This window comes from Nuphar pumila, chromosome 3 (genome assembly GCF_984573655.1).
Source record: "Nuphar pumila chromosome 3, dmNupPumi1.hap1.1, whole genome shotgun sequence".
NCBI lineage: Eukaryota > Viridiplantae > Streptophyta > Magnoliopsida > Nymphaeales > Nymphaeaceae > Nuphar > Nuphar pumila.
In genome coordinates this window covers 86,435,325-86,579,503 of record NC_143251.1, presented here as the reverse complement: position 1 = coordinate 86,579,503, position 144,179 = coordinate 86,435,325, and positions in this window count along the sequence as shown.

The window sequence follows — 144,179 nt, the reverse complement described above, 5'->3', positions numbered from 1 at the left end:
CAAGTTCAAATTAAACTTGGAAGTTCTTGATTCATCTTCTGAATTTAACTCCAAATCCATTTTAGGATCCAGGATTCAACACTCATATTGGATCTCAGACTTCGGATCCAATTCCTCTTTAGGATCCAGAGTCTAATTCCACTTTTGGATCTCAGACTTCAGATCCAATTCCCCTTTAGGATCCAGACTCCAACTCTACATTGGATCTCAGACTTCAGATCCAAATCCATCTTAGGATCCAGAATCCAATTTCACACTGGATCTCAGACTTCAGATCCAAATCCATTTTAGGATCCAGAGTCCAACTCTACATTTGGATCTCAGACTTCAGATCCATTCCAGGATCCGGAATTCAATTCCATTTCCAATTTTTAGAATCCAAATTCCACTTACAGATCACCTCTGAATTCCTTAAATTCATCTCTATTTTAAATACCATTTCTCAGATCCATTCTAAATTTCAAACTTCAAAATCTAAATTCAATTCCATCTCAAATATTCATTTCCTTTCTTAAAGTCAAAATTCAAAATTCAAAGTCAATTTCTGACTTGGAAACTTCATTTCCTTTCATTTCAAAGCTTCAAATCATTCTTTCTCAAAACCAAGATTCATTCTTCCAACTCTGATTTACTTCAAAAACTTAGAACTTCTCTGATCTATCTCAAGTTCTAAAGTTAAGATTCAAACATTTCTTCATTCCCTTACCAAATTCATCTCAGAATACTTGGAAATTTCCAAATCAATTTTCGAAAAGAGCATACATCCTTGCATTGCACAAGCATGATTCTCTGTGCATTTAGAGTTAGAATAAATTCTTAGATTATATTTAGGCAAAGCAAAAGGCATAGATTCGATCCTTGGTTCGATTACCCCTGGTAAAGGCGCCAGGAACGGTCGAACCTCGTACCGACGAGCGAATCCCATCTCTCCATTTTCCCGCAATATTTTTAAAAACGGAGGCGAGTTATTTTGCTAAATATTTTCAAATCAAGGTCAAGTGAGACCGCGCAAAAGAGTTCCTCTTCTCTCTCTCTTTTCTTTCTTTTCTCTTCTCTTTCTTTTTTTCTCTCTTTTATGTTTCTCCCTTCAAAAAGGAGGAAAATAGAGGTTAGAAAAGGAAAAGAGAAGGAAGAGAGAGAAACCCATAAAGAGAGGAAAAATTTTGCGATGATCACAGAGTGCAAATGATTACTAATTCAAAGGGTAAATATTATTGTGTCATCGCAGCAGAAAAATATGGTAAATAGATCTCAACAACTCTGTGTTTTCCGAATTTGCTTTCTAGGGAATAGCAAGAAAAGAACGAAAAAAAATTTTCAAACTGGCGAAAATAACATTCATTTAAGGAAACATTTATAGCATTCTAAATTCATTGTCTCATGCTCATTGCCTAATATCGAATTAAATGGGATTTTCAATGTGGATAGTGATGAGAGGTCAATCTGTAGGGAGAGCACACCATTGCAAATTTGTCACGCCATATACATACAGTGAATGAAAAAAAAGGGGGGGGGGGGGGGGGGGGTTAGTCGATCATGGAAGATGAATACAGTGTTGATGAAGGAAGATACGGGGATATCAGCAAATCTAACCTCATACACTAATCAACTGATTTACATGTAATGGAGATCGAAAAAAAATACCAAATCCCACGATAATCGTGCTATCCAAGGTAAACTTCTATCAATCGACTCAGATCACCACGGATCGGGATGAAACCGATGAATCGGGTAATGGAACAAAGGGTAAATCAGAAAAAAAAAAGCAATATCACAGGTATTAATGAGTGTCGCCACATGAACGTAATAAATCACGTAAACAGTAAAAAAAAACAAAGAAGAAGGAAAGGAATAAAAAAAATGATAATAATGAAAGAGAAAAAAAGGAAGCGAGTATACCGCTAGCATGATACCCCTTTAACAGGAGATATATAATTCTGATTTAGGGTTAATCCATCGGTTGATGGCCTTTGAGATTGGTGTTATCATCGCAAAATTTTTCCCCTCCCTTGCGAGAGAGAAACGAATTTCGCGAGTCAAACTCAACCAAAGTTTTGAAAATGGTTTTAAAAATGAACTCACCTCCGTTTTGAAAATTTGCGGGAAAATTCCATGGAATGGGATCCGCCTGTCGGTACGAGGTTCAACCGTTCCTGACGCCTTTACCAGAGGTAATTGAACCAAGGATCAATTACGTGATTTAACTTGACTCAAATATCTAAATTATGCTCTAATTTTCCAAGAATGCACAAAGAATCAGGCTTGTGCTATGAAATTTTGAAAATAATGCAAGTTTTGAAAGAATGATGTTTGCTTTGAAAAATTGAAATATGCTTGAAAAATGATTGAAAAAGTGCTTGAAATTGGAATTCCTCGGAAAATCATTGAATTTCATTGGAAATCAGAAATTTGCATTGGAAAGTGATTTCTCAAGAAAACTTGAACTCTAGAAAATCGATTTTGAGATTTGGAATTTGTTTTTCTAAGAAAATGGATTTGAGAATTCTAAGAAAATCTAAGAAATTCATTGGAAAAGGATTTTTTTTTGAAATGGAAAACAGATTCTCAGGAAACTGGATCCTTAGGAAAATGGGAAATTTGAGAAAATCGATTTCTGAAAACTTGGGATTTTGAAATTTGAGAATGTTAAAAACATTGGAAAATCTTGATTTAAACTTAGGAAATGCTTTTTAAATCTCATTTGAAAACCCATAATTCTGAGAAAATCTAATCCTGAGAAGCTTGGTAAATCCTTGAGAAAATTGATTTTTTTGAAATTGAAGTTGGAAAATGAATTTGAAAACAATGCAATTTGAATAATATGAATGAATGAATATGAATTTGAAAGGGAATTTCGATTGAGGAATTGAGAAATCTTTTTGAAATTTGGAGAAATGCAGTACATTTTTGAAGTTAGCCTAAATGCGTTGGCTGAATGTGACTAATATGAAGATCATAAATCTTGGTTTTCTTCGTATTCTGACTATGGCCATAAATATGAATCCCACCGAGTTTATAAACTCCATAAAAGCTTGTGCACGTGTCATTCGTGTAAACCATAGTGAATTTGAAATAAATATGCATGAATCATACATCAGATATCAGAATTTGCTGAAATTAAACTATATGCAATGCAGTCCTATTCTAAGCAGAAAAGTAACTCTTATTCCAAATATTACATTGACTTTTACATTGAATTGAATAAAATAAAGAAATAAAATGGCTAAGTCTTCTTCTTGAATATTTCTGCAAAACTGGAAAACAAGGTTAGCACAAAAATGTAGGTTTATCTGAATTTATCCGAAAATATGGGAAATTATCGGATATTATTCAGATATAAACCCAAATTCATACCCCATTTGATATAAACATGAGAAATAATGAATAAATTTTGAAAATAAACTTAAAAATTCGAAATTGAGGTCAAAATGACCAAAATACCCCTAATGACATTGAAATGAGGGTTTTTTGAAAGAAATTTTATAAATTTTGGAATTTTGAAAATCAAATGAAATAAATCAAATACAATATGATGAAATATGATGATATGCATGAAAATTTATGAAATTAAAGATTGAAATTTCGAAATTTAGGTCAAAATGACCAAAATACCCATGATAACAAGACTATGGCCTTGAAATTAGGGTTTTCTGAAATAAATTTTGCAAAATTGAAAAATATGAAATGCAAATGAGATTGAAATTAACCCTAATATGATATTACATGCTTATTTACATGAATAAAACCCTAAAATGTCAAAAATATCTAAAATATCAATTTTAACTTGATTTTCGCCTTATTTTCTCTTCTGAATTTAAAGATAAACTAACATGTAAATCAAATGAACTTGAAATTAATCCAAATTTGGCATGGATATCTAAACTAATTCTAGAAACAGAATGGAGCTCGAAAATATTTTTTTTTTATATTTTTAAATATGGAAATTACAATAAAAACCCTAAATTTTGTGATTTTTGCCTAAAATGTTGATTCTAAAGGGAATTTAGGATATCAAACTTCCATAAAAATTTCCCAAATTTTATGGGGTGACAAAGGACAGTAATTAAAAGATTTTTCTTTTTAAACGTTCTGGTTTTGACCTATGGTTGGAGCTGTACCACTCCATAAAGTCGGATCGGAATCCGGCGACTCTAGGATTTGGGGGAAACAAACAGGTTTCGGTAGACAATGTGGGAAAAATAACAAACAGATGGGAAAAAGGCTGAAATTATGGGAAAATGTCCCTGACAAACATAGGAAAATTTTATCTTTTTACACCATTGGAATTCGGGTTACGGTTTGGAAAAGGGCACACTGTTATCAGAGACCTAAATCTCTGGAATTTCGAGATATTGAAATCTGTCAGACAAAAAAGCAAATTTTGGGAAAAATATTTCAACAGTTCCACAAATTCCCAAATTTTGAAAAATGTCAGGAAAACATGTTATAAACAACTTTCATGTTGAAAGTTTTTGCAGACAGGCTACGGATTGGGCGGACTCGATGCATTAAGGTCTGTCTATACCCTGACAAAGGAAAATCAAGATTTTCTCAGAGGTCTGGGAAATCCGATTTTTGACAGAGGGTAAATCTGCTTCCACAAATATCAAAATTTTCAGATCATTAGTAGATTTGATTGCAAATCCACTGTGATTTTTGGAGGACGATTCGGATCCCTCACAAGGGTGAATTCGAAGGTTCTTTTCTGCTAAAGCACAAACAGGAATTTCTGGAGGGTTCAAAACCCTAGTTTTGTTTTGATTTTACATAGAGTTTAAGTATCTACATTAATTCACATCTTAGGAAGGAAATCAATAAGAAACCAAGGAATTCATAAATAAATTTCTTAAGATTTTTTTTGACAAGAAAATAAATGTAAAATAATGGATGGACTAACACTTGAATACAATGCTATAGATACTAAGCGAGTATTGATGAAACTAAGTGAAAGGATAAAATCAACTAAAAAAAACTACCTAAAACATGCTCATTTATATGAGAATCATGCTGAAATAAATAAATAAAAAAAGAAAAGAAAAAGAAAAGGGGGATATACGATTTTTTTTATATAGGCTATAAGTGAGAGGGATCCGATCCATTCATTGGATGGATCCCTTCACTTATGTAGCATCAACATGTAAGGCCCTAAAAATAAAATAAAAAAGAGATTTCAGCAAGATGGATCTCATGTTTAACATAGTTTTTTTTTTTGCTTTAGATTGATCCACCTAAAGAAATCAACCATAAATTTGTACCAAAGAAAAGCATAGAGAGAAAGGTTGGTTACCTTAGATCGGTTGAGCTTGAAACAGTTGTGGAGGGCTAGAGTTGCTGTTTCCAGGCTGCAATTGACGTGGCTGGAACTATGGTGGTTATGGCACCAATGAAGGTGGCTGCAGTAACGTGGGTGGTGCTGAAGATGGTGGAATCAAGAGGTTGGCGTAAGAAGGGGCTTCAAAAGATGGAGGTGTGGCTGGCGTCTTTGGTTTCTTTGGAAGAGGCTGGAGCAAACTGGACCAGCTGCTAAGAGGGTTGCAGGCTGCTGTTGGAAGGTGAAGATGGTGGCTGTGTTGGAGTTGGAGAAGGCTTTAACATGGAGCAGCTGCTGGAGGAAGGCTGGAGCTTGAATGGAGGCTGATTCCAAGTGCTGCCATGGGATTGTTGTGTAATGGGCATGAAGAGCTTAAGGTTGAGAGAGAGAGAGAGACGTGAATTGGATCCACCGTATGCCTTCATTTTCTCCAAAAAATAAAACTTAGCTTTTAATCCCCCCCTAAACTTAGGTATTGATAGCTTAATGAAAAGAAAGCCAAAAGCTTACGTGAATGGGTTGGAGGCTAGGGAAAAAGAATGAAGGAAGGAAAGAAAGGGAAGAAAAGAAGGAAAGAGAGAAGGGAGAAAGAAAAGGAAAGAAAATGGAAGAAAGGAGAGGGAAAGGAAGAGAGGAAGGCAAAATGAGGAAAAAAATGGAAAGTGGGGCTGGAGGCTTGGGCGACCACCTTGTGGGTCCCACCTCTCTAAAATGCAAAATAAATAAAAAAACAAAAATGGACAAATAAAAAGAAAATTGAAAGGAATAAAAGAATATATATATATTTTTTCATAAAACAGAAATGTAAATGAGTGGGCCATCTTAGAGTGGGTCCAAATTCCACTTTTGAAATTCATTTTGACGATTAGAGGGGTAAAATAGTCTTTTCAGAAAATTTCTAGACGAAACAAGCTATTTTTGACAGTTTTTGAAACAAGCTCGGATTTTGAAGTTCAATACCTCGTTGCAAAGCAAATCTAGTGTAGAATTTAAAATTTTGATTTTGAAAGAAATACAAATTATTTTTCTTGAGAAAATATTTCCAAATTTAGACTCCTGGGGGTAAAAATATCAATTTTGGAAACCCGGGGTTTGAAATTGACTTTTGAAAGCTTTTAAAACTCGATCTGGATTGAAATTTATAAAACTGGAGTTCTGGACTTCGAAAATGAAATGAAATATGATGAAATGTTATGAAATGCTGAGAAATGATATGAAATGATGAGAAATGACATGCGAAATGCAGACCCTGACTGAAGAATTTTTTATTTTAAACCCCGATTAACACTTGTACTAGTTCAAAAAGCATTAAAATTGCTAAAATTTGCAAAATAGCTCAAGAAATGGTTTTCGGACTCTACTGGGTTAGAATGACACTGGAAATTAGGGTTCGAGCTAGATTGAACTGAGGTGAGCTAGATTGAGCTGGGTTTTAGAGTTTCAGAACTCCAATGAGCTGACAGTGATACTAACTCAACTGACCTTTCTGACTAAATTTTCAAGAAAAGTTGCCATTTTTAGAGAAATGGTACGGAATGATCACTGGAATGAAGTGAATTACGAACCTCAACTAGGTTTGAGCTAAAACAAAGGTCAGTAATACTGAGATGAACTAAAATCGAGGCTCAAACACTAGCTCAACTAACTGAACTCAGCTCAATTTCAGCTGAAAGAGCTGAAATGGAGTAAAATGGGCTCCTAAACACTTAAAAATGGTTTTGAACTGAAACGGGAACACTCAAACTCCTAGTGAGCTCAAGTTAGACTCTAAAGAGTATGATTGACTATGAATGACTGACTCAGAGATAATTGGCTTGGATTTGAGAAAGAAATGAGCTTATTTCTGAAGAAATGATCCCATTTTGGCAGGAATTGTCAGAAATGAAAATGGTCTTCTCATTGTGAGCTCAGATGAGCTTGGAATGACTGATATTCTAAATGTTTTGAACTGACCAGTGAGCTTTGTTGACTCCGACTGACTGAGGTTCGGGATGACCTAGGGGTAAAATGGTAATTTTCCTAATGAAAGTTGGTAAAATGGTGATTTTCTGAAACTGGCTGGGGGTTTGACTCCTACACTGACCTAACAGGGTTGACACTGCACGAGGAGGGTTATTTGAGAATGGATGTGAAAAATTTGGGGTGTTTACAGATGCCCCTCTTTGCTACTAAGCCGGTTTAAGGTCGAGCTTAGTGGCAAAGAAAAACACACCAAATTTGGGCTATAAAAATGCCCCAGTTAAAAGGATCTGGCTGGTTGTGAAGAGATTAGCCCTAATGAAAATGGTAGATATGAAATGAAGAATAAAGAAGAAGAATTTTACCTCAAAAGAAGTGAGATTCAGGTTTTGCCCTTAACCTGGATGGGACAGGAAATACCTCGTGTAGAAACAAAACTCAGGTTTAACCCTTAACCTGACCGGGAAATGAAATACCTCATCAAATTGAGGCTCAAGTTTAACCCTTAACCTGATCGGAAAATGAAATACCTCATCAAAGGAGGCTCAGGTTTGTACCCTTATCCTGATTGGGTAGAAAATAAAATACCTCATCAAAGGAGGCTCAGGTTTGTACCCTTATCCTGATTGGGCAGAAAATGAAATACCTCATCAAAGGAGGCTTAGGTTTGTACCCTTATCCTGATTGGGAGGAAAATGAAATACCTCATCAAAGGAGGCTCAGGTTTGTACCCTTATCCTGATTGGGAGGAAAATGAAATACATCATCAAAGGAGGCTCAGGTTTGTACCCTTATCCTGATTGGGCGGAAAATGAAATACCTCATCAAAGGAGGCTCAGGTTTGTACCCTTATCCTGATTGGGAGGGAAATGAATTGGATTCCTCGAAGGAAGAAACCATGATGGAACCTTCAGATTTCCGCACAATGAATCCGATAGGGGTTTTGCAAAAAGATGAAATTGGGGTCCCTAAAGCTTGAAAGGGGGTTTGATTTTGGGCGCCTCATTACTGAGACTAAATAACTTTTGAAATTGATGACCTTTTGCGAGAAAATGATTTGTGGCTTAACCTCAAGCCGAAATTGGACTGTCTATGATGGGAGAGTGGGGACACAAAGAAGTGTGCGAATCTGAGAGCCCAGGCGCTCAGATTATACCAACAGAAGGGAAGGAATCTTGAAAACTCCCGTTATCAAGTCCTTAAAAGGGATAACAACTGATGTCAGGATGCGCCAAAGATGAACCTCAAGCTCGCGCTTCATGTCAGAATGGCTAGAAAATATTGTCAAAATGTTGAAAATTGTTGTTGATTCAAAATAATTGAAAGTGATGCACATTGTTTTGAAAATATTCCCTCTTTTCTACCTGAAGTATTACCTCCGACTAGGCTTAACTCCGTAGAATCAAGATTCGAATTCAAATTGCTTGCGATTGGCTTTCTTTCAAGGAAGCTATCAATTTCCTTGATATGAGCAGAAAAGAGAGTATTCTTGATATTGTGAGAGCGATTGGTGAAATAATATTGATAATAGAATTTCACAAAATTAAAGAGATTCTTTGGCAAATTCGGCAGTCTGATATCCTGGGATTCTTTTCTCATGATGATCTTTCTGCCCACTTTTTTTTTATTGGCAGAATTAGAGCTCTCTTGGGTTTTTGGGGATTACATCATCCTTCATTTTGGAGATGTTCTGACTTTTCTCTCTTTTTTTTTGGAAGGGTACGTCATAAACTCCTTCATCTCAGAGATGCTCCGATCTTTCTTTTCTCTCAGGGATTATATTGACGGTTATTGGCTCTTTGGTTGGAAATCTCTTGATGATAGCAGAAATTAAATATCCTTTAGGGTTTGTTGGGAGGCTCATCGCAGTCGCCTTCATCTTGACGGTGCTCTGAACTTTCTCTGGAAGGATCCGTTACAAAACTCCTTCATCTCGGAGATGATCCAAATCTTCTTTGGCCCCGGGGGTCTAACTCGCATAATTCGTCTTCATCTTGATGACAATTGAGAGATCCCTTTTGCAGATATTTAATTGCAGCTTAGGTGATTGAGGAGATATGAAAATTGAATGGATTTTTCTGTATCACCCAGGATATTTTGATTGCTTTATTTTCCAAAAATGATCTTTGAAAATGTGCCATTGACTGTGATCAATATCAATTACTTATGGCTTTGCGACAACATTGAATTTCCTTTGCTGGCTATATCGAGGATTTATTCTTTATCCTTTTGGTTGGCCAATAGAAAGATTTTAAATTTTGAATCTTTTTTTCGCGAAAGCTTTGTCCTTTCGGAAGTGATACTGAGGGTATTCTGAGGTAAAGATTTTATGCAATAAAGATTTTGAAATCAACAAATATTTAATGACAAATTGGCAAAATGTTCTTGAAATCCTTGGTGAAAGAAACTGCTTGAGGTTTACTTGACACATCCATGACCAAATTGAGTCTTGAAAAGACTCGATAAAAGATCAACTCGAAAGTTGGGTTTTATTTTGACTTACCAGCTCGAAAGCAGAATTTGGGTTGACCGACCAGCTCGAAAGCAGGATTTGTTGACCGACCAGCTCGAAAGCAAGATTTGTTGACCGACCAGCTCGAAAGCAGGATTTTGTTGATCGACCAGCTCGAAAGCAGGATTTGTTGACCGACCAGCTCGAAAGCAGGATTTTGATTGAGGGGTTGAATTTGATGATTTGAAATTGATTGACATTGATGAAGTTGTAACCCAAAGGCTTAGAAAGTGATAGATATTGATAAAGTTGTAACCCGAAGGCAGAAAAATGACTGATGTTGGTAAGATTGTAACCCGAAGGCTTGAATTTGGAAATTGATTGACCCAAAGGTCGAAACTAGAAATTAGTTTGTTGGGAACGACATGGGTTCAATTGAGAACAACATGGGTTCACTGGGAACAATGTGGGTTCAATAGGGATTCAGCCTAAGAACTTGGATAAGGAGGACTTCAACCTACAAATCACATTTCAGAAAAATACCAATTCAAAAGGGGTTCGACCTAAGGACTGTAAAGAATATTGGATCAGGAGGACTTCAACCTACAAATCATATTTCAGAAAAATACCAATCCAAAAAGGGTTTGACCTAAGGACTGTAAAGAATATTGGATCAGGAGGACTTCAACCTTCAAATCAAATTTTTGAAAAAATACCAATCCAAAAGGGGTTCGACCTAAGAACCTGGGATCAGTAGGAATTCCACCTACAAATCAAATTTTTGAGAATGAGATTAATTCGAAAGGGGTTCAACCTCAGAATCACTGGGTTGGTGAGGACTTTTGGTTTATAAAAGGGTTCAACCTATGAGCCGTATTGGTTTGACAGGCGTTCAACCTACAAATCACATTGGTTTCGCAGGGGTTCAACCTACGAACTATCAATTCCATAGGGATTTAACCTAAGGACCACATCGGTTCTGCAGGGGTTCGACCTACTAACTATCAATTCCATAGGGATTTAACCTAACGACCATAGTTTAAGAAGGAAGGATTCAACTTGTGAGCTTTGAATGGACCAGATGCTAAACTGGGTTTTGAGAGAAGATTCGAATCGAAATTCAAATCTTCAAGGAAAAACTAAATGAATTGGGTTTTGAAAGAAAATTTGAGTCGGAACTTGGATCTTCTAAACCAATTACTAAATTGTAGAAACGTTTGAGTAGGAGTTCAAACCTTTAAAGGAAAGCCAAGCGAATTGGATTTGGAAGAAAATTTGAGTCGGAACTCTAATTTTCTAGACCGATTTTAGGCATTTGAATTGGATTTGGAAGAAAATTTGAGTCGGAACTCTAATTTTCTAGACCAATTCTAGGACATTTGAATTGGATTTGGAAGAAAATTCGAGTCGGAACTCTAATCTTCTAGACCAATTCTAGGACATTTGAATTGGATTTGGAAGAAAATTTGAGTCAGAACACTAATTTTCTAGACCAATTCTAGGACATTTGAATTGAATTTGGAAGAAAATATGAGTCGGAACTCTAATTTTCTAGACCAATTATAGGACATTTGAATTGGATTTGGAAGAAAATTTGAGTCAGAACTCTAATTTTCTAGACCAATTTCAGAAGGGAAAGAAATTCGAGTTGAAACTCGAATTTTGGAGGAAAGAAAATTCGAGTCGGAACTCGAATCCCGCAAGAAGACTAGGCCAGCATGGATTAGGTTTGAAAACATTAACCAGTAAAACTGGATTTAGAAAGTCTGACCAATAAAAATTGGATTTTGAAAGTCCAACCAATAACAATTGGATTTTGAAAGATGTACTAGTGTGAATACCGGATTTTGGAAATGAACCAGTATAAGTACTGGATTTTGAAAATGGATCAGTACAAATACTGATTTTGGAAGAATTACCAGCACGAACACTGGATTTTGAAGAATTATCAGTACAAACATTGGATTTCGAAATTTTACCAGCACGAACACTGGATTTAGAAAATTTACCAATTCGAACACTGGATATAGAAAATTTTACCAACATGAACACTGGATTTTGAAAATCTTACCAGCACGAACACTGGATTTAGAAAATTTTACCAGCACGAACACTGGATTTTGAAAATCTTACCAGCACGAACACTGGATTTTGAAAATTTACCCAACTGATTCCGATGAGAGATTTTCAGTCTTCATCCTCACGATGACTTAGACAACTGTCGGGGTCTCAAAATTTATCCCTTACCCTGAATGGGTAGTTCAGGTTTATCCCTTAACCTGAAGGGGAAACTTGATGCAAATGCAAATTGATGCATATGAATGAGAATGAATGCATGCAAATGCAAATGAATGCAAATGATGTAAATGGGTGCACATGCGTGCAAAATGAGAGATTTGTGTGATCCTTCCTGCATACATGACGTTTTGAAGACAATTTTCAAAATAATGCCCCAGTGTAACTGGGAAAGAAGAATTTGACCATTATTGAAGAAAATATATTGAGGAATTACAAAGGATGGAATAGAGGATTTGAGTATAGAAAATTTTCAAATGTTGAGCATTGATGGGATCTGGTAATTCCACTTCGTCGGCATTGATGATCAGGTATGAATTGCGGGGTAATGCTTCCTCGACAACATAGGGCCATTCCCAATTCGACGACCATTTGCCACCTGGACGGTGCTTGAGATAAGCCATGGATCTGAGCCCTAGATCATTGACTCAAAATTTCCTTTCAATGACAAATTTTGCATATTATCTGGCTACCCTCTGCCGATATGATTGAGCATGCTCTGCTACTCTGAGCCTTCTTTCATTGAGCAAATCAAGTTGTATCAGTCGTTGTTGCTGATATTGATCAAGAGGTAATTCTAGAAGTGATGCAAATTTCAGAGCAGGTTTCTGAACATGTAGAGGCAGTACTACTTTAGTTCCGTAAACAAGTTCAGATGGAGTAGCATTAGTTGGAGTTCGAATGGTGGTTCTGTATGCCCACAATGCATCATGATTCTTCTCATGCCAGTCACGGCCTATCTCCAAAGTTCACTCCAGGATTCGAATCAAAATCTTATTGGTGGCCTCTGCTTGATCATTCTGATCATGCATATAATTCAGGGTTAATTAACATTTAAATATGCATGATTTTATGAAATAATGTTTCAAAAACCCAATTTTATGTTAGTTTTCGAGTAAATGTGCTAAAATGATTTAAAAATACAAAATGCATGAAAAATAGTTTTATTTTACATTTTTATGCATATTTTAGTTTTTGTTATATTCATAGTAGTTTGGTTTTAGTTTTTATTAAAAATAAAAATAAAAAAATGGAGAAAAATAGTTTTATATTCATTTTAAGTGTTTGTTTTTTTTTTAGAAAAGAAAAAAAAATTTATTATTAGAATAGTTTTATTTTTAGTTTCTTTATAAATAAAAAAAGTTTTGTTTGTAGCTTTTTGAAAAAAATTGTAACAAACCGGTTTACACGGATTGGTTTTTTATTTTAAAAAAAAAAAAACTGAAAAAAATAACAGCAAACCGGCAGGAACCGGTTTGCGGTTTTTTTAAAAAGCTGAAAAAAAAATCTGTACAAACCGGTGAACCGGTTTGGAGTTTTTAAAAACCCCCCAAAACGAAAATTTCGGCGCCTCCTCCATTTACGCCTGATCTTTCCTTCTTTCCCCTCTTTCCCTCTCTTCCCTCTCTTCTCACCTTCCTCCACCATTGCCGGTGGCTGTTTCTTTTCCTAACTTCCCTTTCTCCCTCTTTCTCTGTCAATATCCGGCAGACGGTGGTGGTGGAGCTCCAGTCCGGTGACGGCTAGTGATGGAGGTTGCCACATTCTCCCCTAGCCCCTCTAAGGTTCACAGTAAGTTCTGATTCCTCTACTTCTTCTTCATCTTCATCTTCTTCTTCTCCTTCAGATCTTCTTCTTCTTCGTTTTCTGATCTTATTCTTCTTCCTCCTCTTCTTCTTCTTCTTCTTCTTCTTCCGATCTGCATCTTCCTTTTCTTTTCTTCCATAAATTCTGTGTCAAAAGCATAAATTCTGTAATTTCTCTTCATTTAGATTCTTTATTTGTTCTTTTTATTCAATTACTAGTGATTTTCTGTGTAAAACTAAAACTAAAAAAAAACGTAAAAAGGAGAAACAGAAAAAAATATATGTGTATCCGATTGTAATTTCTACAATAATCGCACTTCCTGTTTCATTTTGTTGAAATTTCCTGTAAACTCTGGTTCATTTACATCGGATTTCCATTTCAAGTCATTGATTTTTATGTTTTCATTTTTCTGATTCAATTTTAATTTCCTGTTTGAAATTCATACGCATGTTAGATGTTCTGTATCCCTTGATTTCCTGTTTTAATTCTTTTCTTTAATTTCCTATTTTGTCTAGTTTATCTTTAAATTCTATTTTAGTTTCTATTTTTTTTACCGAATGTCAATTTTTCAATTAAGTCATTTCCATATTTTTTTCCTCTAATTAGCTGAATTTCCTGTATTTTCTTAATGCAATTTCCTGTTATCGATTAATTTTCTGTTTTGCATTGTTGTCTGTTTTTTTTTCTCTCTCTGATTTAACTGTTTTCAATTTCTTTTATTTCCTACATAGTTCTTCATTTCCATGTTTTGCTGTTCTGAATTTCTCATTTTGCATTTTCTGATTTCCTTAATGCTTCTCTTGTTTGTTTTACAGCAGTGCATTTCTTGTTTTTAATTGATTGCATTTCCCGTTTTTACATTACATTTTTACATTCAAATTCTGTTTTACATTCATTTTTTAGTTTTTACATGTTGTTTTCCTGTCTTTCAATACCTTGATTTTCTGTTTTCATGTCAATTTCTATTTCTTTCTGTTTTGCATTTCTTGATTGTCTTCTTCATTTTGTAATTGTTAGTCAATACTATAGTTAAGCATTAGTTATTAGTTAAGTAATTGTTAGTTAAGTGTTTTCTAATTAGTTAATTGATTAGTAGACTAATTAGAATTAGTTTTCAATTGTAATTAGTCATTTAGATGTCTTTTATCATTTCTTTCATGTTCTAGCTCTTGTACTGCTCGTGTTCATTTGAATTGTGCAGGATAGCACAAGACTGGAGCGGAAGCGATTACGTGACACGAAGTACGAAGAGTAGAAGCTTCTTTTTACTTTTCAGTTTAGAATTAGGAATTTGATTCTGGGTTTGTAAATATTGCACTTTACGCCCTCTGCGAAGGGTATTCATTTGTTGTAATAATTAGTTGTTTTTACCTTCCTTGAACATTTTACATTTCAATAATTCGGCAATAAAGGTTAGTTTAGATTTGTGTACTTGAATACAAAATATTCTCGTTCCCTGAGTTCGACCCGGTCTCATCCATTAGTGAGAACCGGTTTTTATTATTTGATGTCTGGTTTTCACATGTTTTTCATTTAAAAATCTTTTCAAAATTACAACGATTTAAAAGAAGACATCAAATTTTTGGCGCCGTTGCCGGGGACCGGCGTAATATTAGTATTCACTTTATTACCTAGTGTTTGTGTTGCATTTAGGTTTAGAACCACGTATGTGCATATCTTAGAGAAGAGCTTACTTTTCTGCACAGCCCACCTACTAGGACCCCCTTAGAGGTGACTGTGTACGATTGGTACCGTACACATAGATTTCATATTTCTTTGCATAATCTCTGTTATGTGTAACTGCGTGGTGTTTGTTTAGTTTTTGTTGTTTTTAGTTCACTCGCTTTGTGGTTTGCGTGGTTTGGCCGCTTAGTGCGTTAGTTAGGTAGAAAACCCAAAGTTAGGACGTGTGCTACACCGGTCTACTCCAAGGTGTACGCAATGGCTGACGATCATCAATTGATCCGTCCTTTGAGGGAGTACTTCATGCCAAATACGTATACTCCCACCTCCTGCATCACGAGACCTGATGTAGGAGCGAGCCATTTTGAGATTAAGGCCAGTGTGATTCAAATGTTACCTTCGTTTTATGGCCTTAGCAATGAGGACCCATATCGTCATCTCGACGAATTCCTTGAGATTTGCTCGACAGTGCGAATCAATAATTTTGGAGACGATGCTATGTGGTTGACTTTGTTTCCGTTCTCTCTCAAAGATAAAGCCAAGCACTGGCTAAAATCTCTTGAGACGGTTCGTATTACTACTTGGGAAGAAATGCAAAGAGAATTTTTAAAAAAATATTTCCCAATTGGTAAGACTAACCAGTTTCGTAAAGCTATAACCAATTTTTCTCAAATTGAGGAAGAACAATTTCACGAGTCTTGGGAGAGATTGAAAGATCTTCTCCGCAAGTGTCCCCATCACCAGGTGCCTCGTTGGCAGTTGGTGCAATATTTTTATGATGGGCTTACTGAGAAGCATCGTCAAATGGTTGATTCGTCTTGTGGGGGCACTTTTATGCTCAAGAGTGAGGACGAGGCGTGGTCTCTATTTGAGACCTTGAGTGAAAACACGATGCATCATGCTTTGTCTTCACGGCTCGATAGGACTATATCTCTGTATAGTGGTCCTAGGAAAGTTGGGATTTTCGAAGTTGGGTCTGAGTTAGAATTGTGTACCAAGGTTGACCAGTTGACTAGGAAGTTAGATCAATTCCTAGCCAATTCTTCGAGAAATCCAATAGAAAGAGTGTGTGAGCTATGTGCTAGCCCTGCACACTGTGTTGTGGATTGTCCGGCAGCGCCATTATATCCTGAATTCGTTCAGGAGCAGGTGAATGCTGCCCAAGGTTTCGCTAGACTCATGCCTGATTCATTTACACCATCATATAACCCAGGTTGGCGAAACCAATTCATTCCCCCATCCCATCAGCCCTCCCAGACACAGTATAGACCCAGTAACCCTTCACAAGGTTACTCACATCCCATTTTTCCACAGGTTCATTCCCCAGCCCAACATGCTTATACTCAACCCCATCCTCATGAGCCTTCATTTAGTCAATCCTTCCAAGATAGGATATTACAAGTTTTGAGCTCCCATACGCAGTCAATAGCCAAGCTAGAGACTCAAATGGGATAGTTGGTTGAGACCTTGAGTAGGCAAAGCCAGGGGAACCTTCATAGTCAGTCTGTTGTCTCAAAGGGAGAGGATTCCATGTCATTTGACTTGCAACCCACTGATTCACATCATGAGCAAGTCCAATCTATTACATCCCTTCAGTATGGGAAGGCATGTCACTCCACTCAGGAATTGACTCATGAACCTCATATCATTTCTACTGACGAGTCGATCACTATGATACCTCAACAGAAGGGGCCTTACTCACAGCATACATTTTCATCATATAAAGCCCCATTTTCTCAGCCTTTAGGATCACCAATTGTTTTTAGTAAGCAAGAGGTGCAGATGCAGAAGGTGCTTGACCAAGTCAAGCCTGATTATATTCACCACTTGTCTGAAGTTGCATTCATTGATAGTCGGTCGGTCCTGGACTCTCATTTCTTGACCAGTCTCTCAGATGAGACTAATCTCCGTTCTTCATGTCAAGAGAGTCATGATACTACATTTGGAGGTAGAAGGGATGGAAACACAGTGCGTAGTGTCACAGATAACACTCTTTTCTTTATAGAGCCCGGTTGAGCCTGACTTCATGTCCATTGATCTCATGGACGATGAAGGATTTTTCCAGGGATCCGTCTGGCTGGGGATGTGAAACTTAGCGCTTTATGGGAGGCAACCCATATTCTGTACAGTATTACATTTGTTGTTAGGATTTGTAGATTTTATTTGGTTTTATTTTTCGTTTTCTATTTTTTTTCTATGAGTTTCATGTTTTGTCATGTATACATTGCATTCATTCCATTCATAGGACGTGTATTTTTAATTCATGTCAGGTTATTCTACTCTTTTCCCTCATTTATTTCTCTCATGTGCATTCACGTAGTTTCATATAAGCATGGGGGAGTGCCACTGGGACAGTGTCATTCAAGCATGGGGGAGGGTGTAGTTTGCACACCTTGATATTTCTGTTTACGTTCTTGCACATGTTTACACATCTCTCATGAAAAGTAGATTTTTAAAGAAATAGTTTGAACTTATATGAATGTTATTTCAAATATGATGTTTTTAGAGGATTTTTAAGCCCCACAAATTTTTTCTTTCTGACATAGATCTAAAAATTATGGTTGTTTATGCGGATTTCTAAGAAATGATGATAGAAACATGTAGAATTTATTTTGAATCATAAATATGAATATGCACAGTTCTATTTTTGAAAAACTAAGCAAATGAACAAAAGCGTAAAAATAAGCTCAAAAAGAAAAAAAAATAGCATGCGTTAGGTTGTTTGGATAATTCCACAATCCTTAGTAGATGGAACTTAGATGTAAGTTGAAACTTTTAATTCCATTTTCGAAAAGGAGAGTGGAAAACTTCGTGATCCTAAGTAACTGAGAACAGATACAAGTTGAAATGTTTGACTCTCATGTTATAAGGGTGAATGAAGGAAGTCACTTTTATGTCTTAGTTGATATCTTTTGGTATGCATTGAAAGTATAGAAGATATTGACATTGCACAAGGCATAGAAGTAGACCACACTCAAGCTATAAGAGAAGAATAAGTGCGCAAAAAGAAAAAGCGTGAAAAAATGAAAAAATAGAGAAAAGAGTTGAAAAAGAGAGAAAAGTTCAGTGCTTAGAAGTGTGATTGAGAAAACCTGTGCAGAAAACATTTGAGTGAGGATAAGTAAATAATAATATGTTTTAATTGGATTTTCTAAGAATAAAACATAAATAATTGTGATATTTAGAAAAGTGAAAGAAATTCTTTCTTTGTGGTGGTATATAAAAGACCCTAATTATGTTTTGATTTTGAAATAACAGGAAATATTTGTGAAAATAAAGTCTTTGATTACCTACTGATTGTGAGGATGTGTAATATTATGCATACATGATAGAGATGTTTGTGGGTAGCATCACTGCAAACTTTCACGAGACCTTACTCGTCCACTGGGGTAACCGAGGGGTTGAAAGGGCTTGTTGCATGAGCTAAATGCAACCGTGATTCCTATGAAAGTGAGTTAGGTGATAGTTTTCATTTCATGCATTTTTCTAGTTTGCTCGAGGACTAGCAAAACAAAAGCATGGGGGTATTTGATTATGCATATAATTCAGGGTTAATTAACATTTAAATATGCATGATTTTATGAAATAATATTTCAAAAACCCAATTTTATGTTAGTTTTCGAGTAAATGTGCTAAAATGATTTAAAAATAGAAAAGGTATGAAAAATAGTTTTATTTTACATTTTTATGCATATTTTAGTTTTTGTTATATTCATAGTAGTTTGGTTTTAGTTTTTATTAAAAATAAAAATAAAAAAATAAAAAAATGGAGAAAAATAGTTTTATATTCATTTTAAGTGTTTGTTTTTTTTTTAGAAAAGAAGAAAAAAATTTATTATTAGAATAGTTTTATTTTTAGTTTCTTTATAAATAAAAAAAGTTTTGTTTGTAGCTTTTTGAAAAAAATTGTAACAAACCGGTTTACACGGTTTGGTTTTTGATTTTTTTAAAAAAAAACTGAAAAAAATAATAGCAAACCGGCTGGAACCGGTTTGCGGTGTTTTTAAAAAGCTGGAAAAAAAATCTGTACAAACCGGTGAACCGGTTTGGAGTTTTTAAAAACCCCCAAAAATGAAAATTTCGGCGCCTCCTCCATTTACGCCTGATCTTTCCTTCTTTCCCCTCTTTCCCTCTCTTCTCACCTTCCTCCACCATTGCCGGTGGCTGTTTCTTTTCCTAACTTCCCTTTCTCCCTCTTTCTCTGTCAATATACGGCAGCTGATGGTGGTGGAGCTCCAGTTCGGTGACGGCTAGTGGTGGAGGTCGCCACATTCTTCCCTAACCCTTCTAAGGTTCACGGTAAGTTCCGATTCCTCTACTTCTTCTTCATCTTCTTCTTCTCCTTCAGATCTTCTTCTTCTTCATTTTCTGATCTTATTCTTCTTCCTCCTCTTCTTCTTCTTCTTCTTCTTCCGATCTGCATCTTCCTTTTCTTTTCTTCCATAAATTCTGTGTCAAAAGCATAAATTCTGTAATTTCTCTTCATTTAGATTCTTCATTTGTTCTTTTTATTCAATTACTAGTGATTTTCTGTGTAAAACTAAAACTAAAAAAAAACGTAAAAAGGAGAAACAGAAAAAAATATATGTGTATCCGATTGTAATTTCTGCAATAATCGCACTTCCTGTTTCATTTTGTTGAAATTTTCTGTAAACTCTGGTTTATTTACATCGGATTTCCATTTCAAGTCATTGATTTTTATGTTTTCATTTTTCTGATTCAATTTTAATTTCCTGTTTGAAATTCATACGCATGTTAGATGTTCTGTATCCCTTGATTTCCTGTTTTAATTCTTTTCTTTAATTTCCTATTTTGTCTAGTTTATCTTTAAATTCTATTTTAGTTTCTATTTTTTTTACCGAATGTCAATTTTTCAATTAAGTCATTTCCATATTTTTTCCCTCTAATTAGCTGAATTTCCTGTATTTTCTTTATGCAATTTCCTGTTATCGATTAATTTTTTGTTTTGCATTGTTGTCTATTTTTTTTCTCTCTCTGATTTAACTGTTTTCAATTTCTTTTATTTCCTGCATAGTTCTTCATTTCCATGTTTTGCTGTTCTGAATTTCTCATTTTGCATTTTCTGATTTCCTTAATGATTCTCTTGTTTGTTTTACAACAGTGCATTTCTTGTTTTTAATTGATTGCATTTCCCGTTTTTACATTCCATTTTTACATTCAAATTCTGTTTTACATTCATTTTTTAGTTTTTACATGTTGTTTTCCTGTCTTTCAATACCTTAATTTTTTGTTTTCATGTCAATTCCTATTTCTTTCTGTTTTGCATTTCTTGATTGTCTTCTTCATTTTGTAATTGTTAGTCAATACTATAGTTAAGCATTAGTTATTAGTTAAGTAATTGTTAGTTAAGTGTTTTCTAATTAGTTAATTGATTAGTAGACTAATTAGAATTAGTTTTCAATTGTAATTAGTCATTTAGATATCTTTTATCATTTCTTTCATGTTCTAGCTCTTGTACTGCTCGTGTTCATTTGAATTGTGCAGGATAGCACAAGACTGGAGCGGAAGCGATTACGTGACACGAAGTACGAAGAGTAGAAGCATCTTTTTACTTTTCAGTTTAGAATTAGGAATTTGATTCTGGGTTTGTAAATATTGCACTTTACGCCCTCTGCGAAGGGTATTCATTTGTTGTAATAATTAGTTGTTTTTACCTTCCTTGAACATTTTACATTTCAATAATTCGGCAATAAAGGTTAGTTTAGATTTGTGTACTTGAATACAAAATATTCTCGTTCACTGAGTTCGACCCGGTCTCATCCACTAGTGAGAACCGGTTTTTATTATTTGATGTCTGGTTTTCACATGTTTTTCATTTAAAAATCTTTTCAAAATTACAACGATTTAAAAGAAGACATCAAATTCCCTTGAGGATAATAAGGAGCGGAGAAATGATGCTGAATTCTGAACTTCGAGTCAAATGTCCTCATTCTCTCATTCTTAAAATGACTGTCATTGTCCGACACGATATCGTGCGGTATGACGAAACGATAAAGGATATTCTTGTGGATGAATGAGACCACATGTCGACCTTCTACTGTACGCAAGGTGATAGCTTTGACCCATTTAATGAGATATTTTGTTGAAGCAAGAAAATATTGGTAGCCGTTTGAAGCATGAGTGATGGGGCCCACAACATCAAAGTCCCACATAGAAAATAGCCATGGAGAGATGGCGGTTTGCAAATATGTTGCTGGCGAATGAATAGAAGGTGCATGTATCTGGCATAAAGCACACTTCTTCACAAAATGGTAACAATCTTGCTGCATAGTCTTCCAATAATATTCTGCCCAAATGATTTGCTTGATAAGAGTTTGGTAGCCGACGTGACCACCGCAAATGCCTTAGTGTACTTCCCGCATGACTTCTTTGGCTTTATCTTCGTCTAGGCATCTGGAATATTCAGAACTGAATTCACGATAATAGAGGACATCGGCGAGAATAAAATATCGAGCAGACACACGCCAAATCGCTTGTTACTCTTATGAGTGATATTCTGAGATAAGGAGACATATGTCTTCTCCTTGATGGGAGCCTTTCTGAGACTGTCTTCAGCTTGCTCAGAGATCATCCTAATCATCATTTTCTTAAACATCTGATATGTAGCAGGATCAATGTCATCTCTATCATTCAGACTCTGTCTTCTGGCAGATCTTGGAGAATCCATTTCTTCTTGCCTACTTCTAAAATCACTGATGCACTAACACAGTGGTGTCTTCTTGCTTGATCTGATCTGAACCCCTTGGAAATACCGATATCCTCTGCAGAATGAGATGGATGATTAAATTTTGATGATGAAGATTCAGGATAGAAATGAATATAGGAAAAATATTTAATGAGAATTTGGTAGATAATTGGAAGAACATCCCATTACTAGGGATTGGGTCCCCGCTGGAGTCACGACAATTGTGTTGCCATTCTTTGCGAGGAGAATGAACAACTGCAAATATGCCTTGTCACCTAGGCGAGGTCGTCAAACCATGATAGAATGAAAATTGAAGGATTTTTTTTTATTGAAGGAAAAATATGATTGCATCAATAGTGGACTTGAGAAAGTGGGAGTATATAGATAGTCTGCCACCACTCTTAATGATCAGCAGAGACACGAGGACCGGGAAAAAGAGTGAGAATGATGAAAGAATCCCAGCCATATCTGGCAGAATGGTATGTTCCAGACCACTGCGCTGATGCAAGGTTGAACTCTGACATAACCCATGATAGTAGCTGAGCTTCTACGCGCTTCTGTCTTTGAGAAAATTGCCTGACGCATCGCTCTGGATAGTAGTAGGTACAGGAAAATGGGTCAAGTAGCTTGAACTGCTTGCCATACACATATGTATATCTGGGAAGAAAGCGAGCCCTTCAGTGCATACGACCATCACATACTGAATTCTTTCTCAAGCTGTCTTGGATAACGAGCTGACTTCTGCGAATGCCCCATACTGTCGGTAGATCTCTATCAGTTTCACATATTCATTTCCATTTTCCTCAATCAGTGGCAAAGACTTGCGCCCTTTCATGCGAGCTAAAGCATCTTGGGGGTTCAAACCCTTGACATTAATCAAAAATTGCTGCTCCAATGGATCTCCAGGCTGACCGACTGACTCGGGCAATCCCATGATCTCTGAAAATTCGTCCATCAACAAGGTCATCTTGCCCCACGGGAACCAGAATGTGCAAGTGCGCAGATTCCACCGCTCTGCCAGTGCGTGGATCAAATTGCTGTTGACTGTCAACTTTCCCACTGCGGATGCCAGTTCCAATCCGCAATCGCTCAGGTGGTCTGAAAACATACGAGAGAAGTTTTTGAACCAAACATAGTACCACCGGGGGAAGAAAGGTCCGGTGCTGAGAGCTCGATGCTCGGGAAGACTTTGTCGCACCTCGTAGGAGATGTGACCCTCAAGAAAGACAGAGTCGAGCTGACTGGATGCCATTGGACTGAAAGATAGGAAGATTGAAATTAGACTTTGGAAAAATATAAGAATTTTGAAGATTGCAGGCAGGATAAAAAGTTGGAAATTCAAAGTCCAGAGGAACGAAAGAATGGAAAATCACCTGGAGTTTTGAAGAAAAGGTGGATAATTTGGAAAAATCGTCCAGGGTTTTTGAGAAAAAGGAGATATTTCATAAAAGATGAAAAATGAGGTATTTTGGAAAATTGTCCAGTATTTTTGGAAAAATTGAGAAAAATATGGAAAAACAAGGTGAAAATGAATATCATACATTCAAACAATTGTGCACATACAACAATCCCTAAGAAGCTGACTCTAAATGCATCAATTTTGAAAGAGCTTTAGGACCCTAATCCTGACTCTAGGCTCAGATCAGCTGGGTCCAATCATGCTATGCCGATATACTCAAACCGAGGCTCGATGTACGTGGCATAAAAATTTATCTCCGGTTCTAAGCTTGTGTTTTCCCAACATCCTTGAGCACCTACCGATATACGTTGGACTATGGCCCTTGGTACGTGGCAGGGGGGCGTTAGCCCAAATAAGTGGCCCAGTTGTGAGGCTCTGTCCCAAACTATTGTTCTAGAAGAGAGCCCAACAATGTGAAGACTAGGTAGACATAGGTGGGGTGGTTTTTGAAAAATGATCGCATGCAGACAAACAGAGGGCTCTAAAACCTAAAGAGTTAGAGATTTTGAAATTTTTTGAAGAAGCAAGCATTGTTTTCATACAAGTCCTAGATTGAGGAGTGTTGTATTTCAGACCTAACTCTAAGTGAGCATGAATAATTCTCCTCAATATGGTCCTACCAAACCATGCCTAGTCTACATGCAATCCATGTCATCTGGGTTCAAGTCTAGGCTCCTAGGTTCACATGATATCAGGAAAGCTGACATTCCATAATTTTGATAATTGAGCTAAGTTAAAGCACATAATTGATCAGGCGAAGACAGGTCCCATCACGGTCGCCAAACCTGTTATCATCACAAAATTTTTCCCCTCCCTTGCGAGAGAGAAATGAATTTCGTGAGTCAAACTCGACCAAAGTTTTGAAAATGGTTTTAAAAATTAACTCGCCTCCGTTTTGAAAATTTGCGGGAAAATTCCATGGAATGGGATCCGCCTGTCGGTACGAGATTCAATCGTTCCTGGCGCCTTTACCAGGGGTAATTGAACCAATGATCAATTACATGCTTTAACTTGACTCAAATATCTAAATTATGCTCTATTTTTCCCAGAATGCACAAAGAATCAGGCTTGTGCTATGAAATTTTAAAAATAATGCAAGTTTTGAAAGAATAATGTTTGCTTTGGAAAATTGAAATATGCTTGAAAAATGATTGAAAAAGTGCTTGAAATTGGAATTCCTGGGAAAATCATTGAATTTCATTGGAAAGTGATTTCTCAAGAAAACTTGAACTCTGGAAAATTGATTTTGAGATTTGGAATTTGTTTTTCTAAGAAAATGGATTTGAGAATTCTGAGAAAATCTAAGAAATTCATTGGAAAAGGATTTTTTTTTTTGAAATGGAAAACAGATTCTCAGGAAACTAAATCCTTAGGAAAATGGGAAATCTGAGAAAATCGACTTCTGAAAACTTGGGATTTTGAAATTTGAGAATGTTAAAAACATTGGAAAATTTTGATTTAAACTTAGAAAATGCTTTTGAAATCTCATTTGAAAACCCATAATTCTGAGAAAATCTAATCTTGAGAAGCTTGGTAAATCCTTGGGAAAATTGATTTTTTTGAAATTGAAGTTGGAAAATGAATTTGAAAACAATGCAATTTGAATAATATGAATGAATGAATATGGATTTTGAAAGGGAATTTCGATTGAGGAATTGAGAAATCCTTTTAAAACTTGGAGAAATGCAGTGCATTTTTGAAGTTAGCCTAAATGTGTTGGCTGAATGTGGCTAATATGAAGATCATAAATCTTGGTTTTCTTCGTATTCTGACTATGACCATAAATATGAATCTCACCTAGTTTATAAACTCCATAAAAGCTTGTGCACGTGCCATTCGTGTAAACCATAGTGAATTTGAAATAAATATGCATGAATCATACATCAGATATCAGAATTTGCTGAAATTAAACTATATGCAATGCGGTCCTATTCTAAGCAGAAAAGTAACTCTTATTTCAAATATTACATTGACTTTTACATTGAATTGAATAAAATAAAGAAATAAAATGGCAAAGTCCTCTTCTTGAATATTCCTGCAAAACTGGAAAACAAGGTTAGCACAAAAATGTAGGTTTATCTGAATTTATCCGAAAATATGGGAAATTATCAGATATAAACCCAAATGTGTACCCCCTTTGATATAAACATGAGAAATAATGAATAAATTTTGAAAATAAACTTGAAAATTCGAAATTAAGGTCAAAATGACCAAAATACCCCTAATGATATGCATAAAAATTTATGAAATTAAAGATTCAAATCTCGAAATTTAGGTCAAAATGACCAAAATACCCCTGATAACAAGACTATGGCCTTGAAACCAAGGTTTTCTAAAATAAATTTTGCAAAATTGAAAAATATGAAATGAAAATGAGATTAAAATTAACCCTAATATGATATGACATGCTTATTTACATGAATAAAACCCTAAAATGTCAAAAATATCCTAAAATATCAATTTTAACTTGATTTTCGCATGATTTTCGCTTCTGAATTTAAAGATAAACTAACATGTAAATCAAATGAACTTGAAATTAATCCAAATTTGGCATGAATATCTAAACTAACCCTAAAAACAGAATGGAGCTCGAAAATCTATTTTTTTGTATTTTTAAATATGAAAATTACAATAAAAACCCTAAATTTTGTGATTTTTGCCTAAAATGTTGATTCTAAAGGAGATTTCGGATATCAAACTTCCATAAAAATTTCCCAAATTTTATGGGGTGACAGAAAACAGTAAGGAAAATATTTGTGCCTTTTAAACTTTCTGGTTTTGACCTATGGTTGGACCTGTACCACTCCGGCAAGTCGAATCAAAATCCGGCGACTCTAGGATTTGGGGGAAACAGACAGGTTTTGGTAGACAATGTGGGAAAAATAACAAACAGATGGGAAAAAGGCTGAAATTATGGGAAACTGTTTGTGTCAAACAGAGGAAAATTTTATTTTTTTACACCATTGGGATTCGGGTTACAGTTTGGAAAAGAGCACACTGTTATCAGAGACCTAAATCTCTGGAATTTTGAGATATTGAAATCTGTCAAACAGAAAAACAAATTTTGGAAAAAATATTGAAACAGTTCCAAAAATCCCCAAATTTTGGAAAATGTTAGGAAAACATGTTATAAACAACTTTTATGTTGAAAGTTTTTGCAGACAGGCTACGGATTGGGCGGAATCGATGCATTAGGGTCTGTCTATACCCTGACGAAGGAAAATCGATATTTTCCCAGGGGTCTGGGAAATCCGATTTTTGACAGAAAATAAATCTGCTTCCACAAATCTCAAAATTTCCAGATCATTAGTAGATTCAATTTCAAATTCACTGTGATTTTTGGAGGACGATTCGGATCCCTCACAAGGGTGAATCTAAAGGTTCTTTTCTGCTAAAGCACAAACTGAAATTTCTGGAGGGTTCAAAACCTGAGTTTTGTTTTGTTTTTTCATAGAGTTTAAGTATCTACATTAATTCACATCTTAGAAAGGAAATCAATAAGAAACCAATGAATTCATAAATAAATTTCTTAAGATTTTTTTTGACAAGAAAATAAATGTAAAATAATGGATGAACTAACACTTGAATACAATGCTATAGATACTAAGCGAGTATTGACGAAACTAAGTAAAATGATAAAATCAACTAAAAAAAACTACCTAAAACATGCTCATTTATATGAGAATCATGCTGAAATAAAAAAAAAGAAAAAGAAAAGGGGGATATACGATTTTTTTTTATATAGGCTATAAGTGAGAGGGATCCGATCCATTCATTGGATGGATCCCTTCACGTATGTAGCATCAACATGTAAGGCCCTAAAAATAAAATAAAAAAGAGATTTCAGCAAGATGGATCTCATGTTTAACATAGTTTTTTTTTTTTTGCTTTAGATTGATCCACCTAAAGAAATCAACCCTAAATTTGTACCGAAGAAAAGCATAGAGAGAAAGGTTGGTTACCTTAGATCGGTTGAGCTTGAAACAGTTGTGGAGGGTTAGAGTTGCTGTTTCCAGGCTGCAATTGACGTGGCTGGAACTATGGTGGTTATGGCACCAATGAAGGTGGCTGCAGTAACATGGGTGGTGCTGAAGATGGTGGAATCAAGAGGTTGGCGTAAGAAGGGGCTTCAAAGGATGGAGGTGTGGCTGGTGTCTTTGGTGTCTTTGGAAGAGGCTGGAGCAAACTGGACCAGCTGCTAAGAGGGTTGCAGGCTGCTGTTGGAAGGTGAAGATGGTGGCTGTGTTGGAGTTGGAGAAGGCTTTAACGTAGAGCAGCTGCTGGAGGACGGCTGGAGCTTGAATGGAGGCTGATTCCAAGTGCTGCCATGGGACTGCTGTGTAATGGGCATGAAGAGCTTAAGGTAGAGAGAGAGAGAGAGAGAGAGAGAGAGAGACGTGAATTGGATCCACCGTATGCCTTCCTTTTCTCCAAAAAATAAAACTTAGCTTTTAATCCCCCCCTAAACTTAGGTATTGATAGCTTAATGAAAAGAAAGCCAAAAGCTTACGTGAATGGGTTGGAGGCTAGGGAAAAAGAAGGAAGGAAGGGAAGAAGGAAAGAAAGAAGGAAAGAAAGGGAAGAAAAGAAGGAAAGAGAGAAGGGAGAAAGAAAAGGAAAGAAAAAGGAAGAAAGGAGAGGGAAAGGAAGAGAGGAAGGCAAAATGAGGAAAAAATGAAAAGTGTGGCTGGAGGCTTGGGCGACCACATTGTGGGTCCCACCTCTCTAAAACGCAAAATAAATAAAAAAACAAAAATGAACAAATAAAAAGAAAATTGAAAGGAATAAAAGAATATATATATTTTTTTAATAAAACAGAAATGTAAATGAGTGGGCCATCTCAGAGCGGGTCCAAATTCCACTTTTGAAATTCATTTTGACGATTAGAGGGGTAAAATAGTCTTTTCAGAAAATTTCCAAACGAAACAAGATATTTTTGGCAGTTTTTGAAACAAGCTCGGATTTTGAAGTTCAATACCCCGTTGCGAAGCAAATCCAGCATAGAATTTAAAATTTTGATTTTGAAAGAAATCCATATTATTTTTCTTGAAAAAATATTTCCAAATTTAGACTCTCGGGGGTAAAAATATCAATTTTGGAAACCCGGGGTTTGAAATTGATTTTTGAAAGCTTTTAAAACTCGATCTGGATTGAAATTTATAAAACTGGAGTTCTGGACTTCGAAAATGAAATGAAATGTGATGAAATGCTGAGAAATGATATAAAATGATGAGAAATGACATGCAAAATGCAGACCCTGAATGAAGAATTTTTTATTTTAAGCCCCGATTAACACTTGTACCAGTTCAAAAAGAATTAAAATTAATAAAATTTGCAAAATAGCTCAAGAAATGGTTTTCAGACTCTACTGGGTTAGAATGACACTGAAAATTAGGGTTCGAGATGGATTAAACTGAGATGAGCTAGATTGAGCTGGGTTTTAGAGGTTCAGAACTCCAATGAGCTGACAATGATACTAACTCAACTGACCTTTTCGATTGAATTTTCAAGAAAAGTTGTCATTTTTAGAGAAATGGTACGGAATGATCACTGAAATGAAGTGAATTACGAACCTAAACTGGGTTTGAGCTGAAACAAAGGTCAGTAATACTGAGATGAACTAAAATCGAGGCTCAAACACTAGCTCAACTAACTGAACTCAGCTCAATTTCAGCTGAAAGAGCTGAAATGGACTAAAATGGGCTCTTTGACACTTAGAAATGATTTTGAACTGAAACAGTGTAAACACCCCAAATTTTCATTCACCTCTCCGACATCTTCACCAAACATCAACATCCAGCCTCTGAAATCGCCGAAGGGCAAAATGGTCATTTTCTGAGCTCAGAACTTGCAAAAGTCTAAATTTCATCTGCAACTCTCAAAATTTCTCTATTTTTAGCTCAGATGTTCAAAATTTTATTCCTGACAGAAAACAGGAATCTCTAAATCTTGGTTCAAGATTATATTTCATAAGACATGTCATTGCGTAGCATTGCATGAGCATTTCATATCACTGCAGTGCACAACATGTCATTTCGAGGTCCAGAACTCTTGATTTCAAAATTTTCAATCTAGATTAGAATTTCAACTCTTTTCAAAATCGATTTCAAAACCCTGGGTCTTCAAAATTATCAATTCTTCCCATTTTACCCCCAGGGCTCTGAATTTCAAAATATTTCCTCAAGAAAAAGTCTGGATAGTTTTCAATATGGATTTTAGCCACTTCAACTCAGATTTTGCCTTTTTGTCAGCTATTTCAACTACCTTCCTTTTGCAAAATTGCCCTACAGGGGCCAACTCTTTTCAAAATTTCTGTTTTACCAATTAGTCCAGATTTTATAAAAATTCCAAAAAGAGGTTTTACTGTCTTGTCCTTATGTCAATAAAGAAGCAATGTGGGACCCACACTCAATTGGTGTCACACAGGCTTTTCTTTTGAAAAATTTGAATTTTGAAAAAACCCAAAAATATAGGAGCCTTGTCCCCTGGATTGGTGCCACATGTCTTTTCTCTCTCCTCCCATTTCTATGTCAAGTGTCAGTGTGGGGCTACCTTAAGAAGCCGCCACATGTCCCATTTATCTGCCATGTGTCAGCATCCACCATCTTCACCCTGCGCCATGTGTCATTCCAAAGATCACTCTGAGATGCCAAGTGTCATGTGTTGTCCTGCCCAGAAAAAGCAAAGCTTGTCTCCTCTAGGGTGGCGCCATTTGAAGAGTGTCTCCTGCAGAGGACACGTGTCAACCTCTCCCTCTTTCAGAAAAGTAGACTGACACATGTCTCTTCCTACTTTTCTCAGAAAAGTAGAAGACACGTGTCACTCCTAGCTTCCTCCAGAAAAAGGTAGGCTTGTCTCCTCTGAGATGGCGCCATTTGAAGTGTGTCTCCTGCAGAAGACACATGTCAATCTCTCATTTCCTCAGAAAAAGCAAATGTCATGTGTCACTCTCTGCTCTTTTCAGAAAAAGTAAATGCCATGTGTCATTTTCTGCTCTCTCTTCAGAAAAAACTGGAATGGCTTCGTGATGTGTCATTTTCTGCCACAAATATTCAAATCTCTCCAGAGGTGGCGACAATCCTGAACTTCACCTTTTCCATTTTGTCTGAGATGGCGCCATATGGCTTGGACCTCCTCCTCTTCCCTCTGCCACGTGTCAATCTCTGCTTCATTCAGAAAAAGCAGGGTGACACATGTCTTCCCCCTACCATGTCTCAGAAAAGTAAATGACACATGTCATGTCTAGCTTTCTTCAGAAAAAGTAGAGGACACATGTCACTCTTGGCTTTCTTCAGAAAAAGCTATCATTCAAAAATTTTCAGACAAGAGCTAGGTGGCGAAAATCCTGGAGTTCTACCTTTTTCTACTTTGTCTATGAGGGCGCCACATGTTTCTGGTTTTTCCCTCCTGCCACATGGCATTGTAGGAGCCACAATGAGGAACTGCCACATGTCCATCCTCCATTCCTCCAGGGCCAACCTCTATTTGAAATTTGAATTCTCCTATGAGGTGGCGCCATTTGAGAAGGCTTCTCCAGACAGCTGACACTTGTCTGCCACATGTCCAGACCTCCTTGCATCAGAAAAAGTAGAATAGCCCTCCTCTGAGGTGGCGCAGTCTGCTTCCTCCATTCCTGTTCTCCTGCCACATGTCACTGTAGGAGCCACCCTGAGGTGTCTGCCACATGTCAGCCTCTCCTTTCCTGCAGAAAAAGTAGAATTTGAATTCCTCTGAGGTGGCACAATCTGCTTCTTCCACTCCTGTCCTTCTGACACATGTCAAGAGCCTCCAGAGATGGTGCCACATGGCATGCTCTTACTGTTTCCAAATTTACACCTCAGAACACCTTTTGAGGTGGCGCCAATCCAGAGCCCCACTTGGCTTCCTTTCTTTTATTTATTTTATTTTTTTAATAAAAATATCCCCATGAGGTGGCGCCACCTGAGGACTTCCTACAAAAGGAAAATTTTGAATTTCAAACCCCAGGTAGCACCCTCTGAGGTGGCGCCATCTGGGAGCTTCCTGCAGAGAAAATCAAGCAGACCCAAATTTTGAAAAATTTCAAATTCTGCTGAGGTGTCTCACCCATAAAATTCTCATTTTTTATTTTCTCAAAAATCAAAATAGCACCCCTGAGATGGTGCCACATGGAGGGCTCAGATTGAGCCTGTTTGAAATTCAATTTTTTCAGAAAAATCTATAAAAACAAGGGTTCACGCCCAGCCTAAGGGAGATCATTTTTTTTTTTAGAGTTCCTTTTGAACTTGGAAATTCGACCTAGCCTTCTTGGGAATCTGATTTTGAACTGTGGGAATTCATGCCCCTTTTGGCTCAGTGGAGAAGGCGCAGTGAAGTTCGTGCAATGGCCAACTCGATTCAAGCGTAGGTCAATTTTGGTGAATCATCCGAAGCCCGGAGCGAAGGACGAACCAAGCCCTTGGTAGCAGTCCCTTTCAAGAGTCTCAAAGCTGCGTAACGAAGCAAGGTGCACCTCTTTTCCTCTGGATTTGATTTCATAATTTGATTCGGGAGTCGTTTGAAGAAAGAGCTCATCCGAGAGATGGATTGAGCTATTCTCATGAAACGACATATATAAAAATATTCAATTATGCTTCCTTGATGATTTTTAGCATTCATGCATTTAGCTAGATTTAATTTTCATTTTATTTCGTTAATTTAGCACATTTCATGAATTAATTAGGATTAATTTAGCATTTATTTCAATTCTGCTCAGTTTCAGTAGTTCTCTGTTTTTGTCAGTCGGTCCACACGTCATTTCATGCATGTAATTTTTGTTAAAAAATCCAAAACAATCATGAAATGCGCCCTTAGGTGTCCCTAGAAATGTGCCAAAAATTAGGAAGCATTTGAATTCGTTTACTGTGGTAAACGTTCAAAAAAATGAGTCGGGTTTTACTACCCGGGATGCATTTTAAATTTTTATTTTTGACTTGTAAAATTGAGATCTCCCTCATGGGAGATCTGATTTTTGATCCAAAAGATGTTCTAAACTCGGCAGGATGCCTTGTTTTTAACCTGATTTTCTCAGATTTTTCTGATTTTTATTAGTATCTGACAAAAATCCGAGACTTCGGAACACGTGTCAGAGCCTGATTTGGGCTTCTAAGACTTTGGATCGACTTAGGGCTATGGGTTCTCTTTGGGTATTGATCCAAATCTGAATTTGTAAAATATGAATATTATGTTTGAGATGTCCTCCGTTTGAATCTGTATTCTTGTGATTTTTAGAACAGTTGTGATACCTGTTTCGGATTTTTTTTGTCAGTCTCCTGTTTTGCTACATTTGTCTGTTCTGTCAATTTAGGATTAAAAAGTTATATTTTTATCCATGTTTATGTTGGTCAAATGCCAAAGTCATGACCATGAAAGTTGTCCATGTAGGTGTCGTACGTAGATTTGTTAAATATAAGAAATTTCCATGGCTGTTTTCTATTTATTTAGCATTTTATGTTAGATCAGGTCGATTTTTACCTCTGTCCGAACCAAATCCCTGTTACCGAACTCACCATGGTTCAAATTCCGAGGCTGTAAAAACCAAAAATGCTCCATTTCGGGTCATTTAGCAGTCTGCAAAATATCAGAAGTTTTCATGATGTAAATCTTGCATTATCATATTAAGCATTGCATTTGTTTCGGGTCCATAGGCGAAATCCACCCTTTTTAGGTTTTTCTTCAAATTTTAGCATTTAAATCATATCATTTCGTGAATTTTAGCATTCTAGGCTGTTTATCAGAGTAGGAATATGCTTCATACCGAATTTGGTGTAATTTGGAATCCATTTGAGGTTCGGTTTAGCCATAATATCAAAACAGGGTCCCGCGGGACCCGAATCCAAGCGAAATTCGTTATTTTGGAAAATTGCAAAATGCCAAATTCTAATTTTACAGTCCTAATGTGTTTAACAGCATGTCATAATGTCTCATACTGCATTTCATCATCATTTGATTCAATTTGAATTTTGAAATCTCAATTTCACCAAGTTTTCCTTCAAAAAACCCTGATTTTAAAGGTATAACTTTATAATTAGGGGTATTTTGGTCATTTTGACCACAATTTTGAATTTCAAACTATTTTCTACTAAGTTTACTGAATTTACATCATTTCAAATATCAAGGAAGCATGAAAATAGGGTTTATATCCAATTAAGTCCAATAATTTCATAATATTATTAGAAAATCTTGGAAAAACCCACATATTTGAGCTAACCTTATTTCAAGTTTGGCAGGGACATTCAAATGAAGGAGCTGAAGTCTGCAATTCCCTTTATTTCATTTATTTAGTGATGTAATAATGTAAATTTTGGAATAAGATTTTAATTTCCTGCTTAGACTAGGATGCATATCATATAGTTAAAATTTATGCAATATCCTGTTTCTATGATTCATGCATTTTATTTCAAAAGCACTATGGATGTTCACGAATGGCACATGCACCAACTCTTAGGGAGTTGATGAACTCGGTGAAATCCATATTTACGGCCCTAGTCGGAATATGGACGAGACCCAGATCCATCATCTTTCTACCAGTCACATTGAGCTTACACTCTTAGGCTATCTTAAAATGCACATCATATTTCTAATATTTTCTAAGTATTGTGCATTAAATCAATTAAACTCTGAACATATTCATGGCCACAGTCAGGATATGCGAAGGATTTATTTTGACTTAATACACATTTTCCAACAAATTTCTTAGAAAATCTTCCAAAATGCATTCATTCTCTCATATCATTTACATCATGAAATCATTGGTTTTCTCATGATTTTCCCAAGAAAGTTTCATTCTCAAGAAATCAATTTCTCGAGAAACTCTAAGAATTTTCCAAAATCGGTTTTCCCAAGTTAAGTTTTCACAGTTTTCCATGGAAACCAGTCTCTCAGGAAACTTATAAGTTGGACTTCCAAAATCAAAGTTTTCCCTCGATTTTCCCTGGAAAATGTTATTTTCTTAAGATTTTCAAAAAAAGAGTTTTCCAATCTTTCTCAAGAATCAAAAAATCAAATTTTCAAGTGTTTTAAGGCTAAGATTCCCAGCATTTCAATTTCCCAAGTTTTGAACTTCTTTCTCCAATGAGTTTTTCTATAAATCTTCCATCATTTTCCTAAGAAAATTCTCAAAGTTCGAGTTTTCCTGAGAAGTGTTTCCCTTTTCAAATATTCACCTTTTTCCCAAGAATCACTTCTATTTTCCCAGGATTTTCAACTATTCATGATTTTCCCACATCTTTATGAACTTTTCTCGTGATTTCAAAAAACCCTTTTTCATCTGAGTTTCCTGAGAAATTAACCTTTTCCCTGAGAAATATCTTTCAATTCTAAATATTTTCGAAGCATACATCATGTTTTTCCTACTTCCATTTTCCAAAATCTCATAGCACATGCCTGAATTCTCTGTGCATATAGGATAGAACACGATTTTGATGATTTAACTAAGTCAAGCACAATTTTGGTCATTGGTTTGATTACCCCTGTTAAAGGCGGCAGGAACGGTCGAACCTCGTACCGACAGATCGAGCCCCATCCCATGTATTTTCCCGCAATTTTCAAAAATGGAGGCGAGTATTTCAAAACAATTTTCCAAAACCAGTCAAGTTTGAAGCGCGAAAGCATTTCCCTCTCTCTCTTCCGCAAGGAAGGGGAAGACGGGGAAAACTTTCGCGACGATAACAAACAGGAGCACTCAAACTCCTAGTGAGCTCAAGCTAGACTCTGAGGAGTATGACTGACTATGAATGACTGACTCAGAGACAATTGGCTTGGATTTGAGCAAGAAATGAGCTCATTTCTGAAGAAATGATCCCATTTTGGCAGGAATTGTCAGAAATGAAAATGGTCTTCTCACTGTGAGCTCAGATGAGCTTGGAATGACTGATATTCCAAATGTTTTGAACTGACCAGTGAGCTTTGTTGACTCCGATTGACTGAGGTTCGGGATGACCTAGGAGTAAAATGGTAATTTTCCTAATGAAAGTTGGTAAAATGGTGATTTTCTGAAACTGACTGGGGGTTTGACTCCTACACTAACCTAACAGGGTTGACACTGCACGAGGAGGGTTATTTGAGAATGGATGTGAAAAATTTGGGGTGTTAACAATTGGAAACCTAGACTGATATAAAACCCAAAAGAAGATTCAAAGCTAAAGATGATGATCAAAGCAAATTAGCAAAAGGAAAATCGAGAATCACACATAATGCGAAGATCGATGTGAGGAATCCATTGTTATAAGCCAAGGATGGAAGGAAATATCAGAATGAGCATATTCCTTTCGTTTTTGCACAAAGGTGGTTGATGTTGCACAAGCAACTTAACCTTACCGTGGTGCTTTAAATGGGGCAGAAATAAGGAAAATAAGCTAGATGAAATAAACGGGAGAGAGAACTTACTGTGGTGATGCAGGAATTTGGTCGGATGGAGAGGATCTCTCTTTGCTTTGTTATGGGGATCTTCGATTGCCGAGGACCAGGAGGAGGGAGAAGATAATCCTTCTTGAAAAATGAAACCAGCAAACGCCAATGGGTAGTCAGAATGATCGATCCCCCTAAAACCTTCCTGTGCATACTCTTATAGGAAAACCAAAGAAGACTCGAGAAGGGCCAGTCAGTTGAGGATCAACGGGTGAGAGAGGAGCAGATCGATCAGAGGGTTGACCCCTTTGGGAAGGATCGAGAAGCGACTTCTGTTAGAGATGAAGGGTGGTGATGGGGAGACCTGCGATGTTGAAGCGATGGAGAAGAGGGTGCGACTGAAGGAGGCGTGCGAGGCTGTTGGAAGCTGGAAGCTTCGTGAAGGGCCGAATGAGAGGGTTTCTGAAAAACCCTAAAAGAAATCTCGCTGCAAAGCTTCTTTTTTTTTTACCAAAGGGCGTGACCCCATTTTTAGAGAATTTTCGAAATGGCGGCTCTTTTCAAAGGTTTTTCTAAAAAAATGGTTTAGAAAGTAATTTTCAAAAGGGGTTTTTAGAAAAAGGGGTATTTTTTAGAAAGCGGTTTTTCAAAAACTGAATTTTGTTATATATATATATATATTATTGTTTTTTTTTTCTTTTTCTATATTTTTATTTTTTATTTTTTTCTTCATTTTCTATATTTTTTTGATATTTTTGGAATAAAATCCTAAAATTTACGGAAAAACAAGGATTTAAACTAAATTTTTTTGTATTTTCGGAGAAATATTTACAAAAGAAGGTTTTCAAGGCTATTTTGGGAAAATTTCTTCAAAAAAATGGGTTTTGGATCTAGGTTTTGAGAAAATATTCGAGCTTTAAACCTCGAATTGAGGAATATAACATGATGGATCCAAACAGACATCGAACGAAGTGTCTGAGCTTTTCAAAAAGTTATTTTGGAAATTTTGAGAATTTTATTTAAAGATTGGATAACGAAGCTCAGATTTGGATCTTTTATCTGGATCCAGATCTGAAATTGAGTCAGATATACAAAATGAGTTTAATTTCAGAAAACTTGAGAAATAAAATGGAATTTAGATTAAAAAGTGACTCAATTACCCAGAAAATGGAATCAGGGGCAAAAGGGGAATATTTATAAACTTTTGAAAAATTTGGGGTGTTCACATTGTGCAATGCAAGGATGTATGCTCTTTTGAGAAAATGTTTTGAAAATTTCCAAGTTTTCTGAGATGAACTCGATAATGGAGTGAATAAATGATTTCTGAATAGTTGATTCTAACTTATAACTTTGAGATAGATCAGGAAAGATATTTTGAAGTTCTAAGTTTTTGAAATAGTAAGAGTTTTGGGAAGATAAATCTGGATTTTTGAAAAGAATGATTTGAAGCTGAGAAGAAGAAAAAAGAAAGGAAGTTTTCAAAGTCCGAAATGGACTTTGAATTTTGAATTTTAAATCGGGATTTAGGAGAGGAAATGAATATTTGAAATTTAATTGAATTCTATATTTAAAATTTGAAATCAGAATGAGATTTGAGGAATCCAAGTTGAGTTTGAGAAATAGAATTGGGTTTTAAGAGATCAAGATGATAATGAGAAATGGAATTTGTTTTTAGAACCTGGGATTCAAGATAAACTTAGATTTTTGAAATCTGGAATGGAATTTGGATCTGAGGTCTGAGATCCAAAATGGAGTTGGATCCGAAATCTGGAATCCTAAATGGAATTTGGATCTGGAGTATGAGATCTAAGATGAAGTTGAATTCTGGATCCTAAATAGAATTTGGATCTGACATCTGAGATCCAAAATGAAGTTGAATTCTGGATCTAGAATCCTAAATGAAAATTGGATCTGAAGTCTGAGATCCAAGATGAAGTTGAATTCTGGATCTAAAATCCTAAATGGGAATTGGATTTGAAATCTGAGATCCAAGATGAAGTTGAATTCGGAATCTGGATCCAAAGTGGAATTGAGTTCTAACTTTGGATTTAGAAAGCCCAAATGGGACTTTCGAAGATGGATCTGGGTTTTGAAAACCGAGATTGAATTTAAAACTTTAGAAAAGAATCGAATTTTGAGATTCAGAATCAATCTCAAAACTTTGTTTTTGAATTTGAGATGCTAAATTGAATTTGAAATTGGATTCTGGAAATGAATTTGGAATTTCAAAGTTGGTTTGAACTTTAAAATTTGATTAGATTTAGAAATTGAATCTTGAATATACAAAATGAATTTCAAAGTCAAATTGGACTTTGAAATTGAAGCTTGAATTTGGAATTTAGAAGATGAATCAAGAATTTTAAAGTTAAATTGAACCTTGAATTTGATTGGAGTTTTGAATATAAAATGAATTTGAAATTTCAAAGTCAAATTGGACTTTGAAATCAGATTTCAAAAATGAGATAGAATTGATGAATTGAAATAGAAATTGAAGAAAGATATTCAGGATCACTTGGATTTTGAAAAGAATTTTGAAAATATGATGCAGTTCTATCCTAAATGATGAATGAATTTAAAAGAATTTGAAATTAGATTTGAAAAGCATATTTCATTCTTTAAATGAATTGAAAATAAGATTAAAGATATAATACATCCTTGACTATGGTCATTGAATATATTATATAATAATCACATTTAAATTCAGGTGAAGAATAAAACACATTTTTGGTGCTTTTATAAAGTTTAAAATGAAATTAGCTCTCAATATATCCTGACTATGGCCATTGATATATATTTTGAGCCAATTTTAAATTAGACTCTAATAAAAGAAGAAGATATTTGAAAATATGATGATTTTTGAAAAGGATCCAGTGTAGATCTAGTGTTATTCTATAAAAGATGAAAATCCTAAGTTTTGTTCACATCCTGACTATGGCCATTGATGCAAATCATCAACTTAGGATTTAATCACCTCCTATTAGAATGATGCACGTGCCATTTGTGGTCCCATTTGTGAATTTTTGAAAGTAAAAGAAGAAAATGATATGAAAACAAGTAATTTATGATATTTACATGCTCATACTTTCTAATCTAATACGGGAAATGTAAATTCTCATTTATATCTAATTATTACCTCTTTGAAATGAATTGAAATGATAAAATCCTAATATAGGAAAGAACTTGATATTTTCACAATCTTTCCTGCAAAACAAAGTTAGCATAAAGTAGAGGTAATCGAAGATGTCGTATTTTCAATGCAAATGTTTGTGCTTACTCTAAATGAAGAATACATACATAATATCTAAATGTCATGCCTAGACCAATGGGAAAATATGCATGTGATGTCTATGGGCCATGTGAAAGCTTGTAGGAAAGTGTATATGCATGCTTGCCTAGACATGTTATGAGATGAAAGAAATTCCAGCCTTTCATTGGGCTGATGTGAAGAAGAAGATGCTACAACACATTGGGACCAACTAGTGAAGTGGGAATGTAACCTGCTGAAAGGAGAGATACAAGGGAAGGTGGAGTTTTACTACAATGAGAAGTTGTAGCAGCAGGTGGAAGTAAGGTAGCTGGCAGTGATAGGTGATTGGCACTTGTTATAGGTGCTGTGATGGGGTGCTGGATATGCTAATGAAGATGAGGTGGAAGATATATACAATGAAATGCAAATATTAAGAAAAAGGTGTTAATGTCAATATTGTGCTATGTGTTGAGGGGGGTGTAGCACGAAGAGATGTAACAATGGTGTGCACACAGCAGGTGCAAGAGGGTAGTAGCAGGTGGCTACTGGGTTGGACCTTTGCAAGGTTGTTTGATGAACCTAAAATATATCAGACCTACTTGTTTGTTGAACTTGATGCACAAGTGGCGATGTGCATAGGTAGTGAGTGAGGGGAGGGATGAAAGTACTGTTGTATATTAACAGGGTATGCTCGAGCTGCAACAAACAACACTGTAGCAACAAAATGGTAAGTCACAGGGGAAGGTAAGGCGGATGATTCTGTGTATGGTGTAGTAGGTGCAACAAAGTGCCACAAGGGTGCTAAGTGAATGGATAGCAATGGTGAGAAAGTGTATGATAGGTGTGAGGTTATGAAAAGGCTATTGATATGCTGTAAATTACAGCAAGGATATGAAGGTGACACAACAGGGGGTAGTGGAATTGTGTACATGGAGAACATAGTGGATGTTGTATCATGGTGATAGTGCAGGTGATGGGGTGTTACTGGAGGATATGAAGAATGGTTAGAGTGAAGTGGAAGTGTTGCTGTAATTACAGAAACTGTAGACACAGTAATGACAGGTGATAGGGGAAGACATAGTCTCACAGTGAGTGGCTGTTGTGAGTTAATGAATGAACATGCAACAATGGGTGAAATAAGATGAGAGGTGATAGTGTAGATGTTACAGTAGGTTGGTGTAGCTTTGTGTAAGGTGAAGCAAGCAAATGGATGCAGCTAGTGGCAGGGAAGCGTGTGTTGTGTTGGTGCATAGAGGGATGGGATACACGTGCAAGTGAGAAGATATATGTTGATGTTAATGCAAGTGTTTCAGCAGTGTTGTTGAGTGGAGGGTAGTATGCTATGATAGGTAGGTAATGGAGGGAGACATGGCAGCTAATGGAGTAGAGGTTTAGATGACATGCAGCAACAGCCTTATGGTGAAATCAAACGACCCACTGTAAATTCAAGTGATCTATTGCATGGCCATGATATAAAAATCTGATGGTGGGTTACAGGGGATCAACTTAACATATCATGGATAAATGAAACATACAGGGGACTTGGGAACAGTGTAATTGCAAAGGAAATAAGGTGTTAATATGTTGTATACTTGTGACAATGTGAGTGCAAGAATATGGTACAGAGGAGGAAGATGAGGGACATGATGTTGTATGATATTTGCAGGAAATACACTGTGAAAAAAAAAAGGAAAAGAAATATATATAACAGTGTTGTGCTCTGTGTTACTGTGAATGGGTAGCAACACATAAGGTGTGCATGTGCTATGTGTGCACATCGTGGGAGATGGGGTATGTGGGGTTGTGTGAAAAATTCATCTAGTGCATAGGGCTGAGTTGTTCTAGGAAACTCTTTCAAAGCCTTGTCTGATGGGCTTAGTGTAAGATTTTCAAATAGAGGGGATGAAAGTGTTGTATATGAGAATACTTTAGAAGCCTTTTCTGATGGTGGCACTGCACGGAGGGTGAAAAACTCTAATACTGAGGAATGTTGTAGCCTTTCTGAGATGTCCTGCCAGTTCAGTTGATCAAGGCCATGCCCAAAAGTGATAGAAGGTGCTGAAGTTGAAGCATGCTCACGCTCACTTGCTTCTATCACATTTGTCTGTAAAACTTTCTCCTCTTGCTTCACATCAGACCCTTCAATTAGATCAATTATGGAACAGTTATCTGAGGAACGATCATAGCTCTTGCATTCTTGTTGTTCATCAGAGATTACAAAGGAAGCAACAGATGCTGCAGACAGACTTCTTCCCAGACTGTTGAGGTTCAATCCACTTGTGGAAGTTCCCAGGCTTCCCAGCTTGTCGACGCTCACTTCGCTCGATAGAGTTGCAGAAGATATGTTGGTCCTGATGTTGTCAGAATTTTCTGAAGAGAAAGATGATGATGGTTCATTGTTGTAACCAAACGTTTCTACATAATCCTCATCTGACAGAGATTCTTCGGACTCTGAATCAAAAGAATCGAGTTTTGAATACCCAAAATGCGCTAAAAGCTCATGCTTGTGCTTCCCTGCAGATGACCTTCCGCTTTTCTTACTCAAGAAATCATGGTGATGACACAGTACAGAGCAAGAGGAAGAAATGTCAAGCATGCCAACCTTGTTTCCAATAGAACTGACATTGAGTATGCTATTTGCATTTAGATTAGTTTCGATGGGCATGCCACAACATGTACAGTATCTCATGCCCCTCGACTCCAATGAAAGTTCATAATTTGGAATATAATCTCGCAATTCTTCAACATTGGCATCCATCTCATTGTATGAACAAATGCTTAAATCTTTCATAGGTGCATCTAGATGGAAATTATGACAATGTCTTCTCCAGAATTCAAAATTCATTCCCATTTTCCCAATCAACAACCGATATTTTTTTGCATTTGATTTCTTCTCTGTGAAAAAGGAAACAAGGCAGTCCTCACACATTCTGTGTATATCAGAGAGTTTCTCATGAATCCGGTAACAAATCAATGAGGAGGTTTCTAGTTTATGGGCATGACAAATCAATTCTCTATAGAAATCCGGTGCCTCATTCCCCACGATATGGTCAAGCCTTGAGCATAACAAACACGAGATTTGCAAACCAAACATTCTAGCAACTTTTGTCATCGCATAGGAGAGTAGAGCATTGAAGAACAAGAGAAACATCAACAGCCACTCAATTACCGCATATGCTAACACAGAAGTGAAACTGTGGAAATCTCCCCGTAGTTTTACAGTTGGCCTTCTGGTTGCCATTGCCCTTATTATAGGAATCTAGACAACCTATTCTCCGACTTGACTATCCACTCAAATGAGCAGAAAAAATGAACACTGAATAAACACATAAGAGTTTCCTCTTCCCCCCCCCCCCCCCCAAAAAAATGCCTATATACATAAGATAGAACTTCCCAACTCACAAGCAAACATACAATACCTAGCAGAATTGCCACTCGCATAGTTATCTGCGTTACACAACTGCCCCAAAATCTGATATTGAAAAAAAATGAAATCTGAAATATCCACCACAAACAAGTATAAAGGATTGCTGGTACTTCAAAAAAAAAAAGGAGTTCAACAGCTAAGCTCTGAAATTTCCTCAATCATTATTAAGAAACCCGAAAAAGGGGACCAATACCTTATACTCCCGACTAAAGAAACCAAAGGAGTTTTTTTTTTAGCCTTGAGACTATTGTAAAGACCTCCTTATAACACAGCCAACTGGTAATCATTCTGGAAATTTGAACCATTTTATCAAGCAATAGCCTGTGGAGAATGAATTGCTCGACCCAAAGTAGCCATTATCTCTGAAATTAGATCCCAAAATGGTCCCAACACGATATGTGGTCCATATGCAATATTGAGTAAAGCCTCCAAAAACTCGCACATTTTTTTTTATAGTAAAGACAAACACTACCTCTTTGATCAGACAGATATTCCAGGTGACATTGTTGCATTTTAGAATTTCCAGAATAATAACTTCTTCTTATGATCTCATCAAGGTAAAGGAGAGAATATCCAACAACAAGATTCCATAAGGGCTCCGCTCTTGCATCATTGCCCATGTATTTATCTACACAAAGGCATCAAGGCCTCCATTTCCACTGTATATACAAGTACCTCCTGAATGACTGGTTTGCATGTGATCCGGGCATGGGTGGTTTGTAAATGAAATGGTGAAGCAGAGGGTTATGTTGTGCTGATGTGAAAAGTTATTCAGGAGCTGTAGAGGAGAAGAAGGGGAGGCTGGTGATACAGCTACAAGAGTTGTTATACAACTCCGTGGTGTTATACAGGAGGGACATAACAAGGGATGGATAGCATGTTTTGCAGAAAACATGAAATGCAAAATACAGAGATGAAGAATGGTGTGGATAGCATTGCGTAAAAAAAAAAGGTCCAAACATGAAAAAGGCTGGCTAAATTAACTCAATTACAGGAAACATGCAAGGTTGAGGGAAGAATGCTAAACTTTGATAAAATAAATAAATAAATAAAACATCATAACACAAAAGACTAAATACTTCTGAATATCAACACCTGATCCAAAGGATATGGGCATGTTATGAAATATGAACCTGGGATGAAAATGATATGGGAAAGGGTTATTGAAATCAGAGCATCTATGCAGAAAACAGAACTGAAACCAAAGGAAACAAAAATGGAGAACTAAACTTAAGTTATAGGAAACCATGCTTATATGCAGAGTGAACTTGATATTCATAACCTTGGTTTGCTAAAACATAAAGAATTCAGTTCAGATTTCACACTCAGATGAACGTAATCTCATGCTGATTCTTAACAGGGGTTTTGACATTTGAGTGACTATGCGAGGTTTATCAAGGGTTTGGGGAATCCGCTTGATCTATCCCCTTTGTAATCACACATAGGGCGGCCGGGCTATGCCCTCGATCTGATGAACACAAAATATGCGTGGTATGATCAATGCTACAAACCATATCGATGCAGTGGATAATCAGATGCAAATTAAAATAGGAAACCAGGCATAAATGGAAGCTTAAAATGTCATGTGAAAGTGAAATCAAGACTTCTATGATCGTCCAGATCGACTAGTTATAAAAAAAAAATGGAATTTCGACAATAAGCAAAGAAGTAAGACAAAAGGAGTTCTACCATTGCAATATGATCGAATACACACTGATAAAATGAAAATAAAGTTATCCTCAAAACAGAAAAGGGGACAGTAAAGAGGAATGTGGGAATGAAATCATTCCAACGTTAATGTAGCAATCGGTGGGTCGATCCTGCTATATGCAGGTCGACCCTACCATTGATGATGTATAAAAGGCAAAAAGAAAAAGAAGAAAGCAAAAAGAAAGAAAGAAGGAAAGTAAAAGGAAAATAAAAAAGAAAAGGAAAACCATTACTTACCTGTAGCGGAGGCACCAAAGGAAGAAAAGGGGAGGGAGATTGGAGAAACACCAGAGTAAGGTAGAGAAAAGGTAAAGAGGAGCAGAGGGCGATCGTAGCGGATGAAGTGGAGAAAATGGATTGAGTGAATAGTGGATGTCCTGGCCTTCCCTCTGCGTGCCCCTTTTAAAGAGGAAACAGAAGGCTCTGAAAGGGAAAGAAGACGGTTGGGCATCGATGGCTGAGAGTTGGACGAAGGTGGATGGGCGATGGAGAAGCTTGTTGGGGGAAGATGATTCTGGAAGGAAAGAGGGCGATGTAGCGAGAATGGAGAAAAGAGAGTCCGAAAAAGGCCCTAAAAAAATATTTTGTTAAAAACCCCTTTTCAAAAGAGCGGTCCTTTTCAAAAGTATTTTCAAAAAATGGTTTTAGTTAAAAAGATGTTTTTCAAAAGGAGGTCTTCAAAACTATTTTTTTCTTTTCTTTGTATTTTTTTATTTTTTGTTCTTTTCTTTATTTCCTATATTTTTTGGTATTTTTGAAATAAAGCCCTAAAATTTATGAAAAAAACAAAGATTTAAAACTATTTTTTTGTATTTTTGAGAAATATTTACAAAAGAGGGTTTTTCTGAGAAATCATGGTTATTTTGGGGAAATTTTTTCAGAAAATGGGTTTGGACCCAAGTTTTGAGAAAATATTCGAGTTTTGAACCTCGAATCGAGGAATATAACGTGATGGATCCAAACAGATATCGAACGAACTGTCTGAGCCTTTCAAAAGGTTATTTTGGTAATTTTGAGAATTTGGTTTATAAATTGGATGACAAAGCTCAGATTGGGATTTTGACAATGGATCTGGATCCAAAATTGAGTCAGATATATAAAATGAATTTAACTTTAGTAAAACCTGAGAAACAAACTGGTATTTAGATTTAAAACTGACTCAATTACCCAGAAAATAGGGTCAGGGGCAAAAAGGGAATATTTCTAATATTTTAAAAAATTTGGGGTGTTCACAGATGCCCCTCTTTGCTACTAAGCTGGTTGAAAGCCGAGCTTAGTGGCAAAGAAACACTCCAAATTTTGAAAAATGCCCCAGTCAGTAGATCTGAGCTGGGTGTGGAAGAATTATTTTGGAAAACATAGATTTTCAGGCTAGAAACCTTATCCTGAATGGTTCTTGGGGAGACGAAATCCTCAAAAACGATATGACTAAATAGCAAGAATGAGGAAATCGTGATGGGACTTTGGGCAAAGATCCTGAAATGATGAAAGATAAGAATTTTGATCAAGTCTCATGGGTGAGACAAGATCAGCCTTTTGAAATGACTTAGGTTTAGCCCTTAACCTGGATGGGACGAAGATAGATCAAGATAATTTGGGTGAGGAAAGGAATATAAGCGGACCTCAATGGGACATTTTTTAGAGAAATGCTTCGTGAGATGAAACTCAAGTATGATCCTTTCCTGGATGGATGTACAGAGCATGAATTCCTCGATGGAAAGAACCATGATGGGACTGGAAGGAAATACCTTGTTAAAACGAGAAACCTCATCAGAACGAGACTCAGATTTAACCCAAACCTGAAAAAGGAAGATACCTCGAGGGGCGAGGTTCAGGCTTAACTCTTAACCTGAAAGGGACGACCAAATGGAATCCTCGAATAAAGAAACCATGATGGGACCTTTCAGAGTTTGGACGGACAAATCCGAAAGAGGGTTTGCGAAAGGAGGAAAAATGGGGTTCCCTTAAAGCTTGAAAAAGGGATGATCTTGGTCGTCTCATCGCTGAGACTGAAATAGCTTTTGAAATCAATGACCTCTCGCATAAAGTACAGGTTTGACCCTTAACCTGAGCGGGTACGACCATACGGAATTCTCAAATAAAGAAACCGTGATGGGACAAGAAGAGATACTTCAACTGAATGAGGCAACTCTTCTGGGAATGTGTGAGGTAATTCTTTCGACAAGATTAATAAGGTAACAGGAGGCAAATCTTTCGATGGTGTGAAAGATGAATAAAGTGATCCTTTTATCAAAGAGACGAATCTCTCGACAAGGCGAAAGATGAAGAGGGCAATCGGAGAAGGCAAATCTTTCAATCAAAGCGGAAGATGAATAAGGCAATCCTTTTTAGAAAGGAGAAGGCAAATCTTTCGATCAAAGTGAAAGATGAATAAGGCGATCCTTTTATCAAGGAGAAGGCAAATCTTTCGATCAAAGCGAAAGATGAGGAGGACAATCTTTTTAGAAAGGAGAAGGCAAATCTTTCGATCAAAGCAAAAGATGAATAAGGCAATCCTTTTAGCAAGGAGAAGGCAAATCTCTCGACAAAGCAAAAGATATAGAGGGTAATCCTTTTAGAAAGGAGAAAGTGAATCTCTCGACAAATCAAAAGAGGAATAAGGCAATCCTTTTAGTAAGGAGAAGGCAAATCTTTCGATCAAAGCGAAAGATGAATAAGGCAATCTTTTTAGAAAGGAGAGGGCGAATCTCTTGACGATTCGAAAGATGAAGAGGGCGATCCTTTTTAGAAAAAGGAGAAGGCGAATCTTTCGATCAAAGCGAAAGATGAGGAGGGCAATCCTTTTAGCAAGGAGAAGGCAAATCTTTCGCTCAAAGCGAAAGATGAATAAGGCGATCCTTTTAACAAAGAGAAGGCGAATCTTTCGATCAAAGCGAAAGATGAGGAGCGCAATCCTTTAAAACGGAGAAGGTGAAAGATGAGGAAGGCAACACCAAGATGTATCAAAATGGATGTCAAGTTCTTATTTCTTATCAGGAAAGCTGGAAAATATTGCCAAAGTGATAAAAATTGTAGTTGATTCAAGGTAATTTAAAAGCAAGCACTTTTGAAAATATGTTCCCTCTTCTACCTAGAGTATTTCCTCCAACGAGGTTAACTTCTCGGGTTTAAGAGTCAAATTCAAAATTTTAGCGCTGATGATTTTCTTCAAGAAAGCTATCCATTTCCTTGATATGAGAATAGAAGAAATATTCTTAATTTCATAAAAGCAAGTAGTGAAGAGATATTGATAAAAGAATTTTGCATAAGAAAAGATGACTTCTGGCAATTTTGGCAGTTTGATATCTGGGTGTTTTCCCATAATGATCTTTTTGCACTCCTTTGAGTCATTGAGCTTTCTCGGGCTTTTTACATCATCTTTCATTTGGATGTGTCCTGACTTTTCTCTCTTTTTCGGAGAAGGGTACGTCACAAACTCCTTCATCTTGGAGATGTTTTGATCCTTCTTTTATCTCAGGAATTCTATTGATGATATTGGCTCAAAAGGTCTTTGGATGATAGCAGAAATCAAATATCCTTTAGGGTTTGTCGGTAGGTTCATCACATTCGCCTTCATCTCGACGATGATCTAAACTTTCCCTGGAAGGATCTGTCACAAACTCCTTCATCTCGGAGATGATCCAACTCTTCTTTGGCCCTGAGAGTCTAGCTCGTATATTCGTCTTCATCTTGACGACAATTGAGAGATCTCTTTTGCAAATATTTGATTGCAGCTTTAAATGGATAAGGAGATATGGATTGAGTGGATTCTTTTTATCGCTCAGGATATTTCCACTGCCTAATTGCCAGAAAGTCGTCTTTAAACATGTGCTATAGCCATGATCAATATAAATTCGCTTCTGGCTTTTCAACATCATTGAATATTTCTTTCGCTAATCATATCGAGGATATTTCTTACATCCTTTTGGTTGATCAACAGGAAAAGATTTGAATTTTATCCTTTTTTCGCAAAAAGTTTCACCCTTTTGGAAGGAATACTAAAGAGATTTGAGGAAATTCTTTATGTAATAAAAGTTTGAGATCAACAACTATTTTATGGCAATTTGGCAAGATATTTCTGAAATCCTTGATGATGAAAACTTTGTTTAACATTGAGTTTTGCCACATCAGTGGGATTCTGGAAAAAAACGCAACACGAGGCTGAATTCTGAAGGTAAATACAAATTTGGAGTTTTTTTTTTGGAGAAAAATCTAACACGAGGCTGAATTCTAAAGGTAAATACAAATTTGGAGTTTTTTGAAGGTAAGCTTGGCATAAAACCGGATTTTGAAGGTAAGCCTAGCTCAGAAGAACATCCGAATCAGGACTCGGATTCTACAAGGAAAACTGGAAAATTCGAGTCGAAACTCGAGCCTTTGAAGGAAAGCTAGAAAGTTTGGTTTTAAGGAGAGAAAATTCAGGTCAAAACCCAAATCTTCAAAGGAAAATTTGAGTCGTAACTCAAATCTTTGAAGGAAAGCTAGAAGGTTCAGATTTTTTGAAGGAAAAGAAGACTCGAGTTAAAACTCAAATCTTCAAAGGAGAGCTGGAAAATTCGAGTCGGGGCTCGAATCTCAAAGGAAAACTGGAAAGTTCATATTTTTTAAGGAAAAGAAGATTCGAGTAAAAACTCAAATCTTCAAAGGAAAGTTGGAAAGGTTCAGATTTTTTTTTTAAGGAAAAGAAGATTCGAGTTAAAACTCAAATCTTCAAAGGAGAGCTGGAAAATTCGAGTCGGGGCTCGAATCTGGAAAGTTTGGGCTAAAAATTTGAATCTAAAAAGGAGAATCGGAAGTTCGAGTCGAAACTCGAATCTCAAAGAAAAATCTTCAATTAGAAGATTGAATTTTGAAAATTGCCAGTACGAGGACTGGGGTTGAAAGTTTTGAGCATGACCAATTCGAGGACTGGATTATCTGACTTACGATGAAGAAGACCATCATGGTTGATTGTGGTTTAATTTCAGAATTATTCCCTTATCCTGAACAGGGAACGAACAAAATTGAGGCAATTTGATGAAAAAGGGATAAAGATTGACAAAAATTAAGAAAAAATTGAGGGAAGATTAATGAAGATTGTAACCTGAAGGCTTGAAATTGAGATTTGAATAACCTGAAGGTCAAAATTGGATTTAGAGCTTTTATTTTTTGATGAATGGTTAGTGTAAAGACTGAACCTGAGGGACTAACTGATCAGTCAGCCAGTCACTAGCACGAGCAATAGGCATACCAGTATGAGCAAGGGATTTTGCAAATATACTAGTATGAGCCCTGGATTTTGCAAATATATCAGTACGAGCCCTAGATTTTTGAAAATGCACCAGTGCGAACTCTGAATTTTTGAAGATGCATCAGTACGAGTACTACTTTTTTTGAAAAAAAATGCCCCAGTATGAGCACTGGGTTTTGAAATTGTACTAGAACAAGCACTGATTTTCGAAAATGCCCCAGTATAAGCACCAGGTTTTGAAATTGCACCAGTACGAGCATTGGGTTTTGCAAATATACCAGTACGAGCACTGGATTGTGAAAATGCACCCGCACGAGCTCTGGCTTTTCTGACCGAGAGTCGGAAGAGGAGACCGGCATCTTTAAGACACTTGGAAATCAAAGTGAGAATGATTGCCGGGGTTTCCAGGATTATCCCTTATCCTGAAGTATAAGAAAGAAAGAAATTTGACAAAAGTTATAAGAGTTGGTGAAGAATAAAATCGACAAAAATTTAATAAAGAAAAGATTGATAAAGATTGATAAAGCATCAATAAAATTGAAAAAAAATGATAAAGAATCAATAAAATTGACAAAAAATGACAAAGAATAAAAATTGATAAAGACTGACGAAAGTCTGGTAAAAATTTGGTAAAAATTGGCGGAAAATTTGATGATAAAAGACTTCAGGATTATCCCTTATTTTGAAGGAGGAAGGAGAAATGCCTCAATAAATGAGGTTCAGGTTTATCTTAACCTGAAAAGGAAAAAAAATACCTCGAAGGCTGAGGTTCAGGTTTATCCCTTGACCTGAAAGGCAGAAGAAAACACCTCGAAGGCCGAGGTTCAGGTTTATCCCTTAACCTGAAAGGAAAAAAGGAGAAAGGAATACCTCATGGAAAAGAGGCATCAGGTTTATCCCTTAACCTGAAAGGGTAAAAGATAAAGAAAAAGGAAATACCACTTTTGAAAAGAGGCATCAGGTTTATCCCTTAACCTGAAAGGGAAGAGAAAATATCTCGAAGACCGAGGTTCAGGTTTATCCCTTAACCTGAAAGGGAGAAGAAAATACCTCGAAGACCGAGGTTCAGGTTTATCCCTTAACCTAAAAGGGAAAAAGGAGAAAGGAATACCTCCTGGGAAAGAGGCATCAGGTTTATCCCTTAACCTGAAAGGGTAAAAAGTTGAAAAATTTGAGAAAAAAATTGATAAAACTTTATAAAATTTGATAAAATTGATGTAAACTTGATAAAAATATGAATAAACTGAATGACATTAATAAAAATAACAAGATTAACTGAAAATTTATAAGATTGGAGAAAAACGAGATCCTGCCTGCATATGGGATCTTTAAAGTGAGAGGGGAATGTTTATTTAAAAAGACAGGTGAAAATTTATTTTTTTGGGGAAGGAAATGAACCGCAAGGTGAAATTGGGAGAATGATTGACGTGGGAACTGATCTTCGAAGAAGAACCACGAGGATCGATTTCTGAAGAGAGATCATCATGAGGGTCGATTTTTGAAAATGGTTCGAACCTATTTTGAAGAAGGAGATCAATAGCAGGGTTGATTTTTGAAAACAATGGTCCGAAACTAGCTTTATAAAATAAGATCAACACAAGAGTTGATCTTTTTGAAGATAATGGTTCGAATAACCAATTTTGAAAATAGAAGATCAACACGAGGGTTGATCTTGAAGACAATGGTTTAAAGCTAATTTTTTAGAAAAGAAAATCAACATAAGGGTTGATTTTTTGGAGATGATGACTCGAAACCAGTTTTGGAAAAGAAAATCAACACAAGGGTTGGTTTTTGAAGATAATGATTTGAAACCAAATTTGGAAAGAAAATCAACACAAGGGTTGATTTTTGAAGATAATGGTTCAAAACTAATTTTGGAAAAGGAAATCAACACAAGGGTTGATTTTGAAGACAATGGTTCGAAGTCAATTTTGGAAAATAAGACCAACACAAGGGTTGGTCTTCAAAAAAAATTGGACCAAAATATTGAACCCTTGGCGATCATAACGAAAACTTTACAGAAAAATTTTAAAATTTCATGATTTCGAAAAACCCTCATAGGTAATATCATTTCTCTCATGAACGATGTCGGGATCGTCCCTCCTTCTGAGAAGAATAGGAATTTAATGTGGTTTAATAGAAGCCAATGACGAAGAAGATTTTTGAAATGAAAATATAATTTTTCAAAAACAAATGCCCCTGTGTGGCAGAGGAAGGAAGTATTTTGATATCAAAGATATGAAGAAAAATTGACATTTCATTGATGAGCAAAACTGATAACAAAAGACTGAAATATTTACAAGTACTTTGACCAAAAGGTCATAAAAGACTGGGCTGACTGGCCCCTACAAGGTGACTGGCAAAAGGGGAGGAAAGCAGAAAATCCTGGCATGATCAATCTTCTGAATAGTCTGGGAAAGGCTTGGTCATGATGGCTAGCTCGTCTTCATCTTCGTCTTCAACAAGGAGACTCTTGTCGACGCAATCCTGAACAATATTTTTGAAGACGAAACAATGATCGGTGTCATGCCCTACTGCCCGATGGAACTTGCAGAACTGATTCATGAACCTTCTCATGACTGTGGGAGGATCCGTGGCCTTTGGGAGTTTCACCAATCCCTTGGTCAGCATAAATTCAAGGGCTTCTTCGAGAGTTTGCTTCAGAGGGGTGAACTCACGGTCATTACTCCAACTTTCGCATTTTATCTTTTCCTTTTGTGGAAAGTTAGACTGAGACAGCTTGTTATTCTGCTTGGAAGACTTCTCCCCTTGAGCTGCACTACGGTTCTGGCCACTTTTGCTGTTATTTTTGTTTCCTCTATTGTCACTGCCATGATCATTGCCAGAGGTATCAACTGAGTGAATGAATGGTGCCTTCTTCTTCTGGTCTTGGATGCTCTTAATCAAAGGCATGCCCTCGTAGAGCCCGTTTTCCATTCCTGACTCGAGCCATTCGGCTCGCTCAATCAACTTGATTGAGGATTATTTGCAATGCATGCTCCTCTGGAATGGGAACCTTCATCTTATTACAGGTGCTTCTCCACCTGTGAATGAATTCTCCTGCTCTCTCATTTTTATTTTGTTTTAAGTTGTAATGGTGATTGAGCGTAGGTGAAGCCTCAGTATTGAATAGGAAGCATTCAATGAACAAATTTACTACCTTATCGAACTCTTGTAGTTCGATAGGATTGATGTGATCGGCATACCACCTGACCGCTATGCCCTCTAGACTGCGGGGAAAACAGATGAACAAAGCCCTGTTATCCTTTCTGAAACGACAACATTCTGCATAAAAGGTGGCTAGGTGAGCCTTAGGATTCCCAGTTCCGTCAAACTTGAGAAATTTGCGAGGAAGATTCTCCAGGTTATCATCCCCATCTAAGCCATCGTAAAAATCCTCGCCAGTGTAGGTCTGTTTTCCCTTACTCTTGGTTTGAATGTCCTTGATTGCTCGATTCATCTCCTTCATTTGCTTGCTCATCGAGTCCTCTGTTGGAATCCCAGACTTGGGCTTGTTGACGGATTCGGCTCTTCTGCAGCTATCTTTACGGACTGCCTCGGAGGATCATGGTTGAACATAGACTGTTCCTCATCTTCTGATTCTTCCTCCTTTGATTCTGTCCCCTCAGAAGTATTGTCCGACTGTCTCTTTTTCTTGATGATTCTAACGTGCTTTTTCACAGTCTTCCTTTTCAGTTTGTTCTTAGGGACTGCCTCTTTCAGATTGGCCTCGGCTTGCTCCGACATCATCCTAGCCATCATCTTTTAGAACAGACCATACATAGCGGGGTCAATATCATCTCCTTTGTTCTGACCCTATCCTCTGGATGCCCGGGGAGAGTCCATTCCTTCTAATTCGCTATCATTGTGCTGAGGAGCTGTTTCCTTTCCAGTTCTTGTCTGAACCATGATGGTGTATCAATGTCCTCTGTAGGATAAAATGAGATATTTAGACAAATTTTGGAGAAAATTTTGACAAAAGAAAATCCTATTACTAAGGATTAGGTCATCGCGGGAATTCGCGACAATCGCGTTGTTTCTCTGTGGGAGAGAAAAACAACTGGGATATAAAGGAAAATGCTATTTTGAAAAAGTTATCTCTTGATGAAAAGAGATTTATGAAAAGAGTAAACGAGAATAGAATCAGGAGATACATTGGAAAGACAGGAGGAAAAAGAATTTAAAAATAGATGGCAAGGATTTAAGATTTTTGAAAATTGCAGGCAGGATCAGAAAGATTTGAAGAAATCAGAAGAAGAAAAGGAAAATACACCTGGGTTTAAAAAAGAGGAAATTTTGAATAATATATATCCAAGGTTTTGGAAAGGTTTGATATATAAGAGAATATAAGAAAACATTACATAACCATGGCTGCACAAACAAGGATGTGCACACAACACTCCCTAAAGGCTGACTCTAAATGCACTATTTGAAATGGCTTATAGGACCTTAATCCTAACTCTATGGTTTAGATCATCTGATTCCAATTAAGGTACGCCGATATACTCAAGCCGAAGCTTGAAGTACGTGGCATAGAAATATTTCTCTGGTTCTAAAGTAAAGGCTTCCCAACATCCTTGAGCACCTACCGATATACCTCAGACTATGGCCCTTAGGTACGTGGTAGGGGGGCGCAAACCCAAATAAGTGGCTCAGTTGTGAGGCTCTATCCCGAACTATGGTTTTGTGAGACAGCCCAGCAACGTGAAGACCGGGACAATATAGGTAGGGATGTTTTCGAAAACATGTTAACATGCAGATAAAACCAGAAGGCTCTAATGCAAGTCCTAAAAGAGATAGAATTTAAATAAATAGAAGCATACACTTGCATACATTGTTTGCATTTAATCCCTAGAATTAAGGAGAGTTGTATTTCAGACCTAAGTCTAATATTAACATGGAATAATCTCCTCAATATGGTCCTACCAAACCATACTTAAATCCTATATATAATGATGTCAGCTTAGGACATAGTCTAGGCTCTGTAAACACCCCAAATTTTCACTCACCTTCTTGACATCACCCTCAATCGGCACATTTCAGTTCTTTAGAAGCAATGAAGGGCAAAATAGTCATTTTTCAAGATTGAACCTTGCAGAAAGTCCTAAATTTCACTCTTGAGCCTCAAAATTTCTATATTTAGGTTCAGAGACATCTTCAAATTGCAAAATTTCAAAATCCTCTTTCTGGATAAAAAGTTAGAATTTCCAAGTCTAAGCTCAGAGTGACATTTCACTGAAACATGTCTTTGCATCGCATTGCATGAACACTTTGCATCATTTCACTGCACAACATGTCATTTTGAGATCCAGAACTCCTGATTTTCAAAATTGTCAATCCAGATTTGATTTTTAAACTTTTCAAAATTGATTTTTAAAACCCTAGGATTTCAAAATTGCCAATCTTTCCCATTTTACCCCCAGGACTTTGAATTACAAAAATTTTTCTCAAGAAAAACAATCTGGATATTTGGATATTGATTTTAAAGACTTTATCTCAAAACTTTTTGCAAAAGATTTTAAATCTCTTTACAAAATTTTTTACATTTATCCATATTTTTGCCCTGAGAACCCAATTTTTTCAAATTCTTGAAAAACAAATAATGTTTTATCTCATATCTTCAAATAAATGGAGCGGGACCCGCCTTTGAACTAGCATCATACTTAGACTCTCAGGTAAGTTGTTTATTCTCAAGCGGGACCCACCCGAAGTTCATACCAATTTGCAAATTTTTCTTCATTTCTCAATATTTATTTATTTATTTATTTTTTAGCTAGTGGGCCCACACACATGTGGCACACCAATTGAAAAAAAAAAAAAAACTTGCAAAAACAAAACAAAACTTTATTTTCAAAAGGATTTTAAAAGTAGAATGAGATGGCATTTCCATAAAAGCCTCTCATTTATGTCATTATTCATTTTTTTTTATTTCTTTTACTTCTTTTCATTAATTTGCTTACCTAAAATCTTAAAAGGAAACGGCCCAAACGTTCCACAGCCATATTTTCAAAAAAAAATCATTTTACCCAAAACTTAGGTAAATGAAACACATTTTTTTTGAAAAAAATACAGCAGCGTCCTTTTGAAAAAACGGCTACTTTAATGTTTTAGTTTCAAAATCTTCAACGAAGGTAACGGATTTTCAAAAAAAGGAAGCTGCGATCTTTTGAAAAAAGGAAGAAGCTGAACATCTTTAAAAGAGGGGGAGCCTGGCCGATGAGAGGGGAAAAAAATTTGTGATTTTTTTGGTTTTGTTGGGTTTTTGCAAGGGCTTTCTTCCCAGCAGCAAAAGACGCAGGGATCCAACCAACCTCTACACCTTCTTCAACCTTCTACCTACTTGCAGCTACCTCTTTCTTCAATCCCATCAGCAAAAGGCTCCAACGACTGCTGTCCACCTTTTTCAGTCCAGCCAAGTCTTCATCTTCTTCAGCCCACCTACAAAAGGAAACGTTAGCCAGAAAGACGTCCATTCCTGCACTTTCCTTCAGCCCAGCCATCATCTCCCATCATTTCTTTCAGCCCATCTCGCACAGCAGCTGGGGATCCAATGGATCCCTCTTTTCCTTCAACCCTCAGTAGAAGCCACCACACGGTTGCTGCCTCTTCCTCAATCCCTCAGCAGAAGACCACCAGACTTGCTGTCTACAGCAGAAGGAAGTCTAACGGTGCCATCCAAATCTTGAATCTTTTAAAAAGTGATCTCTGAAAAGCTTCCCAGTTGCAAAACCAAAAGAGAAATCGGTTTTTTCTGGTTCAAGGTAAGCCATACCTTGTTTGATCTGTGTTATTTCATCTTTTCCCATCTCATTTTTTTTTTTGTGTTTTCACATTTTCCTTTTCCCATGCCCTGTTCACTCAAAACACAGCTTTGTGCAATCTTGAATTACCCATAGCAGCATCAACGCCTGAAAGAATTTCTGAATCTACTATGTTCTATCCATCAAACTCCTGCTTTATTGTACATGTTATCTCGTTTCTAATGGATCGGATTTCTTATGGTTTGGATCACATTTCTGGTAGAGCAAGAATTTGCAACATTGAGATGGCATACACTGCTGTCATCTTTTGATTTTTGTCCATATTTGATTTGTTGAAGGCTTAGGTTATCATTCAAAATCCATTTTTCACAGTTTTTCTTTTTCTTGTTTTCTTTTACAGTCACTCGTTGTGCAGTTCGGACTTAACCCTTTCATTAAGTTATAAGTGCTGAATGTCAATGTTGGAATCAGTGTTAGTCTATGTCCTGTTATAGGTACATCAATACTGTGCGATGCTGGACATTAGATTTTCTAAGATTGATCTTTAACATCAAATTGTGGATGTTGAAGGTCTTGTGTTTTGCTGCATTATTTTTCTTGTTGTGTAAAAGAATCCTAATGAGTATAGCATGTCCAAATCAGATTGGGAGCATGTGTTAGATCAAGAATGATATGAAGACTATGTGGCAGGCCTCTACAACACGGTTTAGGTTGAAATTTTGGGTTAGGGACCAGGAGAGATTATGCCTTGAGATTCATTTTTTCTGTTGCTCCATATTCTCATACATGGGCCACAATCAACTTCAGGTTCATAGAATCATGTCCAGCAAAAAAATCTAGATCATGGAATTATGTAACACATGAACTATTTGATTTCATAGTATTGATCTTATAATTCACATTCCTTTTTTTTTATGTTGGTGTGATTATGTTTTCATGAAACTGTTAGCCTCCAATAACCAGCCCAAGTTAACCAATTAACACATGCACTTATAAAGTGTTAGTTGTTAGCTGGTTGTGTGGTACATGGAAGATCTTGAGCAAAGTCAACTGTTAAGGCTACATACTGGAAGAGCAGTCCTTAGTTAGGATGTCTGATGTGTTTGATGAGTGCTGTTATTTTAACTGCAAGTGTTACCATAATTTCCATTTCATAGCCTATATACCTAAAATCCTTATTACTTATGTGCCACCTGTGTCTCCCTTGATGAAGGATAACATTCACAAGCTGCATGACCCCTGTCATGTCAGAGGCTTATTGCCATTACCAAAATGGTATACCCCGATGTATACATTCCAGTTTTGTTGTATTACTCTTATCTTCAACTCATCTCTATATCACTTGTAATATGTAGCTCATATGTACAGCTGTAGCCAAAACCTGTAGCAATAAGGGGGTGTGCCCTTGTTAACACCTTGATTCCCAAGTTATTAAAAACTAGCATATAGCTGCTAGGTTAATAGTCAGTTGAACTCCATCAAACCTTTACATTACCTGTAGATTGTGTCGATGGTTGGTGTTTACACACTCTACGGTAGCTAACAATCATGTCATAAGTAGCCCAGCTGCAGGTTATACCTTTGCATTTGGTTTCGTTGCTACCCATGTTCCTTCAATTGCATTGCGTATGTTATATTCATCTTTTCTGCTGCAGGAGTGCAGTCATGATAAACAACCACCTTAATGAACGGATATATCCATATCCGTTCATGATCTCTTGACCATCTTTTAAATTCTTCGTTATAGATATATAGGGAAGCTCCATACCCATTTTTATTGAAAATTACCTTGTAATTTGGGAAATACGGCTGTGCGAAATCACCTACAGAAACTGTATATACCTATATTTTCTGATTTTACCCATTATATGGAATTTTCCTTTATATGTATATTTTCTTATTATAGGTATATATATCGATATCTATTGTATATCTACCTATATATATATGTCTATATGTATATATATGTATATATATATATATGTATATATATACTTATATATATATATATATCCCTTCATGTGTATTTGTTATTACATATATTTTTCTTTTCTCTTACTTTTGTAAATATATCTTCATTATCATATATCATTCATCATCAATTCAAGTATTTTTATATCTACATGTATATTTTTGTTGTATATAGTATATATATACCCATTTCCTTGGTTATCTTGTACTAACTCTCATTTTGCAGGAAAATCTAGAAGATGCTGATTCCTTGGCTCCATTTCAATTTTCTTTTACTTTATGTTATGCAATGTAACAACCCAATGTAAACCTTGGAATAAGATTTACTTTTACTGCTTAGATTAGGCCGCATCTCATATAGTTTGATTTTAGTAATATCCTGATTATATGATGCATACATCTCAATCTTTCAAAGTTCACCATGGATGAACACGAATGGCACGTGCACCAACTCTTAGAGAGTTGATGAACTCGGTGGAGTCCATATTTACGGCCCTAGTCGGAATATGGACGAGACCCAGATTCATCATCTCTCTACCAGTCACATTGAGCCTACACTCTTAAGCTATCTTGAAAATGCACCTCATATTTCCAATGTTTTCAAAATATTGTGAATTAACTCAGATAAACCCTGAATATATTCATGGCCACAGTCAGAATATGTGAATGATTTACTTTGGCTTAATCCACATTTTTCCAAAAAAAATTCAGAAAGTTTTTCAAAGTGCATTCATTCATTCAAATCATCTGCATCATTCGTTTTTCTCATGATTTTCTCAAAAGATTTTCATTTCATGGAGTCGATTTCTCAAGAAACTATGATGATATTCGAAGTTGGATTTTCCAAATCAAAGTTTTCCTGTGATTTTCCTTAAAAAGTTATTTTCTTAAGATCCATTTTCAAAAGGAATTTTCATCTTTCTCAAGAATAAAAAGCTGTTTTTCAGATATTTCAAAGATAAAATTCTCAGGATTTCAATTTCCTAAGTTTTAAATTTCCTTTTCCGATGAATTTTCTTATAAAATTTCTATCCTTTTCTTAAGAAAATTCTCAAAGTCCGAGTTTTCCCAACAAGTGCTTTCCTTTTCAAATGTTCATCTTTTCTCAAGAATTCCTTCCATTTTCCCGAGATTCTTATTTCTTCATGATTTTTCAAGTCTTTCTAAATTTTCTTAAAATTTTCCTGAGATTCTTATTTCCTCATGATTTTCCAAGTCTTTCTAATCTTTCTCAAAATTTTCCTGAGATTCTCATTTTTCTAAGTCTTTATAAAATTTCTCAAGATTTTCCCGAGATTCTCATTTAAACTTTCTCAAGATTTTCTTGAGATTCTCATTCCTGCCTGATTTTCCAAATCTTTATAAAATTTCCCAAGATTTTCAAACCTTCTTCGTCTGAGTTTTTCTAAGAGATTGATTTCCATCTTTTCCTGAGAAATGCTTTTCAATTCTAAATGTTTCCTAAGCATACATCATATTTTCTAATTTACATTTTTACCAAAAATTCTCATAGCACATGCCTGAATTCTCTGTGCATTTAGGATATAACACAATTTCAATGATTTTACTAAGTCAAGCATAATTTTAGTCCTTGGTTCGATTACCCCTGTTAAAGGCGGCAGGAACGGTCGAACCTCGTACCGACAGGTCGAGCCCCATCCCATGGATTTTCCCGCAATTTTCAAAACGGAGGCGAGTATTTCAAAACAATTTCCAAAATCCGGTCAAGTTTGAATCACGAAAGCATTTCCCTTTCTCTTTCGCAAGGAAGGGAAGACGGGAAAAATTTTGCGACGATAACAGGTTTGGCGACCGTGATGGGACCTGTCCTTGTCTGACCTAAATTGTGCTTGACTTAGTTTAATTATCAAAAATTATGTTCACAAAATGTCAGCTCTTTACTGTTGCTATCATGCGAACCTAGGAGCCTAGATTCTAACCTAGCTGACATTGACTGCATGTAGCTTAGGCATGGTTTGGTAGGACCAGATTGAGGAGAAATTTTCATGCTCACATAGACTTAGGTCTAAATACAACTCTCCTCAATTTAGGATCGGAATGCAAACAATGTATGCTTCTTCAAAGATTTTCAAATGTCTATCTCTCTAGGATTTAGAGCCATCTATTTCTTGCATGTGATCATTTTTCAAAACCCCAATTACCTATCATTACCCGGTCTTCACGTTGCTGGGATCTCTTCCAGAAACCTAGTTCGGGACAGAGCCTCACAACTGGGCCAATTATTTGGGTTAACACCCCCCTACCACGTACCGCGGGCCACAGTCCGAGGTATATCGATAGGCGCTCAAGGATGTTGGAAAACCTTACCTTAGAACCGGAGTTGAAATTATATGCCACGTACCTCGAATTTCGGTTCGGGTATATCAGCATAACTGAATTGAACAAAGATGATCTGAGCCTAGAGTTAGGATTAGGGTCCTACAACTGTTTTTAAAATAATGCATCTAGAGTCAGCCTTTTAGGGAGTGATGTATGTGCATGAATGTTTGTGCAGGATATGATTGTTTGTATGTTACCTTTATTTCCTTACATTTTCACAAAAATATTTTCAAATACCCATATTTCTCATCTTTTTCCTTTATTTTCTCAAACCCTGGATGATTTTCTCAAATATCCCATTTCTTTCAAAACTCCAGGTGGTTTTTCCATTCTACCTTTCTAATGGATCTTGAATTTCCCGCTACAATTTAACCTACCTGCAAAAAATTTCAAAATTTCCTACATTTTCCTAAGTCTCATTCCAAGTCTTTTTCTGTTTCAGTTTGATGGCATCCAGTCAAGTCGATCCTATCTTTCCTGAAGGTCACATCTCCTATGAGGTGCGACAAGGTCGTCCTGAACACCGAGCCCTTAGCACCGGAACTTTCATTCCCCAGTGGTACTATTCCTGGCTCAAAAGCTTTTCCCGAATTTTCCCGGACCATTTGAGCGAGTGCGGATTAGAACTGGCGTCGGCAGTCGGAAAGCAGACCATCAACGGCAACCTGATCCACGCAATGGCGGAGCGATGGAATCCTCGGACATGTACCTTCTGGTTCCCGTGGGAGAGATGACCATTTTAATGGATGAATTTTCAGAAATCATGGGGTTACCAGAACCAGCCGGTCAGCTGTGATCATGCAAAATTTTTCCTCTTGTTCCTCTTTTCCTTCTCTTTTTCTTTCTAGCCTCTATTTCCCTTTTTAAAGGGGGAAATAAAAGACAGAGAAGAAGAGAAAAAAGAAAAAAGAAGAAGGGAGAGGAACTCTTTTGCAAGGTCTCATTTGACCAAAGAAATATTTTGAAAAATCACTCGCCTTCGTTTTGAAAATTTTGCGGGAAAATGGAGAGACGGGATTCGCTCGTCGGTACGAGGTTCAACCGTTCCTGGCGCCTTTACCAGGGGTAATCGAACCAAGGATCGAATTTATGCCTTTTTGCTTTGCTAAAACATTATCTAAGTATTTATTTTAAGTCCTAAATGCATATTGAATCATGCTTGTGCAATGATTTTGAACTTGAGAAGAATGCATATTTTAGAAGTACTTCAGAAAATTTGAGAATTTCCAAGTGATTTTGGGAATAAATTTTGAAAATATCCTTTAAGAAACGGCCCGAAAATTCAGAAATTGACTTAAAATTTATTGAAGAATATTATAAATCGCAACAACGATTTTCTAAAAGAAGCGATAAATCGCAATATCGTAAATCGCAGAATGATTTACTAAAGGTCATTGTAAATCGCACAATGATTTATGGAAAGACATGGTAAATCGCACAATGATTTATGGAAAGACATGGTAAATCGCAATAGCGATTTTACTGAAGGATGTCACCAATCAGATGACGATTTTTGAAATTCAAGAATTTGAAATGAATTTGAAAGCATTGAAATTGAAGATCTGAAAATCGAACTCAAAGTCAAGTTTTTTAGAATTTGAGGTTAGAATTGATTTAAGAATCGAGATTGGAGTTTTGAGAGAAATAAGCAATAAATTTCAAAGTTGGAATGTAAAATTCAAAGATAGAAAAATAAAATTGAAAATTGGGAATCAAAAATGGGTATTTGGAATGGGATTTAAAGTTAGAGGGAATCGAAAATGAAATTTAGGAAATAAGATTGAATTTATGAAGAAGAATGAAATAATGACTTGAAATTTAGGAATGGAAAACGTCTTTTGAAAACTATTCCAAAATTCACTTGGAAATTTGAAAATGGCTTCAAAGAGGTGGAAAATGCTGATACAATTCTATCTTAAATGATGAATGCATTAAAAGAAATTTGAAATTAGGTTACGAAAAGCATATTTCATTCTTTAAGTGAATTGAAATAAGATTGAAGATATAATACATTTCTGACTATGGCCATAAAATGTATTATATAATAATCATATTTAAATTCATTTGAAGAATAGAATACATTTTGGTGCCTTTATAGGGTTTAAAATAAAATTAACTCTCAATATATCCTGACTATGGCCATTGATATATGTTTTGAGTTGATTTTAAATTAAACACTGATAAAGGAGGAAAATATTTAGAAAGACATGATGATTTTTGGAAAGAGATCCAGTGTGGACCCAATGTTATTCCATAAAAGATGAAAACCCTAAGTTTTGTTCACATTTTGACTATGGCCATAAATGCAAATCATCAACTTAGGATTTAATCACCTTTTATTAGAATGATGCTCATGCCATTCGTGTTTCACCATTGTGTTATTGAAAATGAAGATAAAAATGCAACACATTGATCATGAGAAATGAAACGTTAAACTATATGCTCATTCATTCTAAACTAAGCATAAAGTAAATTTCTCATTAATTGATTTATTACAATCTTTGAGCTGATACAACAATTTGAAAAGGAAATAACAAAACAGAAAATCCTGCAAAATGAGCAAACTTGTTAGGAATAAGTGTAGGCTTTTATGGATTTTCCCTCAATTATTGAAAAATTGAAGGATACATCCAAAATTAGCCTTTTATGCCTCAGAGATAAAGAAAAATAAACAAAATAAACACATATGATGCATGATTTTGTGAAGACATTTGAAAGGCATTTTTGGATAGATGGGAATCTTAAACGACTGAAGTTTAGCTTAAAATAAATTCATGGACTTACAGCTTAGTAAGAAAGCACTCTCTTTTTACAGAATATCAAAATCATTTCTGAAACTAGAGTTATAATCAAAACATCAGAGCATTAATTTCAAAAACAAGAAATTGGATTTTAACAGACAGGTTTCAGTAAACAGGATGTTACACAGATTAAACAGATTTGATTTCTCCCAAGTTTGAGGAAAAAGTTGCTCAATTCAATCAAGAAACCAACCCAATTTACAGAATTGAGAAATCAATTTTGGTTTGAAAATGGCGACTTCGAGAAGTCACTGTTTTTAAACAGGAAATGAGCCTGTTACAGAATTTGAAATTATGTAACCAGTCTCGGTTTTTAGAAGACTTGAGATATCAAATGATCGTAGAAAGTTATAAAACTTTCCAGATATAAACTATACACCTAGAGAAAGAGAACCCTTTTTACGGATTTGGAAAATGATCTCCCGTTGAGGAGATATGACTCTTACAAAATGAACTAAAAACTGTGTTACTTCAATAAGGCCGACTGATAGGGGTCTGGTTTTAGATCCAAATGGGGTATCAAATGATTATATAAATCGCTGAAAATTTACAGGATAAAACTAGACTCCATAACAAAGACACCACTTTTTACGGATTTGGAATCCGATCTTTGGTTAGGGAGATATAGCCCTGACAAATTGGTTCTGATTCGGATAGCGATTTACAGCGATTTGTATCACAAATCGCTGTAGTGTTTAGCGATAAACACTACAAATCGCTATAGCGATGTCTGGCAACACTACAAATCGCTGTGGATCTCGTTAGAGACCAAAAAACACTACAAATCGTAGTTAAAAGACCGGACAATACTATAAATCGTTGTAGGGGTCGTTGGAGACCCGAAAACACTACAAATCATAGTTTAAAAGACCAGACAACACTATAAATCGTTGTGGGGCTTGTTGGAGACCCAAAAACACTACAAATCGTAGTAGGGACTCATTGAAGACCCCAAAAATTGTAACCACGATTTACTGGAAAATGTTGTCAACCAAATGGCGATTTGTTGAAGGGGTGCTACAGCAGTCATGATATGGGGGTCAAAATCAGAACATGTGCAAAATCCGGATATAGGGTGCTGGTATTTAATAAAAAAAAAATAGCAAACGACCATGAAAAATTTTGAAAATTTACAAGGATTAACTAGACATGTAAACAAAGATAACCCATTTTACAGAATTGAAAAATAATCTCCCGTTAGGGAAATAAAATTATAACAAAATGGATCAAAATCTGGGCCGTTAAAATGACACAGGGTGACACGGTTGTGGTTTTTGATCCGAAACAGGTATGAAAACACCATAGAAATCACTGAAATTTGATATGGACAAACTAGATTGAATTTAAAAAACAAACCTTTTTACAGATTGAAAATATCATCTCTGGTTAGGGAGAAATCACTTCCGTAAGTTGATCCTGCTTCTGCTAAAATTGTGACAGTGCAAAATAACAGGTTCTGAATCGTGATTTTTAAAGTGGGTCAAGCAAACTCAGAATGATCTGATTTTTGGTGGAGAGCATGAAGACATATGCATGAAGTTTCAGTAAAAAATTCAAGTTAAAATGAGCTCTGGTTATATACAAATTGATAGATATAAAATGCACCAGAATTCAAAGTATAATCTAGAGAAAAAAAAAAAAAACTGAACATGATGAAAGCAAACTGCACATCCGTAGATGTTCAAAGATGAGATCTAATGCCTTAAAACATGAATGCATGCATGGATGATGAAAAATTAAGACAAAGAATGCATTAAAAGAAAACAAAAATGGCTGAGACACAAATCTAACTCATTGTAGCCCATTTGAAAGAAGGATTTGATCTAAAAAGATCAAATCACTTTAATTCTTTTGGCTCAATCAAAATATATGAAACAAAGATTAAAAATGCAGAAAATAGGAAGATGAAAACTCAGATTCTAATCTATTAATCATGCTATGACAAGAAATTTTAAGGGAATACAGGAGGAATACTCACCTTGGCTGAAGGGGTCTGAAAAAAAGGGTTGGGAGCTTCTCCAAACTTACGTAAACTCAAAGTGAAGAGGAGAGATGAGAGAGAGAGATCTCCCCCATCGCTGAATGCCTTTCTTTTTATCATCTTTTTTTCCTCCTCCTTTTCCTGCATATTTTCTGCTCTTTTTCTTCCTTCTTTTATGCTTCTTTTCCTCCTTCTTTCCTCCTGTTTTTTTCTTCCTTTGTTTCCTCCTCCTTTTCTTCCCATTTTTCTGGAGGGTCTTACGGCTGAGGCAGTATCGGGCGACCTTTCTTAGAAAAAATATTTTTATAATTTTAAAGGGTTTAAAATCTAAGTTAAATAGAATATAAAGGAGAATTTTAAAAATAACGAATTAAAAAGGAGGTTTTTGCAAAATGATGGTTGTTTTCAAAAGATTTTTCTGAAAATGGGCTCTTTGAGCTAAAAGAGGCTTTTAAAAAGGAGGTTCCTAAAATCGATTTGTATTACTTTTTTTTTTCTTTTTTTGTATATTTTTTTTTGTGTTTTTGAAATAAAACTTTAAAAACTAAAGGGAAATAAAGGGGTTTACAACTATTTTTTTTTTGTATTTTTGAGAAATATTTACAACATTTTGAAAAATTTGGGGTGTTCACAGATGCCCCTCTTTGCTACTAAGCCGGTTGAAAGCCGAGCTTAGTGGCAAAGAAACACTCCAAATTTTGAAAAATGCCCAGTCAGCCGATCTAAGCTGGGTGTGGAGGAATGATTTCAAAAACATGGCTTTTCAGGCTTAAAAAGCTTATCCTGAACGGTCCTGGGGGGACGAAATCCTCGACAATGATACGACTGAATGATAAAAATGAGGAAATCGTGATGGGACTTTGGGCAAAGATCCCAAAATGGTGAAAGGTAAGAATTTTGATCAAGTCTCATGGGTGAGACGAGATCCACCTTTTGGAATGACTCAGGTTTAGCCCTTAACCTGGACGGGATGAAGATAGATCAAGATAATTTGAATGGGGGAAGGAAACATAAACGGACCTCGATGGGACATTTTTGAGAAAAATGCCCCATTAGATGAAGCTCGAGTATGATCCTTTCCTAGGTAGATATGAAAGATATGAATTTCTTTGATGAGGAAGACACTGATGAGACTAGAAAGGATATCTAGTTGAAATGAGACTCAGGTTTAACCATAACCTGAACGGAAAGGACACCTCGTGAAGCGAGGTTCAGGCTTAACCCTTAACCTGAAAGGGATGACCATATGGGATCCTCGAACGAGTAAGCCGTGATGGGACAACAAATGCATCGCTGAAGCGAGATTCAGGTTTAACCCTTGACCTGAGTGGGAGATGATGCAGAATCTTTGAATGAAGAAACCGTGATGGGACTAGAAAGGATATCTAGTCGGAAATGGGACTCAGGTTTAACCATAACCTGAACGGAAAGGACACCTCGTGAAGCGAGGTTCAGGCTTAACCCTTAACCTGAAAGGGATGACCATACGGGATCCTCGAACGAGTAAGCCGTGATGGGACAACAAATGCATCGCTGAAGCGAGATTCAGGTTTAACCCTTGACCTGAGTGGGAGATGATGCGGAATCTTTGAATGAAGAAACCGTGATGGGACTAGAAAGGATATCTAGTCGGAAATGGGACTCAAGTTTAACCATAACCTGAACGGAAAGGACACCTCGTGAGGCGAGGTTCAGGCTTAACCCTTAACCTGAAAGGGATGACCATACGGAATCCTCAGATGAAGAGACCATGATGGGACCTTCAGAGTTTGGACGAACAAATCTGAAAGGGATTTTGCGAGAAGAGAAAGACAAGGGATTCCCTAAAGCTTGAAAAGGGGATGATCTTGGGTGCCTCATTGCTGAGACTAAAATCAGCTTTCTAAAAACAGACGACCTCTCGCAGAAAGTTTTTGGGTTACACCTCGGGGAGCGAGGTGACAGGTTTAATCCTTAGCCTGAATGGATACAGAATCCTCGAGGAGCGAGGAAAACTGTGATGGGCCTCTAGACTTTGCACAACAAGTCCAAGAGGGGTTTTTGCAAAAGGATAAAAATGGGGGTCCTTAAAGCTTGAAAAAGGGTTGTTCTTGGGCGCCTCATTGCTGAGACTGAAAATAGCTTTTGACAATAACAGATCTTTTGCAAAAAGTTCAGGTTTAGCCCTTATCCTGAGCGGGAACTGTCTATGGCGGGACAGTGGGGAGCACAGGGAAGTGTGCGAATCTGAGAGCGCTCAGATCAGATGGAAGGAAAGGACTTTTCAGTCCTAAGGAGGGATGACGTCAGGATATGTCAAGACGATCTCAAGTTCACACTTTATGTTGGGGTAATTAGAAAATATTGCCAATAAGATGCCAGAAAATTGTAGTTGATTCAGGATGATTGAATTGTGCTCATGTGTGAAGATATCACCTCTTTCTACCTAGAGTATTAGCTTCAATTGGGCTAATTCTATAGAATTTGAGATCTAAAATTCAAATTTGTTGCTGTTGAATTTCCTCAAGGAGGATATCAATTTCCCTAATATGAAAAGAAGAGGAAACATTCTTAGCTTCATAAAAGCAATTAAGCGAAAAGACATTGATAAAGAATTTCACATAGATAAAGATGATTCTTTGATAGTTTCGGGCAGTTTGATATCCTGGGCATTTCCCATGATGATCTTTTTGCACTCTTTTGAACCATGGATCTTTTCTGGATTCTTTTACATCCTCCTTTATTTTGGAGATGTCCTGACTTTTCTCTCTTTTTGAGGAAGGGTATGTCACAAACTCCTTCATCTTGGAGATGCTTCGATCCTTCTTTTTCTTTCTCAGGGATCATGACATTGGTTCTTAGGTTGAAATCTCTAAATGATAGCAGAAATCAAATATCTTTTAGGGTTTGTCGGTAGGTTTATTGCATCCGCCTTCATCTCGACGGTGATTCGAACTTTCCCTGGAAGGATTCGTCACAAACTCCGTCATCTTGGAGATGTTTCAAACCTTCTTTGGCCCCGGGGGTCCACTCGCTTAATTCGCCTTCATCTTGACGACAATTGAGAGATCCATTTTGCGGATATTTGATTGCAGCTTAGCTTGGATGACTGAGGATATATGGATTGGGTAGGTTCTTTTTACTGCCCAGGATATTTCCACTGTCTTACCGCCAAAAGAATGATCTTTAAGCATGCGCCATAGCTATGATCAATATCAGCTCACTCATGGCTTTTCATCATCATTGAATTTTCCTCTGTCGATCATATCGAAGATTTTTCTTCATCCTCTAGGTTGACCAACAGAATAAGCTTGAATTTAGCTCTTATTTCGCAAGAGTCTTGCTCTTTTGAAAATGATACTGAAGGTAGCTTGAGATAATTCTTTTGTGCGATGAAAATTTTGAGATCAACAATGACTTTTGATAGCAAATTGGCAACGTGTTCTAGAAAATCCTTGACGAAGGTCGCTTGACATCGAGTCGACACATCCATGACAAAATTCTCCTCTCTTTTTCCCCAAAAAGAGAGACTCAGGCTTAAGCCCTTACCTGAATGGGAAGTTGGAAATACTCCTCGCTTCCCTGAAAGAGGAGGTGTTTGCAAAACGGAACTTTCGAAGAGAAATTAAGTTTTCGTAAAAACCCCCTATCTCTAGGCTTCTCTTATGGAAAGGTGGCCGAAAAACAAAGTTGAAAGTATCACTGAGGAACGAGTCCATCACACTCTCCCTAGAAGAGGGTCCTCTGTGAAGGAGTTGGCCAAAGATGATAAAACGAGGGCCGCAAAAGAAACGAGCTTCCGTCGAAGCTCTCCCTGGAAAAAGGGTTCTCTTGTGTAAAGTTGGTTGTTGTTTTGCAAACTGTTCGCGAAGAAAACGAGTCCCTTCAAACTCTCCCTAGAAGAGGGTCCTTGCGAACAAAAGATGGTTGCATGCGAAAAGAACGAGCTCCCTCGAACTCTCCCTGAAGAGGGTCCTTCGCAAGAGAAAATGATTGATTTTTTTGATAAAATGATGACCTGGAGGTCGAAATTGAGAATTTAGAACTTGAAATGATGATGTTTGGTTAGCACCAAGGCTGAACCTGGATGGCTAACTGATTAGTCAGCCAAACACTAGCACGAGCGCTAGATGTACCAACACGAGCATTGGATTTTCGAAATGCACACCAGCACGAGTACTGGGTTTTTGAAATGCACACCAGTACGAGCAACGGGTTTTCGAAATGCACACCAGCACGAGTGTTGGATTTTTGAAATGCACACCAGTACGAGCACTGAATTTTTCGAAATGCACACCAGCACGAGTGCTGGATTTTTGAAATGCACACCAGTACGAGCACTGGGTTTTTTGAAATGCACACCAGCACGAGTGCTGGATTTTTGAAATGCACACCAGTACGAGCACCGGATGGTTCAATAGGAGAATTTGAAAAATGAGACCGACATTCAAAGATACTTGAGAATTAAGCGAGAATGATTGCCGGTGTTTCAGGATTAACCCTTATCCTGAAGGGGAAATAGAATGGACATTTTGATGAAAATTTAGGGAAAATGAAAAATCCTAGTCGGAACTCGGTTTTTTCAAATATAAGAAATGAGTGAGAATTGAGTTTGAAAACTCGAATTCTTAACACGAGCATCGGATTCAAAAGGAAGTTCAAGTCGGGACTTGAGACTTCAAAAAAATAAGAATATACGAAAAGGAAAATCCGAGTCGGAACTCATTTTTTAAATACAAGAAAGAAAGTGAGAATCGGGTTCGAAAACTCGAATTCTCGAAACAAAGAATTATCCAACACGAGCATCGGATTCAAAAGGAAGTTCAAGTCGGGACTTGAGACTTCAAAAAAATAAGAATATACGAAAAGGAAAATCTGAGTCGGATCCCGGTTTTTTTAAATACAAGAAAGAAAGTGAGAATCGGGTTCGAAAACTTGAATTCTCAAAACAAAGAATTATCCAACACAAGTGTTGGATTCAAAAGGAAGTTCAAGTCGGAACTTGAGACTTCAAAAATAAGAATATACAAAAAAGAAAATCCGAGTCGGAACCCAGATGAGAAGGAGATAATTCCTACCCAAGAGTCGGATTTTAGAAGAATTGACAAAATGCCTGGATAGATTCTGACGATTGAAAAGACTTATTTAAGATTCTTGACCCAAGATGGTCCGAACTTTGATTACTTCAGGATTTTCCCTTATCCTGAGGAAGAATGAATAAGGTTGGTGGGAATTGAAGAGTTTATGGGAAGTAGTTCAGGTTTTATCCCTTAACCTGCAAGGGAGATCGATAAAATTAAAAAAAAGTTTGATAAAAACTTGATAAAACTTGACAAAGTGATAAAAATGGATGACAAAATCGATGAAAATTCAATTAAATCGAAAAAATGAAATAGATGCCAAATAAAAATAGATCAACTGAAAAATTGACAAGTTTTTCAGAAAAAGAGTTCGTCTAATCCTGCCTGCATATGACGAAGGAAGACGTGTATAGATCAAAAATAAAAATGCCCCAGTATCAGGGAGAAGATGTGAGAATTTAATAGAAAAATCGTCGCTTTATTGAGAGAGATTCTTTTGAAGAGTACAAAAGGCTAGGAATTTAAGTGTAAAATCTCTTCAAATGTAAAGCATTAATAGGATCTGGCAATTCCGCTCCATCTGCATTGATCAGACGATAGGAATTACGGGGCAATGCTTCCTTAACCACATAAGGGCCTTCCCAATTGGCTGACCACTTGCCCTTTGGCCGATGCTTGAGATGAGCTGTCGATCTGAGCACAAGATCATTGACTCGAAATCTTCTCTCAATAACGGATTTTGCATAGTGCCTAGCTATCCTCTGACGATAGGCCTGAGCGTGCTCTGCTGCCTTGAGTCTTTTCTCGTCTAGTAGATCAAGCTGTATCATCCTCTGCTGCTGATACTGATCAAGTGGAAGTTCAATGAGCGACGCAAACTTGAGTGCGGGCTTCTGAACATGTAGAGGTAACACCACTTCCGTCCCATAAACAAGCTCTGAAGGCGTAGCATTGGTTGGGGTTCGAATGGTGGTTCGGTATGCCCAAAGTGCGTCGTGCATCTTCTCGTGCCAATCACGGCCCGTTTCCACTGTTCTTTCCAGAATGCGGATCAAAATCTTGTTGGTGGCCTCAGCCTGGCCATTCCCTTGGGGATAGTAAGGAGCTGAGAAGTGGTGATGAATTCTGAACTTCGAGCAGAAGGTCTTCATCTTCTCATTTTTGAAATGGCTACCATTATCTGACACAATGTCATGTGGGACGCCGAAGCGACAGAGAAGATTCTTATAAACGAAACCACGTGTCGGCCCTCTACCGTTCGCAGAGTGACAACTTTGACCCATTTGGTGAAGTATTCTGTGGCTGCGAGGAAGTATTTGTGGCCATTTGATGCAGAAGGAGTGATTGGACCCACCACGTCGAAGGCCCACATCGAAAAGGGCCAAGGAGAGACTACGGATTGCAAGTATGCTGCTGGCGCATGAATGGAAGGCGCGTGAATCTGACATTTGACGCACTTCCTTACAAATCGATGGCAATCTTGCTGCATGGTTTTCCAGTAATATCCTGCACGGATAATCTGCTTGACGAGTGTTTGGTAGCCGGCGTGGCCACCACAAATTCCTTCGTGTGCCTCTTGGATAACTTCCATGGCTTCGTCTTTGTCTAAGCATCTGGCATACTCAGAACTGAACCCACGATGGTAATGAGTATTGGCAAGGATAAAATAGCGGACTGACATGCGTTGAATCGCATGTTGCTCCTTTCTTGGCATTTCTGCTGGAAACTCACCGGTTTCAATAAAGCTTTTGATGTCTTGATACCAAGGCTTTTCCTTCTGAGCGGCCTGGTTCACTTGCTCAACTGGAATGTAGGCAGGTTGATCAAGTCTGCCAATCTCGAAGGAATGACAGGATTCACTGTCTTTAAAAGACAAAATAGAGCCTAAGCAGGCTAAACCATCGGCTATGTGATTGTATTCCCTCTTGACATGATTGAGCTGAAATTCTTCAAAGTTGCCTATGAGAGCTAAGGCAATCTTTTGATAAGGGATTAACTTTGAATCCTTGACTTGCCATTCAGCATTAACTTGGCTGATAACAAGTAATGAGTCGCCGAAGGCGTGTACTCTCTTGACATCAAAGTCGTGCAAAATTTTGAGGCCTTGTATTAGAGCTTCATACTCAGCCATGTTGTGAGTACATTGGAAATTGAGCTTGAGGGAATAAGGGAGCATCTCCTTTTCAGGAGTGATTAACAAGATCCCAATTCCTATACCAGACATATTTCTGGCTCCATCAAAGAATAGAGTCCAGAGTGGAGATTCCTGAACACTGCAGATGCGATCGTCAGGAAAATCATCTTCTGCTTTGATCTCTTCTGTCAACGGAAAATCTGCTAACTGATCTGCGATGGACTGACCCTTGACCGATTTCTGAGAAACGTACTCCAAATCATACTGCATCAGGAGGACTTGCCATTTCACAATCCGTCCAGTAAGGAAAGGCTGCTCAAGGATGTATTTGAGAGGGTTGAGCCTTGACAGGATCTTGATTTCTGATGCCATTAGATAATGTCTCAGCTTCTGACACATCCACACTAAGGCTAGACATGTCTTTTCCATCTGAGAATATCTCTTCTCGTAATCGATGAAGGTCTTGCTGATGTAGTAGATGGCATGCTCTATCTGGCTGCCTTCCTCATACTGTGCAAGAAATCCGCCACAAGCATTGTGGTTGACAGAAATATATAAGAGCAGCGGCTTTCCAAGTTCGGGTGGCTTCAGAACTGGTGGATTGAGAAGATATTGCTTGATGCGCTCGAATGAGAGCTGACATTCTGGTCCCCATTCAAATTTGACTTCTTTTCTTAGCAAGTGATTGAAGGGCTCGCATCTCATGGCCAAATTTGAGATGAAACGTCGAATAGACTGAATGTGCCCCTGAAGGCTCCTTAATTCTTTGAGGTTGGTGGGAGGCGGCATGTCGATGATTGCCTTTGCTTTGGCAGGATCCACCTCTATGCCTTTCTTGCTGATCATGTAGCCAAGCAGCTTGCCTGACTCTACCCCGAAGACACATTTCTGCGGATTGAGTCGTAATTTGTAGAGGATAAGTCTTTCAAAGACTTGGCCGAGAGCATCGAGATGATCCTCTCCTTCTCTAGATTTGACCAGGATGTCATCCACGTAGGCATCCATGTTCTTGTGCATCTGATCATGAAAGATTACTGCCATAGCCCTCTGATAGGTTGCCCCTGCGTTCTTGAGTCCAAACGGCATGACTGTATAGCAAAAGGTGCCCCAAGGCGTGGTAAAAGAAGTTTTTGATTGGTCACGAGCGGCCAATTTGATTTGATTGTAGCCCGAGTATCCATCCATGAAGGAGAACATGGCATGGCCTGCCGTGCTATCGATCAGAAGATCGATGTTGGGGAGTGATAATCATCTTTCGGGGTTGCTTTGTTCAGATCTCTGAAGTCAATGCAGATTCGAACTTTTCCATTCTTTTTGGGGACTGCCACAATGTTCGCCAACCAATTTGGGTATTCGATGGTCCGAATGAACCCTGCTTTTAATAACTCTTCAAGTCCTTCTTTAACTTGTGGTGCCACTCGAGGATCCATTTTTCTGAGTTTCTGCTTGATTGGTTTGCAATCCGGCTTTAATGCGAGGCGATGCTCGACTAACTTGGAGTCTAGACCGGGCATATCTTCATAAGTCCAAGCGAAGACTTCCTGATGCTGTTTGAGGAAGTAGATGAGCCTTTCCTTCTCATCTAAACTTAGACTGGAACCAATTTTGAGGATTCTTGGATCATCTTCTGAACCAATATTGACATCCTCTGTTGGATCTTGAACTAACGGCGATGGTTCATCCTGCTTCTGAATGCTGGCAAACTCTGGCAAATCTTGAATTGTCGAGTCGAATTCTGCCAACTCCTCAATCCGCTCTGTCATTTTGCTGACTTCTGCCCCTGCCTTTGCTTTGCACGCTTTGGCTGGTTTATTTTGAAAAAGGTTGGCATTGATAACGAGCTTTTTGAATGATTTAGGAGCCATGATCACGGCAATCCTGTAAGTGAAAAGGAGGCTTTTGAGAAAAAGGTAAAATATCTGAAAAATAGCCTTTTGTACAGAGATAGAGAATGGCAACATAGATAAGGATATAAGCAGAGAATTTGTGTACATCAAGATGAACAAAGCAAACAAACTTTTCATTGATTAAGTAAACTTTGATATTTTACAAGCGACTGTTTGAGACAAGGAAAGAAATTAGGGCGGATCTTGCCCTTATAAGATGAAAAAAAGGAAAGAGAATAGAAAACACTGGCATTGTCTTCATTACTGAGCTCCCTTGACGAAGATGGTCTTTCTGCCGGATGACTGACCTGTGAAACCCAAGCCTGTGCCGGTGATATGCTGAACAGGGATGATCGGCTCCAGAATGCCGTCTTCATTTTTGCCTAGGCCCCTGAAGGGCTGATACCCATGCTTCATCAGAAGATCAAATCCTTTCCTTGATTTTGAGAATCGAGGAAACAGAGGGTGATCTTTAATTGAGGTGCAATCGAGGCGTCCTCCTAGCTTGAAGAAGCGAGGTCCCTGCCACTGAACAACTGCAGTGACATTTTTTGTTGGTTGGATTTCCTTCTGTAAACACCCCAAATTTTCCTCACTCATTCTCAAACAATCCTCCTCAGGCAATGCCAACCCTGTCAGGTCAGTGTAGGAGTCAAACCCCGAGTCAGTTTCAGAAAATCACCATTTTACCCATTTTCATTAGGAAAATTACCATTTTACCCCTAGGTCATCCCGAACCCCAGTCAGTCGGAGTCAACCAAGCTCATTGGTCAGTTCAAGACAATTAGAATATCAGTCATCTCAAGCTCATCTGAGCTCACAATGAACAGACCATTTTCATTTCTGACCATTCCTACCAAAATGGGATCATTTCTTCAAAAATGAGCTCATTTCTCACTTGAATCCAAGCCAATTGTCTCCAAGTCAGTCATTTACAGTCAGTCATGTTCCCCAGAGTCTAACTTGAGCTCACCAGGAGTTCAAGCGCTCCAGTTTTAGTTCAAAACCATTTCCAAGTGTCCAGGAGCCCATTTTAGTCTGTTTCAGCTCTTTCAGCTGAAACTGAGCCGAGTTTAGTCAGTTGAGCTAGTATTTGAGCCTCGATTTTAGTTCATCTTAGTATTACTGACCTTTGTTTCAGCTCAAACCCAGTTCAGGTTCGTAATTCACTTCATTCCAATGATCATTCCATACCATTTCTCTAAAAATGATTGCTTTTCTTGAAAATTCAGTCGGAAAGGTCAGTTGAGTCAGTGCCTAGTCAGTTCATTTGAGTTCTGAAACTCTAAAACCCAGCTCAATCCAGTTCATTTCAGTTTAATCTAGCTCAAACCCTAATTTTCAGTGTTACTCTAGCTTGGCAGAGCTCGAAAATCATTTCTTCAACCATTTTTGCAAATTTTGTCAATTTTAACACTTTTTGAACTGGTACAAGTGTCAATCGGGGTCTAACATCCAAAATTCTTCATTCAGGGTTAGCATTTCGCATAGCATTTCATGTCATTTCTCATCATTTCATATCATTTCTCAACATTTCATAACATTTCATCACATTTCATTTCATTTTCGAAGTCCAGAACTCCAACTTTATAAATTCCAATCCAGATTGAGTTTTAAAAGTTTTCAGAAATCAATTTCAAACCTCAGGTTTCCAAAATTGACATTTTCACCCCGGGAGTCTAAATTTGGAAATATTTTCTCAAGAAAAATAATCTGGATTTCTTTCAAAATCAAATTTTCAAGTTCTACACTGAATTTGCTTCGCAACGAGCTATTAAACTTCAAAATTCGCGATCGTTTCAAAAACTGCCAAAAATAGCTCGTTTCGTTTGGAAATATTTTCTCAAGAAAACAATCTGGATTTCTTTCAAAATCAAATTTTCAAATTCTACACTGGATTTGCTTCGCAATGAGGTATTGAACTTCAAAATCCGAGCTCGTTTCAAAAACTGCCAAAAATAGCTCGTTTCGTTTGGAAACTTTTTGAAAAGACTATTTTACCCCTCTAATCATCAAAATGAATTTCAAAATCAAAATTTGGACCCGCTCTGAGATGGCCCATCCATTTGCATTCTCTTGTTTTAATTTATAAGAAAAGAAAAAAAAAATTATCTTTTTTTTTATTTTTTTGTTGTTTGTTTTATTTTATTTTATTTATTTATTTATTTTATTATGTTATTCTTCCTAAGGTGGGACCCACAAGGTGGTCACCCAAGCCTCCAGCCCCACTTTCCATTTTCTCATTTTTTTCTTTCCTTTTTCCTTTTTCCCTCCTTTTCTTTCTTTTTCTTCTTCCTCTTCTTTCCTTCTTCCCTTCTTTTCCCTCTTGCCCAGCCATTCACGTAGAGGCCCTTTCCTTTTCCTTCCCTAATTAAAACTAAAACTTAGGGAAAGATAATCTTCCCTAAGTTAAGAAAACCAAAAAAAAGAAAAAAGAAAAAGAGAGTTACGGCTGCTATCTCTCCCCATTCAATTCTCTCTCTCTCTCTCTCTCTCTCTCTCTCTCTCTCTCTTTTGGCTGCAGCTATCCTTGGCTGCAACTCCCAGCCATTGAAGCCACTTTGAAGCACCATCCTCACCACCTGCAGCAGTCTTCTAGCAGCCCACCTTGCTGCACCTTCAACTGCACCAAGGCTGCCTCCCCTTCAACCGATCCAGCCACCACTTCAACACCACAATCATATGGCTAAGGTTCAGCCTTCATCACCTTCACCATAGCAGCAAGACCTCCAGCTGATCCAAACCAATCTAAGGTAAGCCTGCATATGCTCTATTGGTTTTTTTTTTTTTAGAACTTCATGGGCTTCTCATGATTGTGGGCTGCATAGAGGAAGGGATATGTCCGGCAAATGGATCAAGTCCCTCCTCTCAATAGCCAAAATCAATGAAATACTTTATGCCTCTTTACATTTTCGTTTTATCTTTTCCCATATAGTTTTTACATTGCATTTAAGTTCATTTTGTTATTTGAATTAATGTTTTATTCATATAGCATATTTTGTTAGTGCTTTGACTAGAGTCTATAGGTTTGAATATTAAGCATTCAGTCCAGTCATCATTTCTTGTTTAACATTCCATCAATAAATTTTTGAAATTTTAATATTGTTAGATTTATATGTTCTTACTTTCCTGTAAAAAAAAATGGCTTCATTCAAGTTTTGTAACCCCATGAACAAAGCAAAATCCTAATTTGGGTTTTGGACTTCTCAGAAATTCCAATTTCTGCTTTAGCAGACAAGAACCTCTGACACCACCCTCGTGGGAGATCCGGATTGTTCTCCAAAAATCACATTGGATTTATGATTGAATATACTAATGATCTGGAAATTTTTAAGTTTTTTTAATTAATTTTGACCTCTGTCAAAAATCGGATTTCCCAGCTCCCTGGGAAAATCTTGATTTTTCTTTGTCAGGGTATAGACAGACCCTAATGCATCAAGTCCGCCAAATCTGTAGCCCGTCTGCAAAAACTTTCAACATGAAAGTTGTTCCTAACATAATTTACTGACATTTCCCAAAATTTGAGAATTTTTGAATCTGTTTCATTAATTTTACCGGATTTTCTCTTTCTGTCTAACAGATTCCAATGTCCAGAAATTCCAGAGATTTAGATCTCTGATAACAGCATTCCCTTTTCCAAACCGTAACCCGAATCTCAATAGTGTCAAAATATAAAATCTTCCTATGTTTGTCAGGGACATTTTCCCACAATTTCAGCCATTTTCCCATCTGTCTGCCATTTTTACCACATTTTCTACCGAAACCTGTCTGTTTCCTTCATTTCCTAGAGTCGTCGGATTCCGATCCGACTTGCCGGAGTGGCACAGCTCCGATCATAGGTCAAAAACAGAAAGTGTAAAAGGCAAAAATCCTTGCCTTACTGTCATATGTCATCCCATAAAATTTGGGAAATTTTTATGGAAGTTTGATATCCTAAATCCCCTTTAGAATCAATATTTTAGGCAAAAATCATGAAATTTAGGGTTTTTATTTGAATTTCCATATTTAAAAATACAAAAAAATTAGATTTTCGAGCTCCATTCTATTTTTAGGGTTATTTTAAGTGTCCATGCCAAATTTGGTTTAATTCCAAGTTCATTTGCTCTATGTGTTAGTTTATCTTTAAATTCAGAAGCGAAAATCAAGCGAAAATCAGGTTAAATTCGATATTTTATGATATTTTCGCCATTTTAGGGTTTTTATCATGTACATAAGCATGTAGAATCATATTAGGGTTAATTTTAATCTCCTTTGCATTTCATATTTTTCAATTTTGCAAAATTTATTTCAGAAAACCCTGGTTTCAAGGCCATAGTCTTGTTATTGGGGGTATTTTGGTCATTTTGACCTAAATTTCGAAATTTCAATTTCTAATTCTCCCAAAATTTCATGCATATCATCATATTTCATCATATTATGTTTGATTTATTTCATTTGATTTTCAAATTTCCAAAATTTACAAAAATTCTTTCAGAAAACCCTGATTTCAAGGTCATCAGGGGTATTTTAGTCATTTTGACCCCAATTTCGAATTTTCAAGTTTATTTTCGAAATTTATTCATTATTCATCATGTTTATATCAAAGGGGGTATGATTTTGGGTTTATATCTGAATAATATCCGATAATTTCCCATATTTTCGGATAAATTCAGAAAAAACCTACATTTTTGTGCTAACCTTGTTTTCTAGTTTTGCAGGAATATTCAAGAAGAAGATTTTATTTTCTTATTTTATTTCAATTCAATGTAACATCAAATGTAATAATTTGGAATAAGAGTTACATTTCTGCTTAGAATAGGGTTGCATTGCATATAGTTTAATTTATGCAAATTTTAATATGTGATGTATGATTCATGCATATTTGTTTCAAATTCACTATGGTTTACACGAATGGCACGTGCACAAGCTTTTATGGAGTTTATAAACTCGGTGGGATTCGTATTTATGGCCATAGTCAGAATACGAAGAAAACCAAGATTTATGATCTTCGTATTAGCCACATTCAGCCTACACACTTAGGCTAACTTCAAAATGCACTGCATTTTTCAAAGTTTTAAAAGGATTTCCCAATTCCTTAATGAAATTCCCTTTTCAAATTCATATCCATTCATTCATATTATTCAAATTGCATTATTCTCAAATTCTTTTTCCAATTTCAATTAAAAAAAAAATCTATTTTCTCAAGAATTTCCAAGTCTTTCTCAGGATCTGATTTTCTCAAAATCCTAAGTTTTCAAATGACATTTCAAAGCATTTCCCAAGTTCAAATCAAGATTTTCCTATGCTTTAACATTCTCAAATTTCAAAATCCCAAGTTTTCATAAATCGATTTTCTCAGATTTTCCAGTTTTCTTGAGAATTCATTTTCCATTTCAAAAGTCCTTTTCCAATGAATTTCTTAGATTTTCTCAGAATTCTCAAATCCATTTCCTCAGAAAAGCAATTTAAATCTCAAAATCGATTTTCCAAAATACAAGTTTTCCTGAGTATTCATTTTCCAATGCAAATTTTTGATTTCCAATGAACTTCAATGATTTTCCCAGGAATTCAATTTTCAAGTACTCTTTCAATTATTTTCCAAGCATAATTCAATTTTCCAAAGCAAACATCATATTTTCTCAAACTTGCATTATTATCAAAATTTCATAGCACAAGCCTGATTCTTTGTGCATTCTAGGAAAATAGAGCATAATTTAGCTATTTGAGTCAAATTAAAGCACGTAATTGATCCTTGGTTCAATTACCCCTGGTAAAGGCGCCAGGAACGGTTGAACCTCGTACCGACAGGCGGATCCCATTCTACGGAATTTTCCCGCAAATTTTCAAAACGGAGGCGAGTAATTTTTAAAACCAATTTCAAAGCTTTGGTCGAGTTTGACTCGCGAAATTCGTTTCTCTCTCGCAAGGGAGGGGAAAATTTTTTGCGATGATAACAGGTTTGGCGACCGTGATGGGACCTGTCCTCGCCTGATCAATTATGTGCTTTAACTTAGCCCAATTGTCAAAATTATGTTCTATGAAATGTCAGCTTTAATTTCTGATATCATGTGAACCTAGGAGCCTAGACTTGAACCCAGCTGACATGGATTGCATGTAGACTAGGCATGGTTTGGTAGGACCATATTGAGGAGAATTATGCATGCTCACATAGACTTAGGTCTGAAATACAACACTCCTCAATCTAGGACTTGTATGAAAACAATGTTTGCTTCTTCAAAAGTTTTCAAAATTCTATCTCTTTAGGACTTAGAGCCCTCTGTTTGCCTGCATGTGATCATATTTCAAAAACCACCCCACCTATGTCTACCCGGTCTTCACGTTGCTGGGCTCTCTTCCAGAACCATAGTTCGGGACAGAGCCTCACAACTGGGCCACTTATTTGGGCTAACGCCCCCCTGCCACGTACCAAGGGCCATAGTCCAACGTATATCGGCAGGCGCTCAAGGATGTTGGGAAAACACAAGCCTAGACCCGGAGATGAGTTTTATGCCACGTTCATCGAGCCTCGGCTCGAGTATATCGGCATAGCATGATTGGACACAGTTGATCTAAGGCTAGAGTCAGGATTAGGGTCCTAAAGCTCTTTCAAAATCAATGCATTTAGAGTTGGCTTCCTAGGGATTGCTGTATGTGCATAATTGTTTGTAATTGTATATATGATATTCATTTTCGCCTTATTTTCTCATATTTTTCCCAAGTTTTCCAAAATACCAAACAATTTTCCAAAATACCTCATTTTTCATCTTTTATGAAATATCTCCTTTTTCTCAAAAACCCTGGACGATTTTTCTAAATTATCCACCTTTTCCTTCAAAACTCCAGGAAATTTTCCATTCTTTCGTTCCTCTGGACTTCGAATTTCCAGCTTTCATTTTATCCTGCCTGCAATTTTCAAATTTCTTATATTTTTCCAAAGTCTAATTCCAGTCTTCTTGTCTTTCAGTCCAATGGCATCCAGTCAGCTCGATTCTGTTTTTCCTGAGGGTCACATCTCCTATGAGGTGCGACAAAGTCTTCCTGAGCATCGATCTCTTAGCACCGGACCCTTCTTCCCCCGGTGGTATTATGTCTGGTTCAAAAATTTCTCTCGTATGTTTCCGGACCACTTGAGCGATTGTGGGTTGGAATTGGCATCTGCAGTGGGAAAGTTGACAGTCAACGGCAATCTGATTCATGCACTGGCGGAGCGGTGGAATCCGCGCACTTGCACGTTCTGGTTCCCGTGGGGCGAGATGACAATACTGATGGATGAATTTTCAGAGATTATGGGACTGCCCGAGCCAGTCGATCAGCCTGGAGATCCATTAGAGCAGCAATTTCTGATCAATGTCAAGGGTCTGGACCCCAAAGATGTCGTAGCTCGCATGACAGGGGGCAAGTCTTTGCCACTGATTGAAGAAAACGAGAATGAGTACGTGAGCCTGATCGAGATCTACCGACAGCATGGAAAATTTGCAGAAGTCAACTCGCTGTCCAGAACAGCTCAAGAGAGAATTCAACATGCGATGGTTCTATGTATTGTGGGACTTGCTTTCTTTCCAGATGGACAGAATTAAGTGGATGTCAGAATAGTTCAGCTTTTGAGAAGATGAGGAAGTCGACAGACCAGCCGTCTCTCGATAGCCATGGCTGCGCTTGCTTTTCTATACAGAGGACTGACCCGCTTCACACTTGGAGAGTCTATCTTAGTCGAGGGATGTACTTATGCTCTTCAATCTTGGTTCCTTCAGCGTGTACCAACCAGAGCTAGTTCATTCAGATACAACGGTAAGGAGCTCCTTCCAGTTGCGCGGTACCGATTCATGATTGATTATCTGCAAGAAGAAGAAGTGGTGTGGGACTATTTTGATCGAGAATTATCGCCTCCCAGATACACCTATGCATATGGCAAGAGATTCAAGTTGCTTGGTCCATTCTTCTGTGCTTACTATCATCCGGAGCGGTGTGTTCGACAATTTTCTCAGAGACAAAAGCACATAGAGATGCGGCTATTATCAGGAGTCATGCCAGAGTTCGACCTTACATCAGCATAGTGGTCCGGAGCATACCATTCTGCCAGATATGGCTGGGACTCTTTTGTTACTCTTCCAATTTTTTCGGTCCTCGTGTCTCTGCCAGTTATAAGGAGTGGTGGCAAATTGTCTGTCCGCCCCCTCTTTCCCAAGTCCACTATTGATGCAATCATATTTTTCCTTCAATAAAAAAAAATCTTTCAATTTTCATTCTATCATGGTTTGACGACCTCGCCTAGGTGACAAGGCATATTTGCAGTTGTTCGTTCTTCTTGCAAAGAATGACAACATAATTGTCGTGACTCCAGCGGCGACCAAATTCCTAGTAATGGGATGTTCTTCCAATTGTCTATCAAATTCTCATCAAATATTTTTTCTATATTCATTTCTATCCTGAATCTTCATCATCAAAATTTAATCATCCATTCTGTAGAGAGCATCAGTATTCCCAAGTGGTTCAGATCAAATCAAGCAAGAAGACACCACTGTATCAGGGCATCAGTGACTTTAGAAGCAGGCAAGAAGAAATGGATTCTCCAAGATTTGCCAGAAGACAGAGTTTGAATGATAGGGATGGCATTGATCCTACTACATATCAGATGTTCAAGAAAATGATGATTAGGATGATGTCTGAGCAAGCTAAGGACAGTTTCAGAAAGGCTCCCATCAAGGAGAAGACATATGTCTCCTTCTCTCAGAGTATCACTGGTAAGAGCAACGAGCGATTCAGTGCATGTCTGCCCGATATTTTATTCTCGCCGATGTCCTCTATCATCGTGGATTCAGTTCTGAATGTTCCAAATGCCTAGACGAAGATGAAGCCAAAGAAGTCACGCATGAGGTATACTAAGGCATTTGCGGTGGTCACGTCGGCTACCAAACTCTTATCAAGCAAATCATCTAGGCAGGATATTATTGGAAGACTATGCAACAAGATCACTACCATTTTGTGAAGAAGTGTGCTCTATGCCAGATACATGCACCTTTCGTTCATGCGTCAGCAACATATTTGCAATCTGTTATCTCTCCATGGCTGTTTTCTATGTGGATCTTTGATGTTGTGGGCCCCATCACTTCTGCTTCAAACAGCTACAAATATTTTCTTGCTGCAACAGAATATTTTACTAAATGGGTAGAAGCAGTCACTCTACGCACAGTAGAAGGTCGACATGTGGTCTCATTCATCCATAGGAATATCCTATGTCGTTTCGGCATACCGCACGATATCGTGTCAGACAATGAGAGTCATTTCAAGAATAAGAGAATGAGGACATTTGGCTCGAAGTTCAGAATTCAGCATCATTTCTTCGCTCCCTATTATCCTCAAGGGAATGGTCAGGCAAAGGCCGCCAATAAAATTTTGATTCGAATCCTGGAGCGAACCTTGGAAACAGTTCGTGACTGGCATGAGAAGATCCATGATGCATTGTGAGCATACAGAATCATCATTTGAAATCCAACTAATGCTACTTCGTCAGAACTTGTCTACGGAACTGAAGTAGTGCTGCCTCTACATGTTCAGAAACCTACCTTGAATTTCGCATCACTGCTGGAGTTACCGCTTGATCAGTATTAGCAGCAGCGACTGGTACAACTTGATTTGCTCAATGAAAGAAGACTCAGAGCAGTAGAGCATGCTCAATCATATCGTCAGAGGATAGCCAGGCAATATGCAAAATTTGTCATTCAAAGGAAATTCTGAGTCAATGATCTAGTGATCAGATCAACGACCTATCTCAAGCACCGCCCGGGTGGCAAATGGTCATCGAATTGGGAAGGGCCCTATATTGTCGAGGAAGCATTACCTCACAATTCATATCTGCTCATCAATGCCGATGGTGTGGAATTATCAGACCCCATCAATGCTCAACATGTGAAAATTTTCTATACTTAAATCCTCTATTCCATCCTTTGTAATTCCTCAATATATTTTCCTTAATAATGGTCAAATCCTTCTTTCCCAGTTACACTGGGGCATTATTTTGAAAATTTGTCTTCAAAACATTCTGTATGCAGGCAGGATCAAACAAATCTCTCATTTTGCATACATGTGCATTCATTTACATCATTTTGCATACATTTGCATTCATTTACATTTACATGCATTCATTTGCATCCATTTACATTCATTTGCATCAAATTCACTTCCCCTTCAGGTTAAGGGATAAACCTGAATTTCCCTTTCAGGTTAAGGGATAAACCTGAACTTCCCCTTCAGGTTAAGGGATAAACCTGAACTCCCCCTTCAGGTTAAGGGATAAATCCTGAGACCCCGACAGTTGTCCAAGTCGTTGTGAGGGTGAAGACTGAAAATCTTCTATCAAAATCAATTAGTAAATTCTCAAAAATCCAGTGTTCGTGCTGGAAAGATTTTCAAAATCCAGGGTTCGTGCTGGTAAAAATTTTCTAAATCCAGTGTTTGTGCTGGTAAATTTTCAAAAATCCAGTGTTCGTGCTGGTAAGATTTTCAAAATCCAAGGTTCGTGCTGGTAAATTCTTCTAAATCCAGTGCTCGTATTGGTAATCTCTCAAAATCCAGTGCTTGTATTGGTAATCTCCCAAAATCCAGCGCTCGTACTGGTAATCTTTCAAAACGTAATGCTTGTACTGGTACGTTTTCAAAATCCAGTGCTCGTACTGGTACCCTTTAAAAATCTAACACTCGTGTTGGTGTCTTGCCCATTGGTCGCGTTATTCGATCTCTTAGGTGCAGTCTTCACGATGACCTTTCATCAGAATTCAAGTTCAATATTAATTATGTCAATTTCGACCTTCGAGTCATCCAATTTCTATCCCCGTTCAGGATAAGGGGATAATCCTGAAACCGTTCATAGAAGCAATCCAAGTCTATATAATAGTCCTCGTTCTTCATTGAACTGATAGTCGTTCTTCATTGAACTGATAGTGTTCCAAGTGAACTGATAGTCGTTCTTCATTGAACTGATAGTGTTCCAAATGAACCAATGTCGTTCGTAGGCTGAATACCTATCGAACCAATGTCGTTCCTAGTGAACCAATGTCGTTCTCAATTGAACCAATGTTGTTCGTAGGCTGAATACCTATCAAACCCATGTTGTTCCTAGTGAACCAATGTCGTTCTCAATTGAACCAATGTTGTTCGTAGGCTGAATACCTATCGAACCCATGTCGTTCCTAGTGAACCAATGTCGTTCTTAATTGAACCAATGTCGTTCGTAGGCTGAATACCTATCGAACGCATGTTGTTCCTAGTGAACCAATGTCGTTCTCAATTGAACCAATGTCGTTCTTAGGCTGAATCCCTATCGAACCCATGTCGTTCCTAGTGAACCAATGTCGTTCTCAATTGAACCAATGTCGTTCTTAGGCTGAATCCCTATTGAACCCAGGTCGAACCCTTGCGAAACCAATGCCGTTCTCAATAGAACCAATGTCATTCTTAGGAGGAATCCTTATAGAACCCATGTCATTCTCAGTAAACCAATTCACAATTTTGACCTTTTTAGCCAATCAATTTCCAATTTCCAATTATCAATTTCCAATTTCCAATTTCAAATATCAAATTTCAAAATTCCAATTTCCAAAATTTGACCCTTTTGGTCATCCAATACCAATTCCAATAAATTTCTCTTGCGAGAGACCCTTTTTATAGGGAGAGTTCGAGGGAGCTCGTTCTTTTCGCATGCTATCCAATTTGTTCACCTAGCCCCTTTTCAGGGAGAGTTTGAAGGGACTCGTGTTTATGTGAACCGTTTGCAAAACAAATTTCCAATTTCATACAAGGAACCCTTAATTCAGGGAGAGCTTCGACGGAAGCTCGCTTTCCTTGTGACCGCAATTTCAAACTAGGACATTTCATCATGAAGGACCCCCTTTTCAGGGAGAGTGTGATGGACTCGTTCCTTCATGACTAATTCACCGACCTCATCATTACCGACCCCCTTTCCATAAGAGAAGCCTAATGTTAGGAAGTTTTGACGAAAGCTTAATTTCTCTTTGAAAGTTCGTTTTGCAAACACCTCCTCTTCAGGGAAGAGAGGAGTAATTCCTATTTCCAATTTCTGAATCTTCTCCTTTGGGGAAAGGAGAAGAAAATTTTTGTCATGGGTGCGTTGCGTTGTGCTTCAGATGCTTGCTCTCACCAAGGATTTCAAGAACATTTTGCCAATTTGTCATTAAATATTTGTTGATTTTAAAATTTTTATTATACAAAAACATTACTTCAGAATACCTTCAGTATTACTTTCGAAAGGACAAAGCTTTCGCGAAGAAGGATTCAAAATTCAAAATTTTTCTATTGGCCAACCAAAAGGATGAAGAATAAATCCCCGATATGGCCAGCAAAGGAAATTCAATATTGTTGCAAAGCCATAAGTGATCGGTATTGATCGCAGTCAATGGCACATTTTTAAAGATCATTCTTGGAAAATAAAGCAGTCAAAATATCCTGGGTGATACAGAAAAATCCATTCACTCCCTACATCTCCTCAATCACCTAAAGCTGCAATTAAATATCTGCAAAAGGGATCTCTCAACTGTCGTCAAGATGAAGGCGAATTAGGCAAGTAGACCCCCGGGGCCAAAGAAGATTCAAATCATCTCCAAGATGACGGAGTTTGTGACGGATCCTTCCAGGGAAAGTTCAGAGCACCGTCAAGATGAAGGCGACTGCGATGGGCCTCCCGACAAACCCTAAAGGATATTTAATTTCTGATATCATCAAGAGATTTACAACCAAAGAGCCAATAACCGTCAATATAATCCCTGAGAGAAAAGAAGGATCAGAGCATCTCTGAGATGAAAGAGTTTGTGACGTACCCTTCTAAAAAAAAAAAAGAGAGAGAGAAAAGTCAGGACATCTCCAAAATGAAGGATGATGTAATAAAATCCCCAAAAAAAATCCAAGAGAGCTTCAATTCTGCCAAAAAAGAAAAAAGTGGACAGAAAGATAATCATGAGGAAAGTATCCCAGGATATCAGACCGCCAAATTTGCCAAAGAATCCTCTTTAAATTTTGTGAAATTCTATTATCAATATTCTTTCACCAATTGCTTTCACAATGTCAAGAATACTCTCTTTTCTGCTCATATCAAGGAAATTGATAGCTTCCTTGAAAGAAAGTCAATTGCAAGAAATCTGAATTCGAATCTTGATTCTACGGAGTTAAGCCCAGTTGAAGGTAATACTTCAGGTAGAAAAGAGGGATTATTTTCAAAACAATATGCATCATTTTAAATTATTTTGAATCAACAATAATTTTCAAACATTCTGACAATATTTTCTAGCCATCCTGACGTGAAGCGCGAGTTTGAGGTTCATCTTTGGCGCACGCTGACATCAGTTGTTATCCCTTTTAAGGACTTGATAACGGGAGTTTTCAAGATTCCTTCCCTTCTGTTGGTATAATCTGAGCGCATGGGCTCTCAGATTCACACACTTCCCTGTGTCCCCACTGTCCCACCATAGACAGTCCAATTTCGGCTTGAGGTTAAGCCACCAATAATTTTCTCGCAAAAGGTCATCAATTTCAAAAGTTATTTAGTCTCAGCAATGAGGCGCCCAAAATCAAACCCCTTTTCAAGCTTTAGGGACCCCAATTTCATCCTTTTGCAGAACCCCTATCGGATTCATTGTACGGAAATCCGAAGGTTCCATCATGGTTTCTTCCTTCGAGGATTCCATTCATTTTCTGCCCAATCAGGATAAGGGTACAAACCTGAGCCTCCTTTGATGAGGTATTTCATTTTCTGCCCAATCAGGATAAGGGTACAAACCTGAGCCTCCTTTGATGAGGTATTTCATTTTCTGCCCAATCAGGATAAGGGTACAAACCTGAGCCTCCTTTGATGAGGTATTTCATTTTCCGCCCAATCAGGATAAGGGTACAAACCTGAGCCTCCTTTGATGAGGTATTTCATTTCCCGCCCAATCAGGATAAGGGTACAAACCTGAGCCTCCTTTGATGAGGTATTTCATTTTCTGCCCAATCAGGATAAGGGTACAAACCTGAGCCTCCTTTGATGAGGTATTTCATTTTCTGCCCAATCAGGATAAGGGTACAAACCTGAGCCTCCTTTGATGAGGTATTTCATTTTCTGCCCAATCAGGATAAGGGTACAAACCTGAGCCTCTTTTGATGAGGTATTTCATTTTTCTGCCCAATCAGGATAAGGGTACAAACCTGAGCCTCCTTTGATGAGGTATTTCATTTTCTGCCCAATCAGGATAAGGGTACAAACCTGAGCCTCCTTTGATGAGGTATTTCATTTTTCTACCCAATCAGGATAAGGGTACAAACCTGAGCCTTCTTTGATGAGGTATTTTATTTTCCGCCCAATCAGGATAAGGGTACAAACCTGAGCCTCCTTTGATGAGGTATTTCATTCCCCGATCAGGTTGAGGGTTAAACCTGAGCTTCGTTTCTACACGAGGTATTTCCTGTCCCATCCAGGTTAAAGGCAAAACCTGAATCTCAGTTCTTTTGAAGTAAAATTTTCTTCTTTATTCTTCATTTCATATCTACCATTTTCATCAGGGCTAATATTTTCATATCCAGTCAGATCCTTCTAACTGGGGCATTTTTATAGCCCAAATTTGGTGTGTTTTTCTTTGCCACTAAGCCCGTCTTCAAGCCGGCTTAGTAGCAAAGAGGGGCATCTGTAAACACCCCAAATTTTCCTCACTCATTCTCAAACAATCCTCCTCAGGCAATGCCAACCCTGTCAGGTCAGTGTAGGAGTCAAACCCCGAGTCAGTTTCAGAAAATCACCATTTTACCCATTTTCATTAGGAAAATTACCATTTTACCCCTAGGTCATCCCGGACCCCAGTCAGTCGGAGTCAACCAAGCTCATTGGTCAGTTCAAGACAATTAGAATATCAGTCATCTCAAGCTCATCTGAGCTCACAATGAACAGACCATTTTCATTTCTGACCATTCCTGCCAAAATGGGATCATTTCTTCAAAAATGAGCTCATTTCTCACTTGAATCCAAGCCAATTGTCTCCAAGTCAGTCATTTACAGTCAGTCATGTTCCCCAGAGTCTAACTTGAGCTCACCAGGAGTTCAAGCGCTCCAGTTTTAGTTCAAAACCATTTCCAAGTGTCCAGGAGCCCATTTTAGTCTGTTTCAGCTCTTTCAGCTGAAACTGAGCCGAGTTTAGTCAGTTGAGCTAGTATTTGAGCCTCGATTTTAGTTTATCTTAGTATTAATGACCTTTGTTTCAGCTCAAACCCAGTTCAGGTTCGTAATTCACTTCATTCCAATGATCATTCCATACCATTTCTCTAAAAATGATTGCTTTTCTTGAAAATTCAGTCGGAAAGGTCAGTTGAGTCAGTGCCTAGTCAGTTCATTTGAGTTCTGAAACTCTAAAACCCAGCTCAATCCAGTTCATTTCAGTTTAATCTAGCTCAAACCCTAATTTTCAGTGTTACTCTAGCTTGGCAGAGCTCGAAAATCATTTCTTCAACCATTTTTGCAAATTTTGTCAATTTTAACACTTTTTGAACTGGTACAAGTGTCAATCGGGGTCTAACATCCAAAATTCTTCATTCAGGGTTAGCATTTCGCATAGCATTTCATGTCATTTCTCATCATTTCATATCATTTCTCAGCATTTCATAACATTTCATCACATTTCATTTCATTTTCGAAGTCCAGAACTCCAACTTTATAAATTCCAATCCAGATTGAGTTTTAAAAGTTTTCAGAAATCAATTTCAAACCTCAGGTTTCCAAAATTGACATTTTCACCCCGGGAGTCTAAATTTGGAAATATTTTCTCAAGAAAAATAATCTGGATTTCTTTCAAAATCAAATTTTCAAGTTCTACACTGAATTTGCTTCGCAACGAGCTATTAAACTTCAAAATTCGCGATCGTTTCAAAAACTGCCAAAAATAGCTCATTTCGTTTGGAAATATTTTCTCAAGAAAACAATCTGGATTTCTTTCAAAATCAAATTTTCAAATTCTACACTGGATTTGCTTCGCAATGAGGTATTGAACTTCAAAATCCGAGCTCGTTTCAAAAACTGCCAAAAATAGCTCGTTTCGTTTGGAAACTTTTTGAAAAGACTATTTTACCCCTCTAATCATCAAAATGAATTTCAAAATCAAAATTTGGACCCGCTCTGAGATGGCCCATCCATTTGCATTCTCTTGTTTTAATTTATAAGAAAAGAAAAAAAAAATTATCTTTTTTTTTATTTTTTTGTTGTTTGTTTTATTTTATTTTATTTATTTATTTATTTTATTATGTTATTCTTCCTAAGGTGGGACCCACAAAGTGGTCACCCAAGCCTCCAGCCCCACTTTCCATTTTCTCATTTTTTTCTTTCCTTTTTCCCTCCTTTTCTTTCTTTCCTTTCTTTTTTCCTTTTCTTTCTTTTTCTTCTTCCTCTTCTTTCCTTCTTCCCTTCCTTCCTCCCTTCTTTTCCCTCTTGCCCAGCCATTCACGTAGAGGCCCTTTCCTTTTCCTTCCCTAATTAAAACTAAAACTTAGGGAAAGATAATCTTCCCTAAGTTAAGAAAACCAAAAAAAAGAAAAAAGAAAAAGAGAGTTACGGCTGCTATCTCTCCCCATTCAATTCTCTCTCTCTCTCTCTCTCTCTCTCTCTCTTTTGGCTGCAGCTATCCTTGGCTGCAACTCCCAGCCATTGAAGCCACTTTGAAGCACCATCCTCACCACCTGCAGCAGCCTTCTAGCAGCCCACCTTGCTGCACCTTCAACTGCACCAAGGCTGCCTCCCCTTCAACCGATCCAGCCACCACTTCAACACCACAATCATATGGCTAAGGTTCAGCCTTCATCACCTTCACCATAGCAGCAAGACCTCCAGCTGATCCAAACCAATCTAAGGTAAGCCTGCATATGCTCTATTGGTTTTTTTTTTTTTAGAACTTCATGGGCTTCTCATGATTGTGGGCTGCATAGAGGAAGGGATATGTCCGGCAAATGGATCAAGTCCCTCCTCTCAATAGCCAAAATCAATGAAATACTTTATGCCTCTTTACATTTTCGTTTTATCTTTTCCCATATAGTTTTTACATTGCATTTAAGTTCATTTTGTTATTTGAATTAATGTTTTATTCATATAGCATATTTTGTTAGTGCTTTGACTAGAGTCTATAGGTTTGAATATTAAGCATTCAGTCCAGTCATCATTTCTTGTTTAACATTCCATCAATAAATTTTTGAAATTTTAATATTGTTAGATTTATATGTTCTTACTTTCCTGTAAAAAAAAATGGCTTCATTCAAGTTTTGTAACCCCATGAACAAAGCAAAATCCTAATTTGGGTTTTGGACTTCTCAGAAATTCCAATTTCTGCTTTAGCAGACAAGAACCTCTGACACCACCCTCGTGGGAGATCCGGATTGTTCTCCAAAAATCACATTGGATTTATGATTGAATATACTAATGATCTGGAAATTTTTAAGTTTTTTTAATTAATTTTGACCTCTGTCAAAAATCGGATTTCCCAGCTCCCTGGGAAAATCTTGATTTTTCTTTGTCAGGGTATAGATAGACCCTAATGCATCAAGTCCGCCAAATCTGTAGCCCGTCTGCAAAAACTTTCAACATGAAAGTTGTTCCTAACATAATTTACTGACATTTCCCAAAATTTGAGAATTTTTGAATCTGTTTCATTAATTTTCCCGGATTTTCTTTTTCTGTCTAACAGATTCCAATGTCCAGAAATTCCAGAGATTTAGATCTCTGATAACAGCATTCCCTTTTCCAAACCGTAACCCGAATCTCAATAGTGTCAAAATATAAAATCTTCCTATGTTTGTCAGGGACATTTTCCCACAATTTCAGCCATTTTCCCATCTGTCTGCCATTTTTAACACATTTTCTACCGAAACCTGTCTGTTTCCTTCATTTCCTAGAGTCGTCGGATTCCGATCCGACTTGCCGGAGTGGCACAGCTCCGATCATAGGTCAAAAACAGAAAGTGTAAAAGGCAAAAATCCTTGCCTTACTGTCATATGTCATCCCATAAAATTTGGGAAATTTTTATGGAAGTTTGATATCCTAAATCCCCTTTAGAATCAATATTTTAGGCAAAAATCATGAAATTTAGGGTTTTTATTTGAATTTCCATATTTAAAAATACAAAAAAATTAGATTTTCGAGCTCCATTCTATTTTTAGGGTTATTTTAGGTGTCCATGCCAAATTTGGTTTAATTCCAAGTTCATTTGCTCCATGTGTTAGTTTATCTTTAAATTCAGAAGCGAAAATCAAGCGAAAATCAGGTTAAATTCGATATTTTATGATATTTTCGCCATTTTAGGGTTTTTATCATGTACATAAGCATGTAGAATCATATTAGGGTTAATTTTAATCTCCTTTGCATTTCATATTTTTCAATTTTGCAAAATTTATTTCAGAAAACCCTGGTTTCAAGGCCATAGTCTTGTTATTGGGGGTATTTTGGTCATTTTGACCTAAATTTCGAAATTTCAATTTCTAATTCTCCCAAAATTTCATGCATATCATCATATTTCATCATATTATGTTTGATTTATTTCATTTGATTTTCAAATTTCCAAAATTTACAAAAATTCTTTCAGAAAACCCTGATTTCAAGGTCATCAGGGGTATTTTGGTCATTTTGACCCCAATTTCGAATTTTCAAGTTTATTTTCGAAATTTATTCATTATTCATCATGTTTATATCAAAGGGGGTATGATTTTGGGTTTATATCTGAATAATATCCGATAATTTCTCATATTTTCGGATAAATTCAGAAAAACCTACATTTTTGTGCTAACCTTGTTTTCTAGTTTTGCAGGAATATTCAAGAAGAAGATTTTATTTTCTTATTTTATTTCAATTCAATGTAACATCAAATGTAATAATTTGGAATAAGAGTTACATTTCTGCTTAGAATAGGGTTGCATTGCATATAGTTTAATTTATGCAAATTTTAATATGTGATGTATGATTCATGCATATTTGTTTCAAATTCACTATGGTTTACACGAATGGCACGTGCACAAGCTTTTATGGAGTTTATAAACTCGGTGGGATTCGTATTTATGGCCATAGTCAGAATACGAAGAAAACCAAGATTTATGATCTTCGTATTAGCCACATTCAGCCTACACACTTAGGCTAACTTCAAAATGCACTGCATTTTTCAAAGTTTTAAAAGGATTTCCCAATTCCTTAATGAAATTCCCTTTTCAAATTCATATCCATTCATTCATATTATTCAAATTGCATTATTCTCAAATTCTTTTTCCAATTTCAATTAAAAAAAAAATCTATTTTCTCAAGAATTTCCAAGTCTTTCTCAGGATCTGATTTTCTCAAAATCCTAAGTTTTCAAATGACATTTCAAAGCATTTCCCAAGTTCAAATCAAGATTTTCCTATGCTTTAACATTCTCAAATTTCAAAATCCCAAGTTTTCATAAATCGATTTTCTCAGATTTTCCAGTTTTCTTGAGAATTCATTTTCCATTTCAAAAGTTCTTTTCCAATGAATTTCTTAGATTTTCTCAGAATTCTCAAATCCATTTCCTCAGAAAAGCAATTTAAATCTCAAAATCGATTTTCCAAAATACAAGTTTTCCTGAGTATTCATTTTCCAATGCAAATTTTTGATTTCCAATGAACTTCAATGATTTTCCCAGGAATTCAATTTTCAAGTACTCTTTCAATTATTTTCCAAGCATAATTCAATTTTCCAAAGCAAACATCATATTTTCTCAAACTTGCATTATTATCAAAATTTCATAGCACAAGCCTGATTCTTTGTGCATTCTAGGAAAATAGAGCATAATTTAGCTATTTGAGTCAAATTAAAGCACGTAATTGATCCTTGGTTCAATTACCCCTGGTAAAGGCGCCAGGAACGGTTGAACCTCGTACCGACAGGCGGATCCCATTCTACGGAATTTTCCCGTAAATTTTCAAAACGGAGGCGAGTAATTTTTAAAACCAATTTCAAAGCTTTGGTCGAGTTTGACTCACGAAATTCGTTTCTCTCTCGCAAGGGAGGGGAAATTTTTTTGCGATGATAACACCTTCAGATTCAGCATATTCAGGCTTTCACTCAGATTGATCTCGTCGACTTCCCTAATGCTCGGGATGTCGGCAGTGAAAGTGGGACGGAGAATCATCGGCTGCGGGAGTCGTTCTTCTGGATCCTCTCCTAGGACCGTGGTGATCATGCCTCCCTTCGACCATTTGATACACTGGTGCAGGGTTGATGGGACCGCATTGGCATTGTGAATCCAAGTGCGTCCGAGGAGCAGATTGTATGTAGGTGGCACATTCACTACATGGAAGAGTACAGTATGCACCGAATAGTTGATGAAGATTTCAAGAAATATCTTCCCCTTGGCTGTCTGTCCATGGTTATCAAAACCGTAGATAGTGATTGGATCTGGGGTGTATTCCTCTTCTTTTAGGCCCAATGCCTTGGCCGTCATTTCTGGACAGATATTGAGGCTGCTGCCTCCATCAATGAGCACATGAGGGACTGTCATGCCCCTGGTCCGCACTACTATGTATAGGGCGTTGTTATGAAATGAATGAGGCTTTGGCAAATCCTCATCAGAAAAAGTGATTGGTGCATTCGTCATGGCCTGATTGACGATCTGAGCCATATCTTGCGGGGTCGTGCTAGGCTTGACTTTGATCTTTCTAAGAAGATCTTCTAGCACTTGCTGGTGCTCAGATGAAGCGTGGGTCAGGTCAAAAATAGAGATGTTGGATAATGCAGTAATCGGCTTCTGAATTGACCCTGAAGCCTCTTCTTTCTTCAAAGCTGCCTTGATAAAGCGCTTCGGGATCCTGGGAACTAGCTTGGCAGTTCCTGTTGCTGCCTTTGTTGATTTATTGGAAAATGGGGTGACATCCGCCCTCTTGACGGATGACTGTGCCTGGCGAAGGACTAGGACCTGATGTTGATCCTGAATGTCCTGCCTAGAACATGGTTGGATACTGCCTTGCAAAGAGAATGTTTGCTCTGAGATGACCGAAGCTGAATGTTTAGGGAATGGTTTGGACAAGACTTCTGGCTGCTGCTCATCCTCGTCTTCAATTAACATGTTCTTGTCAATACAATCCTGAATGATGTTTTTGAGGACAAAACAATGCTCGGTGTCATGTCCGACAGTCCGATGGAACTTGCAGAACTTGTCAGTCCATTTACCCATAGCGACAGGAGGATCCGCCACCTTGGGGAGCTTAATCATTCCTTTCGACATCATATATTCTAAGATGTCTTCGCGGGACTGTTCTAAGGCTGAGAAGTCCCGATCATAACTCCAACCTTCGTGCTTCGGCTTTTCTGGCTGCTTCGCTTCTGGCTGGGGCGCTGGTTGGATGGGCTTAACAAATTTTCCTTTCTGGGCTGCCGAGTTTGTCCTTTCGGTACTGGGATGTCCTGAGTTCTTGTTGCGGCCTTTCTTGCTTTTCTTTTTGCCGGAACCGCTGCTGCTCTGATCTGTCAATCCTGCGGCATAGGCGACGTGCGCATTTTTCTTTTGATCAGGATTTCCTCTGACAAAAGGATATCCTTCGTATAGACCATTGTCCAGGCCGGTCTCGATCCACTCGGCTCTCTCAATTAATTTGATGAATGACTTGGCAGGCGAAGTGGAAATGAGGTTCCTCAAAGGCTGGGCAAAATTATTCAGAATAATCTGCAGGGCGTGCTCCTCCGGGATGAGAACCTTCATTCTGTTACAGGTGCTTCTCCACCTGTGGATGAATTCACTGGCTTTCTCATTCTCCATCTGTTTTAAATTGTACAGATGATTGAGGGTTGGTGAGGCTTCAACATTAAACATGAAGCGCTCAATGAACAAGTTGACAACTTTATCGAACTCTCGTAGTTCGATAGGATTAATGTGGTCTGCATACCACCTGGCCGCTACCCCTTCAAGGCTGCGAGGAAAGCATATGAATAACGCCCGATTATCTTTTCTGAAGCGGCCGCATTCGGCATAAAAGGTGGCCAAATGAGCCTTGGGGTTACTGGTTCCATCGAATTTAAGGAACTTTCGAGGGAGATTCTCCAAATTGTCATCCTCGTCCAGATCATGATAGAAGTCTTCACCGGAGTAGGTCTGCTTGCCCTTGCTTTTAGCCTGGATATCTTTGATAGCCCTATTCATTTCTTTCATCTGCTCTTGCATCGGATCATTAACTGGAACGGGCTTGTTGATTGATTCGGGCTCTGCAGCGGTCTTAGCAAACTGTGGTGGAGGATTCTGATAGACAAGCTGCTCTTCCTCTTCCGATTCCTCAACTGATTCTGTTTCTTCAGAAGTGGTGTCGTGCTGTACTTGCTTTCTAACAATCCTGACTGGCTTCTTCACAGCCTTCTTCTTTGGCTTGCTCTTTGGAATAGCTTCTTTTTGACTGGCCTCGGCCTGCTCAGCCATCATTTTGGTCATCATTCTTTTAAACAGATTATACATGGCTGGATCGATATCATCTGCTTGATTCTGATTTTGTCCTCTGACCGATTTGGGAGAATCCATCCCTTCGGCCTCGCTGTCGCTGTGTTGAGGAACTGTTTCTTTTCTTGCCCTTGTTACGACCATTTTGCCAATGCCAGTGATTCCTCTGCAGAGGTAAAAAGAATGATTAAGGTTCAGGAGAGATTTTTGGAAATGTGTTTTTTAGGAAAAGACATGAGGGAAGGAATTAACAAATGTTTGCAATGATCGTGTCATCCTTTTATGGTGACAAAATGCGCCTTATGATCTAGGCGAGGTCGTCTGTCATGACAAGGGATAGAAGAATAGAAAATGGATCTCATCGCTGGGGATGAAGTCGTAACTATATGCAATAAAATAAGATTTGGCCACAAAATAAAAGTTTGCATTTTCATTGATTGACAGAATTTAAATACAAAGAGAAGGTGGGCAGACAGTTTGCCACCATTCTCGATATTCTGATGATACATTAGGACCAGGAAAAATAGACAAAGGAATAAAGGAGTCTCAAGTGTATTTGGCGACGTGGTATGCTCCAGACCACTGATCCGACCGCAGATCGAACTCTGGCATGCGGCCTGTCGGGAAGCGAGTGTTGGCACGAACCTGCCGCTGCGAAAACTGTCTGAGACATCTCTCTGGCTGATAGTCTACGCAGAAGAAAGGGGCGAGCAGTTTGTAACGCTTGTCACGAGCATAGGTGTAACGAGGAATGGTCTCTCTTCTGTCGAAGAAGTCCCAAACGATTTCCTCTTGATGCAGTTTTTCGATCAAAACTCGGCACTGAATGGCTGACTTCGGTTGCTTGCTGCTGAACCTGAAAGAACTGGCTTTTGTTGGTACATGTCGCAGGAACCATGATTGCAAGGCATACGTGCATCCTTCCACCAGAATGGTCTCTCCAAGGGCGAAACGTGCTAAACCTCTATAGAGAAAAGCTAGAGCTGCCATGGATACTGAAAGCTGACGGGTCTGCTTGCTTCCCCATCTTCGAAAAAGCTGGGCGACTCTGATATCGATGAAATTCTGACCATCCTGAAAGAATGCCAGCCCCACTGTGCATAGGACCATGGCATGCTGGATCCTTTCTTTCGCTGCTCGAGATAAGGTATCGACTTCTTCGTAGGCCCCATATTTGTTGTAGAGTTTGAACAGGTCGATGAACTGATTTCCGCTGATCTCTGTGAGAGGCCAGGATATGCTCCCTGTAGCTCTGGCCAATGCTTCTCGAACATCTACCCCTTTGACATTGATCAAAAATTGCTGCTCGACCGGATCATCTGGCTGACCAGCTGGTTCTGGCAATCCCATGATATCATTGAATTCGTCCATTAGCATAGTCATCTCTCCCCATGGAAACCAAAACGTGCAGGTACGTGGGTTCCATCGCTCTGCCATAGCTTGAATCAGACTGTCGTTGATGGTTCGCTTGCCAACTGCCGATGCCATCTCCAATCCACAATCATCCAAGTGGTCTGGGAACATACGCGAGAAGGCGGTGAACCAAGAATAGTACCACCGAGGGAAGAAGGTACGAGACTGAATGACCCGATGATCAGGGGTTCCATCCCTTACTTGATAGAAGACATGATCCCAAGGAAAGATGGCATCGGGAGATTCGGATGCCATCGGAGTGATGCTGAGGCAAAAAAGAGGAAGAGAGTCAGGTAGAATGCAGGATTTACGGATAGACTTTTCGATGAAAGAAGGGGACAAACATTAATCCTGGAAATTTTGAAAAGCACAGGGGGTTTGAAAAAGACTTTCCAGGGTTTTGAAGAAAAAGTTTTGACATAAAAACAAAAAAGGAACAGAATATAGGCAAGGGGGAAAAATATGCACCTGGGTTTTTTTTGAAAATAGAGGAAGTTTTAAATAGTACACCCAGGGTTTTAAAAGAGGTCGATATAGGAGAACACAGGAAAAACATCGCATACTCATAGCTGCACAAACAAGGATGCGCACACAACACTCCCTAAAGTCTGACTCTATATGCAATATTTGAAATAGCTTGTGGGACCTTAATCCTAACTCTATGGTTCAGATCATCTGATTCCGATCAAGGTATGCCGATATACTCAAGCCGAAGCTCGAAGTACGCGGCATATAAGATATTTCTCCGATTCTAAGGTAAGGGCTTCCCAACATCCTTGAGCACCTACCGATATACCTCGGACTATGGCCCTTAGGTACGTGGTAGGGGGGCGCGAACCCAAATAAGTGGTCCAGTTGTGAGGCTCTCTCCCGAACTATGGTTCAGTGAGACAGCCCAGCAACGTGAAGACCGGGACAACATGGGTAAGGTTGTTTTCAAAAATATGATCAACATGCAATAAGATCAGAAGGCTCTAATGCAAGTCCTAAAGAGATAAATTTTAAATGAAAAGAAGCATACACTTGCATACATTGTTTGCATTCAATCCCTAGAATTGAGGAGAGTTGTATTTAAGACCTAAGTCTAATGTGAGCATGGAATAATCTCCTCAATATAGTCCTACCAAACCATACTTAGATCCTATATGCGATGATGTCAGCTTAGGACAAAATCTAGGTTTCCTAGGTTTGCATGAAAATGTAGCTGACATATGTTAGAATAAAGACTTAGATTATATAAAGGCAAAGCAAAGGCACAAATTCGACCGGACGAAGACGGGTCCCATCACAGTCGCCAACTTCTGTGATCATGCAAAATTTTTCCTCTTGTTCCTCTTTTCCTTCTCTTTGCCTTTCTAGCCTCTATTTCCCTTTTTAAAGGGGGAAATAAAAGACAGAGAAGAAGAGAAAAAAGAAAAAGGCAGAAGGGAGAGGAACTCTTTTGCAAGGTCTCATTTGACCAAAGAAATATTTTGAAAAATCACTCGCCCCCGTTTTGAAAATTTTGCGGGAAAATGGAGAGACGGGATTCGCTCGTCGGTACGAGGTTCAACCGTTCCTGGCGCCTTTACCAGGGGTAATCGAACCAAGGATCGAATTTATGCCTTTTTGCTTTGCTAAAACATTATCTAAGTATTTATTTTAAGTCCTAAATGCATATTGAATCATGCTTGTGCAATGATTTTGAACTTGAGAAGAATGCATATTTTAGAAGTACTTCAGAAAATTTGAGAATTTCCAAGTGATTTTGGGAATAAATTTTGAAAATATCCTTTAAGAAACGGCCCGAAAATTCAAGAAATTGACTTAAAATTTTTTGAAGAATATTATAAATCGCAACAACGATTTTCTAAAAGAAGCGATAAATCGCAATATCGTAAATCGCAGAATGATTTACTAAAGGTCATTGTAAATCGCACAATGATTTATGGAAAGACATGGTAAATCGCACAATGATTTATGGAAAGACATGGTAAATCGCAATAGCGATTTTACTGAAGGATGTCACCAATCAGATGACGATTTTTGAAATTCAAGAATTTGAAATGAATTTGAAAGCATTGAAATTGAAGATCTGAAAATCGAACTCAAAGTCAAGTTTTTTAGAATTTGGGGTTAGAATTGATTTAAGAATCGAGATTGGGGTTTTGAGAGAAATAAGAAATAAATTTCAAAGTTGGAATGTAAAATTCAAAGATAGAAAAATAAAATTGAAAATTGGGAATCAAAAATGGGTATTTGGAATGGGATTTAAAGTTAGAGGGAATCGAAAATGAAATTTAGGAAATAAGATTGAATTTATGAAGTAGAATGAAATAATGACTTGAAATTTAGGAATGGAAAACGTCTTTTGAAAACTATTCCAAAATTCACTTGGAAATTTGAAAATGGCTTCAAAGAGGTGGAAAATGCTGATACAATTCTATCTTAAATGATGAATGCATTAAAAGAAATTTGAAATTAGGTTACGAAAAGCATATTTCATTCTTTAAGTGAATTGAAATAAGATTGAAGATATAATACATTTCTGACTATGGCCATAAAATGTATTATATAATAATCATATTTAAATTCATTTGAAGAATAGAATACATTTTGCTGCTTTTATAGGGTTTAAAATAAAATTAACTCTCAATATATCCTGACTATGGCCATTGATATATGTTTTGAGTTGATTTTAAATTAAACACTGATAAAGGAGAAAAATATTTAGAAAGACATGATGATTTTTGGAAAGAGATCCAGTGTGGACCCAATGTTATTCCATAAAAGATGAAAACCCTAAGTTTTGTTCACATTTTGACTATGGCCATAAATGCAAATCATCAACTTAGGATTTAATCACCTTTTATTAGAATGGTGCTCGTGCCATTCGTGTTTCACCATAGTGTTATTGAAAATGAAGATAAAAATGCAACACATTGATCATGAGAAATGAAAAGTTAAACTATATGCTCATTCATTCTAAACTAAGCATAAAGTAAACTTCTCATTAATTGATTTATTACAATCTTTGAGCTGATACAACAATTTGAAAAGGAAATAACAAAACAGAAAATCCTGCAAAATGAGCAAACTTGTTAGGAATAAGTATAGGCTTTTATGGATTTTCCCTCAATTATTGAAAAATTGAAGGATACATCCAAAATTAGCCTTTTATGCCTCAGAGATAAAGAAAAATAAACAAAATAAACACATATGATGCATGATTTTGTGAAGACATTTGAAAGGCATTTTTGGATAGATGAGAATCTTAAACGACTGAAGTTTAGCTTAAAATAAATTCATGGACTTACAGCTTAGTAAGAAAGCACTCTCTTTTTACAGAATATCAAAATCATTTCTGAAACTAGAGTTATAATCAAAACATCAGAGCATTAATTTCAAAAACAAGAAATTGGATTTTAACAAACAGGTTTCAGTAAACAGGATGTTACACAGATTAAACAGATTTGTTTTCTCCCAAGTTTGAGGAAAAAGTTGCTCAATTTAATCAAGAAACCAACCCAATTTACAGAATTGAGAAATCAATTTTGGTTTGAAAATGGCGACTTCGAGAAGTCACTATTTTTAAACAGGAAATGAGCCTGTTACAGAATTTGAAATTATGTAACTAGTCTCGGTTTTTAGCAGACTTGAGATATCAAATGATCGTAGAAAGTTATAAAACTTTCCAGATATAAACTAGACACCTAGAAGAAGAGAACCCTTTTTACGGATTTGGAAAATGATCTCCCGTTGGGGAGGTATGACTCTTACAAAATGAACTAAAAACTGTGTCACTTCAATAAGGCCGACTGATAGGGGTCTGGTTTTAGATCCAAATGGGGTATCAAATGATTATATAAATCGCTGAAAATTTACAGGATAAAACTAGACTCCATAACAAAGACACCACTTTTTACGGATTTGGAATCCGATCTCTGGTTAGGGAGATATAGCCCTGACAAGTTGGTCCTGATTCGGATAGCGATTTACAGCGATTTGTATCACAAATCGCTGTAGTGTTTAGCGATAAACACTACAAATAGCTATAGCGATGTCTGGCAATACTACAAATCGCTGTGGATCTCGTTAGAGACTCAAAAACACTACAAATCGTAGTTAAAAGACCGGACAACACTATAAATCGTTGTAGGGATCGTTGGAGACCCGAAAACACTACAAATCATAGTTTAAAAGACCAGACAACACTATAAATCGTTATGGGGCTTGTTGGAGACCCAAAAACACTACAAATCGTAGTAGGGACTCATTGAAGACCCCAAAAATTATAACCACGATTTACTGGAAAATGTTGTCAACCAAATGACGATTTGTTGAAGGGGTGCTACAGCAGTCATGATATGGGGGTCAAAATCAGAACATGTGCAAAATATGGATACAGGGTGCTGGTATTTAATCAAAATAAAATAGCAAACGACCATGAAAAATTCTGAAAATTTACAAGGATGAACTAGACATGTAAAAAAAGATAACCCATTTTAAAGAATTGAAAAATAATCTCCCGTTAGGGAAATAAAATTATGACAAAATGGATCAAAATCTAGGCCGTTAAAATGACACAGGGTGACAGGGTTGTGGTTTTTGATCCAAAACAGGTATGAAAACACCATAGAAATCATTGAAATTTGGTATGGACAAACTAGATTGAATTTAAAAAACAAACCTTTTTACAGATTGAAAATATCATCTCTGGTTAGGGAGAAATCACTTCCGTAAGTTGATCCTGCTTCTGCTAAAATTGTGACGGTGCAAAATAACAGGTTCTAAATCTTGATTTTTAAAGTGGGTCAAACAAACTCAGAATGATCTGATTTTTGGTGAAGAGCATGAAGACATATGCATGAAGTTTTAGTAAAAAATTCAAGTTAAAATGAACTCTGGTTATATACAAATTGATAGATATAAAATGCACCAGAATTCAAAGTATAATCTAGAGAAAAAAAAAACTGAACATGATGAAAGCAAACTGCACATCCGTAGATGTTCAAAGATGAGATCTAATGCCTTAAAACATGAATGCATGCATGGATGATGAAAAATTAAGACAAAGAATGCATTAAAAGAAAACAAAAATGGCTGAGACACAAATCTAACTCATTGTAGCCCATTTGAAAGAAGGATTTGATCTAAAAAGATCAAATCACTTTAATTCTTTTGGCTCAATTAAAATATATGAAACAAAGATTAAAAATGCAGCAAATAGGAAGATGAAAACCCAGATTCTAATCTATTAATCATGCTATGACAAGAAATTTTAAGGGAATACAGGAGGAATACTCACCTTGGCTGAAGGGGTCTGAAAAAAAGGGTTGGGAGCTTCTCCAAACTTACGTAAACTCAAAGTGAAGAGGAGAGATGAGAGAGAGAGATCTCCCCCATCGCTGAATGCCTTTCTTTTTATCATCTTTTTTTCCTCCTCCTTTTCCTGCATATTTTCGGCTCTTTTTCTTCCTTCTTTTATGCTTCTTTTCCTCCTTCTTTCCTCCTATTTTTTTCTTCCTTTGTTTCCTCCTCCTTTTCTTCCCATTTTTCTGGAGGGTCTTACGGCTGAGGCAGTATCGGGCGACCTTTCTTAGAAAAAATATTTTTATAATTTTAAAGGGTTTAAAATCTAAGTTAAATAGAATATAAAGGAGAATTTTAAAAATAACGAATTAAAAAGGAGGTTTTTGCAAAATGATGGTTGTTTTCAAAAGATTTTTCTGAAAATGGGCTCTTTGAGCTAAAAGAGGCTTTTAAAAAGGAGGTTCCTAAAATCGATTTGTATTACTTTTTTTTTTCTTTTTTTGTATATTTTTTTTTGTGTTTTTGAAATAAAACTTTAAAAACTAAAGGGAAATAAAGGGGTTTACAACTATTTTTTTTTTGTATTTTTGAGAAATATTTACAACATTTTGAAAAATTTGGGGTGTTCACATCTGCCAAGCGATCCATTAGAACATCAATTCCTGATCAATGTCAAGGGTTTGGAGCCCCGAGATTCATTAGCTCGTATGATAGGCCACCGATCTTGGCCCCTGATCCAGTTGGAGGGAAATGAATATGTTGACCTGCTTGAGTTATACCGCCAGTATGGGACCTTCGTTGAAGTCAGTTCGCTATCCAAGACAGCTAAAGAAAGGATTCAGAATGCAATGGGCTTGTGCACTGTAGGATTATCCCTCTTTCCAGATGGACAAAACTACATGGATATCAGAATAATCCAGCTTATGAGAAGATGGGGAAGTCGACAAACCAATCACCTCTCCATAGCCATGGCAGCGCTCGCTTTCCTATATCATGGTCTGACTCGATTTTCACTTGGATAATCCATTTTAGTTGAAGGATGCATCTACGCACTTCAATCCTGGTTCTTCCAACATGTTCCAACCCGAGCAAGTTCTTTCAGATACAATGGTCAAGAACTTCTTCCAGTGGCACAGTACCGGTCTATGATCAACAACATTCAAGAAGATGACGTAGTCTGGGACTATTTTGATCGGCAACTATCTCCTCCCAGATACACATATGCTTATGGCAAGAGGTTCAAGTTACTGGGACCATTCTTCTGCACTTACTACCAACCAGAGAGATGTGTTCGACAATTCTCCCAAAGACAGCAGTACGTCGAAGCCCGATTGTTATTAGGAGCTATGGCAGAGTTTGATCTCACTTCCGCACAATGGTCCGAGGCATATCATTCTGCCCGCTACGACTGGGATTTCTTTGTCTCTCTTAAAATCTTTCCTGGTCCTAGAGTGTCTGCTGATTATCGTTAATGGTGGCAAATTGTTTGTCCTCCACCTCTTTGTCAAGATCAATAAAATCATGTTTTCTCATTTCAATAAAATTCTCTCTTCTTCTATTGTGGTTTGACGACCTCGCCTAGGTAATAAGGCATATTTTTGTAGTTTGTTTCTCGTGCTAAAAAAGATTGACAACACAATTGTCGTGATTCTCGCGATGACTTAGTCCCTAGTAATGGGATATCTTCTTCAAACTGTCTACCATATTTTTAAATATTTCTTCCAAAAGCCAATTCCTTCATAATCTAATTAGGTCTTTGCCCTGCAGAGAGCATCCACAGCTACATTAGAGCATCCGCAGCATTTGATGGTTCGAACAAGATCAGGAAGAAGAACCACATCATCACAGCACTCCTCAGCCTCAGAAGGAGAAATGGATCATCCCGTGAATCAAAATCAACAGCAAGAGGATGATGGCATAGATCCGCAAATGTATGCCATGTTCCGAAAAATGATGAACAAAATGATGAGTGAACAGGATGGGACCAGTGCAGAGAAAAATCAATTCAGGGAAAAGTTTCACGGGCACAAGAATAAGAAAATTTCCAAGAAGCAGGTTTAGCTAGAAGAAATTTCAGATGAATCAGAATCAACAGAAGACACTGAGGAAGAATATGAGGTGTCGCCGGCATTTCAGAAACGTGGCCGAGAACAAAGGAAGAGCCGCAAATCAAAGAATCAGGTCACAGAAGAACCTCTGCAGTCACAATTCAGGGAAATGGCCCGAGTTGTTAAGGATCTCCAAGCCCGCGACAAGGGCAAGAAAGTATTCACCAGTGAGGACTTCTATGACGGCCTCGAAGGGGATGACGATCTCGAAAACCTTCTTCAAAAATTCATCAAGTTCGATGGTTCTGGCGATCCAAAAGCCCATCTCGCCACTTTCTTCGCAGAATGCTCAAGATTCAAGAGAGATAACAAAGCATTATTCTTGTGTTCCAAGGAGGGAACAACACTCAGCAAGTCATGAGGCCAAGACAGAACCCAACTCCGAATGGTCAACAGTCCAACTTCAGCTACCCAAGGTGTCGTATGAACCACCCCGGAAAGCCATGTCCTTGTGACATTGGTGGGTGCTTGTATTGTGGCAAGATGGGCCACTTTATAAGGGATTGCGCCAAGAAAGCTGCAGATGAACAAAGGAGTAATGCCGGATCTGCCGGACCCTCTCGACCAGCACCACAACGTTCTCAGTTTCAACGACCTCCACCTAGAGTAGAACAAATGCCTGCTGCAGGTCGTGTATACGCTGTAACGACTGAACAAGTCGAAAATAGTGACCTGATTGAAGGCACCGTACCTGTTAATGGACATGCAGCTTACGTCTTGTTTGATTGTGGTGCTACTCATACGTTTATCTCTGACGATTTCACCGAACAACTCCACGCTTCGGTGCAACAGATTGATAAAATGATCGAAGTATATAACCCATTGGGTTCACGCACCAAATGTATCCGGTGTGTGAAAAATTTGGATATTGAGATAGCAGGGCAACACTTGCCTACTGACGCCATCCTGATCTATATGATACAGTACGATGTCATTCTGGGAATGAATTGGTTGGCTCAGAATAATGCCAAGATTTTGTGCCGCGAGGGCAGAGTGATTCTATCTCGACCCAGATTGCCTAAGATGGAATACCGGTTATCCAAACCAGTTCCACAGAAAAGGCTCATATCAGCACTTAAGGTACAAAAATACCTTAGGAAGGGTTGTGTGGCCTTCCTGTTGAGTCTCTCGGTGGAAAAATCCAACGACCAACCCCTTGAGAGTTTGGAAGTGGTACGGGAGTTTCCCAATGTATTTCCTGAGGAATTGCCAGGACTTCCGCCACTTCGTGAGGTTGAATTTGGAATTCAATCCTTACCTGGAACAGCGCCGATATCCAAAGCCCCGTATCGAATGGCGCCAGCTAAACTCAGTGAGTTGAAGTGTCAGTTGGAAGAACTGATGGAACAAGGGTTCATCCGACCGAGTGTGTCACCGTGGGGAGCCCCAGTGCTGTTTGTAAAGAAGAAGGATGGATCCCTTCGGTTATGCATCGATTATCGGATGCTTAACCAGGCAACTGTAAAAAATAAGTACCCGTTGCCTCGGATTGAGGACTTATTCGATCAACTCAGAACGGCGAGTGTGTTCTCCAAGATCGACCTCAGGTCTGGGTACCATCAGCTCAGAGTAAAGGAAGAGGATATACCCAAGACAGCCTTCAGAACGAGATACTGCCATTATGAGTTCGTAGTAATGCCCTTCGGACTCACTAATGCGCCTGCTGCCTTTATGGATCTAATGAACCGGATATTCAGACCATATTTGGATAGCTTTGTCATCGTCTTTATTGATGACATTCTCGTATATTCTAAGAACAAGGAACAACACGTGGAGCACTTGAAAATCGTCTTGAAAACCCTTCAAGATAACCAACTCTATGCTAAGTTTTCAAAATGTGAATTCTGGCTAGACAAAGTGATGTTCCTTGGTCATGTGATCTCGAAAGATGGAATCGCAGTAGATCCTGCGAAGGTGGAAACTGTGATGGACTGGAAGCAGCCAGAAAATATTACTGAGGTCCGTAGCTTCCTTGGACTTGCTGGATATTATCGGAAGTTCATACAAGACTTCTCCCGAATCGCCGTACCCATGACGAAATTACTAAAAAAGGGAGTCAAGTTTGAATGGACTGACCAGTGTAAGGAGTGCTTTGAGGTTCTCAAACAGAGGCTTACCACTGCCCCTGTCCTTACCTTACCTTCTGGTCAGGGAGGCTTCGTGGCTTATACCGATGCCTCAGGAACAGGTCTGGGTTGTGTGTTGATGCAGCATGGCAAAGTAATCGCCTATGCGTCACGACAGTTGAGAGTCCATGAGAAAAATTATCCAACCCACGATCTTGAGCTTGCCGCGGTAGTGTTCGCACTTAAAATTTGGCGACACTACCTTTATGGAGAGAAATTTGAGGTCATGTCGGACCATAAAAGCCTAAAATACCTCTTTTCTCAAAAAGAACTTAATATGCGGCAACAGTGATGGCTGGAATTCCTCAAAGACTATGAATTCACGCTTTCCTATCACCCTGGAAAGGCGAATGTTGTAGCAGATGCCCTTAGTCGCAAGACTGTTGGCACTCTGGCCAGCCTAACCGGACAATGGAAGTTGATGGAGGATTTCGTCAAGTGAAAGCCATTTTTGGCTGATTCAAGTAGAATCCAAATGTCATGTTTGACGATCCACATTGAGTTCCTCGATCGCATCGTAGCCGAACAGTTCAAGGATCCCCAGTACTTGGAATTGAAAGCTCGTGCTGAAAAAGATGACACTTTCTTCCATTTGAAAGAAGATGGAGGAATATGGATGGAAGAAAGGATTTGGGTTCCAAATAACCCTGAGCTAAGACAGGAAGTACTCCAGGAGGCTCATAATAGCAAGTACACCATTCACCCTGGAGGTACGAAGATGTTCCGAGATTTGCAGAGGAAGTACTGGTGGAAGGGTATGAAGCGTGATGTGGCTACGTTTGTCTCGAAGTGTTTGATCTGCCAGCAAGTTAAGATCGAACATCAGCGACCTGGTGGAAAGATGCAACGGATCGAGATTCCAGAATGGAAATGGGAAGGCATTACGATGGATTTCATCATTGGATTGCCTCGATCCAAGAGACAACACGATTCGATATGGGTGATCGTGGACAGACTCACCAAGTCTGCTCACTTCCTGCCAATCAACACTCGATACTCAACTGAACGATTGGCAGAGATCTACATTCGGGAAATCGTTAGACTCCATGGAGTGCCGATTTCGATCATATCCGATCGTGACCCGAAGTTCACCTCTCATTTTTGGGAGCAGCTTCAGAAAGCCCTGGGGACGAAACTCAAGTTCAGTACAGCATTCCATCCCCAAACAGATGGGCAATGAGAACGAACCATACAGACTCTTGAAGATATGCTAAGAGCCTGTATGCTGGAATGGAAAGGTGATTGGGATTCCCACCTAGCGTTGGCTGAATTTGCTTATAATAATAGCCACCATGCTAGCATTGGGATGACACCGTATGAAGCCTTGTACGGGCGACCCTGTCGATCACCAATCCATTGGGGTGAAGTGGGTGAGCGAACCTTGGACTCGCCCATTGTGTTGCAGCATTACACTGAGCAGGTCCACATGATCAGAAAGAAGCTACTGACCGCTCAGAGTCGACAGAAGAGCTACGCCGATCAGCGGCGTAGGGAACTCACTTTTGCGGTTGAAGATAAAGTTTTTATCAAGGTCTCTCCAACCAAGAGTGTGTTTCGTTTTGGAAAGAAGGGGAAGCTCAGCCCCAGATTCGTTGGTCCCTTCGAAGCTTTGAGCCGAATCGGAGAGACTGCCTACCGAGTAGCATTGCCACCACAATACGCGCAAATACATGATGTATTTCACGTATCAATGCTTAGAAAGTACGTTCATGATCCTTCTCACGTCATTCAACATGAAGACATTGACATCCGAGAAGATATGATGGTAGAAGAAAGGCCAGTGGAGATCATGGACCGACGGGAGCAAGTGCTAAGAACGAAGGTCATCCCACTTGTTAAAGTGAGGTGGCAGCATCATGGAATCGATGATTGCACTTGGGAGCCTGAATCGGATATGCGGGATAAATATCCTGAACTCTTCACCTTGTACTCTTAGCTGAATTTCGCGGACAAAATTCCTTTAAGGGGGTAATGATGTAAGACCCGCAATTTTTCAGAAAATATCTGAATAAAATTCATGAGGCATTTACCGGTAAAAATAGCATTTCTTCTCAGAATGCAAAACGAATCAATTCTTGCGAGCCAGTTATACTTAGGATATTCGTCGAATCGCGAATATATGCTCAAACACTCTGGAAGCCATAACTTCCTACCTGAATGAAATCAAAGGATTCCTGCGAGCCAACTTTCTTAGTTACGCCAATACGAAGGGAATGGCGTACTCAGAATTTTTCGGAAAAAAATCGCCGGAAACCCGAAATTCTTGCGGGACCCACAGAAATATTGGTGGGACCCACAGAAATATTCCTCAGAAAATATATGGTGGGACCCACAAAAATATCCCATGGAATATCCAAGTGGGCCCCACACCAAGGAACCTCTTGGAATTAAAAAGAAGCCAAGGGGGTAGAATGGGCATGGAAAAACCCAAGAGGAGGTGGGCTTGGGCTATAAATAGCCCTCCCCACTCTCTCTCTTTTCATAAAAATCGACCCCCTCTCTCTCTCTTGCCTTCTCTCTCTCTCCTAAACCTCCCCTCACTAGCCTAGCCCACCTGAGCCCACCTGACCTGGTTTGAGCTTGCCTGACTTAGCCTGAGCCTGCCTGACCTGGTCCTAACCCACCTGACCTGGGTCTGAACCCACTTGACCTGGTCCAAACCCAGTTGACTTGACTTGAACCTAGTTGGGTTTAAAGTCAAAGTCAAAGTCAAAGTCCTTTTTAGTCCTGATTCCGGTTTGGGTTTCTGAACCCAGACTTAGCCTACTTGAGCTGAGTTCGAACCTGCTGAACCCAGTTGACTTGGATCGAACCCTGTTTGGTTCAAACCACTTAGGTTGAGTAGCTTGACCTGCTCTACCTCTTTCTCAACTAAGTCAGCTTCATCTGACTTAGTCTGACCTCTCGAAGGAAGGCTCGAAGCCAAAGAAGCAACCCGGAGCCGTTTCTTCCACGATTTGAAGTAAGTTCGCTTCGTTGATCCATCTCTCTCAAGTATTTGACTGTTTGTATATAGAATATACTTTCTGAAGTAGTATCTTGCTTTAGTTCTTGATTGAGCCCTTTTTGGACACTTCGGTGTTCACCCGCTCGTCTCGTAACTATCGTCGGATATATCTATGTTCAAACACGCAGTATATGCGTTTTTAAAAATGGTTCAGAACACTTCGGTGTTCACCCGCTCGCCTCGTAACTATCGTTGGATACGGATCTAGGTGTATATCTGCTGATTCTGCCGACGCGTCTTATATCGCACAGGCTATGTAATTTACCTTTGTCATCGCGTCGTATGATGCCAAGGCTCCCTGTTTTCTGCACTTCCGATTATGCATTTACTTACGCCGTCGCGTCGAACGATGCCAAGGCTCCTGCTTTCTGCAATGTATTTACTTACGCCGTCGTGTCGAACGATGCCAAGGCTTCTGCTTTGTTATATATGTAGAATATTCCGTTCAGTTACACACCCTGAATAATAGTATATGCATTTCTTTATGCCGCCGCTGTATAAAGCACAGGCTTCTGCTTATACTACATATATAGCGCATAAATGAGCGTTCAAATAGAGATCAAACTCCAAATCGCCAATGCGATTCCCTGACCGCTCCTCGTTCAAGATTCTGCTTGACGAATGAAGCCCCTATTGGAAAGGCTTCACTTTTTGGCAAAATGCTATTTACGTAAAAATTAAGTCAATTACGTATGGCCTGGCTATGGCTCAGGGTTCTTGCAACCTTGATGGATGCAAAGTACGCACAACGATGCACATCCATTTCCCCGAATTAAGCATGGCGATTTCCTACCAAAGAGGGGAGATGCCGCTGAAATGGATAAAAGAAACGCACGCTTTCTCCGTAAAAGAGAGGAAGTGCTGCTGAAATTTCTGAAGAAGCTAAGAATAGCTCAGAAAGAACGTAGCAGGATACTCTGACATATAGCAGAGTGCTACCCAGTTCATGGTTTGCCCTCTATAACGTAGAAGGGTTCGTCGCACCACTGCCGGTAGAGCAGGGGAGGTGCTGACAAAATGGTCGGCAGAAGAGCTGCCGGAACCAATGGAACAACATAATGATGTCTGTTGATGGAACGATGCCAGATCGGCTCGTATCCTTGTGCCTACAAGGGCACCTTGCTCGTAAGGGCCGCTGAGCCGGAGTAGAGGTTGCGCCTTGGCTAGGTTTGGACTCGTTGCGTAAAAATACGCCGAGTAGCCGATCTATTTAGATCGAGTCATATGCATGCTCATTGAGAACGGTTACGCAACCAGACTCGTAAGGGCCGAAGAGCCAGAGTGTGTTGTTTTCACCCAAAGAGGTGTGATGCTCGTGGTGGCCGAAGTGCCAAAGAGCGGTGTTCTGCATGCATATGAATAAGACTTAAGGTCGCACATACCCCGCGGTTGAAAATCGTGTTAGGGGTACCCCCTCAGTAATGACTGTGTTGGGGCAGACTGAATGGGGTCGGGTACACACTCCCGTAGTGCTGGAAGCACGGGCTGCCTAAATGGCATGCAGATTCTGTATAAGTAATTGTAAGACTGGCAGACCCCTTCAGGAATTATGCTCACTGTGGAATGACAGTGATGGTACAGCCTTGAGTGACATGTATTTTACTTTGGACCTGATAGAGTCCACGATGGCCTCAGTCACTCATGGGTTTTGGGGTCGTAGTTATCCTTAAGATCTAAGGATTGAACCCAACTACTGCAAGTAGAGGATGCATCCGAATATGGGCCTAGTAGGGTTCTCCCAGTTGAAACACACTGCCCTACTATGGATAGGGTCAACAGGCCTCTGGGGTATCTAAAATACATAGAATAATCAACCCCCAGAACGTCGCGTTGATGCCCGGACAATAGCTCTACCTGCGTACCAAAGGCGGGAGCGGTTAATTATCAAACAATGCATTAGTTCTAGGTACAGCGATGCTTTGAATGTATGAGTGGATGACGTGTTGAGTCAGTCCTGCATAACCTTTGTGAAGGTGTCATGTTCGGTATACTACTGGACCGACTGGGCGAAGACCCGTGTTGTATCCGCACGACTAAGCGAAACTCGAGGAGTTGTCCTTAGATGCGTGGGATACGGATGTGCCAAGTATGAAGACTTGAGCTAGACATCACTTTGAGACCCGAAAGAGGTCATGGCTAAGTCGTGGAGACTTAAGCGGTTATTCAAACCACAACCCTGAAAAGGCTTGCTCTAAGTCATGGAGACTCGAGCGGATGTTCAACTCATAGCCCTGAGGAGGCTCTTGCGATATACGCTAAGTCTTGGAGGCTTGAGCATCGTTATTACGCATTGCGACCCTGAGTGGTCATTATCGTACTTGAGTTGAATGGATGTATGACTGCATGCTTACCAGACCATCAGTGGTTCTGACCCCGTTTAATGGGGATTTCAGGTGTTGTACCTGCGTGGCGATATGCGGAGCAAGGCGGCATCGAGTTCCAGGGTTTCTCTAGACAGAGTTGTACTGCTTCCTTTTTATTGAACCTACACTGCTTTTCTAAGCAGTAGTGTTGTAATAAACATGTGGTTTTCGATAAAATGGAACACTTTGGTGGTCAATGAGTTGCTTGGCCACATACCTGCAACGTGCTCGGAGTTTTCTAAAACTGACGACTCATTATCGTCCGATTCCGCTGCTAAAAGCTTTTCTAAGTTCCGCTGCAAAGAAAAAAAAAAGAAATTCATGAAAATTTTAACTTAGCTTTGTTTTGGAAATCCGGAGCATTACACTTTTATTCACAAGAGCATCCTTTGCCGTTTCGGCATCCCGCATGACATTATATCAGATAATGACAGTCATTTCAAGAATGAAAAGTGAAGACATTCTGCTCAAAGTTCAAAATCTATCATCATTTCTCCGCTCCCTACTATCCTCAAGGGAATGGTCAGGCAGAGGCCACCAATAAAATCTTAATTCGCATCTTGGAGCGAACTATAGAAACAAGCCGCGACTGGCATGAGAAGATCCACGATGCACTATGGGCCTACCGGACCACCATTCGCACTTCGACGAATGCTACTCCATCAGAACTGGTCTATGGAACAGAAGTAGTGTTGCCGCTACATGTTCAGAAGCCCGCTTTGAAATTCGCATCGCTTCTACAATTACCTCTTGATCAATACCAGCAGCAGCGACTGGTACAGTTAGACTTGCTCGATGAGAGAAGGCTAAAAGCAGCAGAACATGCTCAATCCTATCGCCAAAGGGTAGGCAGGCAGTATGCGAAGTCTGTCATCGAAAGAAGATTCAAAGTCAATGAGTTAGTGCTTCGATCCACAACCTATCTCAAGCATCATCCTGGCGGCAAATGGTCGCCCAATTGGGAAGGTCCCTATGTTGTCAAAGAAGCATTACCCTGCAACTCATATCGGCTCATCAACACCGATGGGGTAGAATTGCCGGATCCCATTAATGCTCGACATTTGAAAAAGTTTTATACTTGAAACATTTATTATCCTCTTGTAATCCTTCCTATTTTTCAAATAATGATCCAACTTTCTTTCCCAGTTACACTGGGGCATTTTTAAAATTTTGTTCTGTATGCAGGCAGGATAAACAAATTCCTCATTTCACGCACTTGTGCATTCATGTGCATCAATTCATATTCATTTGCATTCAACTGCATTAACAACAAGCCAGTCAGTATTGGGATTTCAACAAACAGTCCCATCACAATTCCTAATGATTCAAAATTGGAAGGTAATCACCAATACTGAACCAAAACCCAGTGCTCGAACTGGTATTATTTCAAAATCCAGTGTTTAAACTGGTACATTTTCAAAATCCCAACTTTTTGGAAAACCGAGTTCTGACTCGGGTTTTTATTCAAATCATTTTTCTGATCCGGGTTCCGACTCGAGATCTTTTTAGTTAATCGAACTCAGATTCGAGCTCTTCATCTTCTGTTGATCCTGGTTCCGACTCGTGATCTCTCTACATCATTTGAGACCTAAATCGAGCTCTTCATTTTCTTTTGTTGATCCGGATTCCGACTCATGATCTCTGTATTTTATTTGAGCTCTGACTCGAACTCATCATTCTCTTTTCTTGATCCAAGTCATTTCGATCCTCAGGGTCAGTCAATTGCTCAAATTTGATATTTTGCCCACCAATTTCCAATTTAAATCTTTGGATCATGCAACTCTCCAATTCTGACCTCTGGGTCACCCAATTTCCAATCTCAATTCTCAATTCCAAATTCCCAATTTCGACCTTCGGGTCACCCAATTCTCAATTTCGACCTTCGGGTCACTCAATTCTCAATTGCGACCTTCGGGTCACACAATTTCGACCTTTCGGTCAACCAATTCTCAATTTCGACCGTCAGGTCATCCAATTTTTGACCTTAGGGTCATTCAATTTCCAACAATCAATTTTCTAATTTTCAATTTCGACCTTTGGGTCAATCAATCTCAATATCAAATTTTAATCATTTCTCTTGCGAGAGACCCTTTTTAGGGAGACTTCGAGGGAGCTCGTTCTTTTCGCATGCTATCCAATTCGTTCACTTAGCCCCTTTTCAGGGAGAGTTTGAAGGGACTCGCGTCTTTATGAACCGTTTGCAAAATAATTTCCAAATTTCACACGAGGAACCCTTTTAAAGGGAGAGGCTCGACGGAGACTCGCTTTTCTTGTGACCCCCCAATTTCATACTAGGCCATTTTTGTCATGGAGGACCCTCTTTAGGGAGAGTGTGATGGACTCGTTCATTTCATGACCCGATTTTCAGACCTCACTATTTATCGGCCCTCTTTCCATAAGAGAAGCCTAATATTAGGGAGCTTTGACGAAAGCTTAATTTCTCTTCAAAAGTTCGTTTTGCAAACACCTCCTCTTCAGGGAAGAGAGGAGTATTTCCCATTCAGGTAAGGGCTAAGCCTGAGTCTCTCTTTTTGGGGAAAAAGAGAGAAGAATTTTCGTTACGGATGTATTGAGCCGGATTTCAAATACTCACTTTCACCAAGGATTAAAGAAAATTTTGTCAATTTGTCAAATCAATTATTTGTTGATTTCAGAATCTTTACGGCACAAATCTTTATCTCAGTCTACCTTCAGCATTACTCCCAAGAGAGTGAAGCTTTTGTAAGAAGAGATTCAAATTTCAAATTCTTTCTATTGGCCAACCAAAAGGATGAAGGATAAATCCTCGATATGACCAGAAAAAAAGATTCAATGTTATTGAAAAGCCATAGATGATTGATATTGATCGCAGTCAAATGGCACATCTTTAAATATTATTCTTGTAAAACGAGGTAGTGGAAATATCCTGAGCGCTAGAAAAGCGAGCATTCACCCAAGCCCTGTCTCCTCAAGCTGTAATTAAATATACGCAAAAGGGATTTCTCACCTGTCGTCAAGATGAAGGCGAATTAGGCGAGTACGCCCCAGGGCCAAAGAAGATTCGAAACATCTCCAAGATGACGGAGTTTATGACGGATCCTTCCAGAGAAAGTCCAAAGCACTGTCGAGATGAAGGCAGATGCGATGAACCTCTCGACAATCCCTAAAAGATATTTAATTTCAGCTATCATCAAAGGATCGCCCAGCCCATGAGCCAATATTGTCAAAGAAGGATCGAAACATCTCCAAGTTGAAGGAGTTTGTGACGTACCCTTCCCAAAAGAGAGCAAGAGAGGAAAAAGAGAGAGGGAAAAAGTCAGAACATCTCCAAAATGAAGGAGACTGTAGCAAAAACCCAAAAGAGCCAAAAGAGTGCAGCAAGATTATCATGAGAGAAGCTCCCAGGATATCAAACTGCCAAATCTACCAAGAATTTCTTTAAATTTGTGAAATTCTATTATCAATATCCTTTCATCAACTGCTTTCATAATATCAAATTCTCTTTCCTGTTCATATCAAGGAAATTGATAGCTTCCTTAAACAAGGTCAATTGCTAGCAATTTGGATTTCAAGTCTCGATTCTACGAAGTGAACCTTGTTTGGAGGTAATGCTTTGGGTAGAAAGTAAGGAATATCTTTGCAATAATGTGCAACATCTTCAAAAACTTTGAATCAACAACAGAATTCTCAATATTTTGATAATATTTTCTAGTTATCCTGACGTGAAGTGAGAGCTTGATATCTGTCCTTGATACATCCTGACACCAATTTTAAATCCCTCTTAAGGACTTGATTCCTTCCCTTCTTTGAGAGTGTAAGCTCTCAGATTTGCACATTTCCCTGTGTCCCCACTGTCTAACCATAGACAGTCCCATTTCGGTTCGAGGTCGAACCAACAATCATTTCTCGCAAAAGGCAATTTCAAAAGCTGATTTTAGTCTCAGCAATGAGACGCCCAAAATCAACCCCTTTTTAAGCTTTAGGGACCCCATTTTCTTTCCTTTTGCAAAACCCCTGTCGGATTTATTGTGCAAAATCCGAAGGTTCCATCATGGTCTCTTCTTTCGAGGATTCCATCTATTTTCCGCTCGATCAGGATAAGGGTATAAACCTGAGCCTCCTTCAATGAGGTATTCCATTTTTCGCCCGATCAGGTTAAGGGTTAAAACCTGAGCTTCGTGTCATACGAAGCATTTTCTGTCCCATCCAGGTTAAGGGCAAAAACCTGAACTTCGCTCTCACAGAGCAAATCTATTTTCTCTTTATTCTCCATTTCATATCTACCATCTTCCTCGGGCTAATTTTCTTCATACCCAGTCAGATCCTTCTAACTGTGGCATTTTTTTTTATATAGCCCAAATTTGGTGTGTTCTCTTTGCCACTAAGCTTGGCCATAAGCCGGCTTAGTAGCAAAGAAAGGCATCTGTAAACACCCCAAATTTTCACTCACCTTCTTGACATCACCCTCAATCGGCACATTTCAGTTCTTCAGAAGCAATGAAGGGAAAAATAGTCATTTTTCAAGATTGAACCTTGCAGAAAGTCCTAAATTTCACTCTTGAGCCTCAAAGTTTCTATATTTAGGTTCAGAGACATCTTCAAATTGCAAAATTTCAAAATCCTCTTTCTGGACAAAAAGTTAGAATTTCCAAGTCTAAGCTCAGAGTGACATTTCACTGAAACATGTCTTTGCATCGCATTGCATGAACACTTTGCATCATTTCACTACACAACATGTCATTTTGAGATCCAGAACTCCTAATTTTCAAAATTGTCAATCCAGATTTGATTTTTAAACTTTTCAAAATTGATTTTTAAAACCCTAGGATTTCAAAATTGCCAATCTTTCCCATTTTACCCCCAGGACTTTGAATTACAAAAATTTTTCTCAAGAAAAACAATCTGGATATTTGGATATTGATTTTAAAGACTTTATCACAAAACTTTTTGCAAAAGATTTTAAATCTCTTTACAAATTTTTTTACATTTATCCATATTTTTGCCCTGAGAACCCAATTTTTCCAAATTCTTGAAAAAAAAATAATGTTTTATCTCATATCTTCAAATAAATAGAGCGGGACCCGCCTTTGAACTAGCATCATACTCAGACTCTTAGGTAAGTTGTTTATTCTCAAGCGAGACCCACTCGAAGTTCATACCAATTTGCAAATTTTTCTTCATTTCTCAATATTTATTTACGTTTTTTTTAGCTAGTGGGCCCAAACACATGTGGCACACCAATTGAAAAAAAAAAAAAAACTTGCAAAAACAAAACAAAACTTTATTTTCAAAAGGATTTTAAAAGTAGAATGAGATGGCATTTCCATAAAAGCCTCTCATTTATGTCATTATTCATTTTTTTTTTCTTTTACTTCTTTTCATTAATTTGCTTACCTAAAATCTTAAAAGAAAACGGCCCAAACGGCGCCACAGCCATATTTTAAAAAAAATTCATTTTACCCAAAACTTAGGTAAATGAAACACATTTTTTTTAAAAAAAATACAGCAGCGCCCTTTTGAAAAACGACTACTTTAATGTTTCAGTTTCAAAATCTTCAACGAAGGTAACGAATTTTCAAAAAAAGGAAGCTGCGATCTTTTGAAAAAAGGAAGAAGCTGAACATCTTTAAAAGAGGGGGAGCCTGGCCAATGAGAGGGGAAAAAAAATTTGTGATTTTTTTGGTTTTGTTGGGTTTTTGCAGGGGCTTTCTTCCCAGCAGCAAAAGACGCAGGGATCCAACCAACCTCTACACCTTCTTCAACCTTCTACCTACCTGCAGCTGCCTCTTTCTTCAATCCCATCAGCAAAAGGCTCCAACGACTGCTGTCCACCTTTTTCAGTCCAGCCAAGTCTTCATCTTCTTCAGCTCACCTGCAAAAGGAAACGTTAGCCAGCAAGACGTCCATTCCTGCACTTTCCTTCAGCCCAGCCATCATCTCCCATCATTTCTTTCAGCCCATCTCGCACAGCAGCTAGGGATCCAACGGATCCCTCTTTTCCTTCAGCCCTCAATAGAAGCCACCACACGGTTGCTGCCTCTTCCTCAATCCCTCAGCAGAAGACCACCAGCCTTGCTGTCTACAGCAGAAGGAAGTCTAACGGTGCCATCCAAATCTTGAATCTTTTAAAAAGTGATCTCTGAAAAGCTTCCCAGTTGCAAAACCAAAAGAGAAATCGGTTTTTTCTTGTTCAAGGTAAGCCATACCTTGTTTGATCTGTGTTATTTCCCCTTTTCCCATCTCATTTTTTTTTGTGTGTTTTCACATTTTCCTTTTCCCATGCCATGTTCACTCAAAACACAGCTTTGTGCAATCTTGAATTACCCATAGCAGCATCAACGCCTGAAAGAATTTCTAAATCTACTATGTTCTATCCATCAAACTCCTGCTTTATTGTACATGTTATCTCGTTTCTAATGGATCGGATTTCTTATGGTTTGGATCACATTTCTGGTAGAGCAAGAATTTGCAACATTGAGATGGCATACACTGCTGTCATCTTTTGATTTTTGTCTATATTTGATTTGTTGAAGGCTTAGGTTATCATTCAAAATCCATTTTGCACAGTTTTTCTTTTTGTTGTTTTCTTTTACAGTCACTCGTTGTGCAGTTTGGACTTAACCCTTTCATTAAGTTATAAGTGCTGAATGTCAATGTTGGAATCAGTCTTAGTCTATGTCCTGTTATAGGTACATCAATACTGTGCGATGCTGGACATTAGATTTTCTAAGATTGATCTTTAACATCAAATTGTGGATGTTGAAGGTCTTGCGTTTTGCTGCAATATTTTTCTTGCTGTGTAAAAGAATCCTAATGAGTATAGCATGTCCAAATCAGATTGGGAGCATGTGTTAGATCAAGAATGATATGAAGACTATGTGGCAGGCCTCTACAACACGGTTTACGTTGAAATTTTGGGTTAGGGACCAGGAGAGATTATGCCTTGAAATTCATTTTTTCTGTTGCTCCATATTCTCATACATGGGCCACAATCAACTTCAGGTTCATAGAATCATGTCCAGCAAAAAAATCTAGATCATGGAATTATGTAACACATGAACTATTTGATTTCATAGTATTGATCTTATAATTCACATTCCTTTTTTTTTATGTTGGTGTGATTATGTTTTCATGAAACTGTTAGCCTCCAATAACCAGCCCAAGTTAACCAATTAACACATGCACTTATAAAGTGTTAGTTGTTAGCTGGTTGTGTGGTACATGGAAGATCTTGAGCAAAGTCAACTGTTAAGGCTGCATACTGGAAGAGCAGTCCTTAGTTAGGATGTCTGACGTGTTTGATGAGTGTTGTTATTTTAACTGCAAGTGTTACCATAATTTCCATTTCATAGCCTATATACCTGAAATCCTTATTACTTATGTGCCACCTGTGTCTCCCTTGATGAAGGATAACATTCACAAGCTGCATGACCCCTGTCATGTCACAGGCTTATTGCCATTACCAAAATGGTATACCCCGATGTATACATTCCAGTTTTGTTGTATTACTCTTATCTTCATCTCATCTCTATATCACTTGTAATATGTAGCTCATATGTACAGCTGTAGCCAAAACCTGTAGCAATAAGGGGGTGTGCCCTTGTTAACACCCTGATTCCCAAGTTATTAAAAACTAGCATATAGCTGCTAGGTTAATAGTCAGTTGAACTCCATCAAACCTTTACATTACCCGTAGATTGTGTCGATGGTTGGTGTTTACACACTCTACGGTAGCTAACAATCATGTCATAAGTAGCCCAGCCACAGGTTATACCTTTGCATTTGGTTTCGTTGCTACCCATGTTCCTTCAATTGCATTGCATATGTTATATTCATCTTTTCTGCTGCAGGAGTGCAGTCATGATAAACAACCACCTTCATGAACGGATATATCCATATCCGTTCATGATCTCTTGACCATCTTTTACCGTCTTCGTTATAGATATATAGGGAAGCTCCATTCCCATTTTTATTGAAAATTACCTTGTAACTTGGGAAATACGGCTGTGCGAAATCACCTACAGAAACTGTATATACCTGTATTTTCTGATTTTACCCATTATATGGAATTTTCCTTTATATGTATATTTTCTTATTATAGGTATATATATATCGATATCTATTGTATATCTACCTATATATATACGTCTATATGTATATATATATGTATATATATATATATATATGTATATATATATACTTATATATATATATATATCCCTTCATGTGTATTTGTTATTACATATATTTTTCTTTTCTCTTACTTTTGTAAATATATCTTGATTATCATATATCATTCATCATCAATTCAAGTATTTTTATATCTACATGTATATTTTTGTTGTATATAGTATATATATACCCATTTCCTTGGTTATCTTGTACTAACTCTCATTTTGCAGGAAAATCTAGAAGATGCTGATTCCTTGGCTCCATTTCAATTTTCTTTTACTTTATGTTATGCAATGTAACAACCCAATGTAAACCTTGGAATAAGATTTACTTTTACTACTTAGATTAGGCCGCATCTCATATAGTTTGATTTCAGTAATATCCTGATTATATGATGCATACATCTCAATCTTTCAAAATTCACCGTGGATGAACACGAATGGCACGTGCACCAACTCTTAGAGAGTTGATGAACTCGGTGGAGTCCATATTTACGGCTCTAGTCAGAATATGGACGAGACCCAAATCCATCATCTCTCTACCAGTCACATTGAGCCTACACTCTTAGGCTATCTTGAAAATGCACCTCATATTTCCAATGTTTTCAAAATATTGTGAATTAACTCAGATAAACCCTGAATATATTCATGGCCACAGTCAAAATATGTGAAGGATTTACTTTGGCTTAATCCACATTTTTCCAACAAATTTTTCAGAAAGTTTTTCAAAGTGCATTCATTCATTCAAATCATCTGCATCATTCGTTTTTCTCATGATTTTCTCAAAAGATTTTCATTTCATGGAGTCGATTTCTCAAGAAAATATGATGATATTCGAAGTTGGATTTTCCAAATCAAAGTTTTCCTGTGATTTTCCTTAAAAAGTTATTTTCTTAAGATCCATTTTCAAAAAGAATTTTCATCTTTCTCAAGAATAAAAAGCTGATTTTCAGATATTTCAAAGATAAAATTCTCAGGATTTCAATTTCCTAAGTTCTAAATTTCCTTTTCCGATGAATTTTCTTATAAAATTTCTATCATTTTCTTAAGAAAATTCTCAAAGTCCGAGTTTTCCCAACAAGTGCTTTCCTTTTCAAATGTTCATCTTTTCTCAAGAATTCCTTCCATTTTCCCGAGATTCTTATTTCTTCATGATTTTCCAAGTCTTTCTAAACTTTCTTAAAATTTTCCTGAGATTCTTATTTCCTCATGATTTTCCAAGTCTTTCTAATCTTTCTCAAAATTTTCTTGAGATTCTCATTTTTCTAAGTCTTTATAAAATTTCTCAAGATTTTTCCGAGATTCTCATTTAAACTTTCTCAAGATTTTCTTGAGATTCTCATTCCTGCCTAATTTTCCAAATCTTTATAAAATTTCCTGAGATTTTCAAACCTTCTTCGTCTGAGTTTTTCTGAGAGATTGATTTCCATCTTTTCTTGAGAAATGCTTTTCAATTCCAAATGTTTCCTAAGCATACATCATATTTTCTAATTTACATTTTTACCAAAAATTCTCATAGCACATGCCTGAATTCTCTGTGCATTTAGGATAGAACACAATTTCAATGATTTTACTAAGTCAAGCATAATTTTGGTCCTTGGTTCGATTACCCTGTTAAAGGCGGCAGGAACGGTCGAACCTCGTACCGACAGGTCGAGCCCCATCCCATGGATTTTCCCGCAATTTTCAAAACGGAGGTGAGTATTTCAAAACAATTTCCAAAATCCGGTCAAGTTTGAATCGCGAAAGCATTTCCTTTTCTCTTTTGCAAGGAAGGGAAGACGGGAAAAATTTTGCGACGATAACAGGCTCCTAAGGTTTGCATAAAAAATGAAGCTGACATTTGAATAATAAAGACAGATAACATCAAAGCAAAGCAAAAAGGCACAAATTCGACCAGACGGAGATGAGTCCCATCACGGTCGCCAAAACTGTGATCATCGCAAAATTTTTCCTCTTTTGCTATTTTTCTCTCTTTCTTTCTCTTTTTTCTTTCCAACCTCTATTTCCTCCTTTTTGAAGGGAAAAAATAGAAGACAGAAAAGAAAAGAGAAGAGAAAAGAAAAGAAGAGAGAGAGGAACTCTTTTGTGAAGGTCTCACTTGACCTTGATTTGAAAATATTTAGAAAATTACTTACCTCCGTTTTGAAATATTTGCGGGAAAATTGGGAGACGGGATTCACTCGTCGGTACGAGGTTCGACCGTTCCTGGCACCTTTACCAGAGGCAACTGAACCAAGGATCAAATTTATGCCTTTTTGTTTTGCTAAAACATCATCTAAGAATTTATCCTAAGTCTAAATGCATAAAGAATCATGCTTGTGCAATGCAAGGATGTCTGCTTTTTTGAGAAAATGTTTTGAAAATTTCCAAGTTTTCTGAGATGAATTTGATAATGGAGTGAAGAAATGATTTCTGAATAGTTGAATCTAACTTAGAACTTTGAGATAGATCAGGAAAGATATTTTGAAGTTCTAAGTCTTTGAAATAGTCAGAGTTTTGGGAAGATAAATCTGGATTTTTGAAAAGAATGATTTGAAGCTGAGAAGAAGAAAAAAAGAAAGGAAGTTTTCAAAGTCCGAAATGGACTTTGAATTTTGAATCGAGATTTAGGAGAGGAAATGAATATTTGAAATGGAATTGAATTCTATATTTGAAATTTGAAATCAGAATGAGATTTGAGGAATCCAAGTTGAGTTTGAGAAATAGAATTGGGTTTTAAAAGATCAAGATGATAATGAGAAATGGAATTTGTTTTTGGAACCTGGGATTCAAGATAAACTTGGATTTTTGAAATCTGGAATGAAATTTGGATCTGAGGTCTGAGATCCAAAATAGAGTTGGATCCGAAATCTAGAATCCTAAATGGAATTTGGATCTGGAGTCTGAGATTCAAGATGAAGTTGAATTCTGGATCCTAAATGGAATTTGGATCTGACGTCTGAGATCCAAAATAAAGTTGAATTCTGGATCTAAAATCCTAAATGAAAATTGGATCTGAAGTCTGAGATCCAAGATGGAGTTGAATTCTGGATCTAGAGACCTAAATGGGAATTGGATCTGAAATTTGAGATCTAAGATGAAGTTGAATTCAGAATCTGGATCCAAAGTGGAATTGAGTTCTAACTTTGGATTTAGAAAGCCCAAATGGGACTTTCGAAGATGGATCTGGGTTTTGAAAACCCAGATTGAATTTAAAACTTTAGAAAAGAATCGAATTTTGAGATTCAGAATCAATCTCAAAACTTTGATTTTGAATTTGAGATGTTAAATTGAATTTGAAATTGGATCCTGGAAATGAATTTGGATTTTCAAAGTTGGTTTGAACTTTATAATTTGATTAGATTTAGAAATTGAATCTTGAATATACAAAATGAATTTCAAAGTCAAATTGGACATTGAATTTGAAGCTTGAATTTGGAATTTAGAAGATGAATCAAAATTTTCAAAGTTAAATCGAACCTTGAATTTGATTGGAGTTTTGAATATAAAATGAATTTAAAATTTCAAAGTCAAATTGGACTTTGAAATCGGATTTCGAAAATGAGATAAAATTGATGAATTGAAATAGAAATAGAAATTGAAGAAAGATATTCAGGATCACTTGGATTTTGAAAAGAATTTTGAAAATATGATGTAGTTCTATCCTAAATGATGAATGAATTTAAAAGAATTTGAAATTGGATTTGAAAAACATAATTTATTCTTTAAATGAATTGAAAATAAAATTGAAGATATAATACATCCTTGACTATGGTCATTGAATGTATTATATAATAATCACATTTAAATTCAGGTGAAGAATAAAACACATTTTTGGTGCTTTTATAAAGTTTAAAATGAAATTAACTCTCAATATATCCTGACTATGACCATTGATATATATTTTGAGCCAATTTTAAATTAGACTCTAATAAAAGAAGAAGATATTTGAAAATATGATGATTTTTGAAGAGGATCCAGTGTAGATCTAGTGTTACTCTATAAAAGATGAAAATCCTAAGTTTTGTTCACATCCTGACTATGGCCATTGATGCAAATCATCAACTTAGGATTTAATCACCTCCTATTAGAATAATGCATGTGCCATTCGTGGTCCCATTTGTGAATTTTTGAAAGTAAAAGAAGAAAATGATATGAAAACAAATAATTTATGATATTTACATGCTCATACTTTCTAATCTAATACGAGAAATGTAAATTCTCATTTATATCTAATTATTACCTCTTTGAATTTAATTGAAATGATAAAATCCTAATATAGGAAAGAACTTGATATTTTCACAATCTTTCCTGCAAAACAGAGTTAGCATAAAGTAGAGGTAATGAAAGATGTCGTATTTTTAATGTAAATGTTTGTGCTTACTCTAAATGAAGAATACATACATAATATCTAAATGTCATGCCTAGACCAATGGGAAAATATGCATGTGATCTCTATGGGCCATGTGAAAGCTTGTAGGAAAGTGTATATGCATGCTTGCCTAAACATGTTATGAGATGAAAGAAATTTCAGCCTTTCATTGGGCTAATGTGAAGAAGAAGAAACTACAACACATTGGGACCAGCTAGTGAAGTGGGAATGTAACCTGCTGAAAGGAGAGATACAAGGGAAGGTGGAGTTTTACTATAGTGAGAAGTTGTAGCAGCAGGTGGAAGTAAGGTAGCTGGCAGTGATAGGTGATTGGCACTTGTTATAGGTGCTGTGATGGGATGCTGGATATGCTAATGAAGATGAAGTGGAAGATATATACAATGAAATGCAAATATTAAGAAAAGGTGTTAATGTCAATATTGTGCTATGTGTTGAGGGGGGTGTAGCACGAAGAGATGTAACAATGGTGTGCACACAACAAGTGCAGGAGGGTAGTAGCAGGTGGCTACTGGGTTGGACCTTTGCAAGGTTGTTTGATGAACCTAAAATATATCAGACCTACTTGTTTGCTGAACTTGATGCACAAGTGGCGTTGTGCATAGGTAGTGAGTGAGGGGAGGGATGAAAGTACTGCTGTATATTAACAGGGTATGCTCGAGCTGCTACAAACAACACTGTAGCAGCAAAATGGTAAGTGACAGGGGAAGGTAAGGCAGATGATTTTGTGTATGGTGCAGTAGGTGCAACAAAGTGCCACAAGGGTGCTAGGTGAATGGATAGCAATGGTGAGAAAGTGTATGATAGGTGTGGGGTTATGAAAAGGCTATTGATATGCTGTAAATTACAGCAAGGATATGAAGGTGACACAACAGGGGTAGTGGAATTGTGTACATGGAGAACATAGTGGATGTCATATCATGGTGATAGTGCAGGTGATGGGGTGTTACTGGAGGATATGAAGAATGGGTAGAGTGAAGTGGAAGTGTTGCTGTAATTACAGCAACTGTGGACATAGTAATGATAGGTGATAGGGGAAGACATAGTCTCACAGTGAGTGGCTGATGTGAGTTAATAAATGAACATGCAACAAGGGGTGAAATAAGATGAGAGGTGATAGTGTAGATGTTACAGTAGGTTGGTGTAGCTTTGTGTAAGGTGAAGCAAGCAAATGGATGTAGCTAGTGGCAGGGAAGCGCGTGTGTTGAGTTGGTGCATAGAGGGATGGGATACGCGTGCAAGTGAGAAGATATATGTTGATGTTAATGCAAGTGTTTCAGCAGTGTTGCTGAGTGGAGGGTAGTATGCTGTGATAGGTAGGTAATGGAGGGAGATATGGCAGCTAATGGAGTAGAGGTTTAGATGACATGCAACAACAGCCTTATGGTGAAAGCAAATGACCCACTGTAAATTCAAGTGATCTATTGCATGGCCATGATATAAAAATCTGATGGTGGGTTACAGGGGATCAACTTAACATATCATGGATAAATGAAACATACAGGGGACTGTGCAATAATGTAATTGCAAAGGAAACAAGGTGTTAATATGTTGTATACTTGTGACAATGTGAGTGCAAGAATATGGTACAGAGGAGGAAGATGAGGGACATGATGTTGTATGCTATTTGCAAGAAATACACTGTGAAAAAAAAAGGAAAAGAAAAATATATAACAATGTTGTGTTGTGTGTTACTGTGAATGGGTAGCAACACATAAGGTGTGCACACGCTGTGTGTGCACACCGTGGGAGATGGGGTGGTGTGAAAAATTCATCTAGTGCATAGGGGTGAGTTGTTCTAGGAAACTCTTTCAAAGCCTTGTCTGATGGGCTTAGTGTAAGATTTTCAAATAGAGGGGATGAAAGTGTTGTATCTGAGAATACTTTAGAAGCCTTTTTTGATGGTGGCACTGCACGGAGGGTGAAAAACTCCAATACTGAGGGATGCTGCAGCGTTTCTGAGACGTCCTGCCAGTTCAGTTGATCAAGGCCATGCCCGAAAGTGACAGAAGGTGCTGAAGTTGAAGCATGCTCACACTCACTTGCTTCTATCACATTTGTCTGTAAAACTTTCTCCTCTTGCTTCACATCAGACCCTTCAATTAGATCAATTATGAAACAGTTATCTGAGGAACGATCATAGCTCTTGCATTCTTGTTGTTCATCAGAGATTACAAAGGAAGCAACAGATGCTGCAGACAGACTTCTTCCCAGACTGTTGAGGTTCAATCCACTTGTGGAAGTTCCCAGGCTTCCCAGCTTGTCGAGACTCACTTCGCTCGATAGAGTTGCAGAAGATATGTTGGTCCTGATGCTGTCAGAATTTTTTAAAGGGAAAGATGATGATGGTTCATTGTTGTAACCAAACGTTTCTGCATCATCCTCATCTGACAGAGATTCTTCGGACTCTAAATCAGAAGAATCGAGTTTTGAATACCCAAAATGAGCTAAAAGCTCATGCTTGTGATTCCCTGCAGATGACCTTCCACTTTTCTTACTCAAGGAATCATGGTGATGACACAGTACAGAGAAAGAGGAAGAAATGTCAAGCATGCCAACCTTGTTTCCAATAGAACTGGCATTGAGTATGCCATTTGCATTTAGATTAGTTTCGATGGGCATGCCGCAACATGTACAGTATCTCATGCCCCTCGACTCTAATGAAAGTTCATAACTTGGAATATAATCTCACAATTCTTCAACATTGGCATCCATCTCATTGTATGAACAAATGCTTAAATCTTTCATAGGTGCATCTAGATGGAAATTATGATGATGTCTTGTCCAGAATTCAAAATCCATTGTCATTTTCCCAATCAGCAACCGATATTTTTTTGCACTTGATTTCTTATCTGTGGCAAAGGAAACAAGGCAGTCCTAACACATTTCGTGTATATCAGAGAGTTTCTCGTGAATCCGGTAACAAATCAATGAGGAGATTTCTAGTTTATGGGCATGACAGATCAATTCTCTATAGAAATCTGGTGCCTCATTCCCCACGATATGGTCAAGCCTTGAACATAAGAAACACGAGATTTGCAAACCAAACATTCTAGCAACTTTTGTCATCGCATAGGAGAGTAGAGCATTGAAGAACAAGAGAAACATCAACAGCCACTCAATTACCGCATATGCTAACACAGAAGTGAAACTGTGGAAATCTCCCCGTAGTTTTACAGTTGGCCTTCTGGTTGCCATTTCCCTTATTATAGGAATCCCGACAACCTATTCTCCGACTTGACTATCCACTCAAATGAGCAGGAAAAATGTACACTGAATAAACACATAAGAGTTTCCTCTTCCCCCCCCCCCCCCCAAAAAAAAATGCCTATATACATAAGATAGAACTTCCCAACTCACAAGCAAACATACAATACCTAGCAGAATTGCCACTCACATAGTTATCTGCGTTACACAACTACCCCAAAATCTGATATTGAAAAAAAATGAAATCTGAAATATCCACCACAAACAAGTATAAAGGATTGTTGGTACTTCAAAAAAAAAAAACAAAAGGAGTTCAACAGCTAAGCTCTGAAATTTCCTCAATCATTATCAAGAAACCCGAAAAAGGGGACCAATACCTTATACTCCCGACTAAAGAAACCAGAGGCATTTTTTTGTGAGCCTTGAGACTATTGTAAAGACCTCCTTATAACACAGCCAACTGGTAATCATTCTGGAAATTTGAACCATTTTATCAAGCAATAGCCTGTGGAGAATGAATTGCTCGACCCAAAGTAGCCATTATCTCTGAATTAGATCCCAAAATGGTCCCAACACGATATGTGGTCCATATGCAATATTGAGTAAAGCCTCCAAAAACTTGCACATTTTTTTTATAGTAAAGACAAACACTACCTCTTTGATCTGACAGATATTCCAGGTGACATTGTTGCATTTTAGAATTTCCAGAATAATAACTTCTTCTTATGATCTCATCAAGGTAAAGGAGAGAATATCCAACAACAAGATTCCATATGGGCTCCACTCTTGCATCAATGTCCATGTATTTATCTACACAATAGCATCAAGGCCTCCATTTCCACTGTATATACAAGTACCTCCTGAATGATTGGTTTGCATGTGATCCGGGCATGGGTGGTTTGTAAAGGTGAAGCGAAGGGTTATGTTGTGCTGGTGTGAAAGGTTATTCAGGAGCTGTAGAGGAGAAGAAGGGGAGGCTGGTGATACAGCTACAGGAGTTGTTATACAACTCAGCGGTGTTATACAAGAGGGACATAACAAGAGACGGATAGCATGTTTTGCAAAAAACATGAAATGCAAAATGCAGAGATGAAGATTGGTGTGGATAGCATTGCGTAAAAAAAAAAAAGGTCCAAACGTGAAAAAGGCTGGCAGAATTAACTCAATTACAGGAAACATGCAAAGTTGAGGGAAGAATGCTAAACTTTGATAAAAAAAATAAAATAAAACATCATAACACAAAAGACTAAATACTTCTGAATATCAACACCCAATCCAGGGGATATGGGCATGTTATGAAATATGAACCTGGGATGAAAATGATATGGGAAAGGGTTATTGAAATCAGAGTATCTATGAAGAAAACAGAACTGAAACCAAAGGAAACGAAAATGGAGAACTAAACTTAAGTTACAGGAAACCATGCTTATATGCAGAGTGAACTTGATATTCATAACCTTGGTTTGCTAAAACATAAAGAATTTAGTTCAGATTTCATGCTCAGATGGACATAATCTCATGTTGATTCTTAACAGAGGTTTTGACATTTGAGTGACTATGCGAGGTTTATCAAGGGTCTGGGAATCCGCTTGATCTATCCCCTTTGTAATCACACATAGGGCGGCCGGGCTAAGCCCTCGATCTGATGAAGGCAAAATATGTGTGGTATGATCAATGCTACAAACCATATCGATGCAGTGGATAATCAGATGCAAATTAAAATAGGAAACCAGGCATAAATGGAAGCTTAAAATGTCGTGTGAAAGTGAAATCAAGACTTCTTTGATCGTCCAGATCGACTGGTTATAAAAAAAATGGAATTTCGACAATTAGCAAATAACTAAGACAAAAGGAGTTCTACCATTGCTAGATGATCAAATACACACTGATAAAATGAAAATAAAGTTATCCTCAAAACAGGAAAGGGGACAGTAAGGAGGAATGTGGGAATGAAATCATTCCATCGTTAATGTAGCAATCGGTGGGTCGATCCTGCTATATGCAGGTCGATCCTACCATTGATGCTGTATAAAAGGCAAAAAGAAAAAGAAGAAAGCAAAAAAGAAAGAAAGAAGGAAAGTAAAAGGAAAACCATTACTTACCTGTAGCGGAGGCACCAAAGGAAGAAAAGGGGAGGGAGATTGGAGAAACACCATAGGAAGGCAGAGAAAAGGTAAAGAGGAGCAGAGGGCTATCGTAGCGGATAAAATGGAGAAAATGGATTGAGTGAATAGTGGATGTCCTGGCCTTCCCCCTGCGTGCCCCTTTTAAAGAGGAAACAGAAGGCTCTGGAAGGGAAGGAAGACGGTTGGGCGTTGATGGCTGAGAGTTGGACGAAGGTGGATGGGCGGTGGAGAAGCTTGTTGGGGGAAGATGATTCTGGAAGAAAAGAGGGTGATGGAGCGAGAATGGAGAAAAGAGAGTCCGAAAAAGCCCCTAAAAAAATATTTTGTTAAAAACCCCTTTTCAAAAGAGCGGTCCTTTTCAAAACTATTTTCAAAAAATGGTTTTAGTTAAAAAGATGTTTTTCAAAAGGAGGTCTTCAAAACTATTTTTTTCTTTTCTTTGTATTTTTTTATTTTTTGTTCTTTTCTTCATTTCATATTTTTTTTGGTATTTTTGAAATAAAGCCTTAAAATTTATGAAAAAAAAAAGATTTAAAACTATTTTTTTTGTATTTTTTAGAAATATTTATAAAAGAGGGTTTTTCTGAGAAATCAAGGTTATTTTGGGGAAATTTCTTCAGAAAATGGGTTTGGACCCAAGTTTTGAGAAAATATTCGAGTTTTAAACCTCAAATCAAGGAATATAACGTGATGGATCCAAACGGATACCGAACGAACTGTTTGAGCCTTTCAAAAGGTTATTTTGGTAATTTTGAGAATTTGGTTTATAAATCAGATGACAAAGCTCAGATTTGGATTTTGATAATGGATCCGGATCCGAAATTGAGTCAGATATATAAAATGAATTTAACTTTAGTAAAACCTGAGAAACAAACTGGTATTTAGATTTAAAACTGACTCAATTTCCTAGAAAATGGGGTCAGGGGCAAAAAGGGAATATTTATAACATTTTGAAAAATTTGGGGTGTTCACAAATATCTATTATCCCACAGAATGGTTAAACTTCCCAAAGTTGCAGATCCACCAGTGATCATGGGAAAGTTCAAAGAACAATTCTGCAAATTCCACAGGGCAACGGGACATGATATAAAACATTGCTTTGTCCTGAAGCACTTAATCTAGGACTGTATTGACAAAAGCATCCTCATAGAAGATGAAGAGGAAGGCAAAATGGAAATCCTATCAGCTCCATTCCCAAACCATTCCGCATCAACCATTTCAGAACACTCATTTCTTCCACAAAGCCACATACATCCATGCTCCACTGAAGACATAGGTCTCCAGCATCAGGTAATGGTTCTGCATCGGGACCAGCCTACATCCCAGAAAATGAACATCTTCTCAGTTCTAAACCAAATAAATTCATCAGTTGAGAGTAGAAAAACTCAAGTTTTCCCAAAAAGATTCATTAAATAGGAAGCCTTCGCAGAGGAAGCAGAAACCTCCAAGGCAGCCAAAAAGCGGGCCAATAGTCTCCAGAAACCAATCATGGCGCTCTCCAACATTTCAATCTTGGAATTAACTCATGATTCCCCCAAGCATCAAGAAATGCTGGATGATCTGTTAAGGAAGATTAAGGTGAAGCCAGGAACCACGCCAGAAGACATGGCACAAATAGTAAATCAGGCAATGACCAATGCGCCTATCACCTTTTCCGATGAGGACCTGCCAAAGCCTCATTCTTTCAATAATAATGCACTGTACATCGTGGTAAGGACCAGAGCATGACTGTCCCGCACGTACTAGTCGATGGAGGTAGCAGCCTCAACATTTGCCTAGAAATGACTACGAAGGCCTTGGGATTAAAAGAAGAAGAATATGTGCCTGATCCTATTACGATCTATGGTTTCGACAATCACGGGCAGACTGCAAAGGGCAAGATCTTTCTGGAAATCTTCATTAATTATTCGGTGCACACAGTCTTGTTCCATGTCGTCAATGTGCCGCCCACTTACAATCTTCTGTTGGGACGAACATGGATCCACAATGCCAATGTCGTTCCGTCAACCCTCCACCAGTGTATAAAATGGTCCAAGGGATGAATGATTACCACCATTCTGGGAGAAGATCCCGAAGAAAGGCTGCCACAGCCTATGATCCCCCATCCAACATTCACAGCAGATATTCTAAGCATTCGAGAAGCTGATGAAATCAACCTCAGTGAAAGCTTAGAAATGCTGAAGCTGAAAGATGTCCTGGAAGAAGAAAATGTTGCAGCCACGGTCCAATGGCAAGGACCCTGTTTCTTCAAGTTAGGAGGACGTATCAACTACACCTCCTTCAAAGATCATCCTCTATTTCCACAATTTTTTAAAGCAAGAAAAGGATTTAATCTGCTGATAAAACACGGGTATCAGCCATTCCGAGGCATGGGAAGAAACGAGGATGGTATATTGGAGCCAATCATTCCCATTCAGCATTCAGACAGTTCAGGGTTGGGGTTTACCGGCAAAACATCCAGTCAAGAAACAATATTTGTCAAAGGAAACAAATGAAGATGATGCCTTAATTTTTCCTGCTTTTTTCGTTCTTGTTCTTTCAGTTAAATCTTGTAGGGACAACACAGTCCCATCTTTTGTCAAATCTTGTAAATATCTCATTTCCAATCAATGAAAGATCAATCTTCTCTTCATATTTTGGGCATCTATCATTCTTTCTTATATTTTATTTATGCCATTTGTTCTTTACTTTGTACAAAAAGCTTGTTGTTGGCTTATACTTTCTCTTAAAAACCTTTCGTGGCGTTTACAAGATCATAACTCCTGAATCAATGAAGAAATTCATTATCAATCTCAAATATTCAAAATTGGCAAGGATTCCTAAGATAAAAGTCAGAGCAGAAGTCAGCCAGGCAGCAGAGCAGACCGAAGAGCTAGCAGAATTTGATTCAACTATCCAAGAATTGCCAGAATTTGCTCACATTCAGAAGCAGGATGAACCCTCATCTTTGGTTCAAGATCCAACTGAGGATATCAACATTGGTTCGGAAAATTATTCGAAAATCCTCAAAATCGGTTCGAGTCTAAATGCAGAAGAAAAAGCAAGACTCATCCAATTCCTTAAGCAACATCAAGAAGTATTTGCCTGGACTTATGAAGATATGCCAGGGTTAGATCCCAAGCTGGTTGAGCATCGACTCAAATTGAAACCAGATTACAGACCAATCAAGTAGAAACTGAGGAAATTAGACCCTCGAGTTGAGCAGCAAGTCAAGGAAGGACTTGAAGATTTGTTGAAAGCAGGCTTCATCCGAGCCATTGATTACCCGGATTGGTTGGCAAATATCGTAGCAGTCCCTAAAAAGAACGAAAAAATTCAGATTTGCATTGATTTCAGGGATCTCAATAAGGCTACCCCGAAGGATGATTATCCACTCCCCAACATTGATCTGTTCATTGATAGCACAGCGGGTCATGCCATGTTCTCTTTTATGGATGGATATTCAGGCTATAACCAAATCAAGCTGGCCGTTCGTGATCAATCAAAGACTTCATTTACTACACCATGGGGAACCTTCTGCTATACTATAATGCCATTTGGGCTCAAAAATGCCAGGGCAACTTATCAAAGGGCAATGGCCATCATTTTCCATGACCAAATGCACAAGAATATGGATGCATATGTGGATGACATTTTGGTCAAGTCTAAAGAAGAAGAGGATCACCTCGATGCTCTTGGTCGAGTCTTTGAAAGACTCATTCTTTATAAATTGAGACTTAATCCTCAGAAATGTGATTTCGGAGTAGAGTTTGGCAAATTGCTTGAATTCATAATCAACAAAAAAAGAATAGAGGTGGATTCAGCTAAAGCAAAAGTCATTATTGATATGCAGCCTCCAACTAATCTCAGGAAACTGCGAAGCCTTTAAGGGCGTATTCAGTCTATTCGCAGATTCATCTCAAGTTTGGCTATGAGATGTGAACCCTTCAATCATTTGCTAAGAAAAGGTGTAAAATTTGAATGGGGATCGGAATGCCAACTCTCGTTTGAGCGCATCAAACAGTATCTCCTTAATCCACCAGTTTTGAAGCTGCCAAAATTGGGGAAGCCTCTCTTATTGTACATTTCCATCAATCAGAATGCCTGTGGTGAATTCCTCGCACAGTATGAAGATGGCAGCCTGATAGAGCACGCCATCTACTATGTGAGCAAAACTTTCATTGATTATGAAAAAAAGTATTCCCAGATGGAGAAAACTTGTCTAGCTCTGGTTTGGATGTGCCAAAAATTGAGACATTACTTGTTGACATCTGAAATCAAATTTCTATCAAAGCTTAATCCTCTCAGATATATTCTTGAACAACCATTTCTCACTGGACGGATTACGAAGTAGCATGTTCTCCTAATGCAATATGACTTAGAGTATGTTTCTCAAAGGTCAATTAAAGGCCAAGCGATCGCAGATCAGTTGGCAGATTTTCCTCTGACAGAAGAAATTAAAGCAGAGGATGATTTTTCTGATGAGCATATCTGCAATGTCCAACAGCCTCCAGTTTGGAACCTATTCTTCGATGGCTCTAAAAATATGTCTGGCATAGGAATTGGAGTCTTGTTAATCACTCCAGAGAAAGAAATGATCCCTTATTCTCTCAAGCTTGGTTTTCAATGCACTCATAATATGGCCGAGTATGAAGCTCTAATACAAGGCCTCAAAATTCTACAAAGCTTCAATGTCAAGAGAGTGCATGCCTTTGGTGATTCATTACTTGTTGTCAGTCAAGTTAACACTGAATGACAAGTGAAAGATTCAAAATTGATCCCGTATTAGAAGATTGTCCTAACTCTGGTGGACGACTTCGAAGAATTTCAGCTCAATCACATCAGGAGAGAGCACAATCAGATAGCTGATGGCTTAGCTAGCATGGGCTCCATTTTATCATTCAAAAGCAGTGAATCATGTCGTTCTTTCGAAGTAGGTAGGTTTGATCAACCTGCTTTTATTTCAACCTTGCAAATAAATCAGGTCAATCAGAAGAAGCCTTGGTACCAAGATATCAAAAATTTCATTGAGACTGGTGATTTTTTACCAGAAATGCCAAAAAGGGAGCAACGTGCAATTCAGCATATGTCTACCTGTTACTTCATTCTTGCCAATGTCATCTACCACCGTGGGTTCAGTTTTGAGTATGCAAGATGCTTAGACAAAGAAGAAGCTATGGAAATTACCTAAGAGGCACATAAAGGGATTTGTGGTGGCCATGTTGGCTATCAAACTCTCGTCAAGCAGATTGTCCGAGCAGGGTACTACTAGAATACCATGCAACAGGACTACCATCAATTTATGAAGAAGTGCGTCAGATGCCAAATGCACGCACCTTTCATTCATGCGCCGGTCGCGTATCTACAATCAGTTGTTTCTCCTTGGCCATTTTCTATGTGGGCATTCGACGTCATAGGCCCAATCACCCCTTCTGCTTCCAATGGCCACAAATACTTTCTGGCTGCGACAGAGTATTTCACAAAATGGGTTGAAGCTGTTACTCTACGTACAGTAGAAGGCCGCCATGTGGTTTCTTTCATTCACAAGAACATTCTTTGCCGCTTTGGCATACCACATGATATTGTTTCCGACAATGGAAGCCATTTCAAAAATGAGAGGATGAAAACCTTCTGTTCTAAATTCAAAATTTGCCATAATTTCTCAGCTCCCTATTATCCTCAAGGGAACGGCCAAGCAGAGGCTACCAATAAGATTTTGATCCGCATTTTGGAAAGGACCGTGAGAACAGGTCGAGATTGGCATGAGAAAATTCATAATGCACTTTGGACATACCGAACTACCATTCAGACCCCGACCAATGTCACTCCTTCAGAACTTGTTTACGGAACTGAAGTAGTGTTACCTCTCCATGTCCAAAAGCCCGCTCTCAAATTTGCTTCCCTTATAGAATTGCCACTTGATCAGTATTAGCAGCAGAGATTGGTGCAGCTGGATCTACTGGATGAAAAGAGACTCAAGGCAGTAGAGCATGCTCAAGCATATCGTCAGAGAATAGCTCGACACTATGTCAAGTTCGTCATTGAGAGAAAATTTCGAGTTAACGATTTGGTGCTCAGATCGACAGCTCATATCAAGCATCGACCACGGGGCAAGTGGTCACCCATCTGGGAAGGCCCTTATGTGGTTAAGGAAGCATTGCCTCGCAATTCATATCGTTTGATCAACGCAGATGAGGTGGAAATACCAGATCCTATTAATGCTCTGCATCTGAAGAAATTTTATACTTGAAATGTTCACTCTAACCTTTTGTATTATTCAAAGAGCAATTTCAATAAAACAAAGATCTTCTACCAATTCTCACATTCTTCTCCATGATACTAGGGCATTTTATTCTATAATTGTCTTCCCTTCATCATATGCAGGCAGGATTAGGCAAAAACTCTTTTTCTCAAAATTCTACCAATTTTCAATTGATCTTGTGATCTGTATTAATTTCATTCATTTGGTTCATTTCTCAATTTAATCGAATTTCCATCAAACTATCGCCAGTTTCTGGCAAGTTTTAACAATTCTCTATCAATTTTGTTATTAAAATTTACCCATCTTTATCTTTAAAAATACCCTTTCAGGTTAAGGGATAAACCTGATGCCTCCTTTCAATGAGGCATTCCTTTTTATTATTTTTCCCTGCTCAGAATAAAGGGATAAATCCTGAAAACATACCACATACAGTTAAACTATGACGGTCCATCGAATTCAGAATTCTCACCAAGTATCTTTTGTTTTTTAAATTCTTTTTGAGAATCGAGCTCGTCTTTAAAACCTGGTCCTCGCACCGGTTATTTCTTCAACTTTTCAAATCGTATATTGAGCTCATTTTCAAAATCCGGTCCTTGTACTGGTAATTTTCTAAAATTCAACCTTCTGATCAAAAGTTTTCCTTCTACAAATCAAATTCTGACTTAAACTTCCAAATTTAATGTATTTCAAAGGTTCCAGCTTTTGCTGGTCATGTATTTCAAAAGTTCCAGCTTTTGCTGGTCATGTATTTCAAAGGTTTCAGCTCCCGCTGGTCATGTATTTCAAAGGTTCCAACTTTTGCTGGTCATGTATTTCAAAGGTTCTAGCTTTTGCTGGTCATGTATTTCAAAAGTCCCAGCTTTCGCTGGTCATGTATTTCAAAGGTTCCAGCTTTTGCTGGTCATGTATTTCAAAGGTTCCAGCTTTTGCTGGTCATGTATTTCAAAGGTTCCAGCTTTTGCTGGTCATGTATTTCAAAAGTCCCAGCTTTCGCTGGTCATGTATTTCAAAGGTTCCAGCTTTTGTTGGTCATGTATTTCAAAGGTTCTAGCTTTTGTTGGTCATGTATTTCAAAAGTTCCAGCTTTTGTTGGTCATGTAGTTCAAATGTTTCAGCTTTTGCTGGTTATGTATTTCAAAGGTTCCAGCTTTTGTTGGTCATGTATTTCAAAGGATCCAACTTTCGCTGGTCATGTATTTCAAAGGTCCCAGTTTTACTGGTCAGAATTTCCAAAATCAAAGATTCAGCTCAAGGCCTCATCAAAATCCATATTGAGTGATTATTTTACAAAAGAGTTCTCGAACATTATACCAATTTGCTAAAAACATTTGTTGATTCCAATAATCTGACTACATAAAAGAATTACCTCAGATTACCTCTAGTATTTTTTCCAAAAAAGGTAAAACTTTTTGCGAAAAAGGGATAAAAATCAAATCTTTTCCCTGTTGATCAACCAAAAGGATGAAAGAAATATCCTCAATATGATTTGTGAAAGAAATATTCGATGACGTTGAAAAGCCAGAAGCGAATTGATATTGATCATGGCTATGGCGCATGCTTAAAAGACGGCTATCTGGCAATTAGGCAAATGAAATATCTTAAGCTATAAAAAGAATTCACTCCATCCATGTCTCTTCATCCATTTAAAGCCGCAATCAAATATCTGCATAAGGGATCTCTCAATTGTCGTCAAGATGAAGACAAATATGTGAGCTAGACCCCCGGGGCCAAAGAAGATTTGGATCATCTCCGAGATGAAGGAGTTTGTGAAAGATCCTTCCAGGGAAAGTTCAGATCACCGTCGAGATGAAGGCAAGTGTGATGAACCTACCGACAAACCCTAAAAGATATTTGATTTCTGCTCTCATCTAAAGACCTTTTTTAGCCAATATCACCAATAGAATTCTTGAGATAAAAGAAGGATCAGAACATCTCCAAGATGAAGAAGTTTGTGACGTACCTTTTCCCGAAAAAGAGAGAAAAGTCAGGACCCATCCAAATGAAGGATGATGTAAAAACCCGAGAAAGTTTAATGACTTAAAAAGAATGCAAAAAGATCATCATGGGAAAAACACCCGGATATCAAACTGCCAAAATTGTCAGGAGTCATCTTTTCTCATGCGAAATTCCTTTATCAGTATCTTTTCACTACTTGCTTTTATGAAATTAAGAATATTTCTTCTCTTCTCATATCAAGGAAATGGATAGCTTCCTTGAAGAAAATCATCAGCGCTAAAATTTTGAATTTGACTCTTAAAACCGAGGAGTTAACCTCGATGGAGGAAATACTCTAGGTAAAAGAGGGAATGTCTTTTGTACATATGTGCACATTTTCAAGCATTTGAGTCAACTCCAATTTTATCTTATTGGCAAAATTTTCTAGCTATTCCAAGAATGAAATAAATATTCAATATTCATTTTGATGCAACCTAGCGTTGTTTATATTTTCCAAAAGAGTTGCCTCCTTCAGGAGAGGTATTTCTTTCTGTCCCATCACAGTTTTCTCATGCAAGGATTTCGTATGGTCGTTCCCACTCAGGTTAAGGGTCAAACCTGAATTTTCTGCGAGAGGTCATTAATTTCAAAAGCTATTTTAGTCTCAGCAATGAGACAACCAAGATCATCTCTTTTCCAAGCTTTAGGGAACCCTATCTTCCACCTTTCGCAAAACCCTTTCCGGATTTGTTCATCCAAAACTCTGAAGGTCCCATCATGGTTTCTTCGTTCGAGGATTCCATTTGGTCATCCCCTTCGGGTTAAGCCTGAACCTCGCTTCGCGAGGTATCTTCCTTTTTTAGGTTTGGGTTAAACCTGAGTCTTGTTCCAACAAAATTCCTTGTTTCAACGAGATATTTTCTTCCAGTCCCATCATGGTTCTTCCCATCGAGGAATCCATGTTTTGTGTACCCATCCAGGATAGGATCCTACTTGAGCCTAATCTCATAAGGCATTTTCCAAAAATGTCCCATCAAGGTCCGCTTATATTCCTTTCCTCATTCGATTCATCTTGATATCTTTGTCCCATCGAGGTTAAGGGTTAAACCTGAGTCGTTCCAAAAAGTTGATCTTGTCTCACCCATAAGACTGGATCAAAATTCTGATTTTCTACCATTTCGGGATTTTCACCCAAATTCCCATCACAACTTCCACATTTCTGTTACCCAGTCATATCATTTTCGAGGATTTTGTCACTATCAAAACCATCGAAGATAAGGTATTAAGCCTGAGAAATCACATCTTTCAAATAAATTCTTCCACACCCAGTTCAGATCTTCTAACTGGGACACTTTCAAAATTTGGAGTGTTTTCTTTGCCACTAAGCTCGGCTTTAAACCGACTTAGTAGCAAAGAGGGGCATCTGTGAATTTTTCAAAATTTTGTAAAAATGTCCTTTTTGCCCCAAGCCTGATCTTCTGAGAAAATCAAAAAGCAATCTCAAAACTAAATTTCAGTTATTCCTCAAACTTTTTGGATTAAAATCCATATTGATATATCCAACTCAATTTCGGATCCGGACCCAGTGTCAAAACCCAAATATGAGCCTCGTTATCCAAATTTTCAAATTAGAATTTTAAAATACTAAAAATAATTCCTGAAAGGCTCAGACAGTCCATCTGGTATCCTGTTGGATCCACAACTCTGCATTTCTTGATTCGAGGTTTTAAACCTCGAATATTTTCTCAAATTTCGGATATAAACTCACTTTCTGAAGAATTTTAAAAAGAATAGCCTTGAATTCTCAGAAAACCCCTCTTTTGTAAATATTTTTCAAAAATACAAAAAAAATAGTTTTAAATCTTTGTTTTCTAGTAAATTTTAGGGTTTTATTCTAAAAATACAAAAATATGGGAAAACAACAAAAAAAGACCAAAAAAAATCGAAAAAACTATGCGAAAAATGAGTGATTTAAACTTCTTCAAAGTTGGTTTTATTAAAAAAACTCTTTTGAAACCACTTTTTGAAAATTTATTGCAAAGGGATCCTCTTTTTGGAAAATTTAGAAATATGCAACGACCCCTCTCCCGCGCATTTCCTCCTCTGGAAGCCTCCATCGAGCTCTTGTTCGCAGGATGGCTCTCCACCTTCGATCTCCAACGATCCCCTCTCTTCTCCACCTTCCATCCTCAATTGTTTCCCCTTCTCGAGCTTTCCAGCCTCCCTTTAAGAAGAGACCCTCCAAACCCCCTTGGGGGCCATCCATCATCTATAAGCAATATCCATTATCTGTCTATCCCATCCGTGGTCGATCGTTGGCAAAAAGACCATTAATTTTCCACCATCACACGGCTTTTCTCCTTCCTCTTCCCCTGCAAAGGTGGAAGAACGACCTCTCAAGGCGGCTCCTCCATAGTCGTTTGAAGAAAAACAAAACCCTTTGTTAAAAACCAGGCGATTACCCTTCTTCCTCCTCGTCTCTCTTTTTTTTTGAAGTTTCCTTTTGTTTCTTTTTTTTATCCCCATTTACGCACTATGGATGGCATTGGATTGCTCATAGCAATCTCAATCCATCCCGTGCAATAGCAACGGGATTCTTCAATCCCCACATTCGTATGTGATTTCATGATTTACTTTATCAGATTCCTTCAATTTATATAAGAGTGAACTCCTGTTCATATTGCTTTAGATTCGATCTTTTCAGCTTTGGTTCATCTTTTGGGTCTCCTTCTGAATTCCCAATTTCCCGTATGGTCCCTGTTTTAACGCGATTGGTTACATTTCCTTTCAGCATCTTTTGCTTAAATTTTCTGTTAGATTTCGTAAATGTCGTTTGGTCATCATGCTTCTCTGCATCTTCTGATAATATCATCTGATACATTCTTGTCGTCAATCGGCTTTGTGGATCATTGTTTATTTGCCTTATGTCGATCTTGGTTATAATGCATCCTTGTATTTGAGATTCATATTCACTACCCTGCATTACATTATCAGCATCACGACGATAGTGAGTGGCTCCTTTGTTTATAATCGTCAGTATTCTTGATTCATCACTCCATCATTTTCATTGTTTTATTGCATACTGCAACTCTGCATTCATTAGGGAATCTGTAAACACCCCAAATTTTCACTCACCTCCCCTACATCTCCACCAAACATCATCATTCAACCTATGAAATCGCCGGAGGGCAAAATGGTCATTTTCTGAGCCGGACCTTGCAAAAGTCCAAATTTCATCTGCAACTCTCAAAATTTCTCTAATTTTAACTCAGATGTTCAAGATTTTATTCCTGACAGGAGACAGACATCTCCAAGTCTTGATTCAAGATTGCATTTCATAAGACATGACATTGCATATCATTGCATGAGCATTTCAAATCACTGCACTGCACAGCATGTCATTTTGAGGTCCAGAACTCTCGATTTCAAAATCTTCAATCCAGATTAGAATTTCAACTCTTTTCGAAATTGATTTCAAAACCCTAGGTCTTCAAAATCATCAATTTTTCCCATTTTACCCCCAAGACTCTGAATTTCAAAATATTTCCTCAGGAAAACAATCTGGATAGTTTTCAATATGGATTTCAGCCAATTCATCTCAGATTTTGCCATTTTGTCAATAATTTCAAATATCTCATTTTTACAAAATCGCCCCACAAGGGCCAACTCTTTCCAAAAAAATTTTATTATACCAATTATTCCAGATTTTATGAAAATTCCAAAAAAAGAAAAGGTTTTGTTATTTTATCCTTATTTCAGTAAATAAGCAATGTGGGACCCACACTGAGGTGGTGTCACACAAGCTTTCCTTTTTGAAAATTTGAATTTTGAAAAAACCCAAAAATATAGGAGCCTTGTCCCTTGGATTGGTGCCACTTGTCATTTCTCTCTCCTCCCATTTCCATGCCAAGTGTCAGTGTGGGGCTACCTTAAGAAGCCGCCACATGTCATCCCATTTTATCTGCCATGTGTCACCCTATCCATCCCGCGCCATGTGTCATTCCAAGACTACCAAGAGATGCCAAGTGTCATAGGTTGTCCTGTCTAGAAAAAATGGAGCTTGTCTCCTCTGAGGTGGCGCCACTTGAAGTGTGTCTCCTGCAGAGGACACGTGTCAACCTCTCCCTCCTTCTAGAAAAGTAGCCTGACACATGTCTCTTCCTACTTTCCTCAGAAAAGTAGGAGACATGTGTCACTCCTAAATTCCTACAAAAAAGGTAGGCTTGTCTCCTCTGAGGTGGCGCCATCTGGAGTGTCTCCTGCAGAGGACACATGGCAAGCTCTCATTTCCTCAGAAAAAGCAAGTGCCACGTGTCATTCTCTGCTTCTTTCAGAAAAAGTAGAGTACACATGTCTTCTCCTTACCTCTTTCAGAAAAGTAGGAGACACATGTCACTCCTGGCTTTCTTCAAAAAAAGCAAACCATTCAAAATTCAAACAAAGCCTAGGTGGCGCAAATCCGGAGCTTTGATTTTTCCAGATGGCCTATGAGGGCGCCACATGTCCCTTCCCTCCTTTTTCTCCCTCTTGCCACATGACATTGTAGGAGCCACCCTGAGGTGGCGCCACATGTCCATCCTCCATTCCTCCAGGGCCAACCTCCATTTGAAATTCGAATTCTCCTCTGAGGTGGCGCCATCTGAAGAACCTCCTCCAGCAGGCTGACACTTGGAACCATCCTGGACTGCCACATGTCCAGATCTCCTTTCACCAGAAAAAGCAAAATTCAAATTCCTCTGAGGTGGCGCCTTCTGAGCCCACTGCTCTGTCCTCCTGACATGTGTCAAACACCTTTTGAGGTGGCACCATTCCAGGACTCCACTTGGCGTCAAATTTTATTTTTATTTTATTTTTAATAAAGGTAGCCCACCATGAGGTGACGCCACCTGAAGACTCCCTACAAAAGGTGAATTTGAAATTCAAACTCCAAGAGAGCACCCTCTGAGGTGGCGCCATCTGGGAGTTACCTGCAGAGAGAATCAAGCAAACTTTTGAAAAATTCCAAATTCCCCCTGCTGAGGTGTCTCACCCACAAAATTTCCATTTTTT